We start from the raw sequence: 121,778 nt of genomic DNA, 5'->3' as shown, positions 1-121,778 counted from the left end.
ACAGGTGTCTACAAAGTGCTGGAGTATGAATGAGTGGCAGGATGACATTTTGACATATTAATCTGTATGTTTCTCATAGTTTTCCACCCCACCCCTTCCATTTCAAGTGGACTGGCCTGTTGGTAATTCCTCCATTTGGGCTTGGTGTAAAGCAGAAGAGCCTGAGTTCAATAACTTCCTGTCCTTTGAAAAAAATCTAAACTCATTGGATTTCGTGTGTGTGTGCGCGCGCGCCCTGTGGGGGAAGTGTGAGGGGTAAAGAGGGGAGATAGCTTTTGAAAGAGAAGAAATCATGTAGGCCTAGGAGGGAAGGGAGGTGTGGATGCCCTCACCCTTGCACAGCCCACCATGATGGAGGTGACCAGTCCTCCTTTAATGGCATGGGAGCAAAGATTTCTGCTCCCTGAAAGGATGTGAAAACAGAGCCAGCTGTCTCCCATCACCAGGCTTTGGCAAATCCTGTATTTGCATGGGTGGACGACAAGACCTCACCCCACCTTGAGATCTAGAGTCCTAAGCGGGGAAGGGAAATGAAAATTCAGCAATGACCTGGGGCACCTGGGTGGCTCAGTCCATTATGCATCTTCCTTGGCTTGGGTCATGATCCTAGGGTCCTGGGATTGAGCCCCATGTTGGGTTCTTTGCTCAGTGGGGAGTCTGTCTCCCCCACTCATTCTCCATCTGTGCTCTCCCTTTCTCAAATAAAGAAATAAAAGCTTAAGAAAAAAAAATTCAGCTATGACTGACATGTTCTTTCCTGCCATATAGGGACCTTGGAGTAGAAATTAAATTGATCTCTAAGACATAAAGAAAGTGATGTTTCTTACATATTTGAGTTGGGAGGACTAGATTATCATCCACCAGAAATGAATTCTGGATCCTCTAAGTCCTGAAATGTTTCTCCTTTTCCCCCTCTTCTGACCAAGAAATTTGCCAAGGCCTGAACTGGTCCAGAATTTAGCCCCTCGTTCCCTCAACTATTGTTTGGAATGTGGTAATTTGGGGAGAGTTTTATCATTCTCAAGATCGAGTGGTGACTCATCCTCTCAGCAGCCTGGGGAAGCCCCAGAAGGCGAATCCTTCAGCCACTGGATGTTCCCTTCTAGAGACTAAAGGTCCCAGTAAGGAAAATTGTTATCCTTCCTCCAGTGAGGTTGGAGAGAAGTGCTGCTTAAGGTCAAGTCCCATGCGTGGGAGGAAGAGGCACCTAGGGAGGCCAAGAAGAAACTCCACTGGGAAATGACCCCAAGTGGGTAGGGGCTGGGGGTGAGGCTATGTGGGACAGGAAGGATCCCTCTAGCCAGCACTGGGCCACTGGAAGCAAGGTGCCCAAGAATGCCATGAGATCAATAGAACTCTTTCTCTTGGGCCCAGCTAGTCACCTTTACTGCAGTTAAGACCTCTTAGAAACCACAAACATCTCTCTCCCATCTTTAGCCCCTCTCTCATCCCTGCTGCCCACCCCCCCCCCACCTTGGTGCAGAGTCAAAGCTTCCATGGGATGGTGTGGGAAAGAACATCTGACTTCGTCACCCACACTCGGTCCAAGGACATAGCATCTGTCTCTGAGTTGGACCGGGGAGGAGAATGTATGTTGAGAGGAGGCAAGCAAACCAGCAAAGAGAAGAGGAGAGGCCAGGTGGGAACTGAGTTGGTGGGACAGAAGAGAGGAAGGAGAGCTTGGGTTTGGCTTTGGGTCCCCCCAAAACAGAGCCTGAGACAAGAGCTGACATAGAGGTAGTTGATTGGGGAAGCTGCTTGGAAACAGAAGGAAGGGACTAGGAAGATTGGCATGAGGAAGGAGGGAGAGCCATTCCAGTGAAGGCTCCCACGCTGGTCTCGGTGGAGACCGAGTATCTTCATGGTCTGGCTGTCTGTCTCTGAGGAGCACTGCAGAAGGGGTCACAGAATTGTCCATCTGATGGAAGGAAGATGAGACATTTACCCACGAGCTCTGGCCTCTGCTGGCTGAGTGTCCCCCTCTGAGCTGCTGACTCCTTCTTTCAGATTCCTCTAGTGTCGACTATCTGCCCCAGGAGGAAAGGCCCAGGGCAGGAGACATTAGCACACCGGGAAGGGAGGGTGGGGTGGGGTGGTGGTGGTGGTGGGAACACAATGCAAGAGCAAGAGTGAAAGCAGAGGATGCAGCCAAAGAATGGAGAGAGAGGAAGGGAAAGAGGGCTGGTGATGGGGACAAGAGGACAAGATGAACACAGGTAGTCCCTGTTTGGGGGAGAGCTACACGCCCAACAGAGGCATCATGGGAGCAGCTGTAGACCCTCTGCAGAGCTCTGAAACTGGCTGAAGTGAGCCCTCATTGTCATCTCCTTATCTGCTATGGGACTTCAGCAGGTACAAGGGAGCCTTGGCAGTAACTGGACATCCCTACCCCTGGCAGCCAGGAGCAACTTCTTTTGGGCCTTCCAGGAAGACAAACTGTCTCCTTAGTGTTTCTCGCTCTTCTGGTTCAACAACATCGACTCAGGCGTTCTGGCTGAAAACACACCTCTCCCAAGAGGCAGACTGATGGCATATGATTATACAAAAGGATCGTGACTTGCCAGAATGGAGCAAGCCTCCTGCAGTCTTTGTGGCAATGGGAAATCCAGTTTGGGGCATGGTGGTCACCCCTACTCCAAACCTTCAGTGTTGAGCAGATCTGAGAGAGGCTCTTGAAACTTCTGAAGTTTAGAAAGGCCTGGGACATTTTATATCTGTATTCTACCTACACTGTAGACCCAGGCTCTTCCCACCATACAGTAGGACTCTTTCTACACAGCACTGACCTTTCCTTCTCTGATGTATTATCTTTCTACTAATAATCAATAACCCAGATTGATCTCTCGCCTGTTTTTTTTTCTTAAAGATTTTATTTATTAGTTTACTTGACAGAGTGAAGGCACGAGAGTACAAGCAGGGGGAGCAGCAGAGGGAGAGGGAGAAGCAGGCTTCCTAAGCAGGGAGCCTGATGCCGGGCTCTATCCCAGGACCCCGGGATCATGACCTGAGCTGAAGGCAGACGCTTAACCAGCTGAGCCACCCAGGCACCCCCTCAACTGTCTTCTTAATATTCTTTTCCTTTGAGTTATTCTTGTCTTCTTTACTTGTAAATTCTAGAGTTTCTTAGTTCCCAGTACACTAGAACTACAAAATAGCTGGGGTTGAGGCCCAGTAAGAATGTATAGATGAATGGGTGTTAGACTGGTCCTCCTAGGCTGTCAGACTGGTATGATTTGAGAATTCGGAAAAAACTGGCTAACCAAAAATATCTCCCTCCTCCCAGCTGACTTGCCTTGTTGTTTGAAATTCCTATCTTTTTTTTTTTTTAATTTTATTTATTTGACAGAGAAAGATCACAAGTAGGCAGAGAGGCAGGCAGAGAGAGAGAGAGAGAGAGAGAGAGAGAAGCAGGCTCCCCACTGAGCAGAGAGCCCAATGTGGGACTCAATCCCAGGACCCTGAGATCATGACCTGAGCTGAAGGCAGCAGCCTAACCCACTGAGCCACCCAGGTGCCCCTGAAATTCCTATCTTTTATGTCATTCCTTGAAGGCTTCTAGAGAAGCACTTATGTTAGTTGGACAAAATGCCATCACCTGGGAGAGGTCATGTGTTAGTCAGCTATCACTCTAGTAAGAATTGGGTTCCTTAATTAATTGTTATTAAGACGTGGAGATGAGAAGCCTTTGAGATTGAGTCCTGGGGCAGGATGTTTTGGTTGTCAAAGGTGGGGAAGACAGGCAAAGAAGGCTAAAGTCCTGGGGCCTTGAGTGGTGACGGCAACAACGCTGACTGGGTCAAGGAGGGTCCTGGTTGTAGTGAGCACAGACACACCAAAGAGATACTGATTTTATGGCTTGCCTTAGGTAAGGTCAACGTGTACATCCCACGAACAAGATCTTAGTTCTCTGCAGGCAGGGCCTGCCTAGACACCTCATACATCCCCCAGACTGACCCACAGTACACACGTGTGTGTTCTCTTGGGTGACAGAACAGAGCCAGCTTTGCACACACACATCACTGCGTGAGGCCTCCCCATCCACTGCTCTTTTGCCCTTCTGGTAACTTGAAGGTCTTACAGCAAAAACCACAAGCAGGATGAAAATGCCAGAGCAGCTCTACTGAGTGCTTTAAGGGACACATTTCTCCAAACAAGCAAAATTAGCTGAACAAAAACACATTTTTCTGCAAAATATAGGGGTGATCTCTAAGGCCTCCCTTTCAGGCCTGCAGGTTACTCATGGTTTTCAGTAAATGACAGTAACTCTAGAGGAGGGAGGTCTTTGGAAGTCGCCGAGTGCTTGCTGGCCTGGCTGGGGAGGGCCCTCCCGGTCTACTGCCCCCACACAGGTTCTGGAAATCTCTGCTTTGTCTTTTTCCCGGGGGCGCCCCATCCTGTTTCCCAAAGCCTGGTGCCTTTGCACTGATTCCTCAAGAGAGGGGTCACATGAGATACTCTGCTTCATTTCATTTTAGGTTATTGTTGCTGCTGTCAGTCTATTGAAGGACTTTAATGAATGCTTGTATTGTTCTCGGGCTGGAGCCTTTTTCAAATGATCAGCACATTATAAAACACAATAATGAGTCTAATTCCCACCCCCCCAAACACACACACGCGCGCACTCGCAATGGCATTGCTAAGTCCCCCAGATATGTACGGTAGTGAAGAGTCTGGGATTTAAGTGCAGCAGAGCTGGGTTTGGCTCTGACTCTTCTGTACAGTGCTGGTGAGCTTGGGCAAATCCATTCATTCATTCATTTGTTTATCCAGTAAGTATTTATTCAGTACCTCCTTGTGTTAGTCATATAAACTCTGCAAAATGCTATTTAAAAAAAAAATATTTTATTTATTTATTTGAGAAAGAAAGAGAGAGAGAGAGAGCAGGAGCATGAACAGGGGGAGGGGTAGAGGGAGAAGGAGACTCCTTGCTGGATCCCAGGACCCCAGGATCATGACCTGAGCCAAAGGCAGGTGCTTAACCGACTGAGCCACCCAGGCGCCCCTCTCTGCAAAATGGTACCAATGCCTGCTCTTACTATCCTTCCCAGTTGTTTAGAAGAGCTAATGAAATCATACTTATGAAAGGTCCTTGGTAAGCTCTGAACACACTTGTGTTGTTGACATTCATCAGCAAAAAGTTTAAAACAAAACTGGAGGGGTGGGGTAGGAGGACCCAAACCACAACACTCCATACATCACTTGTGCTAAAAATACACCTGTTCCACGTTGTCTGATGTGCCCTGTATGTTGGGAGCCTAGACTTTTCTCAAGCCAGACTTTGCCTGGCATACCTTTCTCTCCATCTCTGTCCTTGGAAACCCTGCTTTCTCCAAGGCCCTAGCTGAAAGCTCCCTCTTGGCACAAAGTCCTTCTTGCTCTTGGGAATTCATTTCTTCCTCCCACATGTCCTTCCTCTGCTTTGGGCATGTTGTGTCCCACTTGTGAACTACTGTAATTTGTTTCTAGATGGAGCCCTGGTGCTCTGGAAGGAGGTGAGAGGTGTTCTTTTCCAGGAATCCTGGCTCTGCCCTTTCAGCTCCTGTGACCTTAGTCAGGCACACAGTCTTCTCTGGGCCTCAGTTTCCTCTTCTGTAAAACCTACCTGTCCTTGCTGACTGTGGGGAGGATGAACGAGATACCACGTGTCAAGGTCCCAACACAGGGTGCCTTGCTTTCAGTGGGTGGGCTTTCAATGGATGACTTTTAAGTGAAACTGAAGGGCATTTGTACAGACTTCGGTGAGCAATCCTGAGGTACACATAGAGGAGGTGCCCACTTAGTCAGTGCAAATGAAGAACATTGGGACCATCTCTACACAGGATTTGGTACCTGAAATATCCCCAGGAAAGGTGAATTCCTCCTCAGAGGCACTCCTTTATATTTCAGTACCACTGGGAGAGGCAAACATCAAAGTGCTCTACTTCCACAGGTGCTGGGTGCTGGCAGCACTGACCGCCTGCGAAAACAAGGAGACTCCGCAGGGAAGGGAGGTGAGGAGTCTGAGGAGAGATTTGTTAGGACTGGTCTTGCTTAACATAACATGTATTTAAAACCAAGTATGTTAATTTTCAGTCAAAGATCTTTGGGGGTCTTAACAATTCACCTCAATTCTGACATGAACTTCCCTGAGTTCGTGCAGACCCCACAAGCGCCCCCACCTCAGATGCCAGGAGCAACGGGAGTCCCCAGGCTACCCACACTTAAGCCTGGCAGACTCGGGATTTGGGGTTCCTGTGACTCTCCCAATAGTTCACTAGAACACCTCACAGAACTCAGAAGAGTGCTTTACCTATGATTACTGGCTTACTTCAAAGGCTACAACTCAGGAATAGCCAATGGAAAAGAAACATGGTGGAAGGGGGGATGGGGGTTGCGCAGAGCTTCCATGCCCTCCCCGGGAGCGCCACCTTCCCAACATCTCAGTGTGCTCGCCTGCATGCGCTCTCTGTGAACCCTACCATTCAGGGGCTTTATGGGGTTTCATGAAGTAGGCACGATTAATTAAATCAGTGACCATGGGTGACCGAACTCCATCTCCCGCCTTTCTCCCCAGCCCAGAGTGGGGGTAGGGCCGAACTTTCCAACACTCTCCTCAGGTGGGGAGGTTGGCCCCCATCCTGAAGCCGCCTGCGGGCCCACCCGGAGACCCCTCATTAGCATAAACTCAGGTGGGGTTGAAAGGACTTTCCTAAGAATGACAAAAGGCACTCTTATCACTTAGGAAATTCAAAGGCTTTTAGGAGCTCTGTGCCAGGAACTGAGGACAAAGACCACACAGTTTTAATCTTGACACAGAGCCCCTGATGTTGTTCTTACTTAAATAGCACAGTTTTCAGAGCTGGAAAGGGGAGGGTGAGGAACTGGGGACCTTGTCCATAATACTGGTGTTTCCATGGCCTTCCTGTTTGCTTCCGCCTTGTCTCCTGTTTCCATCCCGAGGGTCGCTGTCCTCCCAACATCCCAGGGGCTTTTCCGCCGCTTACCCCCCCCCCCCCAAGAGGTTTTTCTTTCCAATCCCAGTGTGTCTTTGGAACTGTCCTATCCGTTCCCAACAAGGAAGGTCCCTAGGGCTGCGGGCCCTTACCTTCTTTCTATAATGTTTTCCTTCCTTCTTCTTCAACAGGAACCAGACTGAGTCTTTCTGGCTCTCCCTGCCCCGGGGTGCGGTCGGTGTGGGGGTCGATTCCTTGCCAGGTTGTTCTTGGGCAGGGAGGATCTGCTGTCTGAGGTCTTGAGAGTAACACTCAGCAGAGGGGGAGACACCTGCTTCCCTGTTAGCGCTGAAGGAGCGCAGCCCAGACTCACCTGCAGCCCCCACCTCCCCTCTGGCCGTCCCTCTTCTCACTCCTCTGCTGTCCAGTCACTGGCAGCTTGGCGCCAGAGGCGTTGTCCCCCCCAGCATCCCAGGGGCTTTTCCACCTCTTACCCCTTTCCCCACCAAGATCAGCTTCTCTGCATATTTTCTCTCAGTCACAATTATTGGCTTGCTCTTTCTGCCATGCTCTGTGCTGGACACCAAGGGAGCTCAGAAGAAGGAGGCCTGAGCTTTGCCCTCAGGGCACTGGCTCTCTTCTTCCTTCGTAACAGTGGTCAGGCCTTCCCTCAGGGATCCCTCACCGCCCTCAACTGCAGTCCTACCTCCTCCCAGCCTCTCACCCACTTGGCATGTGGCACCACTTCCTTGTCTTGACATCCCTTCAGGCTTCCTTGTCTCCCTGGCTAGATGCTCGGTGGACTTCCTCCATTCACACCCACGGATTTGTGTCGGCCACAGAAGAGGGCCCCGAGGCTCTCCCTGGTGAGTCAGGTAAGTGAGGAGGAAGAATGCATACAACAGGTACACAGGAGGGCAGATGTTATGAAGGGAACAAACAGTTCCTGAGGTGGGCAGTGGTGTGCTGGTCTGATGGCGTGTCTGAGGAACCTCTTGCTCCTTGAACCCTGGAGGTCACACAAGGTCAGGTCCTGAGTCATACAGAGCTACTCCTTACATGGAAAAATGAGAGGACAACACACACTAATTGAGAAATTTTAAACTGCCTGTTGCATTTATTTCCACTTTTTTTTTTTTTTAAAGGATTTAAAAAATCTGCTCCCTGCTGAGCAGAGAGCCTGATGCGGGCTTGATCCCCAGGACTCTGAGATCATGACCTGAGCTGAAGGCAGAGGCTTAACCCACTGAGCCACCCAGGTGCCCTTATTTCCACATTTTAATATAAGCTATAGACTTTGCATATAGAAGGGGATATCACTGTTTGGAAAGAGGGTTGGGGAGCACAAGACAGAGAAGCCTCACTCAGCCACCCCAGGGAACGGGGGAGCTGAGGGGAGGCGTCCCCTCCCAGCCACCCTCGGCCCCGAATGGCTCCACTCTCATGGCCTCTTCTGCCCTGGTCCGTTCTGGTTCCACGTGAACTTGGGAGCTGAATTGGCAGCATCACTGTACTTAACCAGTGAGTCTAGGTGCTTCTGGGAGGTGCCTGTCAGGAGCGTTACCAGAAGAACAAGGGCCCGGTTTGTGGAGTGTTCTCTCTGAGTCAAGACAAGAATCCTGCTGACAGCTTTACATACACAAGTCACCTCACTCTTAGCCCTTACAAAAGACTGCAAAGTGGTGTCAGGAGTGTGATGCGGTAAACTGGTAAGGACCTTTGTGCTTGGCAGGGTTACTGAACCGCCCAGGGGGTCACTGCTAGAGGGAGGCAGAACTGTATCCAAATTCAGCTCTGTCATATTGCGGAGCCCCTAGGGCTGATAACCATGTGACCCTCTGCTACCTGGAATTCTTAGAATGTTCTGGATGGCCTTCCTCGTGGAAGGCATAATTTAATTCCGTGGAATAATGCTCTGAGGCCAAGCAGGTAGTGTTAATTCTGGAGGCAGTGACTTGTCTGAGGTTATGTGGACAACGCAGGACAGACTTTCAACAGTTCCCCTTACAGTGTATATTGGGAGATTGTAGTGAATGCTGGTCATGCTGGGGTTGGAGGGTAGAGGGCTGGGTGGTTACCCTGAGGGAGGGGTAGCCTGGTTCTTAGCAATCTAGAAGAAAGAGTGGAGCAGCCCAGACCCACAGATAAGGGTCCTGTCTCTCCAATCTCCCATACTCTTCATCTAAAGAATGACCCTAATAGTAATGTCCACCTTACAAAAAGAAATGGCAGAAGTAACCAGCTTGGTCAGGAGGGAAGGGGCTATAGTCAAAGCAAGTCACAGTCCAGCCACACTCTGATGCTACTGCTCAGGTCACCATTTCTAACAGGCACCTGTTGCAGGCCCAGCCTCAGTGCTGGCGGTGCACCAGGTTTAAGCAATGACCCCAGAAGAGTGTTTCAGACAGGGCTGGCCTTGGCCTCCAAGACTTAGGACAGAAGTTGGGAGGAGAACTACAGCTCTGTTTCAGTTGTAACACTGCAGGTAGGCTAAGGGATGGAAATGTTTGTGGGATGGTGTCTGCGAACACAGGGATCACGTTCAATTTCTGGTGGTGATAATGGGGCGGAGGGGGTTGCTAGTGATGTAGATGGAGGGGGAAGGGAGGTTGCATGGAGATGGGATTTCAGGAGCTTAGAGAGCTGAGCATGCCCTGCACTTGAGATTCAGGGAGACCATTCGGTATCTCTACAGCACTGATGAGATAATACTGTCAAGGAGTAATTTTAAAACCAAAGGTATTAATCCACATTTACTCTTTCATTTCAAAGACTGCAGGTGTGATCTTCATAGTGAAATTTTCTGTTTTTGTACTGAAAGAGCCTGGGCTCTTATCACTACCCCACACCTTCTCCAATTCCTTGAGGACTAAGGTAGCACGGAAAAAAGTGAACAAAGAGATGAACAAGTGAGTGAAATATACATAGACAAAATGTGTATCGGGCACGTGGTGTAATCTCAGTGCATTTCAAAGAGATGGGTGTGGTAGAGGTTGGGAGAGCAAGGCCTAGAGTTGGACTGTTTGTGCTGGAGTCCCATCCTGCCACTCCTGATGTGTGACCTTGGGTGGGTCACTTTAACCATTCTGGGCCTCAGTTTCCATTTTTGTCACCTGGGACTGGTAATAGTCCTGAGCTTATAGGGTTGTTGTGGGAATTAAATGAATAAATCCATTTAAACCCATGCTACAGTGCCTGGCACACAGTGGGCATTCAAAAAAAGTTGGCTAGTAATATAAAATTATTTTATCAATGTATTCGTTTAATCGTGGAAGGAAAACTCCCATGCTTGTGGGCAGTCAGCATAAATGAGTGAACTGGGGCAGCCGAAGCACCTGGTATGAAGGGTAGTGTTACCCCAGGTGCCAGCACGGCTCCTGAAAATGTAAAGACCTCTTACATTTTCTCCTCAAGCTCTTATTTATTTATTCATTTACTTCTCAAAACCCTGACTTTGGGAGCACCAGCTAGACTTCGAGTTGCGTTTTTGTTCTCCGAGCCTTCTGAGCCCTGCACGGGGCCAGGTGGTCGGCGCTCACTTCACCTTTCCTCCAGGTCCCGCGTACAGCACGTTCCTTTCCATCACAGACCTGAAGGGAGGGCCTCGAGAACTCAGAGCACCCGGGCGCGTCCCGCTTCCCACGGTGAAGTGCAAAAGAGAGGAGTGACTCTGCAGAGGTGGAATTTGGGGCGTTGGCAACGCGCGGAGGGGCGGAGCAGTCTCTCCCGGCGGACCCTGTCTCACCAGCAGGTGGCGGTCTATCCGCCAGGCCCGCAAGGTAACCGACCAGAAACTTGAACGGGATGCTGATGCCACTGCAAGACGCGCACAGCGGAGTCTCCTCGAGCCGAGCTGTCGACATCCGGAAAAAGTGGGGAGAGAAGAGAGCGGACTCCTTGCTGGAGTCACTCAAGGATTCGGACACTACGAGCTTCATTCGGGAAGGGTTCAGAAGGGGTGAGTACTGAGAAGCGCGCGGAAAAGGGAGTGTTGTCCTTCTTTTAGGGCATTGTCCTTGGCTTGCACTGACTGGTTTCCAGTCCTCTGGGAAGGGTGTTTCTGGAAGGGAGATCCCTGATCAGATGGATGAGCGCGGGAAAGAAGCCCGGGAAGCTGGTGCCCGCGCGCCGGGCGCTCTGCAGCGGGAGGAGCGCGGATTCCTTTCCACCAGATGGCGCTCTCTGGCTTTCCCTTGGCTTCCCGCTCCAGTCCCTGGAGGCTGCCGCCGCAGCGGCCACTCTAGCCGATCCGTGCGGGCTCTGTGGTTCCGGGCGGAAGTGAGGCGCCGAGCGGAACGGCCTCTGGTGACATTTTCTCCGGGCGGCGCGGACGAGTGAAGGGACTTGGTGGTGAAGGCTGTGGAGGTGGCGAAATTCGCTTTAGCTTCGGCGGGGCTTTGACCTCGACCCTCTGCTCGCCGCTGGGGCTTCTGCTGAAAAGGAGAAGGCGGCGGTGGCCGTCGCGTCCCGAGTCACCGCGGCCGGGGGAGTCCCGGCCGGGGGGTCGGTCCGTGCCCCGACGGGGCGCGCGGAGCGGGCGAAGAGGTGCAGAGCTGTTGCGGAGCTCAGGTGAGCCGGGAAGGTGCGCAGGGCTGGGGCCCGGCTGCGTCCTCGGGAGGGGTCGGGTTGGGTCGGAGGGGTACGGGCCGCGGGTGTAGGCTCTGCGGCGCCGGGGCTGCGGGGTCGTGACGGGCCCGGCGGGCGCAGACTGTTCGCGCCCGGACTTGGCGGGAGGCACGGCCCGGGTGGGGGCCCCCGACGAGAGCGGAATCGCTGGACGCCTTGTTCGTCCGCCCGCGGGTGACCCTCAGGTCCTCCCGGCCGGGGCGAGCTGGCGGGTCGAGCTCCCTCTCGCCTTCCCCGGGCCGCGGATCTCTCTCTCCCGGAGCTGAGAGGAGGCTGGTGGTGCGGCTGCCCGCGAGCCGCGCGGGAGAGCGGCTTTTCGGCCCTGAAGTTGTCTTCATGCAACTTTACGGCGCCCCAGCCCGTGGGAGAAGCGGCGGCAGCAGCCCTGCCAACTCTGCCAGCTCCGCGAGCCGGGATCTGGCGCCGACACCTGCCACTGCTCCCGGGAGCCCGGGCGGCCGCCCCAGTGCCGCGGTTGCCGGGGCCTAGGAGGAGGGAGAAAAGGCTTCCTTTGGTTGGCGCCGCCTGCCTCTCGGTGCTTCCACCACCTTCGGTCGGCAGACGCCGCCAGTCGATGGGAGGGATGTGTCAGCCTCCAAAACTGACCTCTTCTGGACAGTTTGTCAACTTTATGTAGAAAATAGGCGCAGATGTAAACTGACGGGCCCCAAGTTAAAGATCATTGTCTTCTTTGACTCTTCCCGGGGAGTTTTCACTTCTCCCCACTAGTACTCCATGCTTTGTAACTTATTTTCTTACAGCACCGACCTCAGTTTATTGTTGGGGCCGCAGTTCCCACGAGAAACCGCAGGTCATTCATTCTCTTAAGTCCTCTCGGCTGTCGCAGAGTAGAGGCTTGCAGGTTGAACGAATGAACCTCTGTCTCTACTTGTTCTTCCTGATCGAACCGCTTGAGCAGTTTATGCTTACATGTGCTTTTCATTTCTTGACTGAGCTTTTGCTTTCTGAATCCATCCACCCAGTAGGATGAAAATCCCACTGATGATGCTTTGTCAAGGTTGGACCTCTTAATTACAAATACATCTGGCAGTTTTGCTTAGGCTATTATTGTGTAGTGTCGTTGGGCACATGCTAACAGTTTGAATCACTTCCTTTCTTCTCCTGGGATATTTTAAGGATGGAGGCTATTAACTTTCTAATGTAGTTTTGCTGATGCAGGCAATCTGAATTCCTCCAGTAAGAGCATTGCCTTTTGGTTTAACAAGCATTTTTAGAGGCTTACAATTGATAGTTATTACCTGATGTCCTGAGGAGTCAAAATGCTAACCGTTTGTTAGTGGGAAGTGTAATATTTTGGCTGTCTAATCTGGCCAATCCGATGCTTCAGTTAGTGCTTTATGCACAGTAGGTGCTCAGTAAATATAAAATTGAGTTAAGTTTTAATTTAGGAAACTGAGATGGAATTTACTGCAATGACCTATGCTGCTTTAAAAAGAATCTTACTGAAATTTCATGCAGTTCCATTGAGAAATAAAAATATTTTTAGCCATTTTTTTAAAAGATTTTATTTATTTGTCAGAGAGGGAGAGAGAGCGAGCACAGGCATACAGAATGGCAGGCAGAGGCAGAGGGAGAAGCAGGCTCCCTGCCGAACAAGGAGCCCGATGCGGGACTCGATCCCAGGACGCTGGGATCATGACCTGAGCCAAAGGCAGCTGCTCAACCACCTGAGCCACCCAGGCGTCCCATTTTTAGCCATTTTTAAATCAGAGTGCTTTTCAGTATCACTGTACTCTTAAAACTTCAAACCATGTTTATTTTTCATAATAACCTTTTGTAGATATAAACTTCAAAATAAGTGGGGTGCCTGGGTGGCTCAGTTGTTAAGCGTCTGCCTTTGGCTCGGGTCCTGATGGATTGAGCTCCATATTCCACGGGAAGCTTGCTTCTTCTCCCACTCCCCCTGGTTGTGTTCCCTCTCCCGAGTCTTTCCCTGTCAAATGAATAAATTAAAAAAAGCTTCAGTATAGATAGGTGTGTGCAATATGAGAGGCAGAGAGAAACTTCATGATTTCTTTCTTTTTATTTATTTATTATTTTTAAAAAAGATTTTATTTATTTATTTGAGAGAGAGAGAGAGATCACAAGTAGGCAGAGAGGCAGGCAGAGAGAGAGGGGAAAGCAGGCTCCCTGCCGAGCAGAGAGCCTGATGCAGGGCTCGATCCCAGGATGCTGGGATCATGACTTGAGCCGAAGGCAGAGGCTTTATTTAACCCACTGAGCCTACCCAGGCGCCCCCAGCTAAATGATTTCTTTTTTCTTTTTTTTTTTTTTTTTTTAAGATTTTATTTATTTGTCAGAGAGAGAGCGCGAGCGAAAGTGAGCACAGGCAGACAGAGTGGAAGGCAGAGTCAGAGGGAGAAGCAGGCTCCCTGCGGAGCAAGGAGCCCGATGTGGGACTCGATCCCAGGACGCTGGGATCATGACCTGAGCCGAAGGCAGCTGCTTAACCAACTGAGCCACCCAGGCGTCCCCCCCAGCTAAATGATTTCTTAACGAAAAAAATTTTTCTGACATCTTTTTGTGAAAAAAGAATGGAGCTGGAGACTTTCCTCACTGCTAGCTTCATGTTAAGTTCACAGTGTAGTTGTTCCATTGCTCACTAATTTAGTTTACATTTACTCTTAAGTGCATTTATGAAAGTGTTCTAATACTCTTTGTCTTGTACTCTCTGTGATTAATCCAAGATCTGTATATTAAAAATAAATTCAGCTTAAATTTTAATTTAATGCAGTTCTTTTGGAATTGAGTGCTTAGTATATGTCCTTCAAAGCTTTTATTTTGTAAGTGACATTGGTACCTTAAGTCTCGTTACTATATGACTAGTAACTTCTCCGGGCTTGTGTAACTTGTAAACTCATTTTTCAGGGAGTTGTTTTGCTGGGATCTTCAGTCTTAAGAGTTTTGTTCTGACATCTGCATGAGTAAACTCGATGTATATGTAGTTAGAATGGTTTTATCTTTCTTTTAAAGTTTGGTACTGGTATATATTAGAGACTCAAACCCTGTGTAATTTCAGTGAATCATCTTAGACCTTCCTGTAAAACATTAAAAATGTTCTACCTTTTAAAAATTTATTTATTTATTTATTTGACAGAGAGAGAGAGAGAGAGAGAGAGACAGAGAACGCGAGTCTGTGTGTGCCCACACCGCAAGCAGCAGGAGGGGCAGAGGGAGAAGTGGACTCCCGGCTGGGCAGGAAGCCCATGCCAGGCTGGATCCTAGGACCTAAGCTAAAGGCAAACACTTAACCGATTGAACCACCCAGGCATCCCCAAAATCTGCTACTTAAAAAAAATTTTTTTTTTTTTAATTTGAGAGAAAGAGGGAGAGAAAGCATGAGAGGAGAGAAGGTCAGAGGGAGAAGCAGACTCCCCATGGAGCTGGACGCCCGATATGGGACTCCATCCCGGGACTTTAGGATCTTGACTCGAGCCAAAGGCAGTAGCTTAACCAACTGAGCCACCCAGGCAGCCTGCTTCTTTTACAAAGTTTTTATTTTTTAAGTAAATACTACACCTAATGAGGGTTCAGGCACACAATCCCGAGATTGAGTCATATGCTCTATGGATTGAGCCAGCCAGATGCCCCTCAAAATGTGCTATTAAGTGTGGTCTTTTGAACCATACTGATTATGGTATTCTGTATTATTTTAGGAAAGAATCTGGGCCAAATAAATTTTCTTAGCTGTAGTGAAAATGAAATAGACATTAATAATTGGGGAAGAGCTACTGAAAACTTTGAGCAAGCAGAGGACAACACATTCAGGTAGAACCTCTTTATTCTTACAACACTAATTTATTGATTGCCTACTGTGTGTCGCTAATGCTCTAGTTGCTAGAGATATACTGGTGAAAAGGACTGACAAGGTCCTGATGCTAAAAGAACTTAAACATTTAAACATTTAAACCTGAGTTTAAGATGAGTTTCCAGGTGGGCATTCCAGCCTAGGTAACTGCTTACCCAGAGTCATGAGTATCAGTCTTGGCTGGTTAAGTGTGGCCAGTGCCTTGAGTTCACAAAGGGATAGGTTGTGAAGGTACGTTAGTCTGCTAAAGTGTTTTTTTTTTTTTTTTTTCTTTTAGGGGAAAAAGCTCAGGTGGAATATGAAGGATGGGCATTCCTTTTGAAAAATTTTCTTCATCCTTCTGTTCAATGAGTAGAAGTGTTACTGGTTTAATTTTATTATTATTATTATTTAAAGATTTTATTCATTTATTTTGATACACAGAGAAATCACAAGTAGGCAGAGAGGCAGGCAGAGAGAGGGGGAAGCATGCTCTCCGCCCAGCAGAGAGCCTGATGCGGGACTTGATCCCAGGACCCTGTGATCATGACCCTAGCTGAAGGCAGAGGCCTAACCCACTGAGCCACCCAGGCGTCCTTATTATTATTATTTTAGAGTGAGTAAGCGAATGAGTGAGTGGAGAGGAGCAGAGGAGAGAGAATTTTAAGCAGGTTCTATACTCAGTGTGGAGCCTTATGCTGAGCTCAGTCCCAAGACCCAGGACCCTGAGATCATGACCTGAGCTGAAATCAAGAGTCAGACGCTCAATCAACTGAGCCATCCAGCTGTTCCACTGGTTTTCTTTTTTATTTTGGGTTTGATTCTTATTTGTCAGACTAATTTGATAGTACTTTTCTTTAGGTTTTAAATTCCAGTTTTAAGTATAAATTTGATTGTTGTCATGAAACTTTTTTCTAAATCCTTTTAGGGTTTATCTTTTTTTAAGGGGTTATCTTTTTTTTTTTTAAAGATTTTATTTATTTATTTGACAGAGAGAAATCACAAGTAGATGGAGAGGCAGGCAGAGAGAGAGAGAGAGAGAGAGGGAAGCAGGCTCCCTGCTGAGAAGAGAGCCCGATGCGGGACTCGATCCCAGGACCCTGAGATCATGATCTGAGCTGAAGGCAGCGGCTTAACCCATTGAGCCACCCAGGCGCCCCAAGGGGTTATCTTTAAATTGTACCTACCTTTCTTACTCTTTCGGGGCTCATGGTAGGGGAAATAAACAGTGTTTTCTGCTTCTGTGTGGGCAGCCTCAGCACAAGTGGGATTGATGTTTAGTCAGTTTGCACACTCAGCCTACAAGTCCTTGTGGTAAAAGAAAGGAGCAGGGTGAAACTAAAAAGTATTTTATATTCCTTCTGTATTTCTGGGCTAAGGGAGGAAATGTGTGTTGTATATATTAAACATACTTTTCATAACACTTTAGTAACAGATGATAATACTAAACGTAGTTTAAAAATAGCAGAAAACCAGTATGACTCAGATTTGATGATTGTCTTGTTTAGGATTTGTGGCTTTATAGTGTTCATTTTAAGTTTTGTTTCTGTTCTCTCTCATGTCTTCATTCAAAACAGGGACCTCTGCTTCTGTCACTTAATAGCCAAAAGATAGATGGTATAAATCCTGTTATTAATTTGACTTGATTCAATTTTGAAACAACCTGGATGGTATTTTCTAGTTAAGATTAGTTAAAAGTAGAAACCTACCACATAACTGCCATGTTTGTTTGTGGGGGTGTTTATACCTTTTTAAATCGGAAGCCCATTTACTGAGTACTTAGGTGCCAGTTGGGGATGGGTAGAAAGATGAAAGAAAATTTCTGCATAAGGTACTCAAATCTAGTGAGCCAGATGACCTTTAAGTTTCTTTCCTGTCCTAAAATGTGAAGAAAAGTAGGTTATAGCAGAAAAACGTATAGCGAAGTATAGGATGGAGTTAGTCTTTTCCTTTATAAAATCATTTTAAATACGGTATTGGAGAATGACGTTTTTCCTAAATAGGTCTCTAAATGTGAAAGAAAATGATTGGAGACTTGAGTGTTCTTTTTTGGACTGCCAGTTCATTTACAAAATACTTTTTCCTCTGCCTGGAATTCAAGTCCATGTATTAGTAGTAAATTAGTTTTGATTGTTCAAAGAGCAACAAAATTAAATCTTTAAAAATTTATAGCAGTCATTCCTAAGAATTTGGATAAACTAGGCTTGTGCTTAGGTAATCTAGAATTTTAAGTTTTCATTAGCATGATAAACATTTGGGAAACAAGATACTGACTGAAGTGTCCAGAAGTTATTTTATACTGAGTTGTCTGGTTTAAAGAAAAACAACAGCAACAACAACTTTTATGCTAGGTGCCTTATAATTAGAGAAAGGTATTGTTGGGGATAGGGAAATTGGGTGTGGACTAAAACTCTGGGAAAACAGGACTGTTTTCCTTTCTGTGTTAAGAACAAAAACCTCATGTGGTTAAGATTTTAAGTGGTATTCTGTCTGCCCTAGTTTTAACCTAGCATAGAAGCATCATTTATTCTTACATCAGGGCTTTATCAAGGATTTCCCATTACTTTATTCCACTACAGTCCATCAAATAATTGCTATGTTAAGTTTTCGGCACCATTTAGCTAGGGGACCTCAGGTCCTGGCATATGATGACCCATCTTTATCCCATCTTTATGTGTACTGTATTTTGAGGGAGATAGAAATGGCCAGAGCAGAGCTCTTGGAGGAAATCTGGATTTACACTGATAGTGCTTTTGAGTACTTGGGAGGGTCTCATATTAGCCGTGGTGCATTCTTTGCATGTGGTAACTTCCTTGGCTCTTGATGCTGGTTTATTCACAGCCTGGGGCTGGGCCAGTTGCATGTCAGTAGTGGTGGTATCTGCAACATGAAATGATTTGAGCAGCCATTATCACTCTTGGCCTATTTATAGAGGTTGTATCACTGGAGGAAGGTTGGCTGGCAAGCAAGCAGAGCTGCTGTCTTCCCATGGTCTCACAATTTATATTTCAGTCTAGGTGGGCCAAATCCATTCAGCTGCATTAATTTCTAATGTTTCTTTTCTGTACTCCAATTTTTTAGCACTTCAGTTTCTTAGTCAACTTCACTCATGAAGGAAAAAAACCCAAATAACTATTACCACACTGAAGATAATTAGCAATAATTTCTTACTATCATATGATATTTAGTGTTCACATTGTTCCATTGTCTCCTAAATGTATTTTCATACTTATTCAGACTGAGTCAAAAAGGTCTGTGTATTGTTTGGTAATCTAAAGTTTCCCCCTACATTTTTTCCCTGGCAAATAACTTGAAGAAACAGTTTTCCCCATTTGAATTTGTCAGTTACATTCCTATGGTGGTTTTAAACATGTTCCTCTGTCCCTCGGTCTCTTGTTATTTGGTATTAGGTTTAGAGGCTTGATCAGATTCAGTTTTTATACTGTGTGTGTGTGTGTTTGTGTGTATTTTAAGATATTATTTATTTGACAGAGAGTGCAAGAGCGGGAGCGCACACACAAGCAGAGGGAGTGGGAGAGGGGGAAGCAGACTCCTCACTGAGCAGGGAAGCTGACGTGGGGCTCCATCGCAGGACCTTGGGATCATGACTCAGTCCCAAGGCAGACACTTAACCAACTGAGCCACCCAAGCACCCCTGTAATGTATATTGTTTCTTTCCTTTTTCTTTGAAGGGGCAAAAATATACCTTGTTAGATCATGTTGAGTAGTTGTATGAGGAGGCACATAATGTTTGGTTCTCTGTGGTGTTAGCAGCTGTTGACACTCATTGCTGAGCTGCACTTAATTACTCCTAATTCCTCACTCTGAATGCCTTTCATCATTCTCATTTCTGAGGCTTTTATACTGTACCTTGTTTATAGCCTCTTCAACCTCTTCCTTTTGAGAGCTAAGGGAAGGGATGAGTTGCTGTGGGGAAGAGGGCTGTTTCCGTTACATCATTATATTGTAGTGGTTTTATTTCAGTCCTGATCTTTGGTTCCTGGACTGTGCATATTATCCATGCTACCTGCAACTTCTTAGTGAAAAAACTAACCCCAAATACAACAAGTAATCAAAAGAAGTCCTTTGGGAGCAAAATTTGTTTTGAGATATTGGTGCTTACTAAGGTAAGACTACTATTATTATTAGAGTAGGTTAGTGGGTGCCTGGGTGGCTTAGTCAGTTAAGCATCTGCAGCTGGCTCAAGTCATGATTCCAGGGTACTGGGATTGAGTCCTGCATCGGGCTCCCTGCTCAGTGGAGAAGTCTTTTTCTCCCTCTGTCCCTTACCCCCAGTTGTGCTCATGTGCCCTATCTCAAAAGAAATAAAATCTTAAAAAAAAATTGAAGTGTGCATATATAAAAATTAGAAAAAAAGATTGATTTTTCTATTTCAAAAGATTTGGCAACATCACTGTTAAAGACATAGTGGATTCTCTTCCTAGAACTGGGGGCTTTGTTTTGATTTTTAGTAAGATAATTCTACTTTTACCTTATTTGTGTTATGTTGCCTAAGAAATTTAGTTTAGTTGTGTTTATTTTTGCATCTTTATGCATCAGTTCACAAACATTTATATATAGTATTCTTTTTTTTTTAAAAGATTTTATTTATTTATTTGACAGACACAGATCACAAGTAGGCAGAGAGGCAGGCAGAGAGAGAGAGTGAGGGAAGCAGGCTCCCTGCTGAGCAAAGAGCCCCATGCGATGCGGGGCTCCATCCCAGGATCCTGAGATCATGACCTGAGCTGAAGGCAGAGGCTTTAACCCACTGAGCCACCCAGGTGCCCCTATATTTAGTATTCTAATTAAGGAAAAATACCAGGTTATTAGTGGTGTCCGTTTTTGTGTTAGGGCTTTTTTTTTAAGATTTTGTTTATTTATTTGACAGAGACAGCGAGAGACGGAACACACCAGAGGAAATGGGAGAGGGAGAAACAGGTCTCCTACTGAGTGGGGAGCCCGATGAGGGACTGGATCTCAGGACTCTGGGATCATCCCCTGAGCTGAAGGCAGACGCTTAATGATTGAGCCACCCAGGTGCCCCTGTCTTAGGTTTTATGTGGAAAGGAGAGTTACATTGTCAGAAGTCATGTTGACTTTATGTAATGGAAAATATTTTTATATACAAATTGATAGTTCCATTAAGCAAACAAGGGGTTTCATTAGTGGTCTTGGTGATTTTTAAAAATGATTCAGTTCAGTTTAACAAAGATTTAAATATTGTATATAAGGGAAAAGACCGTTAAGTATTAGGAACTGTGAATGAACTGAAAACAACGTAATCAATGTCTTCAGAGGAGATTGCAATATAATGGGGCTGGAGGGGTAGGTAAAAACATTTGCATAAGTGACTGGTTTCTTTTTATTACTTTCTTCATACTGTGCTGTTCCCCCCCCCCCCCCCCATGTTTAAGGTTAACTAACTCTTAATTTCTTGGGCTTAAATTTTCTGTCATTGCTGTGTGTGTGTTTGTTTGCTTTAAAAATCACCCTCATAGCAGTGTATGTGTTGTGTGCTACAGTCAGAAAAATCAGGTAATTTATTAGGTGCTAATTTTTTTTGGATGATTATTTATACTGTGATTCTCTTCCACCCTTAGCTTGTCATATTATCTGTATCCAACTTCTCTGACACTGTAGAGTCACTTCATAATCTTTGACAGTTGCCCACACCAGCAGGAAGTAGGCTTACAAAACTGAAAGCCCTGCTTCATTCTAGTTTTATCTTCTTGGGTTGCAATTTGTCTCTTGGTCTCTGTCTTCTGTTCATGTTTATATTTTAAAAAGTAAAACCATGCAAAACTTCAAAACACCTTAACTTGGGCCTTTTCTTTTAAGTTTTTGGGTATAGGGTAGGCAAAGATAGGTAAAGAACTTAGAAAGTGGTTTTAAAGACCCATAATTGGGGGCGCCTGGGTGGCTCAGTGGGCTAAAGCCTCTGCCTTTGGCTCAGGTCATGATCCCAGGGTTCTGGGATTGAGCCCCTCATCGGGCTCTCTGCTCAGCAGGGAGCCTGCTTCCTCCCCTCTCTGCCTGCTTCTCTGCCTACTTGTGATCTCTGTCTGTCAAATAAATAAATAAAATCTTAAAAAAAAAAAAACAAAAACCCATAATTGTCATGGAATTTTTTTTTAACCTTCGTCCCAATTATTAGGAAAGTTATTACTACTGCAAGTGAGTCAGTAGAAGATGCAAGCTATGCAAGAATTGCAAACATATGCAAGAACATATGCAAGCAACTCTTGGAGGCAGAAATTTCTACTCTCTCAGAGTTAAGCTACATTGTTGTTGGTGGTCTCATGATTTCTTTTGTTTTTAAGGTCCATTCATATAAGAAGTGTTTTTATAGCAGTGTAGAAGCAGTCCAGTTGCTTTTAATTTTATTGCTAGGAGAGTTCATCGTTTTTGAATCATAGATTCAGTAATAAATGCATAGTTGAGGGGTGCCGGGTTGGCTCAGTCAGTAGAGCATGTGACTTGATCTCAGTGCTGTAAGTTAGAGCCCCATGTTGGGTATAGAGATTATACTTGAAAATATATTTTTTTAATAGAACAGCCTCTTTTATTTTTTTTTAAGGGGAGAAGGGACAGAGGGAGAGGGAGAGAAAAACCTTAAGCAGGCTCCTTGCATGGTGTGGAACCCCATATGGGCCTTGATCTCACAATCCTGAGATCATGACCTGAGCTGAAATCAAAAGTTTGATGCTTAACTAACTGAGCCACTTGTTTGTCCCCCAAAATAAAAAGTCCTAAAAAACCCCCAAACAAACAAAAACCTGAACAAACACATGTAACTGAATATTTAAACTATAAGCCAGCTAACAATTTTTGGATTTCAAAGCTAAACCAATAAAAACATAACTTTAAAAAATTTGCTTAGACTGCTCTGAGGCTATTTGGACTGCACTTCCCTTGCTTAATAACTCCTTCCCTCCTTTATATGGCATAGTTTTTTTTTTTTTTTTAAAGATTTTATTTATTTGACAGAGAGAAATCACAAGTAGATGGAGAGGCAGGCAGAGAGAGAGAGAGGAGGAAGCAGGCTCCCTGCCAAGCAGAGAGCCCGATGCGGGACTCGATCCCAGGACCCTGAGATCATGACCTGAGCCGAAGGCAGCGGCTTAACCCACTGAGCCACCCAGGCGCCCCTAAATGGCATAGTTTTAACTTATTTTTTTTTTAAGATTTTTTTTTTAAAATATTTTATTTATTTATTTGACAGAGAGAGATCACAAGCAGGCAGAGAGGCAGGCAGAGAGGAGGAAGCAGGCTCCCTACTGAGCAGAGAGCCCGATGCGGGGCTCGATCCCAGGACTCTGAGATCATGACCTGAGCCGAAGGCAGAGGCTTAACCCACTGAGCCACCCAGGTGCCGCAAAGATTTTATTTTTATTTAATAGAGAGAGGGAGACCAAAGAGGGAGAAGCAGATTCCCTGCTGAGCAGAGAGCCTGATGTAGGGCTTGATTCCAGGACCCTGAGATCATGACCTGAGCTGAAGGCAGATGCTTAACCAACTGAGCCACCAAAGTGCCCTGGCATAGTTTTTCCTTTTATTGATTAAATTGTATGGTATGTGGGCATGGTTTTAAGTAAGTGCAGTATGCAAAAGTACACTACTTTTTTCAGATATAAAGATATCAAAGAGGTGGTGATTGTGTGGTCTCTATAAAGTGAATAAAAACAATGGATATTTGTTTTTAGGGAAAGTTATCAAAGGAGTATCCTTGTTTACCTTCTTAAGTATAAAATGCAGATATATTTTGATTTATATAAAAGATTATTATTTTTTTTTTGGTTCAAGTGTTTTTTTAAAAGTAGTCTCCACTGCCAATGTGGGACTTGAACCTATGGTCCCAAGATCAAGAGTTAAACACTCGGGGCACCTGGGTGGCTCAGTTGATAAAGCATCTGCCTTTGGCTCAGATTCTGATCCAGTGTTCTGGGATCGAGTGCTGCATTGGGTTTCTTGCTTAGTGGGGAGCCTGCATCTCCTTCTCTCTCTGCTTGCTGCTCCCCCTTTTTGAGTGCCCCCTCTCTCTGTCAGAAAGTAATATCTTGAAAAGAAAGAAAAAAAAGTTGCACATTTTTCCAGCTGAACTATCCAGGTGCCCCACAAAACATGTATTCTTGTATAATTGTGGGTGAAACTGAATAATGAAGTAGCTTAGAATTTAAACTTTAATAGCTTATATTAATTGAACCATAGATTGAAGCAAGGAAAAAATCGCATGTCAGTTGCATTTCCTGTAGCTGCTATTGAAAAAAAAATTATGGGCGCCTGGGTGGCTCAGTGGGTTAAGGCCTCTGCCTTCTGCTCAGGTCATGATCTCAGGGTCCTGGGATCTAGTCCCGCATCAGGCTCTCTGCTCAGCAGGGAGCCTGCTTCCTCCTCTCTCTCTCTCTGACTGCCTCTCTGCCTACTTGTGATCTCTCTCTGTCAAATAAATAAATAAAATCTTAAAAAAAAAAGAAAAAAATTGTTACTGAAGCCTTTATCATTATTGTATATATCTGAAAGGCAGGTGTTAAGCTAATATGTAGCTTATTTATAGATAAAGCTGGTGCTGAAGTAAAGGGTAACTGCACTTGTAGCAGAGTTTGTCCTTAAAATTTTTAAATGGTTGGGAAATTATTAAAAAAATAAGATACTGTAAAAGCCAGTGTTTGAAATAGCAGAATGTCCTTAAGATTCTATTTTAATGAAAATGAAACTTATATTTAAAAAATGATATCCACAGGCCCTAGCAAAATGTCTTTTGCTTCATAAATACTGTATAAATATATGTTGTTCAACAAATATTAAGTGTCTGGCAGGTTTGGGGTATTTTTCTAAATGCTGCAGATACAGTAATCAATGCGACAAATTCCCTGCCCTCTTACATTCTATGAAGCAGACAGACAATAAACTGTAAACACAAATGAGCAAGGTAATTTTAGTTTCCTTTTAAAAAATAGAGAATATTTGGGATACGGGTGAGAGAGGAGGTGTTTTAGTGTATTTAAGGAAGGCCTTTTAAAGGTGGGTTTCAATTGAGATCTTAAATACTAGAGCTAACCAGATTTCAGAATAGCGACTACCTTTCCTCGTTGTGGGAACAGCAAGGGCAAAATCTCCTGAATCAGAAAAGATCTTAGCATATTGAAGAATTTGGAGCTTAATGGAGCAAAATGATGCTGAAGTGAGACTTGAGCAATACATGCCTTGTAGGCCTTTCTGAAGAAACTGTAGGTCTAAGCAAGGAGCAGTCTTGTTTACCTTTTTTGGTGTACAGCATAGATGTGCTTTGATTCACACAGAGGAGTTATTCTTGTATATTCATGGACAAAACCTGAATTTTAAATATCAAACCTCAAATACATTAGGAAAACTTATTTTAAAGGAGTCTGACGAAAGCCGTATCTTTAAAATGTATAACCTAAGTGATGTTTTGTAAAGATCCAGATGTTCAGAATTTTCATTTTGGTTAAAGGAGGCTACTTGTGTGTCTTAGGTTAAGAAACAGGTTGGAAATTCAGAAAGTGTTCTAAATATATCTATCTAAGTCTATCTAAATATATCTTGGCCATTGACCTACATATTCTTTTCTTAGAAATGAGGATTATATATTTCAGGTTAACTATGAGCAATAATTAATAAAAATAATTAAAATGTTCTGGAAACCTAAATGGAATTGTTTAGATAGTTGTCAGTATGGATAGACCACTTAACTGTGTGTATCTTTTTAAATTGTAGCTTTGTAAAAAGCCTGCAAATAGGCAATAAAACAGTCATCAGTTTGTTTTTAAAAATAGCAACAGAAGCATTCTTTTAGTAGGCTTTTCAGTTGAAATCGCCTATATCTTTTTTTGCTTTTTAAAATATTCCTTGAGGGGTGTGTGGGAGGCTCTGTCAGTTGGGCATCCAACTCCTATAATTTCAGCTCAGGTCATGATCTAATCTCATGGGTGGAGAGATCGCACATTGAGCTGGTCTTTCCATTCAGCAGGAAGTCTGCTTGGGATTTTCTCCCTCTGTTCCTCCCCTACGTATGCATGTACTCTCTCACAAATTAATAATCTTTATTTATTTATTTTAAATATTAAAATTTAATATTTAAAATATTTTTATTAAATATTTGTTTATCTTTTTATTTGAGAGAGCCAGAGAGGGGGAGAGCACGAGCAGCGTGAGGGCAGGGGGAGAAGCTGATTCCCCACTGAGTAGGAGCCCAATGTGGGGTTTGATCCTGGGACTCAGGGATCATGACCTGAGCTGAAGTAGACTGTTAACCGACTGAGCCACCCAGTTGCCCCAATAAATAAAATTTTGAAAATAAAATAACCCTTGAATGTTTTTAAAACATTGAGATCTTGGCTGATTCATGGTTGAGTTTTATGCTATATCTAATAGTCCTCAGCAGTAGTGCTTACAGGTACTAGTTTTCTGATGCTGAGAAGCAAAGGCGAGGGCAATGCAGATTGATCTCATGTCAACTTTTCGGTTAAGTCTACAAGTAAATCTGTTAACTTTGTTGGTTTTCTGTGAGCAGTGACTCTAGCTTTTACAAAAATGGTATGCAGAAGATGACTAGCATGTATATTGTAGCATCATATGCACTTTTTAAAAAGCAAAAGTGAGATTTAATAGGTTCCTTTAATTTTGATAAGTCCTGTGTGTAGCTGGCCTCTAACCTAGTTGGAGCTAGGAACTCACACTCGACATCTGGGCACTATTTTTCCTGTTTGTTTACTGGCTCTCTACTGCTTTTCTTTGTGGGCTTCATTTTCAGTCAGGCTTTATTCTCATGAGGGCAAAGTTGGCTTCCCAGTAGCTCCAAGCTTACAATTTCCTCAGCATTTAAAAAAAAATTAATAGACTTTATATTTTAGAGCAGTTTTAGTTTTGCTGAAAAATTGAGAGAAAGCACAGAGAGTTCCTCCTCTTCAGTTTCCCTGTTGTTGGTGCATTTGTTAACAACTACGAGCTAATACTGATACATTACAAAAGTCCAAGTTTATATTAGGTCTCACTTTTTGTGTTGAAGAATAGAGATACCGTAACGTGGAATAACAGTTCTGTGGATTTTGACAAATGCCTGTCCTTCCTTAGGTATCCAGCAGAAAAGTTTCACTGTCTTCGATATCTCCTATGCTTCACCTGTTACTCCTCTCCCTTCTCCATTTCTCCTTGGCAACCGGGGTTTTTTTTTGATGGCGTATTTGTCTTAATAGGCTTTATTTTTCTTTTTTGGTAGTTTGTTTACAGCAAAATTGAGTGGAAGATACAGAGATTTTTCCATATACTTCTTGCTCCCACACATTATCAACGTGCCCCTCAGAGTCGTACATTTCTAACAACTGAGGAACCTGCATTGACGCATCATCACCTAGAGTCCGTAGTTAACATTAGGGCTCATTCTTGGTGTTGTACAATTTTTGGGTTTGGACAACTTTATCATGTATATCCACCACTGTAATACTGTACAGAGTAGTTTCATGCCCTAAAAATCCTGTGTGCTCTACCTGCTCATTTTTCCCTCCTCCAAGCTTCTGGCTACCACTGAGCTTTTTAGTGTCTCTTCTCCATAGTTATGCCTTTTCAAGAATGTCATATAGTTTGAATTATAGAGTATGTAACCTTTTACATTGGCTTCTTTTACTTAATAATATACATTTAAGTTTTTTTCCCCATGTCTTTTTATGGCTTAATGGCTCATATATATTTTTAAAGATTTATTTATTTTAGAGAGAGGGAAACATGCACAGGTAGGGGGAGGGGCAGAGAGAAAGGGAGAGAATCTCAAGTAGATGCCCGCTGAGCTGGGAGCTTGATAAGGTGCTCTATCTCACTATCCTGAGGTCACGATCTGAGCCAAAATCAAAAGTCAGACCGGACCCTTAACCACCTGGGCCACATGGGTGCCCCATAGTTCATTTCTTTATAGCATTGAATAATATTCCATTGTCTGGATGTACCTCAGTTTACTTGAATGGTCACCTGCTATAGGACATCTTGGTGGCTTCTAATTTTTGGCTGTATATCCTTTAGCACTTTTGACTGAAAATCACAATATTGAAGGCTCTCTTTTTCTTGACTTTATTACTGTTACCAATAGCAAATATTTATGTCCCTCCTGCCCCCCACACTGGTATAAGAATTAATTATTAGTTTTTCAAAAGATGCCAAGTGTTAGAAGAAATTTTCCTCTTAGGTTAAAACAAGAACATGTCTGTTCTAAAAACTATAAAATGCAAATTAAATGTTTCTCCGTGGTTAATCTGGCATTCAATGGTTTACGAAATATTTTCTCACACACTAGAGAAATTAATACTCATAGTAACATTTTGCGGGATGTGCCTGGGTGGCTCAGTAGGTTAAGTGTCTGACTCTTGGTTTTGGCTCAGGTCATGATCCTGGGTGGTGAGATTGAGCCCCATGCCTGGCTCTGTGCTCAGCAGGGAGTCTGCTTGAGACTCTCCCTTTCCCACTGAATAAATCTTAAAAAAAAAAAAAAAAGTTCTGAGGTTTGTACTGTAGTATCATTTTGTAACTGAAAAATAGGCTCAGAGAAGTTACATAACTTGGCCAAAGTCATATATGTGCCAGATAATCACTTTACTGTAAGTCTTGTGGGTTTTGCTCTCCCTTTACTTTATCCTAACATTTTTTTGTGGGGAGGAAGCACCAGGTACGGGTTGTATTTAAGTTTTTCAAAATCTGCAGAGTTTCTATATAAACCCCTCCCTGTAATCTCGATTTCTCTAACTCCAAAGCCCTGTACATTGGCTTAACAAAGCTACCACATAATTATGAAAAAATAGGATTGAGGATTATCAATAGCAGATATTTATGATATTTATTGAGCAGCTCCTTATTTTAAGGAATGGTGCTAGGTGGGATATACTGTGCAGTGATGAGTGATAAAGAGCTTGGACTCTGGAATTGCTTCTGTGAAAATCCTGACTCCAGTATTGACTTTGTGCAAATTCTTTAACTTTGCCCCTATATGTAAAATACTATAGTATTTGCCTTATAGAATTCGCCTTGTTGGCGGGTTATACTTTTAAATGCTTAGCTGATTTTCCGGAGGTTAAATATTGCTTTATTTTTTATTTTAAAGATTTTTACTTATTTATTTGACAAAGTGAGAGAGAACACAAGCAAGGGGAGCAGCATTTGCCTTATAGTATTTGCCTTATAGAATTCGCCTTGTTGGCGGGTTATACTTTTAAATGCTTAGCTGATTTTCCGGAGGTTAAATATTGCTTTATTTTTTATTTTAAAGATTTTTACTTATTTATTTGACAAAGTGAGAGAGAACACAAGCAAGGGGAGCAGCAGAGGGAGAAGGAGAAGCAGGCTCTCTGGTGAGTGGGGAGCCTGATGTGGGACCCCATCCCAGGACTCCAGGGTCATGGCTTGAGCCACCCAGGCTTTATTTTACTTTTTAAAAGATACTATTTATTTGCCAGAGAGTAGTAGGAGTGTGTGCATACAAGCAGGGGGAGGGGCAGAGAGATAAGCAGACTCCCGGCTGAGCCTGGGGTTCAACCCTAGGCCCCTGAGATCAAGACCTGAGCTGGAGCCAGAAGCTTAACCAACTGAGACACTCAGACACCCTACGAGCGCTTTATTTTAGTAATGTTATTATTTATATGTATATATACAGATGTAGTGTATCCTTGGGCATCAAACAGTTCTATGCAGTCATCCCAAAGGGTGGATTATTCACAGTTATTTTTACTAAAATGAAAAATTAGCACTTTCATTAAAATAAAAGATTAGGGGCCCCCTGGGTGGCTCAGTGGGTTAAAGCCTCTGCCTTTGGCTCAGATCATGATCCCAGAGTCCTGGGATCGAGCCCCGCATCCGGCTCTCTGTGCGGCAGGGAGCCTGTTTCCCTTCCTCTCTCTCTGCCTGCCTCGCTGCCTACTTGTGATATTTGTCAAATGAATAAATAAAATCTTAAAAGAAAAATGAAAGATTAGCACTAAAATACTACTGAAACAACTGCTTGTCTTTCCTACATACATGCTATATATTGAAATAGTGTCGAGCAATATGTGTTTATGATGCTTTCGACTTTTTAAAGTATTCTTAGATTGTTCCATATATGCACGTTTTGTTTCTCTTAACTTGCAAAATCTGTATTTCCATTCCCTACTCAACTTTTTTTTTTTTAAAGATTTTTTTTTAAAAAAAATATTCATTAGAGAGAGAGAAGCAAGAGGAGAAGAGGGAGAGGGAGAAGCAGACTCTCCACTGAGCTGGGAGCCCGACATGGGGCTCAGTCCCAGGACCTGGAGATCATGACCTGAGCTGAAGGCAGATGTTTAACCATCTGAGCCACCCAGGTGCCCCCTCTACTCAACTTTTAAAATTTTATGGCTAAGGAACTGAAGAACAAAGTTAGAGCCTCATGTTAGGTTACACAGTTCGGTTACACAGTTAGCTGCAGAGCTAAGGTTAGAAACCAGGTTTCTTTCTTTCTCTGCTTGTTGCCTTTCTTTTTCATGTCCTTACTTTTACAGAAAGTGAGAGTCAGGTGCAGACAAATAGAGACAATAGTAACTGATTCTCAAAGATTTAAATTTTTCTTTTTTTTAAAAAAATATTTAGTTCTCAGAGAGAATGAACAAGCAGGGAGAGGGGCAGGAAGGGGGAAAAGCAGGCATGGGGCTTTATCCCAGGACCCTGGGATCATGACCTGAGTCGAAGGCAGACGCTTAATCAACTGAGCCATGAGGTGCCCCCAAGATTTGAATTATCTTTCTGATTCATTGTTTTATTTGGTCTTAGGAGCGCCAAGAATACTTTAATGTTCTTGGCAGGAAAATCCAACCCCAATCTCTGCTGACTTTTAGACCTGAATATTAAATACTTAGTGCTTCTCTAAGATTTCTTCAAATGTCTCAAAGGCACTTTAAAATCCCTAAGCCTAAAACCAAATTCTTGATGTCCTTTCCCCCTCCATTCACTACACAAGTCCTTTCATGTTCCCTTGGTGATTGGTTCTACTGTCAGACTAGTTGCAGAATCCAGAAACCAAAGACTTGTCCTTGACACCTTTCTCACTCTACATATGTGCTCTGTAACCTCCGATCCATCCACATCTCTCTGTTGCCAGTACCATCAGTCTAGAGCTACTGTAATTTTTTGCCTTGCCTTGGAATTGTTCTGTTGACATTTATTTGTCTTCTTTTCCATCCTGTCTCTGCTGCCATAGTGCTCTTTTTGAAGTACAAACCAGCTTAAATCTATGTCTCCTTCCCCTTCCCCTCTTTAAAAGAGTGGATTCCTATTTACTTTTCAGGGAAGCCTTCCTGTATCTTTTAGGCTATGTTACATTCCTCTTCCTTTTCTCTCTTTGTGGTGCCAGTATATCTTCTCTCTGTAATACTTACCACGGTAGTAAATTTTGTATTTGTTTGTGTGATTATTCAATCATGTGTTTATTCAGTTGTCTCTTCCTTTTTTTTTTTTTTTTAAGATTTTATTTATTTATTTGAGGGAGAGAAAATGAGAGAACATGAGAGGGGAGAGGTCAGAGGGAGAAGCAGACTCTCCGCTGAGCAGGGAGCCGGATATGGGACTTGATCCTGGGACTCCAGGATCATGACCTGAGCCCAAGGCAGGTTGCTCAACCAACTGAGCCACCCAGGCGCCCACAGTTGTCTGTTCTTTAGACTGCAAGTACTGCTAGGAGGGTACTGTATATTTCTTAGTGTCTGGCACAGTAGCTGATGCTGGGTACTCAGTAAATCTGTGCTGAATGCATGAATGCTGCATACATGAATGAATGGAGAAGTGACATGTTAGTTCTGTGAGGGGCTTGAAGTGAATGAAGAGGAAGAAGAGAATAGATAGGCTAAAAAAATACAGTTTCTTGAAATTTGACTTTGTGGTTTTTACATATTAGGTACTTTGAATGTGTAACTCATTTCATCTTACCAGGGACTGAAGTTTTACAAACGAGGTAATTGAGGCTTAGAGAACATGAATAATTTGTCAGTGGACTCGTAGCACTTCAAATTCCCTTTCTTTTCTAGTGTCAGCACTGATGTTTTTGTGAACTTTTGTTTTCTTGTTTGAAATGTGTTAGGTCACCATATCTTACTGCTACCACTGTCTAGTGTTAGTGCTACTACCTTTTTGTATGAGTGCTGAGAGTAACATTGATGAAAAGAGACGAAAAGAGACAGAGAGCAGTTTTGGTTATGCAGGATTATGGTTCTTTGCTAAAGTAGACCCCTCATCTTAATCTAATCAGTTCCAAGTTACCTCCTGTGAAACTTTGAAATCCCGTCGTGGGTTTTTTGTTTTTGTTTTTGTTTTTTTAAACGATTTTATTTATTTATTTGACAGAGATCACAAGTAGGCAGAGAGAGGGGGAAGCAGGCTCCCCACTGAGCAGAGAGCCCGATGCGGGACTCAATCCCAGAACCCTGGGATCGTGACCTGAGCCGAAGGCAGAGGCTTTAACCCACTGAGCCACCCAGGCGCCCCTCATCGTGGGTTTTGAGTCCAGTACCTCTGACCTTTCTTGTTGCTTTTGATTTTTCTTATGTCTCTTCTGTTACAGAGTTTTAAGATTCTATAATAGCCCTTTTAACTCCTGCTTTTGTTTATTAAAATCATTCTTACTTTTCCAAGTGCAGTTAAATTATCCCCTTCGTGGATACTTTTTCTAGTTCTGAGCTTGTGAAAGTCTGGAGTTCTTTATACTTCTTTTGTAGGACTTGCCTAATTTTGCCCTACTTGAATGGACTCATTCAGTTCATTTGTGTGAACTTCTTACTGTCTTTATCTGCTCTGAAACAAATAGTAGATTTTCAACCTACAAATTTGTATTTGATCACACCTTAGTGTGAGTACTGGGATTTATTCATTTTTTTGTAATCCCAAACCTAGCATGTTACTTGACATAATAGGCATTTGATACATATTAGTTGAATTAAATGTCTTCTGCCCCGGAGCACCTGGATGGCTCAGTTGGTTAAGCGACTGCCTTCAGCTCAGGTCATGATCCTGGAGTCCCGGGATCGAGTCCCACATCGGGCTCCCTGCTTGGCAGAGAGTCTGCTTCTCCCTCTGACTCTCCCCCTTCTCATACTCTCTCTCTCTCAAATAAATAAATAAAATCTTTAAAAAAAAAATGTCTTCTGCCCTAGTTTTTCTTTTAAAAGTAGTTTTAGTATTATGAAGAATTTGACCAGGGGTATAACAAGATCAGATTTTACATTTTTTCAAGAACAGATTTTAATTTTTTGACGATTTATTTATTTGAGAGAGGATATGCAGGGGAGTCGGGGAAGGGAAGGATTGAGGGAGAGGGAGAGAATTTGAAGCAGATGCCCTGCTGTGCTTGGAGCCCCACACAGGGCTCTATCTCACAACCCTGAGATCATGACCTGAACTGAAACCAGGAGTCAGATGCTTAACCAACTATGCCCCCCAGGCACCCCAATTTTTAATTTTTAATTTTAATTTTTATTTATTTGTTTATTTATTTATTTGACAGACAGAGATCACAAGTAGGCAGAGAGTCAGGCAGAGAGGGAGGAGGAAGCAGGCTCCCTGCTGAGCAAAGAGCCCGATGCGGGGCTCGATCCCAGGACCCTGGGATCATGACCTGAGCTGAAAGCAGAGGCTTTAACCCACTGAGCCACCCAGGCACCCCCCCCCCCCCAGTTTTTTTTTTAAACAGAAACAATTCTGGCTGTACTTGTAATCAGGAGTGAGTGTGGGAGAACCACTATGATTATTATAATCAGGCAGTGGGTCACGGTAGCTTCAATGAGGCAGTAGAGATGTGAAAATATTTGAAGATTGTATTGGATGGCTAAGTTGATAGGACTTGGTGATGGAATGAGATTTGGGGGTATGTTTTTGGATTTGGTAATGAGACAGAGTTAATTGTACATTAGTTGCTTGCTAAAGGAGAGGCAAGTTTGGATATATATTTTTTAACATTAAATTTGCAGTATCTTTGAGATTATTTATTTTATTTTTTAAAAGGTTTTATTTATTTATTTGACAGAGAGAAAGAGACATCGAGAGGGGAGATCAGACAGGGGGAGTGGGAGTGGGGAGAAGCAGGCTTCCTGCAGAGCAGCGACCCCAATGCAGGGCTTGATCTCAGGACACTGGGATCATGAGCTGAGTAGAAGGCAGATGCTTAACAACTGAGCCACCCAGGTGCCTCTCTTTGAGATAATTTAAGGAGAATGTAAAGGATGCAGTTGGTCATTAGGATTTGGGGATCTTTGGAAAAACCCTTCAGGCTAAAGGTGAGAATTAGGGAGTTAAGGGTGTGGATGATACCACCTAGAAGTGCAATAAGAGAAGGGCCTAAGATTGGGCCATGAAGAACTAAATTTGGAGCTTTTGGGTTGTTGAACACTAGGAAGTTGGAGAGAGTGGTATGCCTGGGGAGGGTATGGAAGTTCCACATACTTTCCCTCTGTGTCTCTTCATCTGGTTGTTGGTTCATATCCTTTAAAAACTGGAAAATGTCTATTAGTTCATCAAGATGACCTGGTGGAAACACCTCCGACAGGGATTATTAAAACGGCAACTTTGGACATGACATACTCAGGGCCCCTTCCAATAGATAATCTGTTGTTGAAGTTGAAGAACATCACTCTGACACCTCACATTGGAAGTGTGCCTCATCAAGCCAGATGACAGATGATGGAATATTTGGTTGAACGCATCCTGGCTTCTCTCCATGGCCTTCCTATTTCTAATGAAGTGGTACTTAAATGATCTTACGTGGGCTGAGAATTCAGTGGGATGAAACATGGCAGATTAAATGGGGACAAAAATTCTTTAAAAACATAACTAAATTTAGAGAGATGAGAATAAGTCAATAAAGGATATATAAGTTGGTTGAGTTGGCGAGGAAGAAGGAAAAACCAGAATAGTGTGATGGATAGAAGTCCATGGAAAGGGATTTTCAAGGAGGGAGTGGTTAACAGCGTCAGATAACTGCTGAGAGGTAAGGAATGAAGACTAAAAATGTCTCCTGGATTAAAAAAAAAAAAAGATTTAATTAATTATATATATATTTTACATTTTTTAAAATTTATTTTTTATTTTATTTTTATTTATATATTTTTATGGATTTTATTTATTTATTTGACAGAGAGGCAGCAAGAAAGGGAATACAACCAGGGGGAGTGGGAGTGGGAGAGGGAGAATCAGGCTTCCTGCTGAGCAGGGAGTCCTAATGCAGGGCTCAGTCCCGGGACTGTGGGATCATGAACTGAGCCAAAGGTAGATGCTTAAAGACTGAACCACCCAGGTGCCCCAAAATGTCTCCTGGATTTAGTGACTTGAAATAAAGGTAGTTTTAGCAAGCTTTAAGTGGAATGATGGGAACAGAGATTAGATTACATTGGCTTAAACAGTGGAAGGTAAGGAATTAGAGACGCTGAGAGATCTTAAAGTGTGATAGCTGATGTGAAAGAACAAGAAAGACGTGTGCTTTTTGGAGTGCTTGGGTGGCTCAGTAAGTTAAGCATCCCACTCTTGGTTTTGGCTCAGGTCATGAACTCAGGGTTGTGAGATCGAGCCTTACTTTGGGCTCCTTGCTCAGTTAGGTGTCTACTTTAGGTTCTCTCTCTCTGTGCCTCACCATGCTCATTCTCTCTTTCAAAAATAAAATCTTTAAAAAGAGAAGTTTTTTTTTTTATTTTTTATTTATTTTTATTTTTATTTTTTAAGATTTTATTTATTTATTTGACAGACAGAGATCACAGGTAGGCAGAGAGGCAAGCAGAGAGAGAGGAGGAAGCAGGCTCCCTGCTGAGCAGAGAGCCCGATGCGGGGCTCGATCCCAGTACCCTGGGATCATGACCTGAGCCGAAGGCAGAGGCTTTAACCCACTGAGCCACCCAGGCGCCCCGAAGTTTTTTTTTTTTTAAAAGAGGTTCTCAACTAGGTTTTAATTTTTTTGACAGAGAGAGATCACAAGTAGGCAAAGAGGCAGGCAGAGAGAGAGGGAGAAGCAGGTTCCCCGCTGAGCAGAGAGCCTGATGTGGGGCTTGATCCCAGGACCCTGAGACCACGACCTGAGCCGAAGGCAGAGGCTCAACCCACTTAGCCACCCAGGCGCCCCTCAAACTTTTTGTTTTCTTGGCAGTGTCTTTGTAGAGCAGAAATTTTTAATTATAATAAAGTCTTTTTTATGGGGCTGTGTTTTGGTATAATATTTAACAATTCATTGCCCAACCTAAGTTCACCTTAATTTTCTCCGGGTTCCCACTATAAGTTTTTTAGTTTTGCATTTTATGTTTATGTCTCTCATCCATTTTGAGTTAATTTTTGTGGAAGGTGTAAGGTTTGTGTCTAGACAATTGTTTTCCCTGAGAATGTCCAGTTGTTCCATTTGTTTAATAGACTTTATCCACTGAATTGTTTTTCTTGTTCTTTTGTCAGTGGTCAGTTAAATGTGTTTGCATGCATCTACATCTGGGCTCACTATATTCTGTTCCATTGATCTGTGTTACCTGTTCTTTGGCTAATACTACACTGTCTTGATTACTGTAGCTTTTATAGTAAGTCTTGAAGTTGGGTAATGTCAGTCCTTCAGTCTTTAGTATTGTGTTGACTCTTCTCGATCTTTTGCCTTTCCATATAAACTTTAGGATTTGTATGTCAGTATAAGGTAGCTTGGGGTTTTGATTGGGAATACACTGAGTCATTGGATCAGGTTGGGAAAAATTGACGTCTCAACAATAATGAATCTTCCAATCCATGAATATAGACTATTTCCCCATCTTGAAGGTTAAGAATAGACAACGTTGATCTGTGGTGATAAAGTCTGAGAAATGGTTACTATTGGGAGAGGGCAGGTAATGACTAGAGGTGGCATGGGGGAGGTTTCTGGGATTTGGGAAATGTTCTGTATCTGTGTGGTTGTTATATGCGTATGTTCATTTAGTAAAAATAATGATATGTGTACCTCTCTTTGGTAATATTTTCAATATTTCTTTCTTTCTTTTTAAAGATTTTTATTTATTTATTTGACAGAGAGAGATCACAAATAGACAGAGAGGCAGGCAGGGAGAGAGAGAGAGAAGGAGGGAAGCAGGCTCGCTGCTGAGCAAAGAGCCCGATGTGGGACTCGATCCCAGGACCCTGAGATCATGACCTGGGCCGAAGGCAGCAGCTTAACCCACTGAGCCACCCAGGCGCCCTATTTTCAATATTTCTTAAAAACAAAACAAAACAAAACAAAAAAACCCCAAACAACAACAATCTGACTATTTTGATTAAAGAGCAGAAAACATGGGGCACCTGAGTGGCTCAGTGGGTTAAGCCTCTGCCTTTGGCTCAGGTCATGATCCCAGGGTCCTGGGATAGAGCCTGCATTGGGCTCTCTGCTCAGTAGGGAACCTGCTTCCCTCACCCCCGCCTGCCTCTCTGCCTACTTATGATCTCTGTCAAATAAATAAAATCTTCAAAATAAAAAAAAAATTTTTTTTTAAAAAGCAGAAAACTTGTATCCAAATTTGTGTTTTAGTGGTCTTTGATACCTACTTAGTATCTTTGAAATTTGTAGGTATAAATTTTTGGGGGGGAGGGAAGTAGGTAAGGAATTTAAGTATTGAGGATAAGAGCAAACTCACATTAAAGGTTATAGTGTTGCTTGTAGTTGTTTTTATATTAGGTCGTTTTTGGTCACAGATATAGGCAGAATTTTTTTTTAAAGTATCAATTTTAGACAAAATGAAAAACCAATGTAGACTAAATCTTGAGGAAATAAACTATGTTATAAATTCTGTTTGAAACAGTGTTCTCCGGGGGTGGTTTGTGTAAGCCCTATCACTTGGTAATTGACACTAGATTAGATAAAACAGTAGAAGGTTTCCTGTTTGGAACAATCCCATTTTATTGCAAGGAAATCGGGTCACTTGTATGGATTTTTTTTTTCACTTAAAGTTTTGTGACAGAGGAAATATATCTTCTGCTTTAGTGGTCGAAAGCATTGTTATTTTGTCATTAAAACACTGGCCCTCTTTAAAGCTGCTTTTTCATATTTAGTGCATTGTTTTGTGTAAGAGCAATGTTGGAAGTCATGAATAACTGTACATGTGGAGAAGCAGTGTAAGTTAATGGGTTCATATAGATTGTTTGAAGCATTAGCTGCTTATATTTCTTATACATCTAGGGTGGTGATATGAACTAAACAGATGTAGGAGTGCTATTAATTAGAATGCCCCATTTTACGTGACTGTAGAGCAAGATCTTTCCTAGAAGCAGTTTCACTTAATGGGCTGTGCTTGTGTCAACTTGTGGTTTCAACGGAACAGTGCCTGTAGCAACAGTAAACTTCTAACAGCAAATGACTTGAGTTTGCATTTGTCACATTAGGAAGGACAATACCGTTTCAGTTTACTCATTCATTTTGTGTCATTATAATGGTGTTTAAAGCATGGTTAGTTGCTCATTAGGAGTAAAATTGAACAGTATAAACTAAGGCAAATCTTTGTTATGTTGAATGCTTAATGCTTTTATATACAGTGCTATGTCAAAACTCTGAGGACGGTTTCCTGTAGTGGTTGGCCTTAGATAAGACCCCATCATTCTGGGCACCTGGGTGGCTCAGTGGGTTAAACCTCTTCTTTCAGCTTAGGTCATGATCTTGGGGTCCTGGGATCGAGTCCAGCATTGGACTCTCTGCTCAGCAGGGAGCCTGCTTACCCCCCTCTCTCTGCCTGCCTCTCTGCCTGCTTGTGATCTCTCTCTCCCTGTCAAATAAATAAATAAAATCTTAAAAAAAAAAAAAAAAAGACCCCCATCAGTCATGGTCCATTCTCACAATTCTAAATTTATAAGTTGTTAATCATCTAAGAATATGTTGTGAGAAGTAAGACTTTCTTCTGTGTGTTTTATTGATACTTTCATTTTTTTCCCTCCAAGGATAATTGTTTTACCTATCAGTTTATACACTAAAGCAACAGATTCACATTTTTAAAAAAAATCTGTTTATAGAGTTTCTCCTATGTTTACGTTTTATGCTTTCTCCCTGGATTAGCTGATACAGTCATCTACCACCTGTGCTTACATTGATAATGTCCAGATCTGTATTTCTGTGTTTTTTTCTTTGAGACATGTTCCTAAGCATTATGTAGTTATATTAAAGTTGATTATTTCTCTTTTTAATTTTCCAGTAGTTCACATCACTTTTTTTTGTTTGTTTGTTTGTTTGTTTGTTTTGAGAGGGAGAGAGAGATAAAATGGTGGTAGGGGTAGAGGGAGAAAGAGAATCTTAAAGCAGATCCCACATCCAGTGCAGAACCATGTGTGGGGTTCAGTCTTACAACCCTGAGATCATGACCTGAGCCAAGTCAGACACATAACCAACTGAGCCAGCCAAGCACCCTCCAGTAGTCCACATCTGAATTTGGGGTTACCCTGTACCCAGTTGTAAATGCCAGCAACCACCCAGGGGTGGGGTGTTCCATATTGTCATATGGATTGAATTGGTTGATAATGTTCAAGTCTTCTAAATTCTTCTTGACTTTCTGTCTTTACAGTGAGGGCTGGAAATCTACAACTATGGGTGTTGAATTCTCTCTCTCCTTTTCATTTTGTTAGCTTTTGCTTCATATATTTTGATTTTTGTATTTCACTGATATATTAATCTTTGAGTCATTATGAAATGTCCTTCTTTGTCTCTAGTAATTCTTATTGTCTGATGTTGATATAAATATTTTAGCTCTCCTGTGGTTGCTCTTTGTGTAATATATCTTTTTCTATTTTTCTCTCAACCTATTTTATCTTTGAACCTAAGGTATGTTTCATAGACTATATAAAATTGATCTTTTTGTTGTTGTTTTTGTTGTTTTTTTTTTACAGTTGGATCTTTTTTATCCATTCTGACAATATTTTGCTTTTTGTTTGGAATATTTAGGTCATTTATGTTTAATATAGTTATAATATTGTTGGGTTTACATTTGTCATTTTATTTTATTTTATTTATTTTAAAGATTTTATTTATTTGACAGAGAGAGACACAGTGAGAGATGGAGCACAAGCAGGGGGAGTGGGGGAGGGAGAAGCAGGCTACCTGCTGAGCAGGGAGCCCAATGGGAGGCTCTGTCCCAGAATCCTGGGATCATGACCTGAGCGGAAGGCAGACAATGATTGAGCCACTCAGGTGCCCCTGTTATTTTATTTTTTATAATGTCTCCTTTGTTGAGGTACCTCTGTACCTTCTTTAATGTCTTTTGCAGGGGTTAGTTTTTTAACTGTATTTAAAAATTTTTTTTAAATTGTTGCTCTAGGGATTATACCTATATCTTCATTTATCACAATGTTCAAATTAATGTTTATTTAATTTCAGCCACTCAGGCGCCCCTCCTTTATTATTTCTTTTAAAGCAGGTCTGCTACCAATGAGATTTCTTAGTCTGCTTATCTAGGAATTCTTTTCCTTTACATTTTTTAAATTTTTAGTAGTTTTATTTTATTTTACTTTATTTTAATGTCATATTATATTATATCATATTATTTTTTACAATCCCTCCACTCAGTGTTGGGCTTGGACCCATGACCTTGAGATCAAGAGGCACATGGTCTTCCCATTGAGCCAGCCAGGCACCCCTCAGTTAAAAAAAAAAAAAAGAAAGGAAAAAAAAATTAAAGTAATATCTGTTGCCAACACGGGGCTCAAACTTGCCACCTCAAGGTCAAGAGTCATATGCTCTTCTGACTAAGCCAATAAGGTTCCCCTTTTGTCTTTGTTTTGAAAGAATATTTTTGTTGGATGTAGAATTCTTATTTTTTCCCCTCAGCACTTTGAATGTCATTCTCCCTTTGGGTTTCTAGTGTTTCAAAATGAGAAATCAACTGCTAATCTAATGTGGTTTTCTTGTATATGATGAATTTTCTTTTACTGCTTTCAGGATTTTTCTAATTGTCTTTCACTTGTTTGACTATGATGTATCTATGTGGCTTTTATTGAGGTCTCCTTTGAGATTTGTTGAACTTCTTGGATATGTGTGAATTGATGTTTTTCATCAGTTTAGAGGATGTTTGGGGCCATTATTTTTTCTTTTTTTTTTTTTTTTAAAGATTTTATTTATTTACGTGACAGAGAGAGATCACAAGTAGATGGAGAGACAGGCAGAGAGAGAGAGAGGGAAGCAGGCTCCCTGCAGAGCAGAGAGCCCGACATGGGGCTGATCCCAGGACCCTGAGATCATGACCCAAGCCGAAGGCAGCGGCTTAACCCACTGAGCCACCCAGGCGCCTGGGGCCATTATTTTTTCAAGTATTTGTTCTACCTCATTTTTTTCTAGGATTCATATTGTATACATGTTGGTGTTCTTGATAATTGTCCCTTGTGTTTCAGAGGCCTTATTCATTTTTCTTTAATCTTTTTCTCTCTGTCCTTCAGATTGCACAGTTTCTGTTGACTTATTTTGTTTGCTGATTTCTTTATTTGCCATCTTGAATCTGTTGTTGAGCCGTTTTTGTGAAATTTCTTTTCAGTTTTTATACTTTCCAACTGCAGAATGTCTGTTTGTTCCTCTGCTAAGAATTTGTTTCCTTGGGGCGCCTGGGTGGCTCAGTGGGTTAAAGCCTCTGCCTTCGGCTCAGGTCATGATCCCAGGGTCCTGGGATCAGCCCCATGTCGGGCTCTCTGCTCTGCAGGGAGCCTGCTTCCTCCTCTCTCTCTCTGCCTGCCTCTCTGCCTACTTGTGATCTTCGTCTGTCAAATAAATAAAATCTTAAATCTTAAAAAAAAAAAAAAAAGAATTTGTTTCCTTATTGAGATTCTCTACTTGTTGATTCATTGTTATCATACTTTAATTTTTAAAATGTATTTGCCTTTAGTATTTGGAACATATTTAAAATAGCTCCTTTGGGACGCATGGGTGGCTCAGTGGGTTAAGTCTCTGTCTTCAGCTCAGGTCATGATCTCAGGGTCCTGGGAACAAGCCCCATATCTGGCTCTTTGCTCAGCAGGGAGCTTGCTTCTCCCTCTGCCCCTCCCTCTGCCAGCACTGACTCGTGCACGCCCCCCCCCCTTTCTCTCTGACAAATAAATAAATAAAATATTTAAAAAAATAAAATAGCTCTTTTGATGTCTTTGTGAAGTCCATCATCTGAGGACATTGTTTTTCTAGTGACTGCTTTTTATCTCCTGTGTATGAGTCACGTTTCCTATTTCTTCAAAGGTCTCTTAATTTTTTATTGAAAACTGGACACTTTAGATAATATATTGCTGCAGCTTTAGATTCTAATTGTTTTTCCCTTTGAAAGGGTTGCTGTGTTTTTGTTTGGGTAACTGGGATACAATTGAAATCTGTCTCTCCTGTACTGTGTTGTTGCTTATGTCTCTGCTCAGTTTTTAAATTTTTTTCTCTTTTAACTTTTAAACCTGGCTTTCTATTCTTTGCTCTTGTCCTTTCCAGCATAGTTTACTGGTCAGCCAGTGCTTGGTCAGAAATTGTGCTTAAATACCTCCCACCACTAAAGGTTTTTGGCATCTCCTCTGCATAATCCTATAGTGTCAGCGAAGAATATGCTCGATCCATTCATGATCACATCCTCAGGCTAGTGGTACGCTCAATTGCCCTGTCTGCCTGCTGGTGAGATGGTCACTTGCATCAGTAATGCCCCTGAGTATAGGTGTGGCCAACCATTCCACTTTGGGGGCTCCTTTGTTAGTGCAAACACAGATCATCCAGGTCTGTGCCACCTAATTAGGCAGAACCTATTGAGCTGGGGGGGTTGGGAATGGGAGTGGCCCCTACTGTTCTTAATAAAAATCCTACAAGTTTTTATTTTTTAAGATTTAATTATTTATTTGAGAGAGAGAAAGAGAAAGAGCTTATAAGCAGGCGGTGGAGTAGAGGGAGAGAGCCTCCTGAAGCAGGCTTCCAGTTGGGTTGGGAGTCTTACACTGCTCTACCAGGATCCTGAGATCATGACCTGAGCGCAAACCAAGAGTCTGCCACTTCACTGACTCTGCCAGCCAGGCGCCCCAAACCTGCAGTGTTTCTTTGTTTGTTTGTTTTTAATTTTATTTATTTATTAAAGCGTGTGCAAGCAGGGGGAGAGACAGAGCAAGGGAGAAGCTGACTTCCCCGAGCAGGGAGCCTGACAGGGGCTCCATCCCAGGACCCTGAGATCATGACCTGAGATGAAGGCAGATGCTTAACTGACCAGGTTCCCTGATACTGCAGGTTCTTAAGCATCAGCAATTCTCTTTGTGTATGGATTTGATAGATTTCCAGAGCTCTGAAGTGGTTTTATTATTTTTTTAAAGATTTATTTATTTATTTATTTGAAAGAGAGAGAGAGAGAGCGCACACCCAAGTGGGAGGGAGGAGAAAGAATCTCAGGCAGACTCCACCCAGTGGAGAGCCCGATGTGGGGGTGCAGTGTGTTTGTGTGTGGGGGTCCCCGATGCAGGGCTGATGTCATGACTCAGATCACGACCTGAACTGAAACCAGAAGTCAGGTGCCCAGCCAACTGGTGCTCCTGAAGTAGTTGTTTTGATTAATTTTGTCTTGTTTTATAATTACATTTTGGGAGTATTAGCTGACCCTTTCCCTTGCTCATAACCAGAAGTGTCCTGCTTTACCAGTACTTCTGAAACCCTGCATATTCGTAATCTATCATCTCTTCCTCACACTGAGGCAACCATTATCTTAACATTTTGATAATCATTCCTGAGCCTTTTGTTTTTTAAAGATTTTGTTTAGGGGTGCTTGGGTGGCTCAGTGGGTTAAAGCCTCTGCCTTTGGCTGGGGTCATGATTCCAGGGTCCTGGGATCGAGCCACACATCGGGCTCTCTCCTCGGCAGGGAGCCTGCTTCCTCCTCTCTCTCTCTCTGCCTGCCTCTCTGCCTACTTGTGATCTGTATTTGTCAAATAAATAATAAAATCTTTAAAAAATAAAGATTTTGTTTATTTATTTGATAGACAGAGATCATAAGTATGCAGAGAGGCAGGTAGAGAGAGAAGGGGAAGCAGGCTCCCTGCCAAGCAGAGAGCCCGATGTGGGGCTCAATAGCAGGACCCTGAGATCATGACCTGAGCCGAAGGCAGAGGCTTTAACCCACTGAACCACCCAGGTGCCCTCATTCCTGAGCTTTTTAAAGTCGTTTTAAAGCACAACTAAGTATCCATATATATTATGTCATTTCATATTGTGTTGATTTGAACTTTATATATACTGAATGACATAGGGTTTTTTGGTTTTGTTTTTGCAATTTGCCTTTTTTGTTTTGTTTTGTTTTAAAGAATTTATTTATTTGACAGAGAGTGAGAGAAGGAGAGAGAGCACAAGTCGGGGGAGCAGCAGAGGGAGAGGGGGAAGCAGGCTCCCTGCTGAGCAGGGAGCCCGATGCAGGACTTGATCCCAGGATCCTGAGATCATGACCTGAGCCGAAGGCAGAGGCTTAACCCACTGAGCCACCCAGGTGCCCCTGTTTTGTTTTTACTTACCATTGTTTTCATTGTTTTATCCATGTTGATGTAGTTGTCTTTTGTGTCCATTGCTATATGCTGCTTTATTGTAGCAGTGTACCACAACTTATTTTTCCATTCCACTGTTTGTCAGTAGATGTTCTGTTTTTGTTTTGTCTATCACAGAAACAGTGCTGCTATGACACATGGTTTCTCTAGACAGTGTTTTTTAAGCTTTTAGGTCACCACCTATTGGGTTGTGAAATCAATTGACTGAGTCATGACTAACACTAAAATTTTTTAAATACATAGAATGAAAAAATATCTGAGTGCTTTACATAAGTTTTTGTCTCACAGATGTAACCACAGGAAGCTCCAAACTCCTAAGTCACCCCTTATTTCTTGCATTTCAGAAAGCACTGCACATTCCCTGTTGTTTGCCCTCCCCTCCTTCTCCACCTCTTTTCTACTTTGGTTCATCATCAGCAAAATCACCAATATTCTTTTTTTAAATTTTTATAAAGATTTTATTTATTTATTTGACAGAGATCACAAGTAGGCAGAGAGGCAGGCAGAAAGAAAGAGAGAGGAGGAAGCGGGCTCCCCGCTGAGCAGAGAGCCTGATGTGGGGCTTGATCCCAGGACCCTGAGATCATGACCCGAGCTGAAGGCAGAGGCTTAATCCACTGAGCCACCCAGGTGCCCCCCAAATCACCAATATTCTTAACTTCCTCTCTGAACTTCCCCTTTACCTTCTTGCACTAGTAATACTGTGGCTTTCCACTGAGGGTACAGCTTCATCTTGCAAGGGGTACCTGTGCTTTTTTTTTTCCTCCTGCAGTCCTTATCAACTCTGCCTGGATTTCCTTGTTCCTCACTGCCACTTTGCAGGTAATTTTCCTCTTCATTAATCCCCATATTGTTGTCCTCTTTTGACCACTGACTGTGGTGATTTTTGTTCCTTGCTTAGTGTCATTTTGTCCATTATTACTTTTGTCTTAATTAATTCTTCCTGATTTTAGTATATACAGATGATCTTCTCACAGTGCCCACTCAGTTCTGTGAACTTTCTCATAATGATTTTGTACTCCACCTCAGCCAGGTATTTCCACAGTCCTACTCTAACCAATGCTTCTCAAACTATTTGTTGTGATGAACTAGCATGTGTGTGTGTGTGTGTGTGTGTGTGTGTATACACACATTTTTTTTTAAAAGATCTTATTTATTTATTAGAGAGGGAGAGAACTTGTGTGTGTATGTGAGCCAGGGAGAGTGGGGGATGTGATGGGAAGGGAGAGAGGGAGGAGCAGACTCTCCCCTGAGCAGGGAGCCTGGCATGGGGCTCGATCCCAGGACCCTGAGATCATGACCTGAGCCAAAGGCAGGCACTTAACCTATTGAGCCACACAAGTGCCCCAAGACCAGTATATTTTTACTTCCAATCCATCGCTGGTGGATTTTTTGGGTAAAATACAATTAATTAAGGTGCCTGGGTGGCTCAGTGAGTTAAGTATCTGCCTTTGCTCAGGCCATGATACCGGGGTCCTGGGATCAGGCCTCTTTCTCTCTTTGTCTTTCATGAATAAATAAATAAAATCTTTTTACAAAATACAGTAAATTACTAGGAAATTGAAATGCTGTTTCGTTGTCATGACAATACCAAATTGCTATAGGTCTCTAGTCAGTTTTCTTAATTTCTATACTTCTCTCACTGCAGACAGTCCTTTAAGAACACCACTTTGAGTGGCACTATTTTAGATCTCATTAGTTACCAATAAATGCAACCCTTCTGTAATCTGTTTCATTCACAGTACTCTTGGACTACCACCTTCTTTATGCAATTCACTATAGTACCTTGACTCCACTGGGATGTTCATTCCATTGGACGTTTTCACTGCCCTCTCCCTTCTGACTGTGATCATTATAGTCATTTCCTTGTGTACACTCTTCTTTCTTGCACTGATCTACTTGCTTGGTAAAACTAGAATTCTGGTTAAACCAACTTCTTCCTCCTCTGTGCTTGGACTTAAACAGCTGAATTTCAGAGGAGAACAACATACCTATGTGTGCCAGTCTCACTTGAAGTTCATGTTGCAACCCTTAAAGTGGGACCTTATTACTGTCTGAAAATCATATACTATACTACTCTAGTGTCTTCACTTTCATAATACTTTTTCACACCTTGTTTTCTGATCAGCTCACCACCACCTCATTCATCCTCACTCAATGATGACCTTGCTTTCCACTTCCTTGAAAAATTTGTAGTAAGAGGGAACTTCCATAGATTCCCGTTATGTTTATCATTCATTGGGCCTGAAAATTAGGATGACACCTTTTGTCTTGACACATTCTGTCTTAAGGTCTGTTTTGCCTGTTAATCATAGAGATAAATAGATTGGGGGATTATGTGATTTTTTTCATTTTACAATTTTTTATTTCTCTAAACCTTTTATAAGTCCCTGTGTATGGTAGATGGACAGTGAACAGTAACACAGTTAACTATAATTATGCAAAGTGCTGTGGAAGAAAATAGGTGTGTAATCTGTATATAACAAGGAACCTCTTAGTAAGGTACCAAAGGCTATCCCAAGGAAATGATACTTATTCTGATATCTGTGAAGAATAGCCAATAAGGGAGAAGGCTCAAAATGAGTGTGAAAGGCCAGAGATCTGGAAAAGTTGCTTATTCTTTGTATCCGGAAGGAGTTAGGGTGTGAGTGGCCCAAGATGAAACTGGGGATGTGGGCAGAGGTTTTGAGCAGGGAAGAGCAATTGCACACTACCTTCTTCCCTAAGTTTGTGTTGATGATCCCTCCCTAGCGTGGAAATTGAGTAGTATTGCAAATTATTCTTTTTGATGCTCTATAAATTATTGTGCTTAGTAGTTTTATTCTCACATTTTCTGTAGCGAGTGTTAGAATCCTTTTCCATTTTCACAAACCTCCAAACTTGCTCTTTTCATCTTGCATTAAGTTTTGCTGACCAAGAATGAGGTCTGATATGAGAGAAACTCCCTCCAGATTTTCACAGTAGCCTCATTTAGCCTTATACTTTGTACTTTTCACTTCGTTTCCCTTAATACTTTACACTTCTCTGTCTCAGAGGGGCAGGGTATTGCTTTCTTTCCATGGTTTGGCTCTCCTATCTGTCCTCATCTTTTGTTATCTTAGTTTCCTAATGAATACAGGACTAATAAATGCTGCATTTTGATTGTCCAGAACTGACAGCCTGTTTTCAATTTGTTTATTTTCTTAAAGACTTCATTTATGTGAGAGAGTGTGTGTGTGTACACAAGTGGGGAGTTAGAGGGGTGGAGAGAGAGGGGGGAGAAGTAGACTCCTCACTGAGCAGGGAGCCTGATGCAGGCTCAATCCCAGGACGCTGGGATCATGACCTGAGCTGAAGGCAGATGCTTTACTGATTGAGCCACTCAGGCACCCCTTTACTTTTTTTTTTTTTTTTTTTTAAAGATTTTATTTATTTATCAGAGAGAGAGGGGGAGAGAGCGAGCACAGGCAGACAAAATGGCAGGCAGAGGCAGAGGGAGAAGCAGGCTCCCCGCCGAGCAAGGAGCCCGATGTGGGACTCGATCCCAGGACGCTGGGATCATGACCTGAGCCGAAGGCAGCTGCTTAACCAACTGAGCCACCCAGGCGTCCCACTTTTGTTTTTTTAAAAAGATTTATTATTTATTTTGGAGAAAGCAAAAGAGTGCAAGCCCTTGGGAGAGTGAGTAGGGGGAAGGACAGAGGGAAAGACCCTTCAAGCAGACTCCCATTTGGGCTCAGGGCTCAGTCTTACAACCTATGAGATCATGACCTGAGCCCAGACCAAGACAACGATGCTTAACCGACTGTGCCACCGAGGCACCACTGACAGCCTGATTTTTAAAATTACTGCATATAATCCTTTTTAAAGGGAAGAGGGAAACTCCTCAGGTAGAACTCAAGTTGCCTTGACCTACTCTCCTCTCGGTCATCTCCTTGCTCTTGTAAGACATTTATAAAATACTTTATGTGGAATCTACAAAAAACTCTTCCTATAAAAACATTATATTTGCCTTGTAAAAATGTTGTTCTGTTCTTTATAGAGCAGGTTGATGGGCAGGAGTAACACTGAACATAGGAGATGATGATTATTGATTGTTCCATTGAAAAATAAATTATGGAGATTGTGTTTAGAGTGGTTGACAGTGAGATGGAGAATACTAGTCTGGAAATATGAGGTAGGACTGATAGGAATTAGTGAATGATGAGATGTAATGAATAAAGGAGAAGGCATTGTCAAGGGTAACCCTCAGGTTTATGACATGAGCAACTGAAGTAATAGTGTTGTTATTTTTTAAAAAAGATTTATTTATTTTATAGATAGGGAGAAAGCATATGTGCAAGAGCGGACGCAGGGCGGAGGAGGCAGAGGGAAGAGACTTTTCAGCAGATCCTGCGCTCAGCATGGAGCTTGATGTGGGGCTCAACCTCATAATCCTGAGTAGGACCTGACCTCACCCGGAGTCAGGTGTTCATTTGTGCCACCCCGGTGACCCTAGTGCTGTTTTTATGAGCTAGGGAAAGTTAGAGAACGACCAGAGTGGGGTAATACAGAGATGACTAATTTGGTTTTGGAAATGAAGAGGTTGTGATACCTTTGTGAAATCGAAATGCAGATGTCGGTTGGCTGTTTGGGTAGACTGGATAGAGCTTGGAGAAGAGCTGAGATGGAGAGACAGAATTACTAGTATAGGGATGGTATTGGAAACTGGATGTAGAAGAGGTTTACTTTGATGGGTGTGAAAAGGACCTAGTCCTAGGAGTAACACTGGAGGTTTGGTAGAGTAAGTTAAGTCTGTTATAAAGTAGGCTGAGAAGGAGCAACCAGAATAAAGGAAACCTTGGAAACCAAAGAAAAACATTAGCTTAAGGAGAAGAGGGGAGTGGTTAAACATAGAATGCTGCTTAGACGTTAAGATGAGGGCCAAGCTGTTTGTTGGCTTTAGATATACCAGGGTCATTAATGTTCTGCTGCTCTACAGGTTTAATAAAAGCAGATGTCAGATGGGATTGGGTTGAAGAGTATGAGAGGTAAGGAAGTAGAGGCTGGGAATTTAGACAACTCTCTTAATGAGGTGGTGAAAGAAGAGAATGGTTTCTGGAGGAGATGTGAGGTTGAGGTGGTAAGTAGAAGGAGAATTTTTTCAAATGAATGAGTAAATGGATGAATGGATGATCCATTTGAGTGGGAGAAGTTGATGAATGTATATCCTTGTAGAAGGGGACTGCCATTAGAATGGAGGGAAGAACAGCATGGTGGAAAATGCTGTTCTAAGGAAATAAATGCTGTATTTACTATTTCATTTACTTAAATGCTTATTTACTATTTCATTGTGAATTTACTATTCTACCAGGTGGTTGAGAGCCTTTTATCCCATTTATAAGATGCAACTATTATTTGATAGTTTTATCTTTTTCTATTGCCAGCTACTTTTAATTACCTCTACCAAGGGGCGCCTGGGTGGCTCAGTGGGTTGAAGCCTCTGCTTTCGGCTCAGGTCATGGTCTCAGGGTCCTGGGATCGAGTCCCGCATTGGGCTCTCTTCTCGTCAGGGAGTCTGCTTCCTCCTCTCTCTCTGCCTGCCTCTCTGCCTGCTTGTGATCTCTGTCTGTCAAATAAATTAAAAAAAAAAAATTACCTCTACCAAGAATATCCATGTATTTTCCTGGACCAACAACAATATATGCAGTAAATACTGTGGTTGTTGGGGAAGATTACTTTGTACACATGGCATCTTTCCCCACTGTGTTTAGGGCACTTTATTTTTATTCTGCTGCAGAGAGTTTTGTCAGAGCTTGTATTTTCACTTCCTGTGACTTTTTCTTCCTTTGTGTTTTATGAATTATGACAAAATTCCGCTACAGGGGGGAGACTCTAATTGACTTCACTGACTAAATTTGACCTGAACAGTGGTTGCTGTTATGAGCAGAAAGGTGCAGCTCCCCTTTTATTCAGAAGACTTTTCAGTAGACTTGTATGGTTTTTTTTTTAATTTTTAATTTTTTATAAACATATATTTTTATCCTCAGGGGTACAGGTCTGTGAATCGCCAGGTTTACACACTTCACAGCACTCACCAAAGCATATACCCTCCCCAATGTCCATAACCCCACCACTTTCTCCCAACCCCCCTCCCCCCAGCAACCCTCAGTTTGTTTTGTGAGATTAAGAGTCACTTATGGTTTGTCTCCCTCCCAATCCCATCTTGTTTCATTTATTCTTCTCCTACCCACTTAAGCCCCCATGTTGCACCACCACTTCCTCATATCAGGGAGATCATATGATAGTTGTCTTTCTCCGCTTGACTTACTTCACTAAGCATGATACGCTCTAGTTCATGTTGTCACAGATGGCAAGATTTCATTTCTTTTGATGGCTGCATAGTATTCCATTGTGTATATATACCACATCTTCTTGATCCATTCATCTGTTGATGGACATCTAGGTTCTTTCCATAGTTTGGCTATTGTGGACATTGCTGCTATCCGAACGTTTATAGTAGACTTGTATGTTTGATTGGGGTTTTGAATAGGTAATACTTGCATGTGATAATAGAATCAAGAGGTAAAAACAAAACAAAGGTCTTTTGACTCCTGTTCTCTCATTTGCTTTCTTTCCTTGCCAAATTAGCTGCTGTTACCTGTTTTCTTGAGTATCTTTCTAGAGATTCTGTACATACGCTGACGAACTCACAAGTATAATTTTGTTCTTTATTTACACAAATGGTATAATGTACTTTTTTAAATTCATTTAACATTATGTATTGAAAATTGCTCCATATTAGTGTATTAAAGAACCTTTTCATCCTTTATGGCCACATTGTATGGACATGTCACTGTTAGCTAACAGGTGTCCTACTCATGGTTGATGCTAGTGTTTGTGATTAAAATTGCTTTTTTTAGGCAGCAGAAGTTGTAAACTTGTCAATAAACTCTTAAATATATGAATCTTGAAATGAAAGATAATTGAGTTGTCATATTGAAAGACAATGATAATGTGATGTTTTCTTACAAAGAAAAACAGTCTGGATTTATTTGTCCTACCCACACAATTTATTTACTGAACAAACAGGAGTTTTTTTTTTAAATTTTATTTATGTATTTGACAGAGATGGCAAGAGAGGGAACATAAGCAGGAGGAGTGGGAGAGGGAGAAGCCAGCTTTCTGATGAGCAGGGAGCCTGATGTGGGGCTTGATCCTAGGACCCCGAGATCATGATTTGAGCCAAAGGCAGACACTTAACAACTGAGCCACCCAAGCAACACATAGGAGTTTTATGGTCATATTAACATATTCACTTTTCCACCTGATGTTATATTATGTACTTAAAAAGTTCCAGGGCTTCCTGCTTTCAAAAATTAGAGACTTTTGATTCTTTTTTTTTTTTTTTTTTAAAGATTTTATTTATTTATTTGACAGACAGAGATCACAAGCAGGCAGAGAGGCAGGCAGAGAGAAAGGGGGAAGCAGGCTCCCCGCTGAGCAGAGAGCCCGACGTGGGGCTTGATCCCAGGACCCTGGGATCATGACCCGAGCCGAAGGCAGAGGCTTTAACCCACTGAGCCACCCAGGCGCCCCGAGACTTTTGATTCTTATGCTTTATTTATTTCTGACATCAATTTCATTTGAGTATATTTCTAAAATATTTCAGCTGTAAAAAATTGTTTTATTCTGGAATATATAACATCATTCTCTACAGACGAGTCAACTCTCATTTTTATTTAGTTAGAAAATCTTGATCTATTCCTCATATTTGGAGTAATTCATATCTGAATATTTTATTTCCTGTTTGTATTGCCAACATGCTTTAGTTATGACACTGGCAGTTTCCTGGTTTAACTTTCACTCCCTCTGTTGGCTTTCAGAGGTGTTACATTCCTTTTGGAATTGTGTTAGGAATAACATTTATGCTTATTTTCATCTAATTCAAAAATTAGTATTGATGCAAATATGCATATGAAATAGGCTACATATGGGATTGTTTTACATTAATGAATGTTTCAGTGGCCGCAGATGTTCTGGTTTTCATGAATGTGTTGAGGAACCTTCATCAGAATGTCTGTTTCATCAGCAGCTGAGAACAAGGCCATGAAAAACAAAAAATAGGAACATAGAATATTCATGTTTATAGTAAGCAAAAAGTAGGCTTGGTATGTTAGATCAAGGAAAGGATATTCTGAGTATCTTCTGGTTGCTGTCTACCATATATTAAACTGTTAGTAGAGTTGATAGAGCGGAATGAAGATGTCTTCTGGCACCTAATTAGCACACCATCTAGCTCAGTGTTTGTATCTGTCACCATTGGGACATCATAATTGCCTTCCGTAACATCACATGTACAGAGAGATATTTACTTGTTTTGCACATTCTTAGCACCATCCTTTTAAACCCAGACCACGAGGTAATGAAGTTTGCTCTGTATAGGTTACAACTCTTGTGTTTAAAGATTGTGTCTGGGGCGCCTGGGTGGCTCAGTGGTTTAGGCTGCTGCCTTCGGCTCAGGTCATGATCTCAGGGTCCTGGGATCGAGTCCCGCATCGGGCTCTCTGCTCAGCAGGGAGCCTGCTTCCCTCTCTCTCTCTCTGCCTGCCTCTCCATCTACTTGTGATTTCTCTCTGTCAAATAAATGAATAAAATCTTTAAAAAAAAAAAATAAAGATTGTGTCTGTCCTGTTTCTCCATGATTAAGTAGAGTTGTAGCACACTCAGTACGGGAAGGATGTTAGGTTCTCATGTTAGCATATGGGGCATCTAGGTGGCCCAGTCAGTTGAAATCCAACTCTTGGTTTCCACTCAGGTCATGATCTCAGGGTCTTGGGATCTAGCCCTGAGGTCAGGGAGGAGTCTGCTTGAGATTCTCTCCTTTTCCCTCTCTCTCCTCTGCCCCTCTTCCCACTCATGCTTTCTCAAATAAATAAAATATTATAAAAAAGAAGTTAGCTTATAAGGCGGAGAATGTATGTAGGGTGTTTTAAGCTCCTTAAGTCATTCATAGACTATAGTATACTAGGTTTCCTGGGTTCACAAAGTAGTTGGTCTGTATTTAATGGCTGCTGTTTATGAAACAAAACATGTTGAAACACTAGGCTCACATTCAGCCTGATGAGAGGTATGTGGGAACTAGGAAAGGAGTGTGAGGAAACAGCGTAGTGAGGCCTGGCCTCTTCATACGCGTGTAGAGCAGCTTCTTCTGAGAGGAATAGCACAGAGGTTTTGATGCATACAGTTACTTTGGGTGCTCATTTGCCAAATGCATGTAATTGAAAGGGTTTTTTTTTTTTTTTTTTTTTTTAAATGTAAGTGTGTATATTTGATGTTACTCCACTATAACTTCCTCTCTTTGAGGATTTGAATATAAAAGTAATCATTCTAGCTAACTTTTTCTGAGACTAGTTTGCCTTTTTTTTTTTTTTTAAGATTTTATTTATTTATTTCACACAGAGAGAGATCACAAGTAGGTAGAGAGGTCAGCAGAAAGAGAAGGGGAAGCAGGCTCCCTGCTGAGCAAAGAGCCCGATGCAGTGCTCAATCCTAGGACCCTGAGACCATGACCTGAGCCGAAGGCAGAGGCTTAACCCACTGAGCCACCCAGGCACCCCTGAGACTAGTTTTTTTGAAGCATTCTTTTTCATTGATGTTAAAGTCAGAATATATACATTTTAACTGTATCAGAGTTTTGAGGATCCTTTCTTGAATATTTTAAGTAAAGTTTTAAAATTGAAAATCCTTGTTTGGTTCCTTGCTGGGCTTGCAAGTTCAGTAATTGAGGATCAATATTACACCATTTTTAGTAGTTGTGTATGCTAGTATTTTGATAGTACTAAGTCCTTTGGATTTGACTGTTAAGCAGATGACAGATTTTAAAGGCCTGGCTAAGGGTAACTTTTGCTACTCAGAAAGGTAGGCATGTTGTATAGATAAATAATCTACCATTTCTGTTTATTGATTTTGTGTGTTTTTGTACAGGTTGCTTTCCTGTTGCATCTTTGACCTAGTTTCCTAGACTCTGCTCCATGATTTAACTTGAAAGTCTGAAATGAAGATGGAGGAGGCAGTGGGAAAAGTTGAAGAACTCATTGAGTCTGAAGTCCCTCCAAAAACATCTGAGCAAGAGACAACGAAGGAAGAAGATGGATCTGTAGAACTGGAATCTCAAGTACAGAAAGATGGGGTAGTGGATTCTACCGTTCTGTCTTCAATGCCCTGCTTATTGATGGAACTGAGAAGGGACTCTTCTGAGTCTCAGTTAGCATCCACAGAAAGTGACAAGCCGACCACTGGCCGAGTTTATGAGAGTGACTCCTCTAATCACTGCATGCTTTCTCCTTCCTCTAGTGGTCACCTGGCTGATTCAGACACTTTGTCTTCTGCAGAAGAGAATGAACCCTCTCAGGCAGAGACAGCGGTAGAAGGAGACCCTTCTGGAGTGTCTGGTGCCACAGTTGGGCGCAAGTCTCGGCGTTCTCGATCTGAAAGCGAAACATCTACCATGGCTGCCAAGAAAAACCGGCAATCCAGTGATAAACAGAATGGCCGAGTCGCCAAGGTTAAAGGTCATCGGAGCCAAAAGCACAAGGAGAGAATCAGGCTACTGAGGCAGAAAAGGGAGGCTGCTGCACGAAAGAAGTACAACCTGTTGCAGGACAGTAGTACCAGTGATAGTGACCTGACTTGTGACTCAAGCACGAGCTCATCAGATGATGATGAAGAGGTTTCAGGGAGCAGCAAGACAATCACTGCAGAGATACCAGGTAGAGGATGTTTTTTAAACTGACTGTAGAGCAACCGATGGCATTTCTAAGCTGTCAGGCTCAGTTAGATGAGTGACACTTGAAAAAATCCAGGACCTGCAGCTCTGTGTAAATTTGAAGACTGCAGTGTATTAACAAGACATGGCCAATTTTAAAAACCTGTTCTGAGGTTTCCAGTGCACTTTAGCACATCAGCAAAAAATACTTAAATGGTTAATGATAGGGACAAGATTATTTTTAAGTAATGGAATTTCTCACAAGTCTCTTTCTCTGTAACACATGACCTGAACTCCCATCATTGCCTTTTTAGCACTGCTTAGATTTAATACTGTTCAACATTATTACTAAGTAAATTCTCCTCAGGAATAGGCATTTTGCTTTATTATATAGCCACTGTACTTGAGCTTATGGTGTCTGAAATGACATGTTCCATCTTCTGTTAAAGTTTTCTAGTAGCTGTTCCTCCTAAAACAGTAGTTTTATGAGCTTTTTCCCAGGTCAGTGCATGATGAGATATTTATCCTTGTTGCACATTTTTCTATTCTGAGTTGTCACTTGCATTGGAAAGAATGCTTTTTTGCAGTATTTTCTCTTTACTTTAAGAAGTTTGATAGAAATCTCCTTATTCTAGCTCTCATTGGTGTAAGGGTATGTAATTTATTACATGTTTGACATATCTGCCTTTTCCATATTATCATGACTAGTACTGTGTACTACAAAGGCATTCTTGAGATTTCAAGGTACAAGAATGATGAGGTCTGAATGGTTCTTAATTGGTGAATTCTCATTATTGAAGAGGCTCTTATGATTAGAACATTTTATAAAGTACATGGCATTTAATAGATAATGACAGCATTGTTTATTGCTACATTAAAGAAGGGGAGGTTTTGGTTTTTAAAATTTTATGGGTGACTGTTCTTTCCTCTTATTTTTCTGAAAAGTTTGTTTCTATACATGAAGACAGCATATTGCTGATATACAAAGAATATTTCAAGAAAAATCATATTGGTTAATTGAGACTATAGCCAACCAAACTTACATAAACTCAGTAACAAGAATGATCCTATAGGTGTTCATCTTAAAATAATAAAAGTCTCATCCATATATTACATTAAATAGGCGTTTTTAACAATTAGAAATGCTTACTGTTTTAGTATCTCTTGAACTCCTTTGGTAGTTCCTTGTGTTAAAATTGCTGGGGAGGGGGTTTATTTGAATTTCATCAGTTGAGTGCATGAGAGAAGCAACTTCGGGGTTGTTCTCAGACACATTCTAAGTATGTTTCAGTTTTTCATTTAATATTTTTTAGAAAGCTTGATTAGCACCTGTAAAATTGTTCATGCATTCTTATGTCCTGTGTTCTGATCTGTTAATCAAGATCATGATGATACAGTGCTTAATTTTACTCACTAAACAGAGTTTTAGGTAACCACCCCAATATTTTGCCTCCTTATGGAAAGGGAAAAGAAGGTGGGTGAACAGAATAGACCCAGTTATAGAGGTGGCATGAGAAATGTGTTCATGGGCACTGTCCTGTTTGGGTCACATAGGTTAGGTGTGCTTTGTTTATATTATCCAGATTTCCTTGCTATTTGACTACTTTCACCAGTGTTTAAAACTTCCAAAACCCTGGTGGTCTGTTTCTTGTCTATTCTGAATTATATACAAACCAAAAGACCAAAGTAAGTTATCTGAGTCTGTGATTTAATTTCTCTTGCTCACAGCATTTAGTAAGGTTGTGGCTTTTGAAAGTTTGTAGGGTTTTCTAAGGTAATCCCGGAGAATCAAATGGTAGGTAAGGTGCTGGGCCACTTTATCTGACCACCTAGATTGTGTGCACTGCACAGGTTCGGGAGGTGCTGTTCATATGAGCGGGTATATAAAGCAGCAAAGATGGAGCAGCTGAAGTTTAAGTATTAGGAGGTTCCTTTCAAATGTCCATATTGCTACTCCTAAAAAATTATGACATTGTGCGTCTCTAATGTAATAATTATGTATATGTAAGTTTTCCTGAGTCACATTATGAGTTCAGGGAAGGGGATGCATTCAACCTAATAGCAAGGGCAATTGTTGAAAAGTTGTATAAATTGTAAAGATTGAATAAATTATGAACTGACTTGGATAAATTATGACTGACTTGAACGTAGACATTCAGGTGAACTTAAACTCAATGTGCCTGACAGAATCTCTTGGATGTTGACGTTTGAATCAAGCTGTTTACACAGAATGGATATCAAGGGGAAAAGTAAAAACAGATTCTTGCTATCCTTTTTCATTAAGGTACCACTGATTTAGTAATTCAGAAAATGCTTCATTTATAAACTTTATCAGCAGCATAAATGTTGAAGGAATTAGACTTAAAAGTTCTTTTACACCAATTTTACAATTAATGCATTTTCTTTTTTCATTTTTATTTTTTTAATGCATTTTCTTTTAAAGAGTGAAAATGGTGGAGACTTCTGTATTTTATAGTGCACGATCATGTTTAATTGAGTTTGATATTTGGAAACAAATGTTTATGAAGATTATTTTTTAGTTAACAGTTAACTGACAGGCAGCTTATTATCCATGCTAAATCATTTTCTCCATGAAGTTTTTGAGGCTGTATTGCTGTTTTACGAAAGTGTTTGGAGAGATCATGTCAAGATAATTCTGACAGTTCTTGCACTTGGGGGACTTAGAGGTGAGCAAAATAGAGTATTTTATAGTGAATATTAATGTGAAAATACTTTGTAGTGGTCTTGAGTATTCAAGGTTTTTAATCAAATATCTCATTTATCTTTATAGATGATCTTTTTGTACTTTTTTTTTTAAGATTTTATTTATTTATTTGATACAGAGAGAGAGATCACAAGTAGGCAGAGAGGCAGGCAGAGCGGGGGAAGCAGGCTCCCTGCTGAGCAGAGAGCCCTATGTGGGGCTCAATCCCAGGACCTTGAGATCATGACCTTAGCCGAAGGCAGAGGCTTAACCCACTGAGCCACCCAGGTGCCCCTCTTTTTGTACTTTTAATCACTCTTTGCAGTTTTATAGTTGGATAGTTGGACATCATTTCTCTGTAAAATCACTTTGAGTTGAAGCTAGTTCTGTAAAGTCTGCTCTTGCAGGGAATTTTGATTTTAGTGAATATGAATGATGGACATCGGACTTCATTCAGGTAAAGAAATTAGTTCTCTAAAGAGACTTACTTAGGTCCATCAGTGTACATGGGGAGCAAGGAAAAGTTTTTTCCAATAACTTTTTTCTTTTTTTAAGATTTTACTTATTTGAGACAGCGAGCGAGAGAGCAGGAGTGAGGGGGAGCAAAGGGAGATGCATACTCCCCACTGAGCAGGGAGCTTGACACGGCTTGATCCCGGGACCCCAAGGATCATGACCTGAGCTGAAGGCAGACGCTTCACTGAATGAGGCACCCAGGCTCCCATAACTGTTGTTTTTGATAAATATTTAGTATAGAGTAAACCTGAGGGTAGCTTCATCTTGTCTTGGCTGTAATGACCTGCTTTTGTGTGCTTTAAAAGTCCATCATATAAATGCCTCTTCAGACTGAGGTTCCAAAAATAGTACCCACCTTTGTTAGGTAAGGGTCAATTATCTAATTTTGCATTTAGAAAATCTCTATTTCGGAGAATGTCAGGGAGGCTGTTGAGGACAGCTGTTCAAGATCATGTAATTTGCAGTCCATGTGGCCAGGTCAGCCCCGCTGAAGCCAGGATCTTGGTATCCCTTATTCACCATACACATTTATTCCCTGAAATGCATCCTGATAAGCTATTATCTTAGCTCATAGTGTTTCTGAGGCAGAGACTTACTATGCTTCATCAACTAATTCTTGTTTGAAAATGAAAAAGAATTTTTTTAAGTAGTAAATGCTTTGTAGAAAATTTTGAAAACAGAAAAATATGAAGTAGAAGATTAAAATCACCCACAATCCTGCTTTTGTTAACATTTGAGTATGTTGCCTTTTATAATATGTAACAAAATTCACTACCCTATATATACTTCCATCTTCCTTTCCTCTTAACATTGCGTTTTGAACATTTTAACAAAACACAATATTCTCCCTAAAATGTGTGGATTTTGAATTATTTAGCTGACTGTAAGATAAATTCCCCAGTGTTGGGCCTTTGAGCTGTTTTTAGTTTTTGCTATTATGAGAAAAGGCTATGAATACTTTAAGGCTCTTGACACAGACTGCTTTTTAGAATATATTAAGTTTATTGCATCCAGGAGTTTATGTTCGTCGCATTATATTCTTACTGTTGAACATTTATATTTTTAAAAAGTCTTGCAGATTTGATGGAAGAATTGTATCTTAGTGTTAATTTGCATTTCTTTGATTACTAGTGAAGCTGAAAAATCATGTTTGGCCATTTGTTATTTTGGTAAACATTCTATTCACACTCTTCGCACATTTTCCTCCTGCCACATTTGTTTTTCTTACTGATTGGTGAGTGTTCTTAGCCTGTTGGGGATTGAATTACTTGAAAATTTTTTATATTAAGCAGTGGGAACTCAAGGGCGAAGACCCCAAGCCCACATCAGCAGTCCTTAACAGATTTTTTCCTGGATTGAATATGAAGTGGCTAAAAGCGCCACCTTCCCATTTTAAGCCTCTTGTATTCTTACTGTATTTTAGGAGACTCACTGATAACAAAGCACTGAGACATAGTAATCAGGTGGAAACTGCCTATTTTCAGCTTAGTAAATGCAAACAAGGCAGGTAAAATCTGCAGTTTTCAATCTGACTATAGGTTAGAATCACTTGGGAGCATTTAAAACTAATGATGCCCAGGCCCCACTCCAGACCAATTCAATCAGGATCTCTGGGTCTCACCCAAGGCATCAGCATTTTTTCCCAGCTTTTTTGAGATACAGTTGAAACACAACATTATGTAAGTTGGAGGTGTACAATGTGGCAATTTGGTATTATGCATATATTGCAGAATGATTACTGCAGTAGGCTTAGTGCAGATATCTGTCACTTCACATAGGTGTGTTGAGAACATTTAAGATCTGCTCTCAGCAGCTTTCAGATATACAGTACATTATTAATTGCAGTCACCATGCTGTACATTACATCCCAAGAACTTATTCATCCTATAATTGGAAGTTTGTACCCTTTGATCACTTTTACCCATCTCCGTATTCATCCACAGTATATACTGTATGAGTTCCCTTATTTTACATTTTACCTACATGTGAGATCATGCGTTTTTAAAGCTCCCCAGGTGATTACCATGAGCTGCCAGGGCTGAGAGCTACTAGTCAGTTAAGTGGTGATGTTTTAAGGCTCCCATAGCTAAAAGTCATTGTGAAACTAGTAGTCTGATTCAGTTCTGTTACTGCTAATGGGCATCAAGTTATGAACAATGGAGTCCAGTTTTTAAAAATCGTATTAGTTATAAAAACCACAACACAGTTCTGTATTAATTAACAAGCATAAGCATTCTTTTCTTTTACTTCAGTTAAGGGATTATTTTCAAAGCATGCATTGTTTAAATGTGGTTTTCTCTGTGGTACAATGTCTGGATAATGTTACTTCAAATTTGGAAGCTTCACAGTCTTACTGGTGGGTATTTTTTGGTCAGTCTCTTACGTTAAAGCACTAAGGTATTATTTTCGGCCTGCTTTTCCTGACTTCCCAAAGTTGAGTGCCTGTATTAACTTTGTGTACATGCAAAAGTGTAAGCTTTGCTTTCAATAAGTCTTTTTTGCAAAGTAGGATTATCTTAGTAGTATTAATAAAAGGACATGCATGTGTTTAAGGTGAGAATATGGTCCCTGGTTTTGTTGTTTTGTTTTGTTTGAAGGTTTTATTTATTCATTTGACAGAGAGAGAGGGGGAAGTAGGCTCTCCGCCCAGCAGAGAGCCCCATGCGGAGCTTGATCTCAGGGACTGTGAGACCATGGCCTGAGCCAAAGGCAGAGGCTTAACCCACTGAGCTACCCAGGACCCCACCCTGGGTTTTTTTTTTTTTTTTTTTTTTAATAGACTGTTTTTTAGAGCAGCTTTAGGGTTGAAGCAAAATTGAGCTGAAGGTACAGAGACTTCCCAAGTATTTTCTGCCCCGACATATGGACAGACTTCCCCACTATCAGCACCCCCACCAAAGGCAGTGATGAACCTGCATTGACTATGCTATCACTCAGAGTCCGTAGTTAATATTAGGGTTCACTCTTCTGTGGGTCTTGACAAATGCATAGTTAATTGGTCCTTGATTTTAATACTTTAAAATGTCTTATTAATCAGTGTTTATTACTACATATTACTACATAGTATACTAAATATACTACATAATACATATTACTACATAATATACTACATATTACTACATAGAGATGTAGTCATCTCTGTGAGGCTGCAACTTATCTCAGTATCCTTAGCATAAGTATTCTTACACCATTTTCTGAATTCAGCCATTTTTCAGTGTTTGCTGAAAAAGAGTAGCACCGGAATCTGAAACAGATCAAAGTAGTCCTCTTAATTACCTATCCTATACACTTAAGTTTATCTATCCAGCACTTGTAATGGGGATAAACTGCTTAAAGAAAGTTTAACATTCTTTAAATTTCACTTAGTGTTTCCATAAGCCAAACACAAAATTTTGGGAAAGGTACGTTCTTGAGAAAGTTTTTGTATGAACAAGATATATATTTTTTTAAACATGAGGACAAGGGATGGAGTGGTCAGGGGAAAAGTAATAATATCAAAGAATAATAAACTTACTCTATTTGCTAAGTAGAATTGGGCCAAAAATTTGTTTCATAGCCGTTTAGGCATTGAAAAGAGGTGGTATGACTGATTAAACAATTCTCATTATCTAGGAGAAACACTGCTAGTATTTTTTTTTTTTAAGATTTTATTTATTTATTTGACACAGAGAGAGTACAAGCAGGGGGAGTGGCAGGCAGAAGAAGAGGGAGAGGGAGAAGCAGGTTCCTTGTCGAGGTAGGGAGCCTGATGTGGGGATTAATCCCAGGACTCCAGGATCATAACCCAAGCCGAAGGCAGACGCTTAACCGACTGAGCCACCCAGGCACCCCAATACTACTATTCTTAAAACTGAGACCTGGGTGATTTTTCTTTTGCGTCTTCATAAAAAGCCACTATGAGATAAAGTAAACCATATTTTCAGAAGTACCGTGGAATAAATACAATAGAGCATTTCGTATGGCTGTTCTTTGTAAGACTTCTTTGTATAGGTAGAAGGGCTAAGGCCAGGATTGATTGATTTCCATCACTCATTTATTCAGCAGATATTTGAGCACCTACTATGTAGCACGTGAGTGCAGCAGTGAATGAAAAGTCTCTGCTGTCATGGAACTTACTTTTTTTTTGAGGAGATGGATGCTATCAGGAATATACATCATGGATAATAATGAAGCAGGATATAAGAGATAAAGATTGACTAGGAATGGGGTAGAAAAGCTAGTTTAGATAGTACTGTAGTCAGGAGTGGTCTGATGAGGTAACATTTTTAAAATAGTTTTCTAAAGAAAAGAGGTTGGCATTATTAGTTTTATTGGAGACCCAGTCCAATCCAAATCAAAGATAATCACCTAGTTCAAGGATAAAACAATGTTTAGAGGAACAGATCCTGAACTGGAATCCCATGAGATGACTTCCTACTGTGTATTAATAGCTGTACACTGTTCACACATTTGGAAAGTGCTGGACCATGTTGAAATAGGTTTCTTTACTGCAGGACAACTCAGAGCCGTTAATGTGCTCCGCAGAGGAAGAGGATATAATTCGTAGCATATTCTAAACTTAACCACAAAACCTTTTTTTTTGCTTGTTTGTTTTAAATAAAGGCATACCTTTTAGCACTTGCGTAGACCTGGGTTTGTAAAAAGCTGACCCAGAGGCATATACATGGATTGTATATATCCTTTACATAGTTTCCCATAAAGAATATTTTTTAACTTAATACAAGAGCTTTTGATATGAATCAGTCAGTTGAGAATTAATTGTATACTGATTTATTATGGATCAGCTGTGAAAACAGCTTTTAGAATTTTAAAGTTAAAGCAGTGAAAATATCACCTGGGGAGCTTAAAACAAAGTGACCTTCAGTGCCTAGGAGCCCTAGGTTTTGATATTTGTTAAACCACTCCAGGTTTTTATGTTCAGCAGAGGTTGAAAATCACTTACAGATTAATAATTAGTTGTATAGTAACACAATACAGGTTGCTGGGCGAATAATATTGAAGCTGTGAAAAATGGTAGTGTTATGTTACTTAATTTTTCTTGGAGTTACTTTACTTTTGTTAATTTAAGTGCTTGCGTATCAGTGCTTTACATGGCTCTTTTTAGTAATGCTTAAGCCATTTTCCTAAATAGGCATGTCTTAATAAAAAATACAATTTTCTGAATTAATGATGTTTTATCAGATGGCCTCAATGTCTTTAAAGCTGACTTCAGTCGTGCTGGGGGATCTGAAGGAGCGCCCAGGGAAATTCCAGGATTACTTGACAGGGGTGCTGTGTGTGATAGGCACTGCATAGGCAGTGTCCTGGAAGAGGCCATGAGCTGTTTTTCCAAGATGCAGAGGCAGACAGAGGAGAAGTTTCACGTGTGGATGGAAAAGCTAACTCACCTTGACAGTGGCGAAGAGAACAAGCAGCTGTGGAACCCAGGGAACTTAAAATGCAACTAGTTGGCCAAAGAATTTCCCCTCTCACCCAGTCAGGTGCTTATATGCAGATGCCTGATTTCCAAGAACTACCACAGCAGCCCTTTGGTTCTTGTGTGACTTGTCGAAATGTTGACAGTACAGAATTCCCGAAGACTTTTAACAGTTTTCCAGCTAACTTTGCCAAAAATGGCAATATTACAGAACAGCCTTTGAATCTGTCACAAATTCAGTTGTGTTTACTATCTGGTTTTTGGATTGTATAAGAAGGAATATAGTTTTGCCTATTTTAAGTTTCTTTTGATGGTGTTTTAAAAATTATGATAGTAAACAGTTTCTTTTTTAAAAATTAGATATTCAAAACAGCAGAATTGGATAAATTTTAGCTTGTGTTTCATTACATTTGGTTGGAACATAGAACCATATTTAGATGATAATAGGAGCGATCTTCATCTTTATGCTTTTTTGTGCCAAAAATATAAATAAGATATAAGATAGGGAATGTTAGTGAATCCAGATAGTTAAGTGATTAATTCCTTGAGAATCTCTTAGCATTTATTCTCTAAAAACACTGTTGACTCCCTTCTATTTTCAGCAGAAGAAATCATGTAATTAATCCCACTCTGAAGATCATAAATGATGAATGTACTGCATGAACATTTTTATATCATTCTTCCATATGTCATTTAATGAATGCATTTGTTGCTTGTCTTTAATGAATTATAACTTTCAGTAACATATGTATGTAGGAAGAATGAATTAGCTTTTGAGGAAATGTATACTACCTACTATGCAAGATATTGTAGAGAAAGCAGAATAGAATGGAATTTGATTATATGCATGAGAATTTTTCATTGCTACATAGATGAATTTGTATCTTCAGCATTAACTTAAAGCTCAGCGCCTGAGTAACTTGGCAGACAACATTTGGTGAAATTGTCTGGTTCCCTGATGTAAAGGGTACTTCTAGAGGAAACAGATGAAATGTTCACACTGTTAATTAAGGGTGTATATTGAATGGGTTTTTTCATTTACTAGTCACTAAGTATATTAGCTAATGTACTACCGATTTAATTTTGTTTTTAATCCCTAGACAGAAAATAAATGGCCCTTTGGCATGTTAAAGGCCCATAAGTATGTCAAAGGGGAGAAAACATCACAGGATTGAAAGTCTTACAACATGATAGCTGTTTTTATGTGTAGCCTGGGATTGGGAAATATTGATATTTTATCTTTTCAGGGTTGGTAAGACTATTGTGAGAAACTGCTAAATTAGGATGAAATTTTTAAATAGGAATATGTAACCTTGATAACACTTTTTTTTAAACATTTTGCTTTATATTTGATTTACTTAAAATAAAAATTTATTAGTCTTTTCCTTCAAATTTATAACTTCTCAATATGAAAAAGGGTAATATTTTAATATTTAATGAAATTGCAACTTTGGGAGAACTGTAATTCTCTGTTTTGTAAGAGAAGGATGGGTGGTTTACATAACAATGAAGACCTTTATTTTAATAATTTATCAGTAACTTTACTCAGAAAATTGTCAGTACATTTTCTGTTTAGTTCTTTATCCAAATATTTGTTACTTCTAAATTAACTGTAATAGAACAAGTCACTTTTTTTCTTCTCTAGTTTTTGTTATTCGAAAAATAAACTGGGTGTTTTTTTTTTTTTTTTCTCTTTTTTTTTTTTCTTTTTTCTTTTTAGAAACTGATGGATAAGGAGTTGGGAGTTAACTTTGGGGGAGGCTTGTTAATGTGCTCCATTCTTTTTGGAGAATGTGTGGTAGGAATTGATGAAAAAGACTAGAAGTCTCTTCTTTATTGTGTAATGACTGTCAGATTTCCTGAACTTGGTATTTGACAAATAGGGGTAAGGTTTGAACACCAGTGCAACTTGCAATAAATTTCTTAACATCAGCTAAGCTCTTACATAATGTTAGTATGAATTTTTACCATAAACTGTATAAGAGTTTATTATAACAGATTTCTTTGAAATGATCATGCAACATTTGTAAATGACTTCAGCTAGTGTTTTTCTTTTTTTAGTTTAAGTTTTATATCAACAGAAGAACATACTAGTTTGGGATGACTGACTAGATTATAAGTAATGTGTAATCTTTACTTGAATTTGAGATATTTTCAGGGAAGTTTGTTCTGTCTTCAGTTTCTTACTGGGATCACAGATTTTACTAGATATGGACTTTTAGGCATAAAAAATGTTAATTTAGGGGGGCGCTTAGCTAGCTCTGGTAGAGCATGCAACTCTTGATCTGAGTCAGGAGTTCATACCCCACATTGGGCATGGAACCTACTTAAGAAAATGAAGTTAATTTCAACATGTTAATGTGACTTTTTTTTCTATGCATGTGTAAACGGCTTGAAGCACTTAGCAGGTTTCTTTTTTATTTCATGATTTAATATTTGATATATTAAGCATGTACTGCTGTTTTTTATTTTTAAAATAGAAAATATGAATTCATCTTTTAAGAATAACACAAATTATTCCTAGTATTGATTGGATATATTCTAGTTTTTGTTACTAGATAATTGAGCAAAAAGTCTACAGATATATTTTTGCATTTAAGAGAAAAATGAAAAAATTTCAGTGGAATAGAATTATCAAAGATAGGTTTTAATTGACATTCTAGGTAGGACAAGATTTTAGATATTTAGGAAGGTGTCAAACAGTAATTTTGGGAAGCCTTTCTACATAATTTTGGGTAAAGAGGTGAAAAAAGGTTTTGGTAGAAAGAAAAGGACCACCAAGATACATTGATTTCATTCATAGAATATATTCCAAAATACTAAAATTTATTCTAAAGTAAAATTGGACACTTTGTGGTTTGGAGTGTTTAAGAATAATTTTGAAGCAGAAACATACATGCAAATTTTATCCTGATTTTCAGTTTCTCACAGTGCCTTGAAAATGTGTTGCTCTCTTAGGGAATATTGTTTTGAAAAACAGTAAGTTTTTATATGAGTTGTGCTTTAAAATGATCACACCTTGTCCAGATTGCACAATTTAAAAATACCTATTTTAAAAAAGTTTGATTTTATATTCTGTATATTTAAAGAAGTATCAAGTATTGAAGTAGTTTTAATACATATTTTTATATGATTGCTGTTGTGGATTATTGAATTCTCCTTTAGCGAGTCAAAGTCTTTATCCCTAAAATTATACCCCCTCATCCATGGGGATTATGTCCCAAGACCCACGTGGATGCCTGAAAGAAACCACGGGTAGTACCACTCTACATACATTTTTTTTTTTTTCCTATACAGACATACCTGTGATAAAGTTATATTAACTAGGCACAGTAAGAGATTAACAACAGTAATGAAATAGAACAGTTATAAAAACATATTGTAATTGAAAGTATGTAAATATAATCTGAGAATCTCTCATTGTCCTGTACTCGCCCTTCTTGTGATGATTTGAGGTGATAAAATGGGGTGATGAGAGGAAGTGAGGTGAACGACACATGCGCTATGACGTAGTGTTAGGCTGCTGTTGACCTTCTGACCATTTGTCAGAAGGCGGATCATCTGCTTCTGGACCACTGTTGACTAATGTAACTGAGACCATGGAAGTGAAGCCATGGCTAAAGGGGACTGTTGTACTACAGGGACTACAAATAAGAAATGGAAATGACTTTTGGATCATGTGTGGCATTTTAATGTAGGTATTGTTTTAGAAGTGCCTAGTGGTCCTCCCTAACTTCTCTTGAATTCCCTTAATTTTCCTAGAATTTTACAAAGGGTAAGAGATGTATCCTGTTCTGACCTTTTTGTAGTATATAAAGGGCTAATGCTGGGAAGAAACCTTTCAACCTCTAAAGCATAGACATGGTTGAAATGCTTTTTAATAAAGAATAAAGTCCCATATTTGAGCATGTCATTTCTCTAATGTGTACATATGGAATTAGGTGATGATCTTTAAAAAGGAGCATATCCCCTCAGTAAAGGTAAATGTGTTTTCGGAAGCTCTGTCTACAGACTACTTCCTGCCTACTTTTTACTAATTCAGTGTTCTAAAACATTAAATTTTTAATTATTTTAAGAACATTTAACCAGCAGATTAGAACGATCTGGTTATTCGAGCCATTTGTTAGATAATAATAACTCTCAATTGTATTGATGTGTATTTTGTGCACATTATTAAAAATGAGTGTAATCAAAGCCCAAATAAAATTTTAATTTATAACACAACACAGTGAAATTAAAATCTTATGATGTAATGTTTTGCATGAAGTGCTTTTTTAACTTTAAGAAGTAGAATAAAGGATTCTGTCATTTTGGGGCTCCAAAAGAAAAAGCCTGTCTGTTACTGAATAAGAGGAATGAGAGTCATCTTAAGGATGTGTATGTCTGCGCATGTGTGTGTACACATATGCCCTTCAGAATTCTGAAATAATTTCTGTATTTTTACTAACGTTCTATTTGATAAGTTGTTGGAGACAGATAACTATGTAATAGTCTTACAGGGATTTTATTGGATTTACATCATTAATATCCATTCATTGCTTCTTACTTGTATGTAAGAAAAAGAGTTGCCCACATATAAGCTTAGTTAGCATGATTAAATTGGAGAAAAGTGTTACTTTATGGATATTCTTTTTATTGCCAAGGTTTTTGGCCTCATTTCACTAGCAGACTGAGTAAAAAAATAATTTTGCTTCATTGCTTTTGTCATTCTCTACTGTTACAGATTTACTAGCAGAGATCCAGGTCTCTGGATCTAGGTATATCTCAACTTACCTAAGGTTTATTACTTAAAATTTGTATGCAAATCAGAATATTAGAAATGAAATAATTTAAAATGAATTAAATCTGCTTGTTAATAAAAGAAGTGCCATAGTGAATCTTTTTCTTGAGCAAATCACCCAAGTTGGTATTACTGATAATTTTCATTTTTAATGTCTAGCTGAATTTGCCTAATGCTACAGCTATGTGGAAGTCATAGGAAAGATGGCGAACAGATTTCTTGCTGTTTTTTGTTTAGAATAACAGATTATAGGCATCTTAAGGATGGTGACCTTTTAAAGTAAGTGTACCTGTTACCTTTCTTTAGTTTATACTGATTTCCCTCTCTCCTGTTTGTATTTAAATGATACAGTGATAGAGACAATGAAAAAGATCTTCTGGAATGTCACATGTTAGAAAATACAGCATCAGAACTCTTTCAGCAAATTTATTAAGCTTGAAATTCATTTTCTGTTCAGTAAAAATTGTTCTTGAAGGAAAATTCTCAGATCCTTTCTAAAAATGGTGTGTGTCCATAATCATTGTACAGATAAGAAACTTGTCTTCTTAATTTGTCTAGAATGAATTCTTCACAACATGAATAGCTTCTGAGTTTCTATACTTCTTTTTTTCTTGGTTTTTGTTTTTAATTTCTCTGAATTTTAGGAAAGTAGTGGAATTGAAAACAATTAGTTTCTAGCATTGAATAGATCTTAACCTTATGTTAAATTTACCACAACATAAAGCAGAAGACATCCTAAAAATTAAAGGAATAATAATCTATGAGGAAATATATTCTTTGGTAATGAAATCTTTAAGATTTGGGGAGAATGTTATCAAATAACTGATTTTTATTTTATTGCATTTTCTTTATATCTTTTACCTAACTGCATTTGAAATGTAATAACTAATCTAGATAAATAAAAGTTTTAAAAAAGAAATGTTTCTTGTTGCTATGTTGAGGACAGCATTGGTTATATTAGTGATTCTCTACCAGTTAATTCACATTAGGTGTTTGGAAGTCAAGAAACTTGCTTTTCCATAATGTAATGATGGTATTAATTTGTAGTTAGAATAATATTTTTGAGATAATTTTCAGGTTTTTTTGGTAATTGATGTATTGAGAAAGGTATTAACAAATTCCAATGTTAATACAAAAGTTGAGATTCTTTTCCTTTGCATGTCCTATTAAGTTATCCTCCTAAAAATTGAGGAGTATTTGGAAAATAGCAGAATGTAGACTACTTTGAGAAGTAATCAGAAAAGAGTGAAGGTGGGGCGCCTGGGTGGCTCAGTGGGTTAAGCCGCTGCCTTCGGCTCAGGTCATGATCCCGGGGTCTTGGGATCGAGCCCTGCATCGGGCTCTCTGCTCGGCAGGGAGCCTGCTTCCTCCTCTCTCTCTGCCTGCCTCTCTGCCTGCTTGTGATCTCTCTCTGTCAAATAAATAAATAAAATCTTTAAAAAAAAAAAAAAAGAAAAGAGTGAAGGTATCTTTAGCAGGGAGTATAGACATGGAGATGTGGCTAAAATCATACCTAATTTTTATGTCCTTCATGTACATAGTACAGTTATTTCAGTTTTGTTCCCTATAGATCTGAATATTAAAGCAGTAGGTTGTTGTTTGTTTCTGAAATAGGCAGAAAAATTGAAAGATGGTGACCTCTTCAGATGCCCTGTTTTCTGTATTTTTAGGGTCTTTTTTTGAATATCCAGATACATATTACCTGAGTTATCTCATGAATAACCCCATAATTTTCCCAGCTTTGTAATTAGGGGTGAAATGTTAAAATTAAATTTTCTTTCTTGCGATCAGCTTTCTAACAACTCTGATAATCTTTAGTATTTGATTTTATCTCTTTAGTCCTTTTAGAATTAACTCTTAATCAGTATCATAGGTAACTTTTCTGGGTGACAAAGTGATCTGTCATTGACCAGTATGATATAAGGACAGACATGTTTAAAACTTGATTCCCACCTTGCAAACTTAATAATCTCAAAAATGTTAATAATTGGGATGAATATAGTGGAAAAAGCACAAAATAGACATTGATTCAGTTTTATTTTGAAAATGACTTAATGCCAGGTGCCTGGTGGCTCCATTGGTGGAACATGTGACTCTTGATCCTGGGGTTTAAGTTCGAGCCCCACTTTTGGTGTAGAGATTACTTTAAAAACAAGTAAAAATTTAAAAAGTAGAAATGACTTACTGCTTAAACATAAATTTTCAGTGCATATTGCACATTTCATTTCCATTTAGCCCTGTTCTCTCAGACATTTTTCTTTTCACCGAAATAGCTTTTGATAGTATTTTGCAGAAAATATATACACACACAGTTTTTTGTATTTAAAGGTGCTTTTCTAGAGATAGCACTTTTCTATATAGATTTTTGTTTTTTTCTGGTAGAGGTAATTGTCTTTTCTAAGACAATTTCTAAGAGCTGCTTTGAAAACGACTGCTTTCTGTTTCTTCAAATTGTGTGTGTGTGTGTGTGTGTGTGTCTGAGAGAGAGAAAGAGAGAGAGAGTAATAAAAATATAGCATAAGTATTCTCAAGTATTTTTTCTTATGTGCAAATATAAATTTTCACTTTGGTAAGTATTTTGGTATGTAAAGAAAAAGCCTTTTTTTTTTTTTTTTTTGGAGTAGGTTTTGCTAACATGCAAATTTCCTTCTTGAGGTTTGCCCTTTCCCTCCATTCCTCTTATCCACACCTTATTCCCCCATACCTCATTCCCTCACCTGGCCACCACACATACATACTTTCCCTTGTTAGACCCCTTGAGTAGGTAATTTCTAAGGAGTCTTTCAGGTGTAACTGTTTTGAAACTGACTATCTGGTTTGAGGCCAAGTGTGATTTTTATCTTTATCTTGATGTTATAGATAATGGCACTGGGCCTAGGCCCTTTAATGACTATGGCAATAGAGATTGTATGGGATCATTTGGCAGTAACAAGATAGATTTTTCCTCTCCTCATGAGGGGTTTCAGGAAATAGGCTATAATAGGGACAACAGAAGGAATTTTCTGTGGGCTTTACTATATATTGCTATAGTCATAGAAGTGGGAGTTGAAGGGGCAAAACATCTGTTGGGCCATTGCCCCACCTTTCCTTGGGCCTAACACTTAACCTGTAGAGAAGGAGAATTGGCATTCTAGGATATCTGGGATACAAGAGGAATTCCTGTCTCCTAGATCTAATCAGACCTCATACTGGGAGACTGACAACACTTGTGTTAGTGAGAGGGCTCTGTAGGCAAGGATGGTGCAAAATATGAAATAATCCAAAAATGATCTCTTTGGCTTTGAAACACTTTCATATGAATACACCCAAACTGACATGACACTTCAGACAAATATAAACATACAAAAGCTCCATTTGTGGTGATCTCAGTAATCCTAGCAAAGCATTTACTTCACAGGTTGGGTTAAATTTTTTTTTAAACATATAATGTATTATTTGCCCCAGGGGTACAGGTCTGTGAATCATCAGGCTTACACATTTCACAGCACTCAACATAGCATATACTCTCCACAATGTCCATAACCCAGCAACCCTACCCCTGTCCCCCTACCCCCCAGCAACCCTCAGTTTGTTTTGTGAGATTAAGAGTATTTTATGGTTTGTCTCCCTCCTGATCTCATCTTGTTTCATTTTTTCCCCTTCCTACCCACTACAATCCCCTCATATCAGAGAGAGCATATGATAATTGTCTTTCTCTGATTGACTTACTTTCCTTAGCATAATACCCTCTAGTTCCATCCATGTCATTGCAAATGGCAAGATTCCATTCCTCTTGATGGCTGCATAGTAATTTCATTGTATACCAATCTTCTTTATCCATTCATCTGTTGATGGACATCTAGGTTCTTTCCATAGTTTGGCTATTGTGGACATTACTGCTATAAACATTCGAGTGCACCTTCCCCTTTGGATCACTACATTTGTATCTTTAGGGTAAATACCCAGTAGTGTGATTGCTGGGTCATAGGGTAACTCTATTTTCAACTTTATGAGGAACCTCCATACTGTTTTCCATAGTGGTTGTACCAGCTTGCATTAGATTGGGTTAATCTTATGACCAGAATGAGGCACCAATCTAGGCAGTGATGTTTTCTCAAAGCTGCTTGTTTGCAGGCTCTGTAGGGCAGAATTTGCATGTAAAGATAAGCAAACAAATAATAAAGTAGGGCAGGTGCTAATTATAATGGAAGGATGGGCCAATGGACCAGTATTATGCTGTTACGTCATCTTTAACTCTTACCATAACCGTGTGAAAAAACTGAGTCTTATAGGTTAGTAGTAATAGGCAGGACTTTTAACCTATATATTTGCTTCTAAAGATCTTTGTGTTTCCTGTGCCATTGTCAGTCTCCTGTATATTCCCAGTTCCCTCAACAATGAACAACTATAATATAATTGATTCTGGTCTCTCATCTGTAAAATAAGAATGGTAAATTATGTATTATCTTACATAATTTTAAAATTTTGTGCTTTTGATTGTCAAATTTGAAAAGGGGTTTGTCAGGGATAAACATAGTAAAGGATGTTGGGTTTGTTTTGCCTCTGTTTATTTACTTATTTAATTTTTTAAAAAAGATTAATTTTATTTATTTAACAGAGAGAGCACAAGTAGGCAGAGAGGCAGGCAGAGAGAGGGGGGAAGCAGGCTCCCTGCTGAGCAGAGAACCTGATGTTGGGCTCCATCTCAGGACTCCTGAGACCATGACGTGAGCTAAAGGCAGAGAGGTTTAACCCATTGAGCTAACCCAGGCGCTCCGCCTCTTTTTATTTTTGATTCAGATTCTTTCAGTGAGGTTTAAAAGAACATATTTTTAAAAAAGAACATATTTGAGGAAACAAATTCATGAAATTAAACACCGATGGCAACAGTATGAAGGTTTAAGGTCCATAAAAGTAAACTTCACTGTATCAGGAATGTGTGATGACACAGACACATCTGTATTTTATTATTTGAAAAGTTAGAATGGTGTTTATAGCTAGGAGGTCAGTGAGAGGGTACAAACCTATTTCCAGCATAAAACGGATAAATCGAGATTCTTAAAAAGGCAGTGGATTGCTTAACATTATTTTTTCTTGCCTTATAATTATAATGACCAGCAAAAAAAAATTTCAAAAATATTTCAATTGGGAGAAACAGCACTTTAACCATAGACCAAATAGTTATTAGTTAATTGTATTAAATTTACCTTTTTGTGAGATACGCTTTTAATGATTATAGAAAAGCTAATAAGTCCTTATTACAAATTTATGTTTTAAGATTGTGACAAACTTCAAGGTAGCAGATGGGAGATTGTGCAGTTTGGCTAATCCTTAAATATTGTTAACATGAATGTGCTTATATTAATGATTAAATTTTAAATTGGAACTGTTTCCATGTGTAACTGCTTGAAGGGACTATTTTGATATTTTTGAAAGGGAAAATAATCTTAGTAGCAGTGCATTTGTTTTACCAGCAAATAAGAATAATAAAGTGGGAAGGAGGACAGTATCTCCTCCTTTATTCCATCCTGTAGTGAATTGTTAGAGTCAAATTGGAAGCATAGTTGTTGCTTCTATTTTTAATATTCTGTATTTTCCTAGCTCTTCTCAGTGGCTTTTTCCCGCCTTTCTTTTAAAAGGCAGATAAAATTACTATAGGATCTTACCTGTCTCTTAATTCTTCTGTGTAGCAAGAATCACTTTTAAAAGAATATCACAAATTATCACTGTCAGTTAGCTAATACTTAAGGGTTCAAGTCCAAGCCCTGGTGCTAAGTGCTTTAATATGCCTTATTTAATCTTGATTTGCTAATGATAAGTGTAAGATGACCTTGGAACACAAGATTCTTAATTGTGGTTTGTTGTTGGAAGAAGGATAAAAAGGCAATCATTCCTTTCTTAAAGTTTGTATAGTATTGTCATCATTTTGGATACACTGGAAATGAGAAACAACACTGATAATTTATTTTAACTTTTAAGTGTAATTAAAATATGAAAATATTACTGTCTTTGTTTATGATGAATACTAAATTTAAGCTAAGCTATAAGGTGTGCTGTTTGGAAATACGGAAGATGCAAGAATGAAGCCAGATAACAAGTTTATGCTTGTATTTCCTACTGATGAAGACTTTCAGACAAGTTATTGCATTGGGTAGGTGATGTTAACTCTGCATGTACATATACAACTATACTCTTTGCATGATTCTACATGTAGGAGTGGTACAATTTTGACTTGACTGTTGACCTCATGCCTCAATTTGATGGTTGTGGGAGAGGGGAATGTGTGAGCAGGAGGTGGTGAATGGTAGTAGTGTTCAAATTTTAAAATAAAGCACTAATTTTTTGTAAAAACAACACTTAACTAAAGCCCTTTTAAAAATAGAACATTTGGTCAAATAGTCAATATTGTACTTGACCCTCATATCTTCTGCACCCAAAGTTTGGACATCCACAGTATCTTGATTCCATAATAATCATTTTGAACTCTGACGAGAACTCCATAAATGATAGAGCTTTCTTTTCTTTTTTAGAAAAGAAAAATATCAAACTTCAACCAGTTTTTTGCTATTTGAGCTAAAATCCATTACCAGCTGATACTGAGGCCACACTATTGAATTCTATGAACTTGATTTACCCGTTTGGGAGAATTGGAAATTATTTTTAAGTAGTCAGCTGAAATTGTCACGATCGTCAGAATTTCATTTTGTGACATGTCTGTTCTTGACATAGTGGCGCTTAACAACTCATTTGCTTTTATTTGGTCATTTTTAATTTTAAAAATGTTGCTGCATAAACCTGTGATTTGATAGCTTTGCTTTAAGGGATAAATACCCCAGATGTGTTCCATCTTTTGTTCAGTGACTATTTACACAATGGATGTCTGTGTTAAAACTAATCCTTCATTGTGTTCTATTTTAATGATTCATTGGCATATGTTTCATAAAATAGGTGTGCTTAATGTTAAATAGTCTTGATCTTAAAAAATCTTAATCGATAGACATAATTTGCCTGCACTTCATAAATAGCTGTTGGGGGAGAAATTGCATTCCTTTATTTATGCTGCTTCTAAAATGGAGATAGGAGTAAGGGATGTGTTTCATAATAGAATGAAATTTGTATTTTTGCTTTTTGGGGTTGCATTAGAAAAAGGGTAGCATTAGCATTTTAAAGCATGTATCTGTTCTACAAGCATGAATATCGAGTTATTTTAGCATGAATCACTGCAGTTTAATTACTCTGGAACTCTGCTGCCTTTTTCAGCTTGTTAGGGTGATTTGGAGGTAGAAGGGATCTCTTACTAGCCAGTAAGAACTTTCATATTGTCTCTAAAATAACCCATAAGGTTGCATATCGTTGCTTGGAGTGTGAGCTGGTTGTCTTTCTCAGGGAAAAGAAAATTTAAATATCCCTAACAAGACATCCAAAGCAAAATCCTGAATGTGGATTTTGTGAGTATTGTTTTTTTTGTAGAATGTTGTAAAATGTGTAACATCCCTGATATTTGTAAAGGGCTTTACTGGACATAGTCAAGTAGAGCTCTTATTGTTGGCCTTATTTCTCTAGAATAGGAAAATATGTATTTGATTTTCTTCTCTGAATCTATTAGTGACTTTTAACTATCAGCTATTAAGAGAAAGAACTAGATTCATTCTCTTAAAAACTATAAATTGAGTTTAAATTGTTTGCATCAGTTTTTTTTTTTTTTTTTCCTTTGAAAAATCAGTTTTACTCTGTGGAGTCATTCCCTTTTTCATAATCTTTTGCTCTTTAGAATTAAGACAAGAACTCAATGTATTTTTCAGTATGCTGTTGTCCTCTGTTCTTCATAATGCTCCTTTTCTCCTTTTCAAACGTGTTCCTCATCTTTATAAGCTTGGGTTATCTCTTCCACTTTCACCTCATGTACAAAATACTAGATATATGAAGTGCAGCTTTTCTGACCAGATAGAAATAAGAAGATAAAGGCAACTGCATCTTAGTTGCAGAAGTATTTTTCACCCCGGAAGTTAGATACAAGTATACATTTTCTTTCCTCCCTAGATGGACCTCCAGTTGTAGCTCATTATGATATGTCTGACACCAGCTCTGACCCAGAAGTGGTAAATGTGGACAATTTATTGGCGGCTGCAGTAGTTCAAGAGCACAGTAATTCTGTAGGAGGCCAGGACACAGGAGCTACCTGGAGGACCAGCGGGCTTCTAGAGGAGCTGAATGCGGAGGCAGGTTGGTCTCCCTCCCCTCCCCCTCTCTAATGGTGTACTGTGCATGTGTCCCAGCAGCTATTTTCCTTGTAGTGATCCTGCCGCTGAGAGCAGGCCAACTAGACATCTGGCATTAGATGACTGTGACTGTCCAGGGCACCATTTATAACTGAAAAGGAGATGTGGGTAGCATGTCATTCATCTTGCCTAATGTGAAGGAAGCAAAAATGAGAAATAATGGTAGGCATAGGTAGATTACAGTAGACCTATTTCTTGGGATAAAAATGCTTCACATATGTTAAAAACCACCCAGGCGCCTTAATACTCTGCCCCACCCCTCTTCTCCAGAGGCTTCCTTCACTTATTCTGTACCTGACCTTACCTTGCAGTTTGGGGAGGGAGCTGATCAAGCTGGCCGCTAGGGGCTGCTGTGCAGGCCTGTACTGTTTCTTCTGCTCTGGGTGTTCCTGTCCCTGTCAGTTCTCTATGGTAGCTCTCAAGTTCATCTCTTCCAACCCTTTTCTTTCAGTTTCTGCTTCTGGGATCTCAGGAAAATCTCCCTCCCTGTCTTGCATAATTTATCTGGGCTATGTTATGATTCTGAAGAGTGATACTTATTCACTAAAAAAAAATAGTGTTTCGGGACACCTGGGTGGCTCAGTGGGCTAAGCCTCTGCCTTCAGCCCAGGTCACGAACTCAGGGTCCTGAGATCGAGCCCTGCATCGGACTCTCTGCTTGGTGGGGAGCCTGCTTCCCCTCCTCTCTCTGCCCACTTGTGATCTCTCTCTGTCAAATAAATAAATAAAATCTTAAAAAAAAAATTTCTTTTGAAAACATTGCCAAGTGCCTCCAAGTTTCCATAATTGTGTTCCTCAACACTTTTTCAGCATTCTTTCTCACTTAAACCTTTTTCTTAAAGCCCTAGTACTTCAGTTTGAGAAGAGAGGGGGAGGGGATTGAGAGACTACATTTAGTGTGTATTTTCTTACATTAGTGTTACAGAGGGTTATAGTTTCCTAGTTAAATTATAAATTGCATTGGCTTTTATGAGCTACTCTTATAATTTAATCACTACCTAAAATACTATGTTTATGGGTTTTGCAAAAATAATAGTGGGTTTAGAACTTTTTATATTGAAATTGCTAAGAAATTGAAAAGGAGACAGAGCTCCACAGATCATTGCCCTTAAATCTTCCATAATGTTTGGTTGGAACAAAATAAAAGACTCTTACCTGTTGAGTTTCTGCTTAATTGATTGTAGTTAGTTTTGGAGCAGGACCTGACTTTAGTTTTAAATGTGTTTTGACTGCTAACTGTCTATTTGACCTTGGTCAAGGTGTTTCTCCTCTGGACTTCAATTTTTATATGTATAAATACTTGCTTTGCCCAACAAGGTTTTTTTTTTTTTTAAGATTTTATTTATTTATTTGACAGATATCACAAGTAGGCAGAGAGGCAGGCAGAGAGAGGGGAGGAAGCAGGCTTTCTGCAGAGCAGAGAGCCTTGAAGCAGGGCTTGATCCCAGGACCCTGGGATCATGACCTGAGCAGAAGACAGAGGCTTTGACCTACTGAGCCACCCAGGCGCCCCACAACAAGGATCTTTATTTTTTATTTTTAATTTCTTTTTAAAGATTTTATTTTTTTATTTATTTGACACAGAGAGATCACAAGTAGGCAGAGAGGCAGAGAGAGAGAGGAGGAAGCAGGCTCCCCGCTGAGCAGAGAGCCCAATGCGGGACTCGATCCCAGGACCCTGAGATCACAACCCAAGCCGAAGGCAGCGGCCCAACCCACTGAGCCACCCAGGTGCCCCTATTTTTTTTTTTTTTTTTTAAAGAGAGAAATCACAAGTAGGCAGAGAGGCAGGCAGATAGAGAGAAGCAGGCTCCCTGCTGGGCAGAGATCCTGATGTGGGGCTTGACCCCAGGACCCTGGGATCATGACCTGAGCCGAAGGCAGAAGCTTTAACCCACTGAGCCACCCAGGCGCCCCTCCAACAAGGATCTTTTAAGGATTTATTAATATATATAAGTACTTTAAAAAATTAGGCAGTAATATTTTGTATCAAAGGAGAGTAGTTTGACCACATTTTGTGCAATGTGTATTTCTAAGTTACACAATTTGTTCTATACACTGGATAGGTTATCTTCATTTTCTTACTGTTGACTAGTGATGCATTCTACTTCACTTTTATTTCCCTGATTTTTAGTCTTGCTGTTAAATGTAGATCACCGTGTAGTAAAGTCTTGGGGGTAAACATGAATGATTACTTTTTGTTTTGTTTTTCATGTGAAGAATTTTAATATTAGTTTGAGCCATATGAAATTGTTAATATTTGACTTTTTGACCTATAACAAACCCAGCAGTTTCAGATAATTCAACCTAATAGTGCAAAGTTGTAGGGTTTTAAAGTATCCTTAAAGTTACCAGTATTGGGGTTAGTATCACATTTTAAGATTCAAATAATTGTTACCTTGATTGTTTAAAACATCACTAGCCTTTGTTTACTTAATTCTATTTTTGGTTTTTCTTTTTAAATTTCAGTCACAAAAAGTTTTAAAGAATATATTACTCCGGTACCTTCTTAAGAACCACCATTCTTTTTTTTTTTTAGATTTTATTTATTTGTCAGAGAGAGAGAGGGAGAGAGCTAGCACAGGCAGACAGAATGGCAGGCAGAGGCAGAGGGAGAAGCAGGCTCCCTGCGGAGCAAGGAGCCCGATGTGGGACTCGATCCCAAGACGCTGGGATCATGACCTGAGCCGAAGGCAGCTGCTTAACCAACTGAGCCACCCAGGCGTCCCAAGAACCACCATTCTTAAGAAATGAAACATTACCAAATATGTAAGGAAAACACCCAAAACACCCATGGCTTCTGTTCCCCTTTTCTCCTCTTCTTTCCAAAGCTGTCTTGAATTGGATATTTGATGTTTGGTATTCCTGTGTGTTTCTTTATATTTTTACTGCATTTTGTTATGTACCTGTAATCAAGCATGTTTTAATACTAATTGATATTATATTGAAGGCAATGATTTGTAACTGCTTTTTTCAACACTTTGTGTTTTGTTCTTGTTAAGTGTAGCTCTAGTTCATTCATTTTTCACTGCTATTTAGTATTCACTGTATGACTCTATAGCAGTTGATTTACTTATTCTCTATTGGACATTTAGGATGCTGTTCCAGATGATGCCACCATTAACATTTATTGTACATGTCTCTTGGTACATGTATGTGATTAATTTCTCTAGGATATAATATAGAAAGAACATATGTGTGTATTGGGTTATGTATTGTGTGTAGATTTTTAAATATCGTCACTGTTCAACATATCCTCAAGCACAGTTTCTTATGAAGCCATATATTGGCTCAAAGTCTTCTTTTCAAAATCTGACAGTGCAGGTATATGAGTAATAAAACTTAATACACTCTGGTCTTGATTTAATTGTCTTAGTGGGAGCCCATCTCATAAATTTTGAATATACTTTCAGTGCCACAAAATGTTAACAGAATTCATGCTTGCTTGCCAGTTTATAGTTTAGAGATTGAACTATTAGCATCAATGAGACGGTCATTCTTACGGTTTGAGTTTAAGATAAATTTTTAAAAAGATTTATTTTTCAGATTTTATTTATTTCAGGGGGAGAGAGGAGGAGAGAAGGAGAGAATAGAATGAGTCCGGGGAGTGGCAGAGGGAGAAGGAGAGGCAGGCTCCCCACTGAGCAGGGAGTCTGAGGTGTTTGGATTAGGACCTGAGCCAAAGGCAGATGTTTAACTGACTGAACCACTCAAGCACCCCTTAAGATAAATGTTCTAATGGTTAATCTTGAGTTGTTCTCCTCTCTCTCCCAGCAAAATAAGAACCCAATCACTGAACAGACTATTCAGGGGTTAATCAAGAGCAGCATCTCAGACCAGGTGTGCAGCTCTACTACATTTAGGGTGCTGTAAGTATTCTTTGGAGATAAAGAACCTTGCCGAGTACCTTGCCTGTTTTTCCAGGCAATAAGACAATGAAAAAAAAATTTTTTTTTTAAGATTTTATTTATTTGAGAGAGAAGGAGAGAATGAGCAGGGAGAACGGGGGTGGGAGAGAGAAAAGCAGACTCCTAGCTGAGCAGGGTTCCTGATGTGGGGCTCTATACCAGGGTGCTGGGATCATGACCTGAACCAAAGGCAGATGCTTAACCCACTAGCCACCCAGGTGCCCTAGATGATGTTTGTTTATGTAAAAGAGTTTTTACTCTTCAGTTTTAGTTTTTGTTTTTTTTTTTAAAGATTTTTATTTATTTATTTGACAGAGAGAGGTTACAAGTAGGCAGAGAGGCAGGCAGAGAGAGAGAGGAGGAAGCAGGCTCCCTGCTGAGCAGAGAGCCCGATGCGGGACTCGATCCCAGGACCCTGAGATCATGACCTGAGCCGAAGGCAGCGGCTTAACCCACTGAGCCACCCAGGCGCACTTCAGTTTTAGTTTTAATCAAGGAAAAGAATTAAAATTGGAAAGCCACTGGTCAGCAAAAGACTTAAGCTTTCCATTTTAACTCTTGCCATGTGTTTACTTCTCCCTTTAAAAAAAAAAAGATTTTATTTATTTATTTAACAAAGAGGGAGACAGAGCATAAGCGATGCGGGGTGGGAGGGGGCGAGGGGCGGGGAGCAGCAGAGGGAGAGGGAGAAGCAGGCTCTCCACTAAGCAGGGAGCCAGATGCAGGCGGGGTTGATCCTAGGACCCTGGGATCCTGAACTGAAGGCAGATGCTTAACTGTTGAGCCATCCAGGTGCCTCTACTTTTCCTTTCTTGATGCTAGAATTGAACAAGTGTAGTAGGTGATAGCCTGCTGCCAACAAATCCTGGTTTGAGCCAGCAGCCACTTATATACTGTCTGGACTCATGTAAATTACATAAAGCCTCAGTTTTTCCTATCTGCAAACCAGGGTAAAATTAGTATCCATCCCAAAAGGTTGTCCTTCCTGTTAGGTGAAATAATGTCTATACTGTACAGAATATAGCACAAAGTAAGACCTCAGGAATGCTGGCCAGCGTTATGTTAATGTATTTATGCTGAAGTGGGTTGAGTAAGGAAGTGCTTAATGGACCTAATCAGTGAATTTCTAATTTACTGTTCTGTCCTGGAATGAGTTGCTCTCACCATAGGAATTTCCTATACTTGGCCTGAGCATAAGAATTACCTAGGGTGCTTATAAAAATTCAGAATCCTAAATTTCTCCCCGAGGATTCTGTAAGTAGATGTGGCATGGGGTCTGAAAAATCGTTTTTTGTAATCACCACCAGGTAACTCTTGTGTTGGACATCTTGAAGAAACGGTATCAGTAAATAGGATTATGACTTAATTTTTACTTATTGCTAGTAGTAGCTCACTGTAGACATAAATGTGGATGAGGCTAAGACAAGCAGGAATCTGAAGTACTTTTGGTAAGGAAGACTTATAATTGTGGTAAACTAAATTTATTTATAGTGTCTCCCCACCGGTCCAGGAAATTAAAACTTATGAGAAACACGTTTTTTCCATCAGCCTTCTTGTCAAGAAGGTAGCCTATGAGCATGTTCCCATCCTTAAAATAGGGATGATGGTCTTGATTTGTCCAGAACGCTAGTTATAGGGCAGAGAAACAAATCTTGGTTTTCCTGTTCTTAGCCTAGGGCTTTTTATAATCAGACCAGAATGGCCATGTTTCTATTAATAGCACTTTGAAGTCTATATCAGTTCTGTGAAGGAGATCAGATTTGGTCAGGTTTCGATTGTTTTTACCTGGTTCTTATGAACTGTAAAATTTTTAGTTTTCTGACCTTCCCTTCCCCTGCTTTGTAAAGTTGTTTTTCACATTCTTACTGAAAAAACTAAATACAAGGTCATAATTCACTTGTTTTCAAGCTAAATGAATAATGAATTGAGATGTTACACTTTTTTATACCTAAAACATTGCTGACATCCTATATATAATAATTTCCTTTAATGTGGTGCAAATCGGCTTTGGACTAGTTCTTACCAGTAGATTTATGATTTAAAAAGTAGCTACATTATTTCTTTTGAAGACAAAAAGAAAATGTGCCATGATAATTTAGTTTACTTTTTTATGCTCTTTTCTTTCTGACATGTATATTGAAAAGGTGTTCAGTGGGAGGACAAAATTTAGAATGTTCTTAGAGAGTGAAAGAAGTTATCTTTCCAAAGAGCTACCCAGAGACAGCCAGCTGCCCCAATAGTTAAATATAAGTCCTCTGATTTATTTTCAGTTTACTATATCGTAATTGTGGTATTTACACTTTTTCTACAGGACTTATTCTTGCCCTGGAACAGGAAAGATTATTGCCATTGACAGTATTTGAAAACTCCACAGCATCTTTGAGACTCAGTTTTGTGTATGCTTTGGCCATTGCTGTGTCATTGGATTCCTGTGAGGTCATAGGTTGGAGGGATGACAGTGGAGGATGGCACAAAGGCCAGAGAAGGTGAAGCTGTGCACAGGAGCTCCCGAAGGAATGTATGACATACTGAAAGGGTTATCTTGAAAGAAAAGGACTAATTGCTCGGGCTCTGAAATAGACTGAAGAGGGAATATGTTCCTGGCTCTTGGAGAAAGCCTTGGTGTCTCTTATAGAACATGGCGTCCCATAAAATTGGTGGGGTCGTAGCTGACTTGTTATCTGAGTGGCACATTTTATCCGATGGCTCTGACAAGAAATGTGGCAAAACTCTCGCAACCAATGGTCTAGAGTTAACATTCACCGGGAAATTTGTCTTTAGCCCCCATCACTTAACCTCAGTGTCCCTTATTTCATTTTATACTGATATTTAGACTAAAGAGTAAAGACACTGGCTACATGAGCAGACCCTGATTTTAAGTGAGCAGTTTTAGAACATCACACAAGTTCTATAAATGCCAGCAGCGTGGGATTACAATTTTTATGGCCCAAATCGTGCTACCAAAATGGTTTGAATTGATGTAATAATGTGAAGGTGGTTTGTAAATTATTAGTGTCTGGATCCATAATGGATGACTAAAGTTAGAAGAATCTTAAATATTGATGGTAGTTACCTTATTTTTCTTAAGATACAATAGTAAAATTGTGAGCAAAAGTAGTATAGTAATTTTTTATTTCTTCCTCTTTATTATTTTTTTCTTCTTCCCCTTTCTTTAAACAAAGAAAGGCAAAGTGATATTTCCAGATCTGAAATGTGGTTCTGTAGGTGACAGGGTCAGGATGAGGGGCCTAATCAGTGAAGATTGGTTATTCAGAAGTACTGTTGACGGAGAACATTTCATAAGTTGGAATTATAAATTAGAACTGCAGGCTGCCCTCAAAAAAATAAAAAAAATTAGAACTATGGAGATAGAATGGAGATAGAACTGGGCACAGAGATACTAAGAACTAATGGTGTCATAGTCTTGTCATGTTTTCCTAAATTACTGTTTAGAAGATATGAGAAATCAAGGAGGAATAGTTTAGTTATAGCAACCATGATTCCTACAACCTGCCTTTTTAGTTTGGTTTAATTCAGTTATCTTGTGTATTTTTAAGATGGTAAGGGCTGAGCCCCTTGCTACGAGTCTACTACAGTGAGTGTGAAGTGCCTCTTGAGGCTCAGCTCCTTAGGGAGTATTTATGTCCCCATAAATAACGAGCGCTCATAGAGTAATAAGGAATCATGGTAGCAGGACTTAAAGTGGAAGGAGAGAAACTAAGCCCAGTGCCAGGAATGTTCCATGGAGGGGTGAAACTGCCCCGTAGTTTGTACTTGGAAGTGCTCTAGAAGGGGGGCGGCAGGTGCTCTTGTGCAGGATGGAGGGCCATATTCGTAAGTGATTCTGGTCCCCCAACTGAGGTGTAGGAGCAGCTTCCAAGGACTGCAGGGTAGATGGCATTTTCCAGAGATTCAGGTTTCCACAGGGAGGTGAAAAGTTCAGTGCAGTTTTCCGTGGATCTGGCATTCCAGAGGGCAGTGGAGAAGTTGTAGGAAGGTAAGAAGTGGGTGGCTAGAGCAGAGGAGAGTAACAGTGGAGCAGAGGACGAGACGGGAGAGCGGTGGCTGGCTCCCAGAGGCTTGTGTTTGTGGGTGGCCAGGAGGATGGAATTACAATGTTTTACTTCTCATAATGATTGGTTTTCCTCCTACCTGTTCCTCTTGCTTTCTCCTTTTCCACAGGAGCTCCTGTACACTCTTATGCTGTTACTTCCCTTATACTGTTTTTCTGCCTCACTGACCATCACCCGGCCCTTTGCCAGCCCCGTGCGGGTGTCTCTTCTTCCCTGCTCCAGCATGTTCAAGCCCAGCTCTCGTGGGCCATATCCCCAGCTCCTGTAGAGCGGGCTTTCCTGTTGGACCCAGCTGGCAAAATCTGATCCCTGGGCCCACACTTGGAACCTGGATCACACTGCTTAGCATAGCTGGAGAAAATCAAATTCCGCTAGGCAGAATTGAGGGTTGAGTTAGCTTCCTGATCTGCAGCCCACCTGGCTCTCAGTGCTGCCCAGCAGATCCTCTCCTTCCTTAGGCAGTTCTGTCTTCTTAGTGGCTCCTTCACGTTTCTGAACCCCCACCCCGCCACCCACCACACCTGTGCACCGCACGTGGCCTTGCTGCATTCTTCACGGATGAACATTGCCTCAGCCTTCTGCCATCGCGCCTGTTTCTTCTTGGCCTTTTTTCCAGATATGGCTGGGTCTCTCCCGTCTTTTAAAGTTCTTCATACACACACACACACCTCTCTCCCTCAAGCCCATTTTCCTTTCTCAGTACTGTCCTATTGCCTTTTTCTTCCTAGCCAAACTGTTTTAAATGTGTCTGTACTTCGTTCCCTGCCCTTGTTCTTCAGCTTGCTTTGCTGCCTTGGCTTTAGCCCTGTCACTCCTCTGAGGCTCTTCTTGCCAAGGCATAAGTATGGTCATCATATACCGATTCCAGTGGACTATATCTAGTCCCTCTTCTCATTGGACCTCTCTGTTAGGTACCGATAAGCATTTCTTCCTAGAAATGCTCATTCTATGGTGTCCTGGCTTCATATTTTAAGATTTTCTTCCTACCTCTTACTTAACTTGGTGAACTCCCCTTCATCTGCCCATCCTTAATTACTGGCATTTGTCGGGCTTCTGTTCTAGACCCCCTTCGCTCCTCTGCTGCCTTTTACCTTTCCACTTACTGCCAAAGACTCTTATTTCCTCCCTCAACCTCTGACCTGAGCTTTAGAAGAGTACCCCCAGGTGCCTGTTGGACATCTCAGAGGCCTGCCAGTGTCATGTCCTGAGCAACCACCTTCATCTGTTCATTGGTGCTCGGAAGGGTGCTGTGACTCTATCCAGTTACCTAAAGCAGAAGCCTAGCTATTTTTTTTTACTAAATTTGTTGATTTGCCTGATTCCCAGCATTACTAGCCCTTCTGTATATATACGTATACAGAGTATCCCCCCTCTTTTGTTCCTTTACTAGTTCAGCCGTAGTCATTATAGCAGTCTAACTGGTTTTCTTGCCTTTCATATTCCTTTCCCTGATAGTAGTTCCATTTGTATACTCCAAAAGGAAATTTTTTATAATGGAAAACCAGATCATGTCACTGCTTACATTCTTCAGTGGTTTCCTGCCTCTCACAGTCAAGTCCAGACTCTTTACCATCTGAGTTCTGCTGACTTCGCGAGTTTCATTTCCCATTACTGTTTTTACTACATTACCCCACATTTCGCTGAACGTTTATACCCTACAGGGCAACACGGTGTTCCTTATTGCTACTTCCCTCACCTGTGCCTACTCTTTCCTAAGACCTCTGCATCCTTGATTATTCCCATGTCTGTGTCTTTAAACACACACCTTCTATAACAGAGCAGTTTTTTTTAAAAAAAAAGATTTTATTTATTTGAGACAGAGAATGTGAGAAAAAGCATGAGCAGAGGGAGGGGCAGAGGGAAAGAGAGAGAGAGAGAGAGAAGCAGGCTCCCCACTGAGCTGGAAGTCCGATGTGGGACTCGATCTCAGGACTCTCGGGATCTTGACCTGAGCCGAAGGCAGCTGCTTAACCGACTGAGCCACCCAGGTGTCCCTATAACAGAGCAATTTTCAAGCCATGGACTGCTTTTTATAATCCCTGAGTGTATCATGAGCTCATTGAGGGTAGATACTGTATATGTCCTTTGTTCTCCGTAATATTCCTAGCACCTAGTGCATAGCCTCTCATAAACAAGTACTTATTTATTTAGGAACAAATAGATGAGGTAAATTGTTATAGTTGCACAAAGCAAGGCTGCTCAAAGGTTTGAAAAAAGACTATCAATTTATAGTCCTTCCTAGCAGTGCAGTAGGAACAGTGTGTGTGAAAATAGTTGTAACTCCAACATTGAAGTGGAAATTGGACAAAGCACTTGGCCACAGGCAAGGTACTGGGGTCAGAGCAAGAACCTGAGTTAACCAAATCAAGACTTAACAATGCATACTCCTCATTTAAGCAAGCACCCCAGATTTAACAAAACTAGGTTTTGTCTGGTGAATGCCTCCTTTCATATGCTTGTAGGGTTCAAAGTTATTTACCCACTGCCAATTTTTAGAATCCTATTTCTGCTGTTCTTTAATACAGAAAGTTAAGCCCTTTGTAGACTGTTATACAATCTCGATCTCCAGTTGTATCTGGAAGCCATTTTAAGCTTTGTGGTCTTCTGTTTTCTCATATGCATCATAGTCAACTAAAGAAAAAAATTAAAGAATTGTTAAAAAAAAAAAAAGGCCCACAGTTGTTTCAAACTTGATTGCTTTTTACCAGCTTTTATCCAGCACCAAAGTATTTTGATACTGTCCTGTGTGACACTTTGTGTATTATCCGTATACTTCTCCAAGTTTCTATGGTAGTCACTATCTTTGGACATCATTGCATTTTGCTTACTTAGAGTTTTTTCCCTTAGGCTAAATTCTCAGAGATGGGACTGCAGGGTCAGAGAGTATAAAAATTAGAAGTCTTTTGCTTTGGGACTATCTATAACTTTTCAAAAGGGTTATACTAAAAGTTCGCAAGAATACAAAAGTACAAGGTTTCTGAGTGACAAACATTGGAGTGAGTGATGTGAAGGGGTGAGGGAGGGGGAAGGGAGAGTTGTATGTTTAAAATCTTACTGATCGTGGTTTAGTCTATATGCGGTGTCACCAAGGATTTTTTTTTTAAATGTGGAGACATAATGTGTCAGATGACAATACATTTAAATAAAAATACCCTCTAATTGAATAATTGGAAATTTGTGTCTGTTGCAACTCGGTTTATTTCATAATTCCTAGATATTCTAAATTTCATAAAAGCCAGAACAGTTAAGAACTGGGTACATAGGCTGAATTATTTTAGATTTTTAAATTCTTGTTAGAATTGTTTATATTGCTCTGTACTTTGCTGTTGTGCTCTTAGCCATGACTGAGAGAGTTCCTTGAAGCTCATGTTTTTGGTGAGTTGGAGAGTGTGTTTTACTGCACCATGTAATAGATAACTTTGTGAAGCCCCTGGTGAAAAAGTTCTTACATGCCCCAGTGCCACAAATTGTTGTGTTTTTCCCACAGTATGTGGTTTCTTTCTGTCTAACAAGAACTGTCAGCAACGTGTAGGTTCTGTTTCAGTTGCTCAAAGCCAAAACTGTGATCTGCCTCTAGTCTTTCCTTTTAGATGTGGTTTTGAGTTTAGATTTTGTCAACTCTACATTCCTTTTGAGAAAGACTGTTAAAATTGTTAAAAATTTAAGGAAAATTGTTAAATCCTTCATAAAGCATTCCAGTACAAATATGATACTAATGAGAATTTCTGTTATTTATTCCATTTATGCCTTTGAACATTTCTGGGTTAGAATTATGTTCTATTAAAATTCACCGTTAAGCGGTAGAGAACCCCATTGCCCTCTAGGTGGTGACAAACCTGTTATACAAGTCATTTAAAAGCAGACAGAAGTTAAATGCAAAAAACATTGTGGAATAAAATATAATAGAGTATTATCACAGTTTATATATACCTATTTACTAAAGTACTCGAAGTTTTTTTTTTTTTCTTCCTGAGGAATAGAGAGCAAGAGACGTGACAGTTTTGCTCTAGTGAGCTCTTGTACAGCAATACTGTTTCTGTGATTAAACCTTGATGGGAAATCTGTCAGTGGGTTTTTTATGCTGCTTGCGAGAAGTCAAACTGTAGAGCTTATTTTTCCCCCCTTCTCTCTCAGGTCATTTGGATCCAGGATTCCTAACAAGTGACAAGACATCAGCTGGCAATGCACCTCTCAATGAAGAAATTAATATTGCCTCTTCAGATAGTGAAGTGGAGATTGTGGGAGTTCAGGAACATGCAAGGTAGGATATTAAGTGGAGCATTCTGATATTTTATTTTACTCATTTATCTTTTAAGAAGATTTTATTTATTTATCTAACAGAGAGATAGAGAGCATGAGTAGGCAGAAGGAGAGGGAGAAGTAGGCTCTGCTGAGCAGGGAGCCTGATGAGGGGCTCAATCCCAGGAGCCCGGGATCGTGACCTGAGCTGAAGGCAGAGCCTAACTGAGCCACGCAGGCACCCCGCATTCTGATTTTTTTTTTTTTTAAAGATTTTATTTATTTATTTGACAGAGAGATCCCAAGTAGGCAGAGAGGGAGGGGGAAGCAGTCTCCATGCTGAGCAAAGACCCCCCCACCCCCACCCCCCATGCAGGGCTCGATCCCAGGACCCTGAGATCATGACCTGAGCTAAAGGCAGAGGCTTAACCCACTGAGCTACCCAGGCACCCCGCATTCTGATATTTTAAATGTGAATTTGATTTTAACCTGAAGCCAAGTGAAAAGAAAATGGTAGTCCTCATGGCATGGCTGGCATGAACGGTGGGAACTATCTCTCCGCTTCCTTTGGCTTAAAGAATGCCTTTTGATTAGACATGATATGAACTTCAGTATGTGTTGCATATTATTTCATCAAGAACTTCTCAACCATACAGGTATGTGAATTAGAACTGGTTTCCTCTTTATTTTTAGCAAATGTCCAGATAGCTTGACAGTTTTTTCTCTTACGGCATAAGTATCACCCTGCTTTCTCCCCTATCATTCATATTTTCTTGCCCTTCACTTTATCTGGAAATATATTGGGAGCAAGCAATTGGGAAATATACATCAGACATCATACCTCTATTGCTTGTTTCCTAAAGCAACTCTCCTTGTCTTTCTTTAAAACTTGAGTTACTTCAATTTGTTCCTAATGTAATAGATTTCTAGTGAAGTTCATGTGACTCAAGCAGTCCTGTGTTAGTATTTAAAAAAGCCAGAAGACATCAGTTTTGTGTAGTATTATGAAAAGTTTTGAAATTTATCATTCTTCATGAGCAAACGGTAGCCAGTGGGTTAAATCTGTTCCGCTGCCTGTTTTTATATGGACCTTGAGCTCAGACTGGTTTACATTTATAAATGTTTAAGGGTCAGAGGAGGGGGGATCAAAAGAAGAATAATGTTTTGTGACATGTGGAAATTATTTGAAAAGAAATTCAAATAAAACACATTTATCCATAAATAAAATCTTATAGGAATGGAGCCATATTTGTTCATGTGTATATTGTCTGTGACTCCAGTGACAATGTTGATAAGTTTCAACAGATGCCTTAGAGACCTCAAAGCCCAAAATATTTACCATCTACCCCTTTGTAGGAAAAAATGTGCTGACTCTTCCTTTAAGATACTGTTCCTAAGAATTAGTTATAGCTCTCTCAGAGGTACTCTTGAGGAACATTTAGCACACATATGCATAAAGAACAAAAATTTAAACTTTAAAAAATGTGTATTCTATCTTAGCAAACAGTTTTTCTCCTGGGCCACAAGAGTTAAGTTGTGATTTCCTGATTGCCCCAAGTAGGTATTGACAGAATATCTACATTACCTGGCTTTTATTTTATTTATTTTTCTTTTTAAAGATATTATTTATTTATTTGACAGAGATCACAAGTAGGCAGAGAGGCAGGCAAAGAGAGAGAGAGGAGGAAGCAGGCTACCCGCTGAGCAGGGAGCTCAATACGGGGCTCGATCCCAGGACCCTGGGACCATGACCTGAGCCGAAGGCAAAGGCTTTAACTCACTGAGCCACCCAGGTGCCCCATTACCTGGCTTTTAGATCTGATTTTACTCTTTTGTTAGATGTAAAACATTAACCAGGATTTATTCTGTCATGTATATAAAAGGCAAACTTAAGAGTGGAGAACGTAGGCAAAGTATATATGTGTGTAAATTGAGGCTACATTTGTCTTCATGAGAACTAATCCTAATTTCCTTTCCTTTTTTCTTTTAAAAAGATTTTATCTATTTATCTGAGAATGAGACAGAGATAGGGAGAGAGAGCAGGAGCAGAGAGAGAAGAAGCAGGCTCCTCACTGAGCAGGGACCCCCATGTGGGGCTCCTTCTCAGGACCCTGGGATCACGACCTGAGCCAAAGGCGATGCTCAACTGACTGAGCCACCCAAGCGCCCCGATCCTAGTTTCTGAGAGCATTTTTCAGGTCATACCTGTTGGGATGTTAAGGATGTAGAGTTAAGTCATTGTTTAGCATGTCTTCTCCCCAAAAATGGCCAGTTCTCAGATGTTATCAGACCTAAACGCTTCCTCTTCTGTCCTGTGTTTATGCTGTATGTCTGTCTGCATGGCTGCTTCCTTTTTCCTTTCCTGTTTTCAATGGTTATTTCCCATGTTCTGGTGGGAAAGAGTTTTCATTTTTCAGTCTTTCCTTAATCTCCTTCTTTTTCCTTTTTTTCTTTGCCTTAATCAAGAACTTTTTCCTGTTCTCTTTTTTCACCTGTTCCCTGCATGCTGACTTATGCCTCAGATGACAGGGTAGAGCTTTTGATTTTTTCCTTTACTTTAGCATGTATTTGCCATTATTTATTTCACCATTGTTCCTAAAAATACAGAAGATTATCCTTTTAAATCCCTACTATAAACCTTGTCTTGCCTATTAACAAATCGATAGAGGTAAATTATTTTCAGTTTTGCCAGGAACACATTATCCATTCACCAACTTCCTCTTGAGTTACATTTCATGTTTTAATTCACTGTTAGTCATGTGTTCCTACTGAAGTAGCAAAGAGCAGGTAATAACCTGTGTTGCTTACCTGATCTCTTTGTCCCTGAGACATTACTTGGCCCAGTTCTCTATTAACTTCTATCACATCTCCCTTCTTTAATGTTTACTTCTGCCTACAAGTGTTACAAAGTGAGCCACCTTTCTTCTTGGCTTCTTTGTTCAACTTTTCTTCCATCATAAACTCTTTAGCTTCTTTTTTACTACGAGTATTTTGGTATCTGGAGTTAAAATTATCCTTATATTTCCATTGAAACTTGGAAATTTAAATTGTAAGTTCTTACCCAACACACACACACACACACACACGCACACACACACACACGCACTCACGCACTCACCCCCACGTTAGTATACTGGTGTCAATACTTAATAGGTCTTTTATCCATATTGTCATTTTACTCTATAGACTTGTCTGTTCCACTCTTGAACTAAGTCAAGTGACTGCCTATATTGTAAATAACATGCCATAATGTTACTTTCAAGGAGTTTTTCCTTGCAGGCTCTCAATCATCAGTATGTGTTTTATTCTGATCCTTTGGATTGAATCCGGTGGAAATGCTCTCTTAAAAGTGACAAACTGATTATGAAATCTCAGTGATGGTGAATACTGCCCATCTGATAGAATGTACAGTTGGCAAGTTTTGTTGGAGTATTTTGAACTGACTCCTGTGTCATTCTGAGGGGATTCTTTATTTTGCTTTTTGTGCCTAGGACTGAATAGAATCTCGCTGGCTCCTCTGTCTTTCTGAACATTTTTCCAGTACTTTTTTAAGAGGAAGCCTGACAATCTTTCAAACATTTGAGATTAAAAATCTGAGAAGCAGGTGTGGGGAGAAGCTTTCTTGTTGGCTGCTTTGGAGTTACTGCTTTGGTTCTTGTATCTCATACGGAATTTATTTCTTTTACAGGTCTAGGGTTGCAGTTATGAAGTATTGATGGGCTTCTGGCAGGGTTATCGCTTGGAAAAAAAGGTTTTAGGTTTTGATCCACATCTTTTCTAATTTGATTTGCATGCATAGATGTTTTGTTTGGATTTAGTTGTCCCTTTCTTGTTTTTTCTTTTGACATTCTACCTTGCTGTGGGCTTTTTGAGAGTTTTGAAAAACTCAGACTCGGTTCTTGAGTTATTCTCTTTGCGATTGTGGTTGCTCTACTTGAATTGCGTTGCCATTTTTCCATATTGGAAGCATTTTATTTCATGTGGACTCAGTAGTTCTACTTACGATGTGTCTTTTTTTTTTTTTTTTAACAGTTTTTCTCTTCTTGTACGTTAATATCTTTCCCGGCTCTTTAAATGTAGATTTTGAAATGTTCTTTTAGTTTCTGTGTTTCTTCTATTCATAGACTAGAAAGCATGCCTTCTGAACTAATGGTTTGAATGCATCTTTTATGGCTGTCTTGTGTTGCTGTGATTAACTCCTATTGTTACCTAAATGTTATCATTTCTAAATGTTAATTTTGGGACAGTCCATTTTTACAAGATATTCTTTGCCAATGAGATAGAGATTTTTCCAGCACTTTAGTTCCTCTGTTCCTTTAATTTTGTCAGAAGTTTTAACTTATGGTCCTCTGCCAGTATTTTTCTTTATCCTTGGTCCTTTTTCCTTTTCTTCTACTGGCCTCATTGGTAATTGCCCTAAGAAGATGAGTGCATGTAGAACAGACCTTTCTGTTATGGAACTCTTAACAGTTTCTTTGGTACCTGTCCTATGAAGCTTTGGGGAATAATCAAACCCTTAACTCATTTCATTGTAGTCTTTGGTCCTGTGGTCATTTGTCTTAATGTTGTTTCATCCCTCCCTCAATAGAAGAACTGATGCTAGAAGCCTTCTGCATTTAAGACTGACTGCTTCCTAGAACCAGTTGCAAACATGAACCTTAAAAAAACAAGGGAGCTATACAGATAGGCATTTCCCTGAAGCCAAGGATTAATTTCATCTTCAGTTAGGAAAAATAAGTAGGAATGTTATCTAAGAGGTCACGTTCATGTTTTGTAAATGAGAGCAAAAATGATTAATGTTTAATGTTGTTTTCTTAGGATAGTAAGTTAACTGTATCAAAAGCTGACCATCAGAGCCTGCCCTCTTTCTGTGTTTTTTCTTTTCCACTGTGAAGTCTCTCCTTTATTGGTTTCAGTATATGAAGAGCAGGAAATTATTCTGTCAAAACTTATTATTTATCAAGTAGGTTTTTTTTGTTTGTTTGTTTGTTTGTTTTGTTTTGTTTTGTTTGGGCGGCGGGAAGTGAGTCCTAAGCATTTTCTCAAAGCATTTACTCAAAATATGACTTTAGGTTATGTTTTGTGCCTGTTGCCCATCATACACAGATCAAATGGCTTTGTGAAAGCACAGCCTGTATCCGCATTAGAATTGGATTGGAGCAGTTAAAAAACAGCTGGGTGTGTTTCCACGTCAGGTCTTTCATCATACAGAAAACGGGTTTGTGGTAATCCATGAAACTGTATTTTATGTTTGTAGCCTTACCAGAAATTTGAGCCTCTTACATCCTTTTCTATAGGGCGGATAACAGTTGTACTGGTGCCTTTTCCTCCTGAAATTTTTTCCCTCCCTATCTGGTATACGTTGATCTATAACATATGCCATCTTATAAAACAGTGGAAAGGTTTCTCCAGCACTCTTGTTTATCAGCTTGAGTCTTTTTGCCCCGTACTTAAAAAGGATGTGGTAAAAGCCTTGTTCAGGCCTCATCCATCTCTTAGCTACCATTTTGTTCAAGATGGTCGAGGTCATTAAATCATAGATTTCTTGAAGGTTTTACTGGCATATAACACACACAGTGAAGTCGTAAGTGTACACTTTAGTTTTTGCAAATTGCCGACACTGGTAACTAGCGCTCTGATCAAGAAACAGAAGTCCCTCTTGTGCCATCTTGCATTTTCAACCTTCCCACCATTGTGCCTTCCTGTGACCACTAGCCTGACTTCTAAAAGGAGAATTTTGCCTATATTATTAAAAATCTTAAAGTCAACACTAACCTTAGAAGTTGTCTTAGAGTACTACTCTTTAATATTCCTGACAGATAGCCCAGCACTTGCTTGAACATTTAAAAGGCAGTTTATACCATTTGGTAACCGAAGCTATACTTGTGGTGTAGTAATGATCATCTAAAACTTCCCTCCATAAACTGATTAATGGTTGGTAGGTTGTTCTCAAGATCTCTGCACATGGTGGAGTAGCCACCTTCTCCCATGGTGATTCTCCATTCTTTGGGAATTGACCTTCCATTGCAGTTAAATAGGAGCCCAGAAAGCTTTTGACAGAAGATGGGATCATCATACAATCCAGAGAATCTAAAATTTTGAAACGAGAGAAACAGACTGAGAGGGTTGAGGCTTGAGTCAAATGAATGAGACTAGTTATTCCATCATCCTTAGGTTCTTTGAGGTGCTCAAGTGTCTTTCCATCAAATTTGCTTTTTTGCTTAAAGTAGTCTGAGTTGGAGTGCCTGGGTGGCTCAATGGGTTAAAGCCTCTGCCTTCTGCTCAGGTCATGATCTCAGGGTCCTGGGATTGAGCCCCGAATCGGGCTCTCTGCTCAGCAGGGAGACTGCTTCCCCCTCTCCCTCTGCCTGCCTCTCCACCTACTTGTGATCTCTCTTTCTTTGTCAAATAAATACAAAAATAAAAAATTAATAAATAAAGTAGTCCGAGTTGGTTTCCAGTAACTGGAATCATTTGTAACATAACTACAGCAGCCAGCTAATTCAGATAGTTGAAGAAGTGCCTCACCTCCTTATTCTCTTCTCTGTGTCCATCATTCCGCAGTGGTATATATTGTCTTTACACCTCTCACTCTCCTATTCTTGAGTGTATTCTAGAATCTGCTTTGCTGTTTATTGAATGATTCCCAGGGGCCCTGCTCCTTACAATCAGACGGAGTATACTGCGTTAGGTGCTGTCTGAGGAAGGCATACTTAGTGGAAAATGAACTCTCTGATGGAGACTTTTTTTGGGGTCCGGTGCTTAACTTGCTTAAGACCCTGGGCAGTTGTCTTTTGGCTTTGGTTTTCTCTTCAGTAAAATGAACATTATGGATCCAGTCCCTTTTATTTTATTTTTTAAGGATTCATTTATTTATTTTAGTGAGAGAACGCACTCAAGAGAGCAAAAGTAAGCATGGGGTGGGAAAGGCAGAGGGAGAGAGAAACTTTCAAGCAGACTGTTCTCTAAAATGGGAGCCCGACCCTGGGCTCAGTTTCACAACCCTGAGATCATGACCTGAGCTGAAACCAAGAGTCAGACGCATAACTGACTGAGCCCCCCAGGAGTCCCTGGATCAGATCCTTTTTAAGCCACTCCCTTGTACCATTACTTAGGGAGCAGTGCAGAGTAACAGTTGGGACTAAATAACTCTTTTATTTTGGACATATTTCTGGGAATTCTGCCAAAGATTACACTGATTCTCTCTGTAGCCATTCATTCTCTGAATTCTGCTAAGTTCTAGCCTCCTTTAATTAGTACTTATACAGATGAGCTTTTGAATTTTTGAAGAACTTTGTATTTTTAAATTGTTAATCTGGGCCCATTTTTGTACTTTGCTTTGTACTCACTGTGTTTTGCCTTACCTAATTTAATACACACATTTGTAAAGCAACAACCTGATGTGAAAAGCCAGGACTCAGGATCAGACCTGGCTTGAAGCTCCGTGGCCCACAACCTTCAAGCATTGTGACTCCGGGCAAATCATGTAATCACTATAATCGTCAGTTTCCCTTTCGGTTGAGTGTGGATTGTAACTTTGACATTTGTTGGGATTGTCTAATGAGGTGAGACTGCTTAAGAAACTCAGTATGCTAGTGCCATCAGTCATCAGAAGCATTTCTGTAAATGCTGAATGGACTCCTTTGGCTGACATTTTCTGTGATTATAAGATCACTTCATCTGAGTATACTTAATGGATTGGACAGATCTGGATTAGCCTTTGGACTTTATGTCTCACATTTTAGTGCTTTTCACTCACTAATCTTTGAAAACATAGTAGCTTCTGGGTTAATAGCTACTTAGCCCATTCTGTAAAGATAATGGGCTTCTGGTATGGTAACAAATCTGCGTTCTGCCCCTTGCTCTGGCCGTGGGGGATCTGTTTTTTGGCACCTCTCTTGGTAAGGGAGTAGTTTTCAGGCTGTTGTAGGAGCAAGGAGTCTTTGCAGGATCATAAGAGTCCTTCAGCAGTTTTGCAACTAAATCTTGTCCATTGTTACCCTAATGTTCTTTTGCGTCTGGTAGTGTAGGTAACAGTGGGTCAAAGCTGGAATTCTCCAGTGATCCAGCACCACTTATTGTACACAGCCTGTTAGAGCAGCTACTCAGGACCCACTATAATAGTTTATGTGACTAGAATCCTGCCAGCTGCCACTTTCACATATATTACATAGGATCTGGTCAGAAATTTAGGAGTGAGGATAAAAGTAGCAACGAAAGCTTGAGCGGCCTACCTTCCTCTCATCCGAATCCAGAATCACTCAGTGATTCATCAGGGAGGCTCACAGTTCTATCATTTGATTGGAATGTGGAATTCATTATGTCAGTGTTTCAGAAGCAGTTTCCTTCCGTTGAACTCTTGGTGAGATTTATCACCAAGGCAGTTCTGTGCCTCTGATAAAATACTTTTAGAAGACCTTAACTGAGCACTTCAGCCTTGTTACTTTCCCTCAACTAAAACACATAGGCAGTTCAGATGCATGAGTCAGGTGTTCTGTTGTGACCTTCAGGATAAGGGAAATTGATCCTTTATGCATGACCTAGTACTTACAGACTTCAAGAAATCCAGTCTGTAGAAGGGTATTACTGCTACTGTCTTGTCTGTGCCTAGTATGGCACAGAACTTATTTGGGAGAATAGCTTGTACCTGTATTTCCTACTGTTTTCATTTGGTTAGATAAGGTTGTTTAGGTATCTTAATTTTGCACTGGATTTATATTCTGCCCTGTTCTGAAGACCCCAGAAGTTTAATTGTGTTGAGAGAAACATTATGTTATCTGTCCATTTCAGTAACAAATCTAGACATAACTCAGGAGTTTCTGAGATAAGACTCTTGTCTGTTTTTAGGCTAAATTGAGAGAGGAGGGAGACACTAGAGGGAAGAAGGGAGGGATATTGGCTGTGAGTTTCATGAACTCATGCAGTAGGCTTATGTTTGTGAAAGTTTTGATTGGTGCCGCTAGAGCTATATTGCCTTATTTTTCCTGTGGTGGGATTAACCATGCTTACGCTTTTCATCTCAATTGCAGGTGTGTTCATCCTCGAGGAGGTGTGATTCAGAGTGTCTCCTCATGGAAGCACGGTTCTGGCACGCAGTATGTCAGCACCCGGCAAACACAGTCATGGACTGCTGTGACTCCCCAGCAGACTTGGGCTTCACCTGCGGAAGTTGTTGATCTTACCTTGGATGAGGATAGCAGACGTAAATACCTACTGTAATACAATGTCACTGTGTTTCCTCTGCACTGTTCCCTTCTACTTCCTCCTCCTCCTCTTTGTGACATGGAAGTTCATTGTCATAGCTTCAGCCTCAGAAGCTGTTCGTGGCATTTGTATAATCGAAACTCATGGAAAATTGCCCCCCCCTCACCTTTTTTTTTTTTTTTTTTAAAGAAGTCACTTAGGAAAATAACTTAGCACAGAGAAAAGAATTTCTTCTTTCCCTCAGTAGGAATATGAGAATGATGAATTTATTAGACAGCTTCATTTTACTTGGTGACTTTTGATCTTAGGAAACTCTTCCTCCTAGAATAATATTTTAATTACTAAGTGAAATGGATTTCAGTTTTGAATCTTGTATTTATTTTTCTGTGTAATAAAATTAATATCTAGACTTGACCACTGTCAGCCCACCCATTGGCACTCCTACCTTAGGGCATTTGCACACATTTAGTCAGGTCCTTCTTGGCACCTAGTAGGGCATGTGCATTTGAAAACCTGTCCTTAAAAATAGAAGACAGAAGTATTACTTTTCTTTTAGCTTAAGTCTTCTACCTTCTTTCCTGACTTTGCTCCTGGCTGACTTCCCACAACACAAATAATTGATATGGCCCTTTGTGTTTATAAATACTGCTAAGGTGACTTAGTTGGTCTCCTTGTTGCAATAATTCATAACTCTTTGGAAAATGTCTGCTTTTGGGGCAGAGGCATTTCAGATAGATACCCACCATGAGGTTTTCTGGGCATGTGAGGAGAGTATTGAGAGATCAGTAGGAAAGTCTCTCTCCATCAACTTTTTTTTCCTGGTTTGTTCAAATAATGGGAGAACACAGAAACCTACTACTTAGGTAGAATATGAAAAGTTGTGTTCACCTCTAAGACTGTGGGCACTTACAAGTCTGAGAAGACTGTGCCTTCTTTCACAGCTGGTCTCTCCAGACAGGAGGTACAACAATTGTTTAACACTCGAGCTGAAATAGACCTGATACTGTATTTGGGTATTTTTCTCCTCTACCATCTAAAAGTGGAAAAATCAAAATGCACCATAAAAAACCAGATGCAAAGCACATAAATGACACTGTAGGTTTTACAGTCTCTAACTAAGCAAAGGGTAGTAGGAGCTTCAGGGAATTTAGGAAATGCCAGTGTTGGAGTTCTGTGGCATTAGTTACTACCTTTTTTCCTATAACATGTTGTAGTTACTAGTGAATTCTTTTACAAGCAATACCTAGTTAGAACACTATGTACTGTGCACAGGGAGGAGTGAAGTATTATTGGCTAAGAAGACCTCATCTTTTGTTTTTCCGTGGTTTTTGGTTTTTGTTTGCTTTTTTTTGTTTGTTTCCATATTTGCCATATAACATTGCTGTAGCCCTTTGCTTCCCTCCACAAATGTCTTGGGGGCCCTTCCTTATAAGAGCATGAGAACTACCATTTCAGATTTCATTCAGTGGACACACATGTCCCGATGTCTGTCCTGCATAAGGCAGGGTAGCTGTGGTGGGGCCGCCAAGACAAATGGGGACCCCCTGTGCGCGTGTGTCAGAGTCTGCCTGGCCTCCTCCTCTTCCTCCTCTCTTCTTCCTCTTTTTCTTCTTCTTTTAAAGACTCATTGAGTCCTTTATCCTTCTGCTGCTGCTTTAGTTCGTCCATGTACCTTTTCCATGGCAGTGGATGGAAACGTGTTCTTTGATCTTCTCTGATAACATCTCATTGGATCTGGCCTCTGTTATTCATCAACTTTTTATTTTCCCGTCAATCTACTTTTAATAGATCAGGCTTTTAAAAGATCATGAACCTCCACTTTTAGCACCTCATATATCAAGTCTCACGTGGCCACAATTCTAGACAAAAACCAAAGATCCAGAGGCCAGAGCGAAATAGGACCTTCTGCAGAGTCACTACTGGTGTATCCTTGGACCTTCATATTTTACTTTAGGATTAATTTATTGAATTTTGCTGTTACACATTGTTTTTGACTTGAATTAAAATGCTAGACAAAGCAGAAATGTACAATTTCTGGTCTGTGTTTTCCAGGAAAATCATTGGGAAAAGAATAGAGTGGATTATATGACTTGAAGTTTTTACAGCTTATTTTTTCCCCAGCATCAGGGCAGAGCCCCATTTTAAAGAATGTTTTCACATTACCTATTCTTATGTTAATAGTGTGTTTTGTCCAGTTCTACACAGCAGGTGATTTCCCATGACATACTTTCTTTAGCCCCTAATAGTCATCCGCTAAAGAGAATTCTTCTGGTGTGCTGTGTGCACTGTGGATCGGGGGCAGAGAGCAGAGTCATAACCAGGCTCTTCTGTGGCCTTTCACTTTTATACCAGGTTGCACTTTTCCCGCACCTGCCCCCGTTCCAGCATCCTGACTACCTGACTTGATGCACCAGAACAGGGATTTAGAAATCAGTATGCGAAAGGGGGGGGGGAAGGGATGGTAGAGACAGTCAGCTGTTTTCCCCTACAGGGTTGGGATTTTTCCACCTACTAACTATAGAGAGACTCTGTTTCAACTCTTCTTTCATTGCCAGACCCAGAAGAGTTGGGGTGTGGTTTCTGGCAAGGGATTTTACTGATAAAATTCTGCGGGAAACAACTCCTGTGACATTTGAAATTTTTTTTAAAGGGATTGTTACTTACCGAAGTGTTTCATTTGGTAGCATAAACACTTTATGCTTCACAGAACATTGCTCACAATCTCTCTGCTAAAGTGGTGTACTTGGGGTCACAGATTTGATTGTGGCACGAATTCAGTTTAGTCCCTCCCTGCCCTCCAGTTTGAAACCCCAGAGCAGGAACTGGCTATCGCGTCAACGTGGCTGCCCTAGAACACGTACGTGCTGCTCACTAGCAGCTATTCTTTCATTCTGTTGGAAGGGGCCAGACTGAATGGACTCCGGTTAGTCGTTAAAATTGAGCATTGCATAAACCCTGCTTTTATTATTCTCAATTGTGAATATGAACCGTCTGATTTGCTAAGTTAGTCAGTTGTTCACTGTTACTTTTAGCAGATTAGCACCATAGGTAACTTAAAAATGAATTTGTTGCCTGCTTTTTATACTGTGTCACAAGGTTTTTGAAAGAGCTGGGACACAACTTTGTCTTTTAGTCTTTTAGTTTAAGCTTTTTTTTTTAATGCAAGGAGCCCCTAATTTCTGTTTTCCAGTATGTGTATGATGTGACTTCCATGTATATATAAAAATGATTGCGCCCTAACCAAACTTCCTCAGATTGTGCACTGTTTGTTTAAAATAATCACGTATTTTAGTCCAATGCTGTTGTATTTTTCATTTTATTTAAAACACTACATACTTCTTATTCTTTTAACAAATTTTAAAGGGTAGTGATCTTAAAAGAAAAATCACTGGATAACTAGGAAATATTTTTGTTGTTGTTTTGTTTTGTTTTTTAGAGAGTACAAAGGTCCTATGAAGCCTTTTGCTCCTCTTACCATGAAAATGAAATGTTAGCCATTGTATGGCTAGGAACCAATGCACTTGGTGGTTAACAGGTCTGCTGTTGCTGGAGTGTGAGCGTGGACTTTGATGCAGTGACGACAAATCATTGCTTAGAATTAATGTTTTAAAATGTGCAACTCTAGTTTTTAAAACAAAATTTGGTTCTTCTTTACATTCATTATTTAGTTTTTGTTTCCATTTAGTATTTAATGGTCTTTGGAGAAAAAAATAATAAAACAGAGTGTTATATATATATTTTTTGGTGCAAGATAAGATTTTCTGTTTTTTGAAACAAGTCTGTAGCATAAAGGTTAAACTATTTTAAGACAAAATAAAATAGAGTGTATTTAAACAATGATAATTTCTGAGGATTTTTTTTTGTATCTGCTTCAGTTAATTAGATGGTGCCTGGAGCAGCTTCTCAGTTAGCTTTTGGATGTGAAAGTCGATTATATTTTGTTAACAGATCTTACTGGTATGCCGACTTTTTCCAAGCAACAGCTGTATCCTCCTCCCAAGATGTTTTGCATGTGGCCGTTGGTGTGTTAGATCCGGGTAAAAGTAGCTCTGCACTGGCTTTCCTGTAGCCCTGCCTCCCTTCCCAGCTAGCACCAGTGAGGTTTCAGAGAGAGCCCAGAGCTTCCTAGTGCTAGGTGCCTTTGCTCCTGGGCAGAAAACTCAGCGGACAGTTACTTCCCAGGACCCAGCACCAGATGCCCAACTGCATGCACTTTGCACGTGGTTGAACACTGAATCAAATATAGAGGATTTCAAAGCAGTCTGAAGAACTTCTCCTTTAATTTGGTTCTATTTTCAGGGGTTTTATTTGGCTATAAAAATGATAGGAACTATCATATTAATACCTCATAACTTTTTTCACTTACCTTCATGTAAAAGGGAACAAGGAACTGGGGAGAATGAGGCTATCTTTACTAAAATACCACTCCTGGATCTCTCCATGTTCCTCAGGAATTCTTAGTTCTACTTGCAGTGTAAAGGGGTCTGTTAATGAGGAAGTACACCATTAACAGTTGGGAAATGTTTTCAGCATTCTGGAACAGTTCTGAATGCTGTTCTAGGACTAGCACTGTACTACCTTGTATCCGAAACCTTGAAATATTAGTGCCTGTGAGAGACTCTTCTCGGGATTCCAGACCTTGCTTTTGATCCCTTTTGCCCTTGGCCGCTGCTTTTGTAGAATGAGTAAGTAAAATAATTTGTGTCTAGTTCTTAATCTCATTCTACCTTCCTCCTCCTGTGCTTGTATGCTTGGCTGGCTTTTGGCCTCGTCTTTCCTTATTGGTGTGTTTTTCATAGTAGATGACAGCTATTTATAACTGTACTCCTGAGAAAAATTATAGATAAATCTTGACCAAATATATAAATAGCTCTTTGGCTCCAGTTTTGCAGCTGAAGTATACAGTGAATCTCTTTTAGGTTTGGTTGTGTGTGTGTGTGTGTGTGTGTTTAAAGATTTTATTTATTTAACACAGAGAGAGTGTGCACAAGTGTGGGGAGTGGCACGGGGGAGAAGCGGGCTCTCGGCAGGGAGTCCGATGCGAGACTCGATCCGAGGATCCTGGGATCATGACCTGAGCAGAAGGCAGACGCTTCACTGACTGAGCCACCCAGGTGCCCCTAAGTTTTGTTGTTTTAACTCTATTACTCATCTAGGAAGAGTGGTCTTCCTAGGTCATTGGTAGGTATGATTTCCTTACTTCCTTGACTCCATGTTTGAGAGCACCGAGTCACAGAGTCTGGGAAGTTCCTGGGCTACAGTAGAGCTTTGGCTGGGAGAATCTGCTTGGAGCAGAAGAAAGCAGTAGAAAATACCAGAAGGAACAGTGAGCTTGGACAAAGATGCAGAGGACGAGTGTGCGGATCCAGGGCTGCCATGGCACATCTCTGCACAGGTGCAGGCCTTGTAGATGGAGGTGGCTTTAGGCAGGGATCCTTTTGTGTGATGAGGAGTCACTGTTTCTCTGTTTCAGCCTAGCCTTGAGATCCCATTTGGTGGGATGGGTGAGTGAAGGGTCAGCGTGAGTGCTGACAGTGAAGTCAGACCTCAGAAGAGAGGTGTGGCAGCAGAAACCCATGTGACCTCAGAGAATCTGGCCCGCTGGTTGGGAATACTCTTTGCTTGTAAATTATATCCATCTAGCTTCTTACTCTTTAGTGAAAAATCTATATGATACCAGCTTTTTCCTTCGTGCTTTGGTAAATGACACCTGAGAGGAGTCATTTCTGTTTCCTTTCCGTGATGACTCCATCCTAAGAGTGGAAGGGTGAAGTACTGCTAGCTTTTGAGCCCTCACACCTGTGATGGGGTCTGAAGCAAGCAAGTCTCATGTAAGCATGGACCTTGGATGGACCTGGAGCACCAGGGATCTTTAGACCAGAGGGGAGGTTGTGGTGGCTAGTGTATACAAAGCTGGAACCAGAGACTAGGAGACCCTAGAAAGACCATTTGACCACCTAAGGGAGTAAATTTCTGTACTTGTAAAATGAAGAATTTCTTAGATCTCTTTCTTGACACTGAAAGGTAGGGCTGTGTTCTTTTAGCGGGTCATTTGTTGTTCTGCAAAGCCGTCGGGCTTTTTCAGGCAAGAATTCCGGAGAGCGACTCACTCCAGGAAAGCTGTTCAAAGGGCTACAGTTCTGTCCTCTTACTTAGGCTTTTGGAAGGCATTGGATGATTAACAGAGAACCTTGAATTTCGACAATCTCTTTATTTTCAAAGTTTTGAAAGAATGTTTATTTCAAAATTTCCACATGGGAGTAAGAAGTGGTACAGATTGTTATCCTAATTTTGCAGATTGGAAGACTGAGAACAGAAGAATAACAACTTTTCCAGATTTGCATGGCTAGACTTTGCAAGAACAGATTTTTTTCTGTGGTCCAAATTAGGACTTCTTAGCTTTAAGAAAAACAAAACCTCTTTTCTCCACCTGGTTTTCCTTCATTCTTTTTGCTGCTGATTCTGCTTTGCTCTGGCCTGAGAAGAATTGGAAGTCTTCCTGAGAAAGTAATGTTTGATTGGTTCCCTTCTCTCTTAGGTAAGTGGTCAAAGATTTAAACATCAGGCGCTTGAGTATGTGTCCCTGCAGGCTCTGGAGTGACTATGGAAACTTTTTCCATAGATAGATTCCCTGTCTCATAGTTTGTGGAACAGGAAACTACAGATGGCCAGTAAACATAGGAAAGATGCTTGGTGGGGCTCACTACTAATTATGGAAACACATACTTAACTTTACAGGATGCCATTTCACACACGCAGGATCAGGAATACATTTAAATCCAACCAGGACGCAGAACAGTGGCAACTTGCTTGTCTTTTTGTGTGAGGATAATTTGCTACAACTACTTTGGAAAACAGTGAAATTGTCTAGTAAAGCTGAATATGTGTATGCCTCATATATGGGCTGAATGTGCTCCCCCCCCCCACCCTACCCCCAGTTTATATGCAGAAGCCTTACTCCCCAGTCTGATGATATTTGGAGGTGGGGCCCTTGGGCAGTAATTATGTTTAGATAACATGGGAGTCCCCGTGATAGGATTAGTGTTCTTTAAAGATTTTATTGTGTATTTATTTGAGAGAGAGAGAGAAAGAGCGAGCGAGCAAGCACACGTGAAGGGGAGGGTCAGAGGGAGCAGCAGACTCTCTGCTAAGCAGAGAGTCCAATGTGGGACTGGATTCCAGGACTCCAGGATCATGACCTGAGCTGAAGGCAGCCGCTTAACCAGGTGAGCCAGCCAGGCACCTGGATGAGTGCTCTTCTAAGAAGAGGAGGAGACCTGAGCTTCACCTGTGAGGACAGAGTAAGAAGGAGGCTGTCTGTATGCCAGGAAAAGGGCTCTTACCTGAATCCAGCCATGCTGGCACCCTGGTCTTGGATGTCCAGCCTCCAGAACTGTGAGAAAACAATCTCTGTTGTTTAAGAGCCACCCACTCTTTAATATTTTGCTCTGGTGTCCTGAGCTAACTAAGGCGTCTCATGACTCACAAATTCCACACCTTGGGATAATAATACCCTTGAGTAGGTTTTAAACTTTAGGGGTAGCCTATATGGGGAAGTCATGAACTCAGTTCAAGTGTCTGTAAACCATCTTTTATTTATCTATTTAAGGGAATAGAACAACAGAGCAGAAAACAATATTGCTACATGAAACTTTTGTTATATGCTGATACACACCACACACAGATACGTGTGTGTGTGCAGAGGGTCAAGATACAAGCACGTTTTTTCAAGTATGGGTTGCCGTTAACAAGATATGGAAAGCCGTGGTTCTAGAGAAGCAGTTTATGTGCTCAGAAATATTTGGTGTCATTTTCTCCAGTTTTTGTCTGTTTCAACATGGATGTTTATAGGATGGTTAGTGTATTTATACTGTGTTTAGCCACTGTGGAATTTAATGAACTAGATCTGTATTCATACACTTACAGCAGTTTTATCAACATAGATCAATCTCAGTGTAGAAAAAGAAAGCTTCAGATTATGTGTTACGTGATACAATTGATACGAAGCTTAAAAGAACAAAACACTACATATTGATAAAGGTCACATACACATGTGTAGTAAGACTATAAAGAAGTTCGTGAGAATAATAAACACCAAGATCAGGGTAATGGTTGCCTCCAGAGGGGGAGGTAGAGTGGGAGGGGTCACAGGGACTTCAACTTTATGGGTGAAACTTCTTAAGTTGGGTAGTGGGGACACAGATGTATGTTGTTCTTTGTACTTTTTTATATATCTTAAATATTTCATAATAAAATTAAAAATTTTTTTTAGGATTTTTTTATTTACTTATTTGATAGAGAAATCGCAAGTAGGCAGAGAGGCAGGCAGAGAGAGAGGGGGAGGCAGGCTCCCCGCTGAGCAGAGAGCCCAATGCGGGGCTCGATCCCAGTACCCTGAGATCATGACCTGAGCCAAAGGCAGAGGCATAACCCACTGAGTCACCCAGGTGCCCCTAAAATTAAAATTTTTTTTTGTTTCAAATAGGAAAGAACAAAAAGCTCCTTATGACTTCCTAGATGTTATTAGTAGGCATGGATAAGATCTGAAGCTGATTCTTTTTAGATGTCCTCAACACTTTTTCCCCCTCAGCAGTTGTACATGTCACCAAAACAATAAACCATAACAAAAAATAAAACTGGCAAGTTGGACTTCATCAGAATAAATTTTGTGCTTAGGACACCATCAAGAAAGTGAAAAGACAGTTCACTGAGTGAGAGAGAATATTTGCAACCTTTGATGAGGGATTTGTATCTAGAATAAATGAGCTCTTCCAAGTTGATAATAAAAAGGCAAAACAATTAATGGGCAAGGGATCTGAATGGATGTATGTAAGGGAGATACACAGTTGGTCAGTAACATGAAAAGATGTTAAACATCATTGATCATCAGGGAAATGCACCTCCAAGCCACAGTGAACTAGCGCTTCACCACTACTAGGATAGCGAGAAGCAAAAAGACAATGTGTCGGAGAGGAAGCGGAGAATCCTGGAGCCTTTTAAGTTGATGGTAGGAATAGGAGGTAGTGCAGCCACTTTGGAAAACGGTTTGGCTGTTCCCATACGACTCAGCCACTCCTATCCTAAGTGTGATACCGAAAGAAATGGAAACCTAGGTACACACAAAAACTTGGACCCAACTGTTGATGGCAGCCTTAGTCATAGTAGCTGGAAGGTGGTGGCAACGTGAGTAGCCATCAGCCAGTGAGGGGGTGAGCGGCGCGTGATCTGGCCGCAGTTGGGTATCCAGCTGGAGGTAGGAATGAGGTGCAGATACATGGTAGAGCATGGGTGAACCTGGAAAGCATACTAAAGGAAAAAAGCCAGTTGCAAAAGCCCCACATACTCTTTCATCTATGGGAAATGTCCAGAATGGACAAATTACAGAAACAAAGTAGGTTCGTGGTTGTTAGGGGCTGGAGGGGAAGTGGAAATAGGGAGTGATAGCTAATGGGTAAGAAGTCTCTCTTTGGGTAGGTGAAGAAAATACTCTGAAACTGCAAAGTGGTGATGGCACGCCACTCTGAATATATTAAAGACCACTGACTTGTTATACTTTAAAAGGGTAAATTTTATGGTATGTGTATTCAATATGACTGTTAATTGAAAAAATACCTAATCACTTGGAATTGAGAGGACCACACTTTTTAAGCGGTTACTGTCTTGGTGTGAATGGGTGCCACACATTCTGCAGAAACGGGACTTACTAGGTCAGTTACAACCCAGCGATGAAAAGGGATGCAGGAGCCCAGTGTGACAGGAAGTGAAGGAAGGCAAGCAGGCCAACGCCCTTAGTACAGACGGCCCTGCCCCCGAGATGAGCTTTAGGAGGGGATCCATCCTCTGAGGAGTTGGAAAGTGCGGATGTTTCTTTGAAGATCAGATTTGTCACTGGGGGTGAAGGTTATTGCGACAGAAACCAACTCTTCCCCTCTGTGAGTGCGTGCCCGCAGCCCCTGGCCCATAAAGTCAGCAGCCACCTTCGGGCACCATGTCTGATAGCCGACAGCCTGCCAGAGGGACCCTCACCACATCTTTGGGCAGTGAGGCGCAATGGGCGGGCTCGGCATGGTTTCTCACTCTGTATGCCTGCTGCTGCCCTGCGAGATTTTGCCGAAGCGGTCCCCATCCTGCGTGGTTGTGATGGGCTCCAAGCCGCTGTCACTGTTCCGGCTAGGAGTCTGGTGTTCCCTAGAGGGGTTGAGGTGGAAAACGTGTTGGAACCTTGGCTTTTAGGCTGTGCTGGGTAGTACCTGTTCTCTTTCATCCATTTATAGGCTCCCACACCCCAAAGTGGATGACTAAAATTCTTCCGATCAGCTTTTTGGGCCCTTGACAGAGTACCTTAGTTTGTGACATTGCAGATGTGAACCTCCCCCTCTAATGACATCATCCAAATCTTGTCGGCATAGGCATGAGCCAGTCAGCACCAGAAGTAGGACTGCCACAGGCTGCTGGCAGGTGTGGGACTCACCCCGTCACAGGTAACCTGCAAATCCTGACCAAGTGCCCAGGGCAGTGGGGAAGACAGGTGGCTCAAGGCAGGGGCAGCTGGCCAACTGCAGTTGAAGGATGTTGTCACTTTAACAACTGATAGAACCCATCTAAGATGATCCGTCTTGAATTCATCAGACCTCTCCGTGCCACACATAAAGTGGGGATAATAGTACTCGCCTTACGGGCTTGTCCTGGGGGTGAGTGAGTGAAGGCCAAGCCCTGCCAGCCCTGCTTCAGTCATTTGGCTAGCTCAACCAGGAAGTGTGTAGATCAAATAAAACTAGGTGGTGGGCTGCTAATAATTTCCTAGCAGCAACACTAAATCCTTACAATATACTTCAAATAAGTCAAGTACTTTCGAGAAGGCAAGCAACAGTTTTGTGTCTGTGTAACAGGCATGGGGTGGGGAAAAAAAGTCCCAAGGTCTGGATTTGAGTCCTGCCTTCACTGCTCACAGGCTGTGTGACAACCTACTGTCAGCCATCTCTCTGGATCCCAGCCTCTTCATCTCTGAAAGGAGGATACTCACAGCCTACCACAGGATGAGGGGAGTGGGGGGGGGCAATCAAAAAAGATCGTAAAATAGCAAAGGATGTTTCGAAGCCCTTTTAGAAGTTCCAGACTCAAATGGTAACAGGGCTGGAAGCAATCGGTGGGCCAGGCTGGGGTGTGGCCAAGCGCAGAGAGAAGTGTGCCTTGTCTAAGGGGGAGGCTGCATCACTTGTGATGAGAGTGCAGGCTTGATGTTGCCAGGTCTATGGATTTTTTTCAAGACAAAGGGAATCAGGATTTTTAAAATGCCAATTTCTGATTTGTGTATGTTCTTCTTGTGTGGCCATGGTCAGACCTGCTGACGATACAACCTGAGTAGATCTGTTGGTACAGGAAGAAATAAAAGTAAGGCGGACTCGGTCCACCCCCGCCTCTCCCACCACCCCCTACCCCCACCCCCATCCTTCTGGGTGGGATATAAAGGAGGGAGCCCAGGTACGTCTGGTGCTCCGATCCTTATTCTGTTCAGGTTGCTGAGCCTCTGAAGCTGCGGGTGAGCCTCTGCTATACGGGACAGTGCACCCGAGGGAGCTGTAGTCACTTGGGTTCTTGGACTGGTGCATTGCCGGAGTACCTGTCTGGTTGGCTAGGCAGTCAGCCAAAGGGAATAGAGGCCAATTCCGTGTCATCAGCCCTGTAACCTGGATCAGTCCTAGTTGACCTCACTCAGCCAGGAAGTGTGTAGGCCAAGGAGAACTCGCCTGCAGGTCTGACTTAGCCTGTAAACTGCTGGTTTGCTGCTCCCGTACCACGCCAATTTCACTGGTTCAGCAAACACTTAGTAAATGCTCGCTTTACGCTGGGCACTGGGCCAGTCCCCAGAGACACGAGGTGACTGGAAGCCAGTCCTCATTCTCAAGTAGCTTTGCTCTGTCTGGTGTAACAAATGATTGTCACAAAGCCTGACAGGCGCTGAGACAGAGCTCTGTGCAGTGGGAACAGAAGGCAGGCCGCCTAGGCCAGCGCTGGGGCGGAATGAACAAATAGGGAAAGAGCGCCTGCAGAAGGTGGCGGCTGAGCTAAGTTCGAGGCGGGCTAGGGACTGTGGAGTCTGAGGAAGTAAAGCGTGGAGGGTGTGGTGGGTGTCATGCCAGGCCCAAAGCTTAGGTGAAGCATGAAGGTGAGAAAGAGCAAGTTTGGCTCAGTAGAGTCGCTGCCAGTTGGGAGAAATGGGCTAAGTGGTGGGGGAGGAAGCCAGAGATCTAGTTTGGAGCCTTGTGGGGAAGGACCTTGAATGCCTCGTGAACACCCCACAGACACTCTGGGGGCCAGCCTCCCCTGGTGGAACATGTGCCTGACCCTCAGCCTGCCTACAGTGAAAGGCAGTGCGATCTAGGTGTATCCCTGAAGGGATGGGAGCGGTAAGGTGTGGCGAGGAGGGGGGGAATGAGAACAGCCCTCCCTTGTGGTAAAATGGGTGAATGAACTAGAAGAGCCTTGAGATTGGAAGTGGGAGGTCGAATCAGGAAGCTTCTGTGGGATTTGAGCAGATAAATGAAGAAGGCTGCACCACGGTGGTGGGAAGAACGGAGGAGAGTTCTGACTGAAGAAATCAACATAAGAGGTTGAATCTTCAGGACTTGGTGACAGAGGGTTCAGGGTGGTGCAGAGCATGTGAGTGAGGAAGAAAGAGGAAGGGGAAGGGGCTCCCAGGTTCTTGTACCCACTGGGGAGGAAATGTAGGAAGGGGTCAAGTGTGGAGTATGTAGCAGAGCCTTTGGGGTGTCTCATGTCACCCTCCTCTAAGATGAGGACAAGTTACTGCCCTTTGTACCCTCTGCTGTTACAAAGGAGACAGAGCACTTGGTGGACCTCTTTTGGCTTTGGGACACGTAAGTAGCATATTTGGAAATATTAATCCAGTCCATTCATCAAGTGACTTGGAGCAAGGAAGGGCTTTGCAGAAAGCTTGGCTACCAGGCAAGCTGCTTTCTGTGGACCCAGCAAGTGCTGGAGGTGTCCTTGGTGGGCAAGGAGGGAGCATGGAGTCTGGCAAGCCCCAGGAGGAGAGGGGTATCATGGACTCTCCAGGTTCAGGAGGAGGACTGTGCTTTCTATTCCCTATTTGAAAAGCAGCTCCCAGCATGCTCTTGGGCCCTCACCACAGGACATCAGTTGGCCAAGACCCTGGAGTTCCCATCATGAGCGGGTTTTGTACCATTCTTCTTATAAATTCAGTCGACTCTAAGATGGAAGTGGCAACATCTAGAATCGGGTGTCAGCAGGGCCAGGGGCCCAAGTAAGCCACAAACAGACTCGCCACATAGCTTCTTCCCCAGACCTCTGAGGTGCGCCTGCCCCTGCCCCCCACCCCAGCACTGATGATTCTCTGTTCGTGCCAAGCATTTTCTTGTGATGAGCTGATGGAGGAAGAAAGGTCCTAGGCCTGGTTCAGCATGCGGGTGTTAGCCCAAAGCGGACGGCAGTTTTCACTAAAGCCCCAGGCAGGGTAGCCCTGAAAGACACTGAGTGGAGCCTACACCTGTCATTCCGTGCGGTTCAGAGGGAGAAGTGTGTGTTTTATAAGGACATGCATCTTGTGCGGTAGCCAGTAGTTGGGTTGGTGGGTCAGGTGCCTGAAAAGAAAATGCTGAGAAGAGGGAGCAGGGAGGTCTGAGGGAGGGGCGTGTGTGGTGTTCTGTGGGCGTGGACACAGAGCGTGTGGGTCTTTGTGGTCATGCTCGTGCCGGGCAGAGTGCACCCACCACAGTGGATGCCCTCTTTGACAATCAGCTGGACGGCATGGTGCCCGGTGGGGGTCAGCCTTGTCTTCAGCCTTGCCCAGGCTTGTGTGATGAGCTCATGCACAGGGTGGCCATGGTGACAGATGGAGGCTAGGCAGGGGCCCAACAGCCGCTGCTCCCTCTCAAAGGCCGTCTGGATACTGCCACTGCTGCCTGATCTGTGGGCACAGAGGGCCCGAGCCCTTGACTGGCCAGCTGCTTGCCAGAAGTTGATTACCTTGCACCCCTTCCACCCCCGACGTACCCCCTCCCGGAAAGAGTGCTAATCCTCCTTCTGGGGATTGATGCTTACTCTGGTGTTAATCGGAGCATTTACAGACAGCCTGATTTATTTACATGTGATGACTCATCACCTCAGATCCAGAGGCCCATTTTATGACAAAGGAAGTGCAACCGTGGGCGCAGGACGGTGGGATCGGCTGGTCGGGTACAGCCCAAATCACAGGACCGACTAGAGGGATGGCACGGATTGCGAAACTCAACTAAGGTCCCAGCTCGAGGATGACACTGAGGTCAGGCACAGTCACCAGAATACAGCCAGTCAATGATGCTGTGTCCCCACTTGCGGGAATACACGGGTCCAGGGGTCCCGGGCGGAGGGCAGGTTGGTCCCTCTCCCCGCCACTCTCTGTGCTCCTGTCGCACGGGATGAGAGGGTGCCTGGGGGGCAGGGCTTCCAGGCGGGGTGATGACAGAGAAAGGTCCCTTGCAACAGCCATGGCCAGATGAGGCCACTCCTGCTGAGGGCTCAGAGCACTCAGGGTTGTGGGTCTGAGTCACCCTGTCAGGCGACAACCTCGACTAGCTGACAGGAACATCTAGCACAAGTGGTGGAGAAGGAAAGTAACCATCAGCAGTGTCAGCCTTGACTTACACACCAGTGAGTGGCTTGGGGCGCATCCCACGGACTCTCCCGTACACACTATTTTCACTAGATTACGGCTGCCCACCACCTTGATCCCATCGGGGATGGAATGGACTTCATGGGAGATACAGGTGGGTTGGAGTGGCGCTAGGCGAGGACTAGGGTAGATCATTTTGGGTGCCCTGCATCTTGGTCACCCTCTGATTTCAGCTGCAGCCGTGGTAGACATTGCTGGTGGCTTTGGCTCCTATTGACAGCACCTCCCCATTGAAGCACAGAATGCGTCATTGTCAAGTCTATTCTAGCACCTTCCTCAAAACCACAGAGGTCTGTTTGGCTTGCATGGCTCAACGCAGCCCAGAAGTTTGGGGAGTTAATTCCCTGGGACAGCTCTCAACAACAAAGTGTGGGAGCCACAGGCTAGATGCCCGTCCCCCCACTCCCCGCCCCTTTCACGTGCCCTGGCCAGGGGCTGAAAGCCCAGATTCCAGGGGAAGTGAGCCCTCACTGCTCACAGCTCTGACTTTGATGTTGGACCTTACATTGGCTTTTCCTCCTTTGCTCGTTCCTGTTTCCTGAGACCACCTCCCGATTAAACTGCCTGCACCCAGTCCTCATCTCAGGCTTGGCTTCTGGGAGAATCCAAACTAAGACAGGAAGACGGAGTCTGAGGTCACTCTGCATCTGACAGGCTGAAGAGGCATCTGGGAAACAGAAGGCAGGCAGCCTGAGGACATTTTTGGTGGTCACAACGGAGGGCAGGGAGGGGTCGAGGGGGTGCGATGTTGCTCCTGACGTCTGGTGCGTGGAAACATCCTAGAAGTCTCAGGGCAGATCCCTATAACAAAGAATGACTCAGCCCCAAATGTCAACAGTGCCGAGGGTAAGAAACGGTCCTAAGAAGACTACGAAGGAGCAGCCCAAGTGGCAAGGAAGAAAACCGGGAGAGAGCGCTGCTGTAACAGCCAGAGTCTCACGGGGCCAGAGGGCCAGGCAGGTCCGTGCTGCTGGCGGTCCAGGGAACCCATAACCACCTGCCTAGTTTATCAACAAAGACCTTCACCCAGGCAGTTCCGCCAGCCACGAGGGACCAAAGTCAGCTGGTATGGAGGGAGGCACGAGTGGAAGGCAAGTAGTGAGGACAGGAATAGAGCCTTCCCAGGAGCTTGGGGTAAAGGACAGGAAGGGCTGCTGGGACTCGCGAGCAGGAGCAGTAGAGAGGAGGATGAGTTTGAAAAGATCCCAGAAAGACCAAACATCCTGTGTACGCGATGATCCAGGACCCGAGGGACCCAGGGACGGCGATGACTGATGGAAGACAGGGCTCTGCGCATCTGCTACCAAACCAGAGTGCAGGGGCTGTAGTGTGCATCCGGTGCGAGCGTCTCCCCTGAGCTGATGCTCCCCTTCTCTGTGGAATGCCTGTGGAGATCCAGAGTTCTCTTGTGAGAGGTTCATGGACTTGGGTTTGGGTTTTGGGGTCACCTCTGCCTCCTGGTTCCTGGGTCTGCCTGTGCTCTCTGTTTTGCCACAGAGTCAAACTCGGAGGTGAAATCCTTTCTGTCCTTTTGCAGAACCCCCTCACACCAAACACTCGGCTTGTGACCGGTCTGGGCCGTGCCACGTCCGCCCTTGAGCCCTTGTATGAGCACCTTGCTTTTCCTCTTCCCATCCTTCTTCCTTGATTTGCTCAGCCCTCCTGAGTTCACCAGCCCTGAGGCTTCGCCCAAACTGTCGAGGTGCAGAGTAGACAAGAGAGCTTCCTCTTAGGTTCAGCCTCCAGAAGAAGGTGGTCATGGTTAAAACGCATGGAAGTGCGGCTTCTGGAAGACAACAGCTTCATCCCCCCGGGTGTGGGTGCCCAAACCCACCGCAGCTGCTCAGTCTAACCCCCCCACCCCCACCCCCAGGTCTACTCTCGCCTTGCAGGGTGTAGAGAGAAGTGAAAGGCAGAGCAAGGCTAGAGGTGAACAAACAAGAGGCCCCAGTGGGAAAAGAATCACAACCCACCCAACCCCCTCCTGTCTCCAGAGGGCTGGCTTAGAGGTCAGGAGGCCTGGCTGCCGGAACGTGTTTCCCTGCCTGTCAGCCTTATGAGCTTCGGCCTCTGTGTTCCGACCTGTACGTGAAGTCCCCCTGCTTCTGCAACCAGGAAAAAAATGCGAGTCTTAACAATTGTCGTCTGGGTGCTCAGAATGATTAGCGAAATGTTTGGTGGCCCTCCACCACTTCCTTCTGGGGTGCTGGTCAATCCGTCAATCCACACCGCCCCTTGCCACGATGTCTGTGTTTATTTTGGAGAAAAATGAATTCGTATTTCATCAAAAAATTATTTTGTATTTTGACGGGTCATGAGGAATTTGCTGCTGCCTTCCCTGCACCCCACACACCCAGGCAGGGCCAGACCCCATCTCACCACGGGGCAGTTTTCCGGCTCCTGGTGCAATTCCGGAAGTTCCCAGCAGGGGGCAGCCTAGCTCTTCTCCGTCTCCAGCTCAGTGGAGAACTGTGGGCTTCCCGGAGATCTGGTGGAGGCTCTTTAAGGGAGGGCTTGGCAGACTGTTTTGACCATGACCCTCAGCTGGACATACATTTTTACATCAGTACTGGTTTGCACATGTTTATCTTACTAAACGATACTTAAAATCCTTACTGCATGGGTGCACTCTGATCATTTCTAGGTTGTTCAGTTCTGTCTGAGATTTGGTCATTTAAGAAATATTGCTCACACCCACCAATAGAGGGAGACCTGTACTCCGAAACCCACTGGGAATCTAAGCCCGGGGAGTGGGGCTGGGGGGTGGAAGGGGATAGATTTGGGGTCACCTAGGATAGGATCTTGAAGTACAGTGGTTAAAGGTGTGGGAGCCTGGGAGCCAGGCTGCCTCATGGAATCGCAGCTCTGCCCTTTCCTCCCTCTGTGGCCTGGACTCCACCCTCCGTGCTCAGTAAAAGGACAGCCTGGCTTACAGTCACAGCTCCTTTTCCATGCAGAGACAAGGAAAGAGACAAGGATTGCTGCAGAGTGCGATTGCCATGCTAAGCCTGCCTGGTGTCTCATGGACTCATTCGTCCAACATGTGTTGGCCCAGGTTACCGAAGATAACCGAGCAGAAAGCTCTGGGCCTGGCAGAGGTGGCCGAGAAGCACACAGATGATTACAACAGATGTGACAAGGGCGTGGGTGGTGATTAGTGCTGCGCCCTCTGGGAGTGCATGGGTACCCGGAGGACTCCTTAGCTCAGCAGCTCTCCAATTATGGTCCCCAGGCCGGCAGCAGCAGCAGCAGAAGCTGAAAACTTGTTAGAGAGGCAGCCTCAGCTGAGCATCTGCCTTTGGCTCGGGTCATGATCCCAAGGTCTCTGGGATCGAGCCCTGCATCAGGCTCCCTGCTCAGCGGAAAGCCTGCTTCTTCCTCTCCTACTCCCCCTGCTTGTGCTCCCTCTCTCGCTGTGTCTCTCTCTGTCAAATAAATGAATCGTTAATTAAAAAAAAAAAAGGCCAGTCTCGGGGCCTTAGCCCAGGCGTATAAAACCAGAAATCCAGAATCAAGCTGGTGCACCCCCAATTGGGGAAGGATTGCCAGCGGGTACCAGACTTCTATGCATTTCAGAGTCATCTGCCCGCCCTCCTCCACACACCCTCCTCCCTGGCTCAACCTCCTTGAAGCCTCTCGACTACATGGACTCTGCTGGGGGTCGCTGGTGTGCCACTCACTCCTGTCGCCATTGTTGTATCGGGGGCACCTGCAGTAGAAGCCCTTGGGAGCCAAAGTGGGTCTCAGGATGTCTGGCGGGTGTTTTGGTGAGCAAATGTGGGGGGTAAGCCTCTGCCAATTAACCACAATGTCTGGGAGAGGGAGCCAGGAAGCATAAGTTTTTAAAAAGATCCCCAGGTGTTTCCAGTGTGCAGCAAAGTAGGGGAACCACTGCCCCAACCAGAACCTGGGCACACACAGGGGTGGGGGTGGGCATCTGAGAGAGCTTCCTGGAGGTGGTGTCATGTAGGCAGAAACGTTCAGTGCAGTAGTGGCCTGTGAGCACACATGAGTTGGAAGGGAACATGGAGGGTGAGGGGGTGGCTAATGCCAAAGAAGGTTCTAAAGGGACTGTGATCCAGTGCTGAGGAAGCTGGGCTCTGGACACCAGCCATCTGGCCGCGAGTCCTGCTGTGCCCTGACTAGCTAGTGGGTCTGCAGACAAAAGTCATTTAACCTCTCCTCTTCCTGTGAAGGTCAAGTGCAGGTAAGAAATGTGCCTTATTACTGTTGGGATAGGACTATAATTTTAAGTTGAGCGATTGAGTGAAATGCCCAGACAGGAGCCAGATTATCTCAGGAGATGACACTGGAGAGAAGGGACAAAGCCATGGAAGGCTTTACCACCACAGTCTGGACCCACAGGCTCTGGGGAGCTTCGGGGAGTTCAGGTGCCAGGGGAGCCCCAGGGAGAGGGGTGTGGAGAATGTACTAGAGAACAGCATAACACGGGAGTGTGGGCAGGGCGGGCGTGCTGTGCGCCGGGGCAGGTCGGACTGATGGCAGCCGGCCTGGCAGAGAGGGCTGCTAAAAGGCCTACGAAGATGGTGACATAGGACCGGGAGATGAGGCCATGTCCCGTTTGGGGCCAGACAACGCGGCCTTTTGACCATCCCCTCCCTTGCCCCTTCCACACACACTGTTCCCGGGCACTGCTGAGTGCTTCGCATTCTGGAGCTGGTCCTTGGGGGAGGACAGTGAAGGCCTGTCCGGGCAGGTGCACTTCTTGTCCCTTGAACGTGTCACGCATGTTCCCAACTCCAGACCTTAACCACGCTTCCACCTCTCTCCTGGCTCTCAGAATCCTGCTTTCATTCCATGCCCGCCCTCCTCCACACACCCCCCTCCCTGGCTCAACCTCCTTGAAGCCTCCCGACTACATGGACTCTGCTGGGGGTCGCTGGTGTGCCACTCACTCCTGTCGCCATTGTTGTATCGATGGCACCTGCAGTAGAAGCCCTTGGGAGCCAAAGTGGGTCTCAGGATGTCTGGCGGGTGTTTTGGTGAGCAAATGTGGGGGGTAAGCCTCCTGATTGGTTTGGGAGAAAAACCCAGAATTCAGCGACCAGCCAGGAGCGCCTTGTTGAGAATGAGATGATCAGAAGTGGCAGTGGGGCCTTGGCTCCGAGGGGCTCAGTGGGAGGGAACAGAGGATGGAAACTTCTCGGTGTCCACCTCCCTGGCTTCTCCGGGGCGTTAAAGGCACATCCCTCTTCTTTCTGTGATGTGATCCCTCTTTCATCCTGCATCGAGGGGTGGCTGCTGCTAGGCCCTCTCTGCACCCTTGCTGGGTACCTCTAAGCTTCTCCCAGCACCTGGAGGTGGGGCTGAGGGGTGGGACCAGGGGCAGCTCAAGCAAGACCACTCAGCCTCTGAGGAGGCCAACTGTGTGCCTGTAGCCCTGTTAGGTGCTCCCAAGAGGCACCAGAACTATTAAGATGAAAGCCTCAGAAGCAATAGGAGAGAGGACCACCGAATTGTGTAACACAGACGCCTGGGGGAGGGAAGTGAGAGTTCGGACCTAGACAAACCTGGGTTTGTTCACCAGCCAAGGGACGGTGAGCAATGCAGGAACCCGAGCCTCTCCAAAGCTCAGATTCCTCCCCTGCTAAATGGGGGTCACAATAGCACTTGTTATTCAAGTGAATAAAACTTCAATTATATTGATTCAAATATACGATAAGTGATGAACGAAGTATACATGTGCTAACGGATGTAAAGTCCTTCAGGGAAGCATCTGGCACAGAGCGAGCTCTGCTAGGTGGAAGCTGGTACTGTTGCTGCGGTTTCACTTGGTTGTGAATGGTTATGGCTCAGGAAAGGGGGAATCCACTGAATGAAGGCAAATAGCCCGAGACAGACTTGTAGGCTGGGTTCCAGAAGAGAAGAAGGACTAGCCAGCCAGAGAGAGCAAAATGTCCTGATTTTCTAAAAGAAAGGAATATGATGGCTGGGATGTAAGTTTCATGTCACTCAACAGCTCTGTAGAATTATCAAACAGATGGGTTTGGAGCGCTTTACAGAGAACCATGCTTTTCTGGAATTAATTCATTAAATCATGTCAAACCAAACTTGCAGTGGCTTTCATTACCAAAGGATTTTTGTTTTTTCATTCACTCATCATTTTAGGAAAAGTAGAGCTTATCTTGGCAAGGCACTCAATGAAGTTTTCCATGCTCTCCCTGTGAACACCAGAGAGAAATGTAAGCAGGGTGGTGGGTGGTTAGGAGAGGTCTGCAACAACATGAACGGCTTCCCCCCAGGAGCTGGAGGAAAGGATGGACATGCGTTCAAGATCTCCAATGGCAGGTCCCCGGGCTAGAGTCCTGTCACAGAGGCATTGGAGGAACACATGATGGGGAGGACGGCTCAACAGGACACATAGTTGGCACTTAAGGATTCAGCTAAGTAAGAGCAAAACGTAATTCATAGCAGAATAGCAAAGAAGTCTATTTTTTTTTTCTATTAATGGGAGTCATATAAGCTCATGGTAGAAAATTTGGAAAACAGGTAAGACCATAAAGAAGTACCTAAGAGGGTGCCTGGGTGGCTCCGTTGGTTGAGCAACTGCCTTCGGCTCAGGTCATGATCCTGGAAGTCCTGGGATCAAGTCCCACATCGGGCTCCCTGCTTGGCAGGAGTCTGCTTCTCCTGCTGACCTCTCTACTCTCATGCTCTCTCTCTCTCAAATAAATAAATAAATAATCTTAAAAAAAAAAAAAAAAAAAAGCAGTACCTAAGAGACACCTGTAATTGTCCCTGATTGGCACAGTTTGATAGCGTGAGCTACGAGAAGGGTGAGAATGGAGTTTGGGTGATGTTTAAGCCGGTGAGGAATTCAGGACTGTCCAAACCAGGAAAAGGCTAGTGCAGTCTATGCGGAGAGGACGGGCTATCCGGAGACTGGAGGAGCCCCTGAACGGTTCCAGAGCGCACTTAGCGCTCAGAGGCTGGCGGAGGGTGAGAAGCCGGGAAGAGGCGGCGGCTGCAGGGGGGAGAGGGGTGGTGCCCGCTGTCTGCGCGCGACGAACAAGGCGGCTTCCAGCAAGTAGCTCCGCCCACCGTCGGGAGAGGCGCTCTGGCCGGGCGGGGCGCGCACTCGCAGGCATGGTTCTTGCAGAAGCCGGTGCTTCCCCACCCTCTGCTCCCAACGTTACCGGAGACTCCCTGTCCTGCTGTGGTTCCTTTTCACTCCAAGACTCGTGTTATCTAGAGCTGAAAACGGGGAGGCAGAAAGAAACGCGTTTCAGTTATTACCAAGGGAAACGAGCATGGTACAAAACGGCAGGCACTCAATTTTGTTGGAAGTATACAGTTAAACGTAAATTCATTGAAAAGTAATAACAAGAAAATTTTAAGGCTTCTGTGGGAGATGCTTTTCACCTTTTGGGCCCTTTTGATTTTTCCAAGTTTTCTACATCTGACTTATTCTAAAATCCAATAAATGTCATATTAAAGCAAAGTAAATGTGTCTCTAGCGTGTGTGAGGATACTTTCATGACCAAAACAATAGAGTAGGGAGTTAGGAGGAGGGAGTGTACTCCAGGCCGCTGTGTAGGGGTGGGGCTTGATTGTGGACGATCCTGACATCCAGGCAGAATTGTTTATGTTGATTTGGTCATTGCAGTGGCTGACCCAAACTCAGGATGTATAATCTGATAGATAACCACGTATTTGGGGGATGAGAGGACACAACACGATGATTAAATTTGCAGAACTCCTAGAAAATCAGTGTTACAGTAGATTCTCCAGGGATAGACACTCATTTGCTTATTCAATCATTCAGTTGCATCGGGTTTCTTAAGCTCCAGCTGTATGCCAGACAGGTGCGCACCCTGGTGGGAGCAGGTCTCTGGGGAGCTGAGTGCAGGACACACCAGAAGATGAAGACAAACCCAGCAGTTAGTGGGTCCCTACACACCCAGGCAAGAGGTTCTGAGTCTCAGTAGTTGGAGTGGTAAGAATGGAACTTTCAGTGATATTTCAGGATAGTATTTGGTTGCTTCGCAGTTGCCCTGGGGGTCCTTCTTCAGCATGCTCCCCCCACCCCCCAGGGAGGCAGAGTGCACAGGAGGCACTCGGCAAACATTTGGCAAGTAATGGGAATGTTACTAAGGCGGGAGGAGGGCTGGAACTGAACCCCAGTCGATCAACAGGGATTCACTTAATTACGGAGCAAACCCGTCATTGCAATAAGTATATCCTGAGTTTTTACTACCCGCCTGCTGCCATATTGCTCCAGGCTGAAGCTGCCAAGATGAGACAGAGTTTCACCTTAGAGGAATTCACACGAGGACAGTCCGACTGGGGAAAGAGATACAGCTATAAACAGTGAAAGTGCTTATAGGAGGCTGTTATAAGATGAACCTAGATAAAGGTATAATTAATACCTTTAGGCACAATTAGGAACTAATTAATCGCAAGCACCCCCAGAGAGGAGATTGTCCAGGGTGGGAGTGGAGTAGAAGGAAAGCCCAGCATATGGAGAATGAGTAAGGTACAAAGTACAAATCCGGGAATGGCAGGTCCTTCTCAGTCGGCTTTGTGGTGTCTTTACTTCCGTCTCTTCCTCCAGGATGACTCCACTCCTGCAGGCCCGTACCTCTGTCGGGCTGTAGGCGAACCCCTCTTTCCCTTCTCTGAAAACGACTCCACCCCCATCTAACACAGTCGCAGTGCAAGATGTGTCACAAGGACACACACATCTGCCCATCAGGCCAGAGTTGATTGGTCCAGGGACAGGGCTGTGACCAAAGTGAGTCCTCCCTGGGAATTTGGAGTCAGGACACTAGCTCCCAGGGCCAGTCTCATTGGTTTCTTACGGTCAATGTAAATTTGGGCGTCATGGGGTCCTGGGGGAAGCCCTAGCAATGTGTGTACATGGCCATATGTTTTTATAGAATTTTCAAAAGAAAGATAATTTTCAATGTAGTTGGTTAAGTCCACTGTCTCTTTTCCTTTTCTTCCCTGTGTCACCTCCTCTCATGATAAATGGTGTTGGAGTGACTCTGGGTACCCAGGGATCTAGCTAAGGGGAAGTGGGGTTGAAGGTTCATTTAGTTAGCGTGAGGTGGGAGCCCTTTGTGTGGTGTGCAGCCACCTACAGTCATAGCCAGTGTAGCAGTGGCTTCGGGAACATTCCTGAGGCTTGCTGTGATCCTCGGGACGCCCAGATGCAATGCGAGCCTGTCATCAGGCCAGGCTAGGGAACGAGTGTGTAGTGCAGGAGAAAAAGGTTTGAAATGATGGGTTCTTCTGGTTATCGGATTCGTAAAATCAGAAATTTGGGGGGTTTGTTTGTTTGTTTTTCAAAGATTTCATTTATTTATTTGACAGAGAGAGAGAGCACAAACAGGGGGAGCAGCAGGCAGAGGGAGAAAGAGAAGCAGACTCCCTGCTGAGCAGGAC

The 121,778-nt window shown here is 41.9% G+C and overlaps 2 protein-coding genes across 6 annotated transcripts; one reads left to right on the top strand and one right to left on the bottom strand.

Annotated features, from left to right (window-relative positions):
• The first annotated feature begins 10,492 nt into the window (after positions 1–10,492).
• ARK2N (arkadia (RNF111) N-terminal like PKA signaling regulator 2N) lies at positions 10,493–101,515 on the top strand. 5 transcript variants are annotated; one of them, XM_082699300.1, is made up of 5 exons: positions 10,523–10,890; positions 53,800–54,584; positions 76,016–76,198; positions 88,370–88,496; positions 97,504–101,515. In XM_082699300.1, the coding sequence occupies exons 2-5, from the start codon at positions 53,870–53,872 to the stop codon at positions 97,691–97,693; spliced, it is 1,215 nt and encodes a 404-aa protein (XP_082555426.1). In that variant the 5' UTR covers positions 10,523–10,890; positions 53,800–53,869; the 3' UTR covers positions 97,694–101,515. The 5 variants fall into 5 exon arrangements, with proteins under 5 accessions (XP_082555428.1, XP_082555426.1, XP_082555427.1 ...); XM_082699299.1 differs by lacking the exon at positions 10,523–10,890 and adding an exon at positions 11,375–11,501; XM_082699302.1 differs by lacking the exon at positions 76,016–76,198 and having other exon boundaries at positions 10,493–10,890.
• Positions 11,293–14,841, bottom strand: LOC309848122 (uncharacterized protein). Its single transcript, XM_082699304.1, has 2 exons — positions 14,061–14,841; positions 11,293–13,820 (listed from the first exon to the last, which is right to left on the bottom strand). The coding sequence occupies exon 2, from the start codon at positions 11,894–11,896 to the stop codon at positions 11,498–11,500; it is 399 nt and encodes a 132-aa protein (XP_082555430.1). The 5' UTR covers positions 11,897–13,820; positions 14,061–14,841; the 3' UTR covers positions 11,293–11,497.
• Positions 101,516–121,778: the final 20,263 nt, after the last annotated feature.

The sequence above is a fragment of the Mustela nivalis genome (genome assembly GCF_964662115.1).
Source record: "Mustela nivalis genome assembly, chromosome: 14".
Classification (NCBI taxonomy): domain Eukaryota; kingdom Metazoa; phylum Chordata; class Mammalia; order Carnivora; family Mustelidae; genus Mustela; species Mustela nivalis.
This window is presented reverse-complemented; position numbering and strand designations above follow the sequence as displayed.

What these genes read in the sequence shown, in the direction of transcription:
- LOC309848122 (XM_082699304.1), bottom strand. Translation starts at nt 11,896, where the DNA reads ATGAAGACAACTTCAGGGCCGAAAAGCCGCTCTCCCGCGCGGCTCGCG.
- ARK2N (XM_082699300.1), top strand. Translation starts at nt 53,870, where the DNA reads ATGAAGATGGAGGAGGCAGTGGGAAAAGTTGAAGAACTCATTGAGTCT. An exon ending in GGAGCTGAATGCGGAGGCAG is followed by an intron (nt 76,199 to 88,369) that starts GTTGGTCTCCCT and finishes CTTCTCTCTCAG; the next exon opens with GTCATTTGGATCCAGGATTC. An exon ending in GGAGTTCAGGAACATGCAAG is followed by an intron (nt 88,497 to 97,503) that starts GTAGGATATTAA and finishes TCTCAATTGCAG; the next exon opens with GTGTGTTCATCCTCGAGGAG.